Source organism: Sceloporus undulatus, chromosome 6, assembly GCF_019175285.1.
Source record: "Sceloporus undulatus isolate JIND9_A2432 ecotype Alabama chromosome 6, SceUnd_v1.1, whole genome shotgun sequence".
In the NCBI taxonomy this organism is placed as follows: Eukaryota; Metazoa; Chordata; class Lepidosauria; order Squamata; family Phrynosomatidae; genus Sceloporus; species Sceloporus undulatus.
In genome coordinates, this window is record NC_056527.1 from 54,715,479 (window position 1) to 54,859,657 (window position 144,179).

Genomic DNA, 144,179 nt, shown 5'->3' on the forward strand with positions numbered 1-144,179 from the left:
GCCCACTTTCTGAATGGGTTAATGTCAGGTTAATGCTCAGTTAGCCTGATGTCATCTGAAAACAATCCCACTTTTGCAGGATATTCCTGGATTTAAATCCTGTTTATCCACGGGATTTGGGCGCTTACATCCCATGTGATAAGGTCTTATGTTGTAATTTGTCACTCACCAACAGACAAACATTCATTTTCAGAAATACATCACAAGGTTTGTCCAGACGGTACCTTCATGCCCTGCTGGCTGTATAAATTGGTGAGAAAAAATGTTTGAAGTAATGGGAGGGGGATTGCGCATGGGGGAATTCAAAACTGTGGAGTTGATGCTTTTAGACTGCTTAGCTGTTCAATTCAAGGGTGGGGAACTTATGCCCCCGCAACGTTTCCAGAGCAATGTTTGGCTATACTGGCTGGGGCTGATGGGTGTTGGTGTCACAAAAAGAAGGCCATAAGTCAGCTACCCTTGTTTTACCATTTCTTGTTCTGCTGTATGTTATAGCAGAGATCTGTTCAAATACTGGTCCAGTCAGCATGCGACTTGCTTGCTGGTCAGGCTCAGTGTCTGGGATCTGCCAAGTCTTAACACCTGGACAGCACCCCACAGTTTCTCCCATCTTTGAAAGCTCATTGACTCCAGTTTACATTTAATATTCAGGACATGGTGAAAAAATAGTGATGTCTCAATATTATACTAATTTCCTAAGTAATGAATACAAGGAACTCTAAGCTGATGTGCTAATTTTCATCATTCAAAAGAAAGAAAGAAAGAAAGCCAAAGGAACCCAATAGCACTTTGGGGACTAACTAAGAAGAAGACATTTTTAAGAAGTGATGTAAATGATGATGAGTCTCATGAAGTGGACAGTGTCCAAGAAAGCTTGTGCTAGAAATTTCTTTCTCCCAATTAGTTTTGAAGGTGTTAAAGTAGATTCCTTCATATCTTTTTAAGTTTAAACACACTAACATGGCTATCTCTTCGAATTAATTCAGAAAGTCAGCTGTTGCTTTTACTTTTTAGCTGGCAAGGAACTTTGCTATCATCATTCCCTCATATTTCTAGGCACCTTTCAGTCTTGATGAAACAGTTTTACTCAGGATCCCATTAAATGTTCACATAAGAAGGACCTGGGTTGTAACCGCATTGGAGAAATAATCCTGTTTGACACCACTTTGACTGTCATGGCTCAGTGCTATGGAATTCTGGGAAATGTAATTTGTTGCGGCACCAGAGCTCCGATTTAACACCACTTTAACTGCTATGCCTCAGTGCAATGGAATTGTGGAAAATATAATTTGTTGTGGCACCAGAGTGCTGGTTTGACACCACTTTAACTGCCAAGGCCCAATGCTATGGAATTGTTGGAAATGTTGTGTGTGTTTTTCTAGAGCTCTGGTGCCAGAACAATCTACATTTACCCAGTTCCCAGAATTCCATAGCACTTAGCAAGGGCAGTTAAAGTGCTGTCAAATCAGAGTATTTCTCTAGTGCAAATACAGCCCCATTCACACTACACAACTATAGGACTATCATTGGCAACATCCCACAGAATCCTGGGATTTGTAGTTTAGGGAGCTTTTCCAGAAGCGTTCCAGACATTACATGATTGTTATGCAACATTATTTTAATTTGTTGTCTGCTATACACTTGTCCCTCCATATTCACTAGGTCTAGGGGCACAAGACCCCCATGAATATGTAAAAGCCGCAAATAACAAAAACACCATATTTTTACCTGAGAGGACACCTCTCTAGGAATCTCTAGGTCCTCCAGGGCAACTCTGTGGTCAATGTCTGACAGGCATCGGCCACAGAATTGCGCTGGAGGAGATACAAAGGCCTAGAAGAGTATTCTCTTTAGGAATCTCTAGGTCTTTCAGTACAACTTTTAGTTAAAGTTGACCATAGAGTTGCACTGGAGGACCTTGATATTCCTATAGAGGACATATTAATCAAATCTGAATAATCAAATCCTCATATATCAAATCTGCAAATATGGAGGGATGAGTGTGTTTTATCGTTTGAATGTCAAGATGTATTATGTTTAATTATCTTCCTAGAATGTACGCCACAGGCAGGTTTATTTTATCTATTTTAATTGATTGTATGCACAGCGCTGTGTAAATTTACAAATATATACGTAAAGCTTAATAGTAATAATGTCAGCTAAAGTGTAGGGACTCCTCAGACTACAAGCCCCAGCTGCCCACAAGGCAGTTAAAGTGGAAGGTATCATAGCTCTGTAACTGTGAAGTTTTTGAATGTGGTCAAATTTGGGCCTAATTTTTAAATGTTGGTGTCCCAAAACCATCCTCTCAAAACCGGTCTAGCCCAGAGGCTTGAGAAAATTAACTTAAGCCCAAAAACACCTTGCTAAAATAATCCACTTTTGAGATTGCTTTTGTGTACTGTGAGGCATTGAGCCTTTCTCTGTCAGAGAGCTCTGGTGCCACAATAAACTACAATTCCCAGGATTCCCTAGCACTGAGCAGCTCCGCCTCCCTCAGAGAATCTTAGTTCTGCGCATGCTCACACCTGTAGAGGAACGACTCTTAAACTCCCCCTCCCGCCTCTTATTTCTTAGGAAGGCCTCAGACTCCGCCTCCCTGAGTGGCTCTTCGTTCTGCGCATGCCCACATCGGTCGAGGAAGGTTTCCGAACTCCCCCTCCCGCCTTTTCATTCTTAGGAAGCCTTTCGACTCCGCCTCTTTCAGGCTCTTGGTTCCGCGCATGCCCGCCCACATCGGTCGAGGAAAGCCTCTGAACTCCCCCCTCCCGCCTTTTATTTCTTAGGAAACCCTCAGACTCCGCCCCCTGATTCTGCGCATGCCCACATCGGTCGAGGAAGTCCTCCGAACTGCGGGCAAAAGGAAGGGAAGGGGATTTGAGCTAGGGAATCGGATCAGCTGAAGGCGTCGCGTGACACGCTGGGGCAGCGGCGACTGCGCATGCGCGGCGGAGGGCGGCTTCCCTGCCCGAGCTAAGATGGCGGCCTCCAGGGCCAGGCTCTGAAGGGAAGCAGGAGAAGCTTCGGGGCTGCGGCTGCAGTCCAGCGGAGAAGACACCTTTCTCCCTGAGGCGAGGGCGTCCGCCGAGACGAGGATAAGCCCAGCGTCTCCAGGGGCTTGTAGTGTTTCTTTTGCCCTGGGAGGCTGGGCAGCACTGCTCCTTGCCCAGGTAAATGGCTAGGAGTCCCCCCAGGGGAGGGAAAGCAGTGGGAAAACGCCCAGCTCTGAGGGCAAGGAGGGGAGGGATGGCCAGCCCTTACTGTAGCCTCCAGACTGAGCTTTCCCTCCTCCTCCTCCTCCTCCTCCATTGATTGGTGAGTGCTCCTCCATTAAACATCATAATAAATACATAAAACAGTAGCAGTATAGTGTCTAGATCAAGGGACTTGGTAGTGTCACTCTATTCTGCTCTGGCCCCACCTGGAATATTGTGTCCAGTTCTGGGCACCACAATTAAAAAAGGACATTGAGAAACAGGAGCGTGTCCAAAGGAGTGACTAAAATGGTGAAAGGTCTGGAAACCATGCCCTATGAGGAAAGACTTAGGGAGCTGGGGATGTTTAGTCAGGAGAAGAGGCGGTTCAGAAGTGGTATGATAGTCCTGTTTAAGTATTTGAAGGGATGTCATATTGAGGAGGGAGTGAGCTTGTTTTCTGCTTCTCCAGAGAACAGGAACCAGAGTAATGGATGCAAACTGCAGGAAAAGAGATTCCAACATTAGGAGAACTTCCTGATAGTAAGGGCTGTTCAACAGTGGAATATGCAGCCTTGGATTGTGGTGGAATATCCTTCCTTGGAGGTCTTTAAACAGAGGCTGGATGGCCATCTGTTGAGGATGCTTTGATTGAGAGTTCCTGCATGGCAGAATGGGGTTGGACAGGATGGCCTTCCTTGAGGTCTCTTCCAACTCTATGATTCTATAATAAATAGATAAAATAATAATTCTCCAGGGGAAATAAGTTGGGGAAGTGGAAAGGAAGTTTTTCCACCCCTGTCAGTGGTGGCTCCTACCAAAGCGACAGAGAGAAGTGTGTAGTGTAACATGGCAGCAGAGCGACCAGGCATCCTCCTTTCCAGGACACGTCCTACATTTCTGCCCAGGAGGCATTCCAAAACGCATTCCATTTTGAGCAGGATTACAAAGCATGGTTTTAAATTTATATGAGTTTTTTTTAGCTTCTGTTTTATAATATTCTATGTTTTACTTGAATGTCCTACATTTCATTCTGCTTTGTGGTTAAAACATCTGGTCACCCTGTGCGTTAACTGTTATGTTACAAGCATTAGAAATCATGCATGCTTTGTGCTTATAGCCCCTCCAAACATCCAGAATGGTATCATGTTCTGGGTGTTCCTATTCTGACCCTTTCCTGAAGCATTTGCTCTCAAACTTTGCTGTAACCTTTTAGATCATTCCTTTCATCTTTTCTGCCCTTAATAAATGCCACACTGTATGTGGGTGCTCCAGCCTTTAAGCAGACTATAATAATTAGAGAAAGGACAACCATCTTTGTCATTTGAAGCCTTACATTTCCAAATATCTTGGAATTTGCCTTAGAAGATTGTTAAGATAGCTGAACTGGTTTGTCCTGTGCATGTTTCTCAGAAATAGTACAGTAAATCAGTAGCAGCTAGCTCATGACTAATATGTATTTGGGGTCCTGGTTTTTTATTTATGTGTGTGTGTGTGTGTGTGTGTGTGTGTGTGTGTGTATATATATAGGCAACTTGATGGAAAGAAGTATCATTTTATGTAATTCACCACATACTAGGGATATTTTCTTCTGAGAAATAGTGTACTTACAGTTGTGCAAGTTGTAGTTTCTGAGATGAGAATCTTTTTGGGGACTGCTGTTCTCACACAGAAAGCTAAAACAGAGAAACAAATCAATATATACTATAGATTTTGAATGAGATAATAATCTGTTTGTCCAATTTCCCCCATGCCAGAGACATCCTAAGAAGCCTTAAGTAATTCTGGAATGCTTTGTCCTGGCCTTGTGAATAATTTGAATGTGAATGTGCCCAAGCCAGTGACCTGAGTAAATTTCCCCTCACCTGTCATCACTTAATAAGTAACACCTGAACATGTGCTGCCTTTTTTTAAAGGCCCTGTAACAATATCTGTAGCGTAGGCATTTTTGTAAATGGCATTGGTAACTTTTCTGTTGTCAGTGTCAACTGAGTACAGTATATTGTCTGAAGAAATAAAGCTTTCTGAGAAGGAAGGGGCCATGGCTTGTAATTTGATACATAATGTTAGGGATGCGCATTGAGGAAGCTACATGTCTATCTAGGAATGTACTCAGGTTGCTGTGTAAGATGTATAAGCCAAAGCACACTCAGTTCTGGACACTGAATATAGATAAATCTGATTTTCCCTTTTAGCCATATATGTTCTTTTGTCTTGAAGTTATCAGCTAAAAGTAAATCACTGTGGGTTGCTATTTTATCATGCTGCTACTGAGTTCATGGACAGGGAGTTAAATGAAAGTCAGTGAAAATATTAACATCTTTTTACCCTTAACATTTCTTGACACCAGAAATGGTACATTCTGAATTTTCCTGTGTTCCACCATATTCTTGAAAGGTTTTGATGACCCTGACTTCAGCATGCGGTTCAGTATCATACAGATCTGCTTAGAAGTTGAGTTCAGTGGGACATCCTCGATAAATGTGTTTCTGACTGTATTCTTGAATGGTTCTCTTATAAGTAGTACAAGCCATCCACGGCTTGAAAATATTTTAAAAATATATACATTCCAAGAAGCAAACCCTGATTTTGCCATTTATATAATGGACACCATTTTACTATGCTATTGTATTTAATAGCACTTGAGCATCCCCAGATTTGGTGTCTATGGGGTTTCCTGGAACGAACCCCCATTGGATTCCAAGGGCCCACTGTATGTGAACAAATGTGACAAGAAGGAAGAGTTTCATAATTGATCTTACAGACTTTTCTCCATACCTTTGGCTTCAGAATTGTGTTTTTACTTTAATAGAGTATGTTACACTTTATGAATAGCAAAAGTTCTTGATTGATTTTCAAATTGACTAAAGCAATAGAAGTAGCGTTACTCAACCCATCATCTTTGTGGCTCTTCCTTCACAAAATCCTTTCCCCTTCAACCCTCTTCTTTCCATTTGTTTTGTTAGTATATTTGTGAGGTTAGTGACAAATATAATGTTTTGCATGTTATTCAAGACTTTATCATGAATGAATTGTCAGTTCATAGATGATAGTGAGAATACTTCAAATTTTGGTTACTCAAACCTGGACTTGACCATGGTATTTTCAAAGTTTCTCACAATAAGTGTAGAACAAAGTCTGAAAACAGTTCAGAGTGTTCTTTTGAATTCAAATCTTTAAAACATTTGTATTTTGCTCATCCATAAAACATCCAAGTTGATTTGCAAAAATGATAAAATGCAACAGTAAAATAAGTTATGTCTATTTGGACATAAGAACTGCTAAGGTCAGTGGGATTTACTTTCTGAAAAGTGGGTGTAGGATTTGTACCTAAAGCCTTGTTAGTGAAATCTGAGTTTGAAGTGAATGACGTAAGGGAAGTGCAATTGAAATATTCTTTAAAACTGAAGGCATTTTGATCACACCACTAGGTTTCCTATCCCTGTATTTCTTGGCTTGTAAGTGATACTTACAAAAACACTATGCACCTGAAGATTAGTCACTGTCAAAAACATACAGCTTGTCACCTAGATTATAAATTTACTGCCTGAGGCTTGTGGTAAAATAAATAAGTGAATCAGCGGGACTTTCAGCTAATAAAAGCATTGGTTAAATTCAGTATTGCTTTGAAGTCATATGCTAATTCAAATATATAAAAACTGAAGAATGTGTTAAACTCTCAAAACGGAATTAAATGAAGTCATGACACACTTTTTTCCTGAGAAAGAGAAGTAATTTGCTTTTCTGTGATGCCTTGAGCCCAAGAACAGCAAATAATCTTGTTTTCTAAGTTACAAATCAGTGTGTGTGTGTGTGTGTGTGTGCTGTGTTGGGTGTCCTGTAATCTTTTCCATAATCTCCAGTCAGCATGACTAGTGGTCAGGAAGTATGGAAGATAATATGTAGAGGATTCCATTTTGGTAGCTCTTAATAAACACATATATAGTTGCCCCTCTTTTTTCATGGGGATCCATTACAGACCTCCTCATGAAAATGGAGTTTTGCTTATATTCATACCTCATTGGCTTGAATGTAGGCACAGGTGTGTGCGTGGGCATGCACCAAGGGCACATGCCCCATTTTCCCCCTTCCATTCATCCCTCATGCATAAGCGAGGGACGCAAGTCTGAAGATCACTAGCACAGAGAGAAGAATGTAGTGATAAATGGGTATATGACCCCTCTCCATTCCAGTCAGTTTTACACAATGAAATCAGAGAGAAATTAAACATTGAAGATAGACTTATTATAAGTGGCTGCTCACAAAACAGTTGGTGGTAACAGCCATACTTGCATTGGTGACCTGATCAATCCATGTAGTGTGCTGCTAAACTTTTATCCCTATTCAAGCCATAGATCTGGGGTTCTAAATGTATTATTGCTCAGCCATTTTGCATTGACATCTTTTTCTGTTCAAGAAATTAAGGAATAAAATGTCATGTTGGAGACGATGACATTACGCTTCCCAAAAGCAAGAATGCTGTGATTTTATTTTCAATGTGTCTGCTGTGAACAATGACATTGCATGAACTGTTCCATGAACTAGAGCATGATTGAGTAGCCCAGCAACTCTATTGGTATAGCATTACAACCAAGCTTCCTTGTGAGAAGCTGTACAGCAAAACAGAATTTCAGGTTATATACAAATCATTGCAAGGAAATGCTTCCTCAATATGATCTGTGTACAGCTTTGTCTTTATGACACTTCGGCCAGCAACAGCTCACTTCCTTTTTTCCCTTTCCACAACTACCGCTAGGGCTATGGATATAGTTACTTGAATCAGTAGACCATTACATTGCCTCTTTTATTTCATTGTACGAAGCATTACTAGAAGCAGTGCAGCAGAAATTATTCTTTAAATTCATATTACAGAGCTGGAAAACCTAATAGTGAAAGCTTGAGGAATTATTGCTTATGTTAACTTTTCATCTGAAAGGAGCCTTGGATTGTAATTGAACGTACTTTTTTCTTGCCCCTTTTGAGATATTTTTCTGCCTGGCCAAGTAAAATGTTGGCCATGAACTATATAAAGTCCTTCATGATTTGAGACCAATATACCTACTGTACTTTTGAAGTAAACTTTTTTTCGTGTTCTCTACATCTTGAGGTAAATTCTTGCAATGTTTAATGTTTTATGTAAGCTGTGGTGAAGCTGTGACTTTCAGTGGGGGTATATATTTCAATGGTAATGCTCTCTTTTCCACTAAAGAGAGTAGCAGTAAAAACAGACATGGTTCCTCCACCCCAGCTCTTTGTGGATGGGTTGTAGGTTTGTTGTCTTAATGCTTCCCATTCTACATCTAGATGGGGCTACTTGCAATCACCATTTTGATCCCCTAATCTTCCAAGAGTTAATATGTCTAATTTTTATTTATTTCACTTCTATGCTGCCTTTCCCCCCAAAAAAGAGACCCAAGGCACCTCACAAGATAAAATAGGAGATCAACACCAACATTCTCCTTGACAGTTTCTTAAACTTTGGACTTTGAGGAAATTTATTGAACAGAAGAATAAATATGCTGCATTATCTCTTTATCGAGTAAAGCAATCAACGTGTAAAGTTACGTACATCTTAGCACAGATCATCATATATCATAGACATTTTCAGTCTGGGCACATTTTCTTTCATAGTCCAGTTCATTGTACACATATTCTGGCGCATTGTACTTCTGAGATGCTTGACCCGTATTTGGACCATGATATACCTCACATTTCATCTGTTGGAGAAAGTAAACAACTGGGACAGGTATTACTATATTTCATGATTTGGTGGCATTTCATCATTTCTAGTGTTTTGCATTACATGTAAGTCATCTAGCTTATTGAACAATACAGTTCAGACATGTTTAACTTAGTTCATCGTTGTGCTGGTTGAGTATCCCTTATCTGGTATTCAGAAATACTCCCAAATTGTCCGTATGGGTGTCTGGAATGCTAACACCTTTGATTTCTGTTGATTCAGTGTACACAAACTGTGTTTCTTGCACATGACTATTAAAAATATTCTGTATAAAATTACCTTCAGGCTATGTGTATAAGGTGTATATGAAACATAAATGAATTTCATTTTATACGTGGATCTCATCTCCAAGTTATCTCACCATGTAAATGCAAATATTCCAAAATCCAAAACACTTCTGGTCCCAAGCATTTCAGATAAGGGATGCTCAATGTGCAGTACTTACTTCAGCAGTGTAATACAGTGGTCTCTTGGTATCCACGTGAATCCGTTCCAGACCCACCCACCCCATGGATACCAAAATCCACAGATGCTCATGTCCCATAGGATTCAATGGTGGAGCGGCCACGCCCCCTTCCCAATGGCAGCCTCACCATTCTCACTGCGGCAGGCAGCAGGGAGATATCTCTTCTTCCTCATCTTCCCTGCCTCCTTCCCCTCTTCTCCTCCTCTCCTCCTCCTCCCATTGCCGCTGCTGTGGCTCTTTCTCATCCTCCTCCTCTTTCCCGCATCCTCCTCCTTCCTCCTCCTCTTCTTCCCTGTCACCACTGTTCCTCTTCTTCTTCCTCCTCCTCTTGTCTCACCTTCTCTGCCATCTTCCTCTTCCCCCTCCATCGCTCTGCCGCCACTTGTCCTTTTCTTCCTCCTCTTCTCTGCTCTTCCTCATTCACCTTCTCCCTCCTCCTCTGCCAATGCCAACCCCCGTACGTTCAAATCCATAGATGGCAAGTCCGTGGATACGGAGGGCCGACTGTACAGATACGTTGTTGTTGTGTGCCTTCAGGTTTCTGATTTTTGGCAGCCCTATCAGAGTTTTCTGAGGCTGAGTGTGTGTGACTTGCACAAGGTCACTCAATGGATTTCTATGGCTGAGTGGGAAATGGAATCCTGATCTCCAGAGTCATAGTTCAACACTCAAATCATTACACAACATTGGATCTCTAGTAAAGATATATAGATTGCAGTAATTCAGCAAAGCTGCTGTATAAACCTCTATCTGCTAGAGTCGCATTTCATTGTAAATATTCTCAGCAAATCCTGGGGGTTACAGTCAGCCAGCAGCTTCCTATGACACAATTGCCTGTGAGCAAATTGGCCAGGACTGAGGCACTCAGTATGCTTATATAGAGCTCGCAAGCAGATTGTTTACATTTCCCTCGTCCACTCACAGAAAAGCTTCACTGCTTCTCACTCCAGCCTGGTTCCAAAGGCCAACAGCTTTTAGTTTGGCTCTCTGCTTTTATTTTATAGATTTGATTTATTTCAAGGATTTATATCCCTCCTTTCTCCCACAGTGGGATTCAGAGTAATTTAAAAAGACAGAAGGAAATATGTTAATTACAAAAGTTAAAAAAATAAGGTTGCTCCTTGGGAGCACTTAAAATTACCTGTATTTGTCTCTTTTTAATTGTTGGCTCGCTCAGTTATTGTGACTTAGAACTACAGTCTGTTCCTTCAATATATCCCTGCTTCAATAGCCAGACATTTTTTTAAAAAACTTATGATTTTTAACATGCAGTTCATGAGATGGCAGATCTAATATAATTTGTTACACAATTTATGAGCGTTCTTTATATGCTTGTTTAATGCAGCAAAGTTTTGAAGGAGTTTTGCTTGTTAAAAATATCTAATCGTGCATTGACCTACCATTTCATTGATACAATCTGACTACAGTGCCATGATTTTCTTCCATGCATTGCGGACAACAATAGAAGTTTCTGTATGGATTTACATGTGACGAATTCTGCATCAGAATACTTTTGAATTAATGAGTTTATATCAGGAATGTGGAAAGTGTGGCCTCACGACCACATATAGTCCTTGAGACCCCCTTTTGAAGCTCCAGAAGACCTTTCCCTCTTCCTTGTTATATTTCTTTATTTTTTTAAAGTAGTTGTGCTTTTTCTTACTGATCTGAGGACAACGGCTATTTGTTAGCTACCAGGATTTTAGAATGTGGATATTATTATTTTTTTTAAAGAAATTGTGTACACATCAATTTAGAAATGCAGTGGAGAAACTTTGAAAACCTACCTTATAGACTCAACTATAAGTTGACTTCATGTATAAATCGAGGGCAGGTTTTATGGTCCAAATTATGGATTTTGATATGAACAGTGGATAAGTTGAGGATAAAACTTAGAGGCATGTAACAAAGGGGATGTAAAGGATTAATCAAAGAAAAATAATTCCAAAGTACATAAAAATATTCCAGCAGACATAACTGTGTCCACCCTAAAGGCTAGATGGATGAGAGAATGGGGGGGGGGGGGGTGTCAGTGATTCCAGGACAGATTACATTCTTGCCTGGTTCCTCTTTTTTATAAGAGTTAAAGTACAGTATTTACATTTACCTGTGGATAGGTCGACTCAGGCTTTTGGAGGCAATTTATTGACGAAAATTTCTAGACTTATACAGGAGTATATACAGTAAAAAGACACTCGCCAGTATACTACATTGTTGAATTCTATATAGCTTCAGAACTTATGTGTCTTAACTCAATGATTTTCACATATTCTACTTGCAAGGAGCATTTCCACATCAGAATTTCTGCAGAGGAACTCTTCTACATTTCTCATGGAACCCCAGTGCAAAAATTGCTGTGATCTCTCCCAGGGATGTGTTCAACAAGAAAACTTGCCTGGGTGTCTTGAGCATTACCACTGGTTTGTGAAATGAGTATGGTTTAGAGAAAGCCTAGCACCCTTCTCTATATGCAGAGTACTGGGAAGATTGGAAATGGAAGACAAACTCTTTTTAAAAAGGAAATTTGTCTGTTGCTGATCTTCAGTGCAGTCTTCCAGACTGTGTTGGGGTTCCCTGGAATGTACTTTGAAAGCTATTATTTGGATAGTATTAATCTATAATTGGTAGATCGTAGAACATAGTAGGGGCACCAGTACTCTAAAAGCTCCTGGATGTTGGTATTTGCCACATATACAACAATCTAGTATCCTTATCTACCAAAGGATAAAGAGTGAATTCGCATTAAGTGTGTGAAAGCCAAAACAGAAGATATTTAAAGCAACAATATTTTGACATGTCATATTGAGGCATGACAGCTGATTTCCTGTTACATATTTTAGGATGAAAAGGAAGATGCATAGCATTAATCATTATGGATACAGAATATTTAGAAATATCTGAACATGTGATACAAATAGCTGTAGCCAATAACAAGAGGATAATAAAATAAGATATATTTAATGAAGATCATTGTTGGGTAGATTTGTGGCAGTAGCTGTATTCTAACTTTAAAAATATAAAGAGAAAAGTAGTTGGAAATTCTGTTGGATGGGAGATTGCCAATGAATACCAGGTGCTGCAGGATATATTTGTACCATTTTTTCTTGAATGATACCTTGGCATAATGATGAAAATCTGTCAAGTTGCTTCAAAATGATGGAAAGCCTTTATATACTATGTACTTGATTATGTTTACAGCACTTCATAGCTTGATGAGCTGTTGACAAATTATATTAACTGAACAATTAAGGTGAACAGTGGAAAACAGGCATTTCAGAATTCATCATCATGTAGATTGGCCTATCTGAAGAGGACATCATATGGAAAAGTTGAAATATATCTGTGGGTGCAAAAGAAAAATATGTTATGCATATTTTAACATTGTTTCCATAAGTAACTTAATGACTCATTCACATATAAAATACATTCCTTAAGCCTTTGTTTTTCTGGGTTGTATTCTTGTTTATCTCCTTTACTGCCTTCCACTCTCTTATCTGCTTTAGGTTCTTGCATAGTTGGTACTTCATGTTGGAATTTATACTCCATATGACCACCCAGATGTACACACTCTTTAGATTTATGGCCCTTTGGGAATGAAGTCTGTAAATCGGATTTTAAATGTGTACATCTTAGACAATACTGTCTGTAAATCGGATTTTAAATGTGTACATCTTAGACAATACTGTCTTTTGACGTTGTTTGGAAATAAGGCCTAAATCCAGTGCTAATTCCAACTAGAGAAAACTTGTTGAATGATTTGTTAAATGCTAAATCAGTGCATGTGTAACTTCTCTTGATTTATTGAGCCTAATCCAGATGGGATTCGTAATTTAGGGGTCAAGCAGATGGGGCAAAAGGAATGGCTAGAGCCCACTCCTGCCCTGATCACTGCAGGACTGTGGTGACGGGACGCTGTGGTCCTGAGGCTGGATGCTGCCTCAGTCCCGAATGGGCCGCCGGCAGGAGCACCTTTTTGCTGGTGCTTTTGTGACTGGGTTCAGGCTGCCTTAGGCAGCCTCAGAATGGCTTCTGGGCAGCTTGGGGCATGCATTGTTTGATCGCCATGCCCCCCAAATGCCCAGAAGGCAATTTATTTTGCCTGTCTGTTTTGGGCTTTGTCTGAAATTTTATTTCTCCTGAAGAGAACAAAAAATTGACACTTTATGTATATCCAAAGCAATTATTGTAATTATTATTGTAATTGTACAGAAACCAGAAAGAGATGATAGAATGCAATAAGCCAGTTGAGACTGCAGATAAAAGGTTGGTTTTGAATGCTTCCCCATATTAAGTGCCTGTAGATAGAAAACCAGCACAACAGTGAAAAGACTGTGTTTTTTTCCTGATCTACCCATCTTTTATTTGTAGGGATTTTTTTAAATGAAGGAAGGTAGTTAAGCAGGGTAGTCCCTTTAAATACAGTCTGCCCTCCTTAGCAGCAGACTTGCCATCCACAGATTTAACCATCTGCGGATGGCAAGCCCCTGATTTTGTTAATGGCGTGTGTATGCAGTTGAGCTAGTGGGCATGCATGTTCCATGCTGCCATTAAAATATATGGGACTTGAGTATGCACAGATTTTCATATCCACGGGGGGGGGGGGGGGTGTGAATCGGATCCCCACAAATATACAGGTCTGATTGCAGTTTATTCCTGGAAATGTAGACCTAGTTGTAGTGTTTACTACATGTGTGTGAGAACACTCTTACAGTGTCATTGGAAAGTCACATTCTTACTTTGCTATGCTATATTTCTTTGAAATATTTTGAATGATAATCAGCCCCTTCAGCAAACTATTTGCATTGCATATTCAGTTCTTTATACAGAATGTAATGATATTTAGTGGCAGAATTTGTTAGAGTTAATCCATTTCACTAACGCGGAGCTTATTTTGTTACAGGTCCTCACTCAAAATGAATATAATTAGAGAAAATAAAGATTTGGCCTGTTTCTACACAACAAAGCATTCATGGAGGGGGAAGTAAGTAGTCTGCCTTACTTTATTCTTCAGTTTGGGAGTAATTATGCTATATTATAGCCTACTTCTGATATCAAGCTGTGATTTCTCAAATTGCTTTATTCAAAATTTCTTTGGACTTGAGTACACTATTCATTTTACTGTCTCCCTTTGAGACATAATTCATAAATATCATTACTGAATTATCTACATGACCTCCCTTAATGTGGAATTGTATTTGAACTGGTTCCTTAACTGCACACCATATCCTGAAACTATATTGATGATGATTTGTCAGTTTGAGTTCTTCCTATATATTAATTAGAAAAGTCTTATCCTATATACAATGGGATCCTTGTGTAACCCAAATGACACCATTCAGGGCAAAACAAAGTTGTATTTAGTGTTTGAAAAAAAAGTAAGCACACGTTGGTGGAATAAAAGTCAAAGAGTGCAGAAATGGCAAATGGTATATCTTGAAAGATATGGTACGTCTTAAAAGAAGGCATAGATGGATGGAAACCGGAACAAGAGTATTCCACACCAGAGTATTTTGTTTTAGGGTATCCTATCAAAATTCAGCATCCTGGGTGAGAAACTTCAGCAGCTGCATCACTACATTCTCTGCTGAAACCAGATGTTAATAGTTCTGATTTATGGATTTGTTGTGTCTGAGAGGCTTTATGGGTTGGGAATGACTAATAACAATAAATAATCCAGAGCCTCCAGGATGGACAGTATCAGTTTTTGAGTAGCATTTACCTAGGGATAAATACCCCGGGGGGGGGGACAGAGGGCTTGGGGGCTGCAGAAAGGGGACAGAGTGCACTTTCTCCACCCCTGTCCTGTATAATAGTTCTGATGTATTGGAACAATTCCTTTTTTCTTCCTTGATTTTCTTCAGTAATCATTCTAAGTCTTCTCTGTTTTCTGCTAATAGTATGGTGTCATCTGCATATTTTACATTATTGATGTTCCTTCCTTGAATTTTCAAGCTTCCTTCCTCCAAATCTAATCCTGCTTTACATATGACATGTTCAGCATACAAGTTAAACAGGGTGAGAAAATGTAGCCTTGCCTTGAACATCTTGCCAATTGGAAACCATTCTGTTTCTTTATATTCTGACTTGACAGTAGCCTTTTCTCAGGGCAATAAAATGTTGTAGTAGTATACCTATTTCTTGAAGAGCAATCCTTTTTGTGATCTACACAATCAAAGACTTTGCTATAATCTATGAAACACAGATTTTGTACTTTCTCCACATCAAGAGAAGGCATGATTCATTAGAAAAAACAATAATGCTAGGAAAGGTAGAAGGCAGTAGAAAGGAAGGAAGCCTGCACACCAGATGGCTAGACTCAAGTAAGGAGGTCATGGGCCTGAATCTACAAGACCTAAGCAGAGTAGTGGGGGAAATGTCTCACCCACAGGGTTGCTGTGAGTTGAGGTCAACTTCAGGGCAGCTAAGAACAGGTTGATTTTCTCCTGAAATTCATTGCTCCATTATCCAGTGCATGTTTTGCAATATGATCTCTAGCATTTCTTCCTTCCCTGAACACAGATTGGACAAGTGGTATTTCTCCCTCCATATATGGTAAAAGTGTTTGTCGTAGAATTTTGTACATCACTTTGCTTGTATGGAATATTAATGCAATGATCCTGTGGTCACTTTCTCTTTCTTGGTGATTACAGCAGGACCTCAGTATCTGTTCTGAAACCCCCCACAGATACCAAAATCTGTGGATGCTCAAGCCTGCATTGTCTTGACTTTTAGTTAAGAAATTAGAAGACTAGGACTGGAAGAGGCAGCTATGAAGGAATTAAACAGGATCCCAAAGTGCAGAGACATAACACTGAATACTAAAGTCATGATCCTCCAAGCCGTGGTATTCCTTGTCATCATATATGGATGTGAGAGCTGAGTAATAAAGAAAGCAGATAGAAAGAAAAAGAATATGCTGGGGAAGAGTGCTGAAGATACCATGGGCAGCAAAAAGATAAACAAATGGGCCCTTGAACAGATAGAGTCTGAACTCTCATTGAAAGCCAGAATGATTTAGGTGTTTATCGCATTCACGTTAAAGTGACTTATCCCTGACGGGATAAAGTTGCCTTTAATTTTAAAAGCAGGTATTATTGTACTCAGCTGTGGTCGGGCAAGGGCAGCCTGAATCTCAGTTGCGCTTATCCAGTGGCTTTTCAAAAACGGCAAGTTCCCATTTTTGAAAATCTGGTGGATAAGCATGGTTGGGATGCAGGCTTCAGACGGGTTGCACTTTCTCTGCCATGTCTGAGTGCAGGAACACCCAATTTTAAAATGAAAGGTGACTTTATCCTGTCAGAGATTAGTTGCTTTAAAGTGAATGTGATAATCTTAAGCGGAGGTTGTCATATTTTGGACACATTATGAGAAGAAAAGACATTTTAGAAAAGGCAGTGATGCTAGGAAAAGTGGAAGGCAGCATAAAGAGAGGAAGACCACAAGCCAGATGGCTATACTCAACCAGGGTTTCCATGGGCCTGAACCTGCAGGACCTGGGCAGAGAGATAGATAATAGGGGGTCCTGGAGATGTCTCATCCACAGGGTTGCCATGTGTCAAGGGCAATTTGAGGGCAGCTAACTACTACAGAGTGTTTTCCCCCCCCTATTACTCCCTAACAATGTTTTTCATTTGAATCAAGAGGTCTGGCTCCCAGTCAGTTAGACTTAGTAATGCAAATATTTTTTTTAACATTCTCTTTATGTTGTACAAGGATGTTCTTCATGTTACATTATATTGTATTTATTTATTTAGAGTACTTATACCCCACTCTTCAGCCACAAGGGCTCTCAGAGAGGTTTATAGATTGCTAATTTGACTGTTCCCTGCCCTTAGATTTACAATCTAAAAAGACATGACACAAAAGTCGCTTTAAAGTGAATGCAGAGGAGATCTGTCTTATTACCACCTTAGATGTATGTATTTTATCAGGTTGTAATCCTGCCTCGATCCACAAGGAGAGACGGGAAATATAAATAAAGTATTTATCATTATTATTATTAAAAGGAGAAAGGAATGGAGATGGGGATAGTAGCAGTTGGAATGGAGGGAGGGCCCTCCATCTGCTCTGGGGCTAGGCATGGTGAACTGTGCCTGCTGCTGCTTCTTTCCCTCTAAGGCCAAGGTGGTAGCAGTTAAGATGGAGAGAGGGCCTTTCATCTGCCTCTAGGCTATGCATGGTGGAGGTGAGCCTGTTTCTCTCTCTCTGGGGCGAGGATCTGCTCCTAGTCTTGTTTTTGCAGATAGAATGGATCTACTCCATGTTCTGCTTCCTGTTATGTACTGTATTTGATTTCTGTATTAGTCATCAGATGGTGTCTATGTATAAACATGCCCTTTGGTTGCTTGAAAAGTGTCATGAACAAACTGTTGGCCTTGCAGAATTCAATCAGTCGCTCTCCCACTTAGGCCACATTTTCCTGTAATCTTTGTTTCTGATCTGTTACTTACTTTTGCATTCCAACCACCTGTGATTAACACAAAGTCCTATTTCAGTGTATGGTCAATTTCCTCCTGGATTCCAGCACAGAATCTTTCAATGTCTTCTTCTGCTGCTTCTGTTGTTGGAACATAAACTTGGAATGTGATTATACTGATGAGTGTCCCCTGCCCCCCGAAGTCTTACTGATATGATTCAGTCAAACTTTGCATTATTTCCTTTGAACTTCACTATTAATGTTACCCGTTTTCTTCTTAAATTTTTATTTCCTGAGTAAAATACACTGTAATTATGTAACTCAAAATGTCTCCTTCCTGTCTGCTTTAGCTCACTCACTCCAAGCATTGCAATGTTTATACTATTCTTTTCTTGTTTTACTATGTCTGCTTTCCCCTGATACATTTTTTTCCACATTCCAAGTTCCTATAATATGTGTTGGGCAGCTTCAGACTTTGCTTTCACCTCTGAGCCCCCAATAGCTGAGCATCTTTTCGGCTTGAGTCCAACTGCATCATTAGCCACAGTGCTACTTGTAATTGTCTTCTGTTCTAACCCAGTAGCTATTGAGTCATTCTGACCTGGGAGTCTCATTGTCTGGCACTATCTCATACTTCATTTTAGATTATTTCTTTGTAGGGTTTACATGGTAAAAGACATTAAAAATGTTTTACTGTGCTTCCTTCCTTCCACATTAGCTATGCTGTGACGTCTGTTGTTTCCGAGAGATCCTCTGCTAACATCACTCCCCCCCCCCCCGCCCCCAGTACTTCTGCTGTCCAGTAGCTGTTTGGCACATTTGGTTTGGCTTCTAAGCAAAAGCCTATCTGACATGGGAGGCTCTACCAGAAGTATTGTTACCATCAGCATAGCTTCCTGTCTCACAGGAACATGTAGTCCCATCACCATAGAAAGGCAGGGCCATGGTGAGTCAATCAGATGTACTGTGTTCTTATACAGTTCTGTTTGGATAATTCAGCATTACATTTTTCACTGTATCCTCTTTCCGTTTTGGTAGGATATACCTTTGCAGACAATATGCCAAAGCTACAGTGGTTAGTGCTAAACATCATCTTCTGCTCTCCAGAAAAAAAAATTAGCATCACCAAGTATCTCCAAATTAACACTAAAATCAGATTTGCATAGCCCAGTAAATAAGCTATCATACGTTTTTTATTAGGTCCTGAGGTAAGCACTCAGACTAAAATCCTTCTTCTTATTTTGTAGGTATAAAAGAGTCTTCTCGGTTGGAACCCATGCCATCACAACATATAATCCTAACACATTAGAAGTTACAAATCAGGTAATGGTGTTTAGACAATAGTTTTCTTTTTGTGTATTATCTCCAAAGAGAAAATAAGTTGGCTTTGACCATTGTTCTTAGAGCAAGTGAATGTTGAGAGGACTCATGTTAGTTCCGTCAGTTAATGAAAACCTAATGATCTGGGTAATTTATGTCATTTGATTTATCATTAGGTTACGTGCCCAAGAAATATTGTGCAATTGCACTGGCAGATGCTCAAGTTAATAGAAGGGTAAATTTTCCCATCCTATTCATAAACATTTTTAAGTAAAAAAGAAGATTACATTAGTTTTAAAATATTACAATATCAGTAATAATATTGAATTAGAGAGTTCTTTTTATCATTATGGAATAGAGAAATATTTGGCTTTGGGGGGGCATATTCATAGGTTTGCATAATGACAAAAAGAGTTGACAGAAGTTAAATTGTTCTTTGTATTGGCTGAAATCCTAGACCAACGAAATAAATTATAATTTGATAAGTCACCATATATGTAATTCATTGATTCACTCATTCTCTTCTGATTGATTTAGTAATTGTATTTAGGCCATTGAGCATTTTATGTTTGTATAGTTTCTGGTTACATAGAGAATATATGTCCCATATGGAATATGTGGATCTTTTTGATGTCAAGATTTGTCAGTATGTTGTCTATCGATACAGTTAGTTAATAACTGACACATGCTCATTAAATATATCTGTTGATAGTTGCAGTAACTGGTCCCAGAATATATACTGGAAATGCTACTCTGCTTGTATCTGTGTGTGCCTTGTGATTTCAAGGTTTGTGAAAGTGTAATAACAATAAACTTCAGAAATGGCCTATTTCTGTGGTGTGAACAGATGGAACAGAGTCAGAATTATGTTGGTAGGTTTTCTCAGCCCTCTATTGGCAGGTGATCTGTTTACCTTGACTTCTGGAGGTTCCACCATTGAGGACTGTCACAAGCATATTCAGAATTGTCAGTACTCTCCAGTTTCTTGTTATCTGAAGATAGAAACTTAATGTCTTTTTGTTGACTGCATATAAATACTAAAATAAGATTTTAAAATATAACATAGAAATCATTATGTTGTAGGAATTAATGGGCACAATCCTATGTAGGGTTTTATTAGTGAAATATAGGAGTAGGTGGCCCACCTCATTTCAGCCTCCCTAACTGGATCTAGAGGCCTATGAAACCCGCCAGAGTCAATTTTTGGTGCCACAGGGTTGTGGGGAACAGGAAAGGATAGAAAATTTCAAAGGTTTCACAGTGGACTGTTGAATTTAAGTATAATGGTAGTTAACATAAAATGTTCTCAGACTGATCTTTTGGTTTAGTGGCCTTATGGAGACATCTGTAGCATTAGCCCAGTTGGAAAAGGACAAGGAACAGAATTCAATCTTACATTTCGAAAGGGAAGTGGGAAGAAGTCTGAAACGCTGAAGTTTTCTACAGAACACAGAACAGAGCTCCTTACAGAAGCACTGGTAGGAACCTGTTGATTTAAAGATCTTCATGTTCTGTTCCCTTGCACTTTCTATTGCTAACTGTATTAAATGTGAAATTGTCATTTTCTTTTGAATCTTACATATAGCATAAAATTATGCATATACAGTCTGCCCTGTACATTTGCAGGGGTTAGGGACGCAAACCCCCCACAAAATGGAAAAACTGCCAGAAAGTGGGGGAAGGTAAGAGGGGCACACATGTAACGGGGGAAGAGGAGCATGCACATGCCCCCCCTCGTGTTTTAGCTGGTTTGCCTGAGCTGACTAAAGCATGACGGGGGAAGAGGAGCATGCATGCACACCCCATCCACCTTCTCCCTTGCTTTAGCCAGCTAAGTGAAGCTTCCTTCAGCCAGCTAAAGCATGTGGGAAGGCTGGAGGGGTATGCCTGCACACTCCTTTCCTTGTCCATGCTTTAGCTGTCTCAGGCAAGCTAGTAAAGCATGGGGGAAGGCAGGAGGGGTGTGTGCATGCCCTTCCAGGCTGCTCCCTTCCTCATGGGCTTTTTCCCCTGAGAAGAAGAGCCTGGGAGGGAGGAGGGGAAGGAGTGTACACGTGGGGACAAACTTGTGAATAATCAAATCCATGAATGTTAAACCCATGAAAGTAGAACACCAACTGTATACCAGTTTTAGTTACAATAATTTCAACAACAGCAGTCACATCCCCACTAATTATGGGTTTAATGCAGATTCTACTGAGAGCTTGGGGTTTTTGTTTGTTTCTTTCGTTTTTTAGTATTGGACTGCAGAACTGAAACTGAACATGGTTACTACTTATTATAGCAGTATTTGAACTCTGAAGTGTTTGTTACAGTTTCTGTTTCTGCTTGTGCAACTTTGTGCACAGAATATTTTTGAATTTAGGTTGACTTACCTCAAACAGTGTTATTGTTCAGTGTGTAAATTAGCTTTGCTTTGAAATGGCGGTTACATCCATGAGTTGAAAAGTGCTTTGGAAAGCAAGCCAGTATGCTAAAATTCATGGACCTGTGCAACAGTTTGAATTGTCTGCACTGCATCTAACATAACTTTGCAACTGCCATTAATCCCCCTCCCCTTCATTTCCACTAGAGATTCAGAACTGATTTTGCTGAAGGAAAAATCACAGGAAGGGTAAGTATCTTTCATCTCACTACACAAATAAATTTTATTAGAAATTTAGTTTTTGCTCCATGTTGAGGAATTCATTTGATTAGGGGTTAGAAAGATTTTGGACTTACTTACTGTAAACTGGGTGACAAATTTACCTTCATATTTTTTTCCATTTCATTTCCTGTATGATAAGCACAATTAATTTGTCCTGGGATGACAGTAATGCAGGTTATTCTGACGGTTGTCTCCAGTGAGAAAATTTAAGAGAATTGGATAGTTTTGTATTGTTTCAGTTTTTTAAAATTATATTGAAACTCATTTAATTGAAAGATGAATGGGCTATAAATATTAACATAACTTATGTGAACCATATGTATTCATGAGGTACATTCAAGCATTCCTTGAACTATGTTCAGGCTAAACTGGGCTAATCTGCTAAAGTTGTTAACAGTAGAGGTTCCTGCCAAAGCATAAGAGATTACATTGTGCTGGAATCCCTTCTTCCTTGTCTCTTCAGAGATTTTAGTACAGGTGTTGGAGAAGTAGAATAACATATGTCAAACTACACTAAATGAAATATAAACAGAAATCTACAGAATTTGTAACCAGTGTTAGCACACCCAGTTTGCATGCTAGAATATTGGAACATAATACTGCTTCAAAATTTGAGTTCAGAAATATTTCACTTCAGTCGTAGTACAGTATTTGTCTAGGGATATGGATATCTGTGCAGGAGGGGAAACAGGAACAGTTTAAGCCTGAGGAGGGAGGAAGCCTCTAGTCCTTGTAGAACCTGTGGAACAAGGCAAATACGTGTACAGTGTTTTGCCTATTTATGGGGGGGGGGGAACCCTCAGTTTTCACAATTTTTAGCCAATGAATGAGGTTGTACACAATAACTAACATATGATGGCCTCAGTAAAATAATTCCTGCTTCAGTATAAACCTTTTTGTTTATTGTTTTGGTGAATTTATCCATACTCATTGAAAATAATTTAGAAAAAAATATTTTAGTGTAGCTGAGATTGGAAAATAGTTTATCTACTGGAATCTACTCAGTATTGAAGCAGTTTATGATATTTCTAATCCTTTCTGATTAAAAAGGTCTTCTAATTCAGATCTTACAGTGGTGTCTCTGTGTGTGCATTTATGTGCTAGATATTATAACTATGCAGTTAGAAGTAATATCTTACGCAAAAATGCAGACAGACACCACTATATTTTTCTTTAAAAAACACAGTCTATTACATCTGTTAATTGCCCATTCTCTTCTAGAAAAACATATAATGTAGTGCTGTTCTGCAGGACTGGCATAACTCATGCTATCTCAGCCACAGTAACACTCTGTCTCCCATATATGACCATAAAAATGGGCTTTATCTGCATTATCTAAGTAGATTTTTATGTTCACAAACTCAGAAAAAAATACCTATTTATTATGAAATAAGATCTGAATTAGAAAGACCATAAACTGCTCATATGTATTGGTTCATTTATGACTCATCATGGCATTACTTTTCTGTGGCAGTATGATTGCATACTCCTATCAGGAAAGAAACTGTGCTGATGGTAGCAGTGCTATTAGAAGGGTGCCCCATACCAGATAAACTTTTACTGAGAAGCCACACTAAAGGTGCCAAACGGCTACTGGGAAGCAGCACAGGTGCGGGTCTAATACTGACAGAGGCTCTTTCATAGAAAATGGTAGTTGTGTCACAGCATTTTCTCTGAGAGAGCCTCTGTCAATATTAGAACCACATCTGTGCTGCTACCCAGTAGCTGTTTGGCACCTTTACTGTGGCTGCTCAACAAAAGGCATGGTAAACCTCTTTTGAATGTTTTTACCATGAAAACCATGAATTAAGACAATCCAAAATGAAGCAAGAGATGTGGCAGAAAATGAGATACCTAGGTTCGATGGCACTCAGTGAGCCACTGACTGGGGAAGATCAGAGGACACGTAGGAGTACCACTGTGGCTAATGATGCAGCTGGACACAAGCCAAAGGGATGTTCAGCTGTTGATGTGCTCAGAGGTGAAAAAGTCCAAAGCTTTGCAAATTGGAGGAAATAACTTAAACAGTGTAAGATATGCAAATATCACCATATTATTAGCAGAAAATAGTAGACTTTGAAAGATTACTGAAGAAATTTAAGGAAGAAAGTGCAAAGGCATGCTTAGAGTTGAACATTAAGAAAATAATGGCCAGATGTGATTTCTGTAACATTAAAGTAGACATCATTGAAATAGTTCAAGATTTTCTATAGCTCAGCTCAGTCAATAATCAGAATGGAGACTGCAGTCAAGAAATCAGAAGAAGACTAGGACTTGAAAGGGTGGCTATGAAAGACAAGATCCTGAAGTGTAAAGATAGATTATTGAATACTATTTATGCCCCATGTTCCCCATTTCTATGTATGGTTCTGAAAACTGGACCGTGAAGAAAGCTGATAGGAAGAAAATTGACTCACTCGAAATGTGGTGCTGCAAAAGAGTTCTATTAATACAGTGGATTTCTAATAAGACAAATGAATAAGTCCTGGTGCTCTTCCTAGAAGCCAAAATGACTAAACTAAAACTGTTGTACTTTTCAAGATACCATAAGAAGACATGATTCACTAGAAAAGACAATAATGCTTGGTAAGGTGGAAGGCACTGGGAAAAGATGAAGACTGCATTTCAGATGGATAGACTTAGTCAAGGAAACCACAGCCCTAAATCTGCAACATCTGAGCAGCACTGTTGATGATTGGGTGATTTGGTGGTCTCTCATTCATGGTGTCACCATAAGTCAAAATCAATTTAACAGCAGTTAACATGCAATTAAGATGAAGTTGAAGGTTTTCATGCCTGCTATCCATAGATTTTTGTGGATTTTTCGGGCTATGTGGCCATGTTCTGGTAGAGTTTACTCCTGATGTTTCACCAGCATGTGTGGCTGGCATCTTCACAGACTGCTGGCATGGAAGTGATTAGGCTATATATACCATGAGACCCTTGGTTGAGAGGAAGTGATTTATGTGTTAATCTGTGTGTTCGTCTGTTGTTGAATGGCAAGGCCTCAGGGTGTCTATTTAATTAGTGATCCATTGTCTGCTAGGAAATCCCCCTAACCCTGGATGGTTTTCATTTGCATTTCCTGGGTCTTGATTTTCAGTCCTGAAAAACACCAACATATATTAGAAGAAAAGGAAATAAAAACCTGCTATTCTTCTATTTATTTAATTATTAAAACTGTTTACTTGCTATTGCATAACATTACTTTGGGCTGAATCGTGGGGTATAAATATTCTAAATAAATAAATAATAAAAAATATTTCGCAGTATGTAAATTTTCTGGAAAAGTACTGTTGGTGCTGGTTTTCCAGCATCTAAATGGTGTAAAATGGTGAATTAGAACAGCACTTCCTATACAGCTGTAGACTGAACGTAGAGTAAATTGTTGTATAAGCAGCTGCATATTTTAAAAGCATTTAAAAACTGTTGAATTGTTAGCAACATATTGTTAGAGTTTGGCTTTCATGTTAAAAACACTGTTCTGCTAAGGTATGATCTTGTGCAAATTATTTTTAAATACTTCTTCCTTTTTACAGAGATACAACTGTTATAAGCACCATTGGAGTGATACAAGAAAACCTGTAATTCTAGAAGTAACTCCTGGAGGCTTTGATCAAATTGATCCTGCAACAAATAAAGTACTGTGTTCTTATGATTATCGAAATATTGAAGGATTTGTTGATCTATCTGATTATCCAGGAGGTTTCTGTATACTTTATGGAGGATTCAGCAGACTAGTAAGTATCATAACAAAATGGAATATAACCATGAATCTGTTCTTAGATGGTTGGTTTGGCACACTTTGAATGCTTTACTAGCATTTATAGACTGAATCCAATGTTAATCCCAACTAAAACAAATTGAATGAGATGAATAGAACTTGTTAGTCAACATTAATATGTCCTATGTTTCAATTGGGAACCAGTAGTAGTAGTTCAGTTGTTAGACTATTACTGTGGAGGTCAGGGTTCAGTTTGCCCCCTCAGATATGGAACCAACTGGGTGACTATGGGCAATCTACACACTCTCAGTTCCAGAAAACTTGGTGATAGGTTTGCCCTAGGGTCGCCATAAGTCAGAAACTACTTAAAGGCACACCATAACAACATATATCAATTACTTTATTCTATTTGTGACTAAAACTGGATTTAGTACTGTATATTTCTTGTGTTATACTGTTACTACTGAGAAGAGTATGTGAACTAAAATACATAATTGAACTTTTGTCAGCTATGTTTAAGTACTTTTATCTTTAAGTTTTTTGTGAGTTTTTCGGGCTATATGGCCATGTTCTAGAAGAGTTTCTTCCTGACGTTTCGCTAGCATCTGTGGCTGGCATCTTCAGAAAATGCTTTTATCTTGTTTAAGTAGAAAACATGACAGCTTTAGCTAATAAAATTAATACTATTTCCCTGGGGATTGCTCTTGGATGTTTTAATATAGTCAGCCCTCAGTATCCATGGGGCATCCGTTCCGGTTCTCCCCATGGATACCAAAATCTGTGGATGCTCAAGTCCCATTGTCTTCAATGGTGGCACGGATGTAAACATTTTTTAGGGGACAATAGGACTTTGCTGGCCCCATGGCTTCCTCCTCTTCCCACCACCACCTTTCCCTCCATCGCCTCTTCTTCCTCCCTCTTTCTCCTCTTCCTCCTGTCTAGTCTTTCTCCCCCTCTTCCTCCTCCTCTTCCTGCCACCTCCTCTTCCTCTTTCTTCCTCCTCCACTTCCTGCCACTGCTTCCACCTCTTCTGCCTCCCTTTCCTCCCTCCAGCGCCTCCTCATTGAATTCTTATTGACTGATGATATTAATTGTTCAGTTTTAGAAATGCCATTGCCTTTGTGATTTTGAATTGTGAACTTTCTAGTTTATCAGAGTCCTTAATATGATCATATTGTTACATTTATTGAAGTCTCTTAAAATTTGCAGCATTTATTTGCTTCTGAGCAAAGGGAAGAAATTATCAAAAGTGCAATAGAACATGCTGGCAATTACGTTGGCATTTCCTTGAGGATAAGAAAAGAACCTTTAGAATTTGAACAATATTTGAGTGTTCGCTTTGGAAAATACAGCAACGATGAATCAATTACATCTTTAGCAGAATTTGTGGTACAAAAGATATCTCCTAGGCATTCGGTAAGGCCTAATGATTTAAATGCATTGCTTGTGTCTTTAATTTGGCAAAGTTCCCTTTTTATGTGCAGCTGCATCTCTATTGCCCCTTGCCTGTCCCTGCTCAGTTTTTTGTAACTTGAATTATAAGTTTCTTTTTAATGCAACTATCATATATAGTCAACTATAAGTCGACCTTATGTTTAAGTCAGCAGGTTTTGGGGCCAAAATTATTTATTTTGATATGACCTGTGGATAAGTTGAGAGTAAAACCTAGGGGTATGTAACAAAGAAGCTAAATGATGAAGCAAAGGAAGACAATGCCAAAGAACTTACAAAATTCCAGCATGCATAACTGTTTGTGCATGTCAAAATATATTGTAAGTGTTACTCATGGTGATTCCTTATCATGGAACCATCATGACAGTTTTCTTCCACACCACACAAATCTACAATTTGCTTCTGCAAAAGGGGAAGAATTAAGATAGTTTGACTACTTATTATGCTAGGCTAATACTAACAATTTTAGTGTTTTCTTGGAATGTATTTTGTGTGTCCATGTATTCAACAATGGGATTTCATGCCTATTGCTCTATTGTAACTTAGAAGCAGTAAAATTAGTGCCACTATTCCAGCTGTAAACAAAATCTATTAATGTTGCTATTAGAAATTTTATAGTAGAATTTTATTTTGGTTTCTCTAATTCCATCAATTACAGTTTAATTCTCTCTCCATCTTTTTGGAAGGAACCAGTGAAAAGGATATTGGCTCTTACAGAAACTTGCTTAGTGGAACGTGACCCAGCCACGTACAATATTGCAACACTGAAACCCTTAGGAGAGGTAAGGGGAAAGTGGTTTAGTGGTTTGGATTTGGAAAAAATATTAAAGCTTACAAAGAATGATAAAATAAAAATATCCTATTCAGACTTCCAGACATAATTTTTTTCCATCCATAGCACAGTCGAGATTTGAGTTCATAGACAACAACAGACTCTAGAAGGGAAAAAAGCAGAGTATGTTAAAAGTTTTAACTTGTCATTTAAATGCACATTGTACAGAGTTTGTATGAATTCCTATTTGATGCATTCTTTCTTTAAAGGTATTTGCACTAGTCTGTGATTCTGAAAACCCACAGCTTTTTACCATTGAGTTCATCAAGGGACAAATTCGAAAATATTCATCAACAGAGAGGTATCTTTAAATGTTCATTTACTATCAGTTATTTTATTGAGTTGTCAGTTTAGATCTTATGCAAAACAGGTAGCACTTTGGTAGCTTCATTACTGTAAGTAGGTCACAACACCTGCATTTACATTTGATTCATTTTGCAGGGATCTTAAGCCCATGCCATATCTGGAAAGGGAATGCAGTAGATTCTTGGCCTTGATTGTCATATCCTGCAAATATTGGAGCAGATCCAAAGTGAGATTCTGAAAATAAGGATCCCTATGGATTGATAGTTAAATAGATGAATAGCTAACAGCTTCTTATGTGAATGAAATAGCACTATCCCAGAAGCAAAAATAACTATATCATACAAGGGAGGGCGGATAGGAATTACTTTTAGAGAAACAATGAAGCCAAGTATATAACCAGAGAGTTAAACACACTAAAGCAGTTTTTCCTTTCTGCAAATGAGTGTGGAAGATGAAGAAGTCAGAGGTGTTCAAGTTCTATTATCTTACCTGATGCCTTGCAGCAAGCTGTTTGTTAAATCACATGCTTCCTCAAATGTCAGCATGTTGTGTCAATCAGCACATATATTAGAGGATACTTTTTTTCACTCCACCTCATATTATTCCATGCTACATCTTTATAGGGTGTAACAAGTTGAAACATTGTATTATGAATCATTCTGTATTTACAGCAGTAAATATAGAGTTCTCTATTCTGAAATGCACATGTTCTTGATTGTTTGTGAGTTTATTTGGTTCAGTTAGCAAGAAAACTAACTTTCTGAACAATTTTCATAGGGATTCATTGTTAGCCAGTTTGCTGGATGGAGTAAGAGCTTCTGGCAATAGGGATGTCTGTGTGAAAATGACACCTACAGACAAAGGTCAGCGCTGGGGTTTGTTGAGTATGCCAGTGGATGAAGAAGTTGAAAGCCTTCATCTCAAGTTCTTGGCAGCATCTCCAAGTAAGATTTCTGTTTGGGGTTTATATACTTTGAACTGAGTGCTTTGTGAGTTCTCTGCAGAGTGATAAATCAATTATGTGCTGATATCCTGTAATGCTCCATCTGAAATTTTTATTCATGCTTGTTCTGTTGCAGATGGCAACTTTGCAGATGCTGTCTTTAGGTTCAATTCAAACATTTCATACAGTGGAGTTCTGCATGCAGTGACACAAGATGTGAGTTAAAAAGAAAATCTTCTGTTCGTTTTAATAATGCACTGTTGCTGACAAAAAAGCATAATGGATATCTTTCCTGTATAGGGTTTGTTTTCAGAAAACAAAGAGAAGCTAATAAATAATGCTATAACAGCATTACTCTCACAAGAGGGTGACCTTACAGCATCAACTGCTGAGCTTGAAAGCCAATTCCAAGCTGTTAGAAGATTAGTTGCCTCTAAAGCTGGATTCCTTGCTTTCACTCAGCTTCCAAAGTAAGTACTTGACTTTGAACAGTCCTGTTATATGTTATAAATTTGTATTTCTGACCACTTAATAAAATTTAGGGCTTAAATATTTCTGCAAGTGACACCAATGCTGTAGTGGCAGTTATAATCCCTGCTTTGTTAAGTGATGGCAGTGGCACATAACTTTCAATGTTATTTGTGTAGACTGCTGGGTAATTTAATTACAGTTAAAGCTGTTGGTCTCCAGGAAATAATCTTTAGGTTTTTATTCCCTTTGTACTTGCTTTTTATCTTTGTATAGTACAATTCAGACCTTTGCTTAGCATGTGATTTATGCAGAAGGCAGTTAAAAACATTTTTTTCCATAGTGAGGATTCAGATACATAGATGCTGAAATGGTTTGTACTGCAAGAGCGAGTGTGTTGAATGTTACCTGAGGGTAGCTGTGACAATTCTTAAAATTGTAAATTAAACTTATATATCAGTGCTGCCATACTTTCAGTTCAGTGTTTGCATCTGTAAAGGAGTGTTCGAGCTGGTCAGAAATCTCATGTCCTTTCTTGGTGGTATAGGCATTAGTCACTGGATCCAACCAAAAAAGTTTAAGACTAACATATACATAATTACATCTTCAGTGTGTGGTGGTGATGCTGGGGTTTTCTTTAAAAAAATTATCACTTTTGTTTGGAGGCAATTTTATTTTTGGACAGATGAGTTTAGTAGGTCTTTGCGTAATACTCAATAGTAACTCTAGGGTTGGTGTCAGTGCAGTAACCCATGTTGTCACCATCCCAACCTCCTTCCATGCTCACACCATCCAGAATCCTTAGTAGTTTTTTGTATTAATTTTACTAATAAATCATAATTCCCATATATCACTAAATGTAATGGCAATAGTTATGACATAAAGAGCTAGCAAAATTAAAATTATGCCTGTAAATTACAATATATGCACAACATACGTGTATTTACGTGGTTAAAGTGAAAATTTGCTAACATGATGTTTTAAAAGAAAATTTTAAAATATTTTTTTAAAAATAATTCTTAAAAATTTTTAAAATTAAAAAAAATATGTGGCCTTTCCTTTCTCTTTCCACAGAGCCTCACACCACTCACACCATCTCTTCACCATTTTAAAGGAATGCAAGCAAATGCCACAGGCCATTTCTGCCAAAAGGCATATGCCTGGGGAGCATTGGTGTCACCAACCCTGAGTGTCACCTGGTGTGGCCCACATCCCCTAGTAATGCCCCTGGTAATACTTGCATAATTATAATCTTAATGTCACCCTTAAAATTTATTTCATGGTGTCTCCCATGGCTCTTCTCTTTGTCACATTTTAATGTTTTTTTTCAGAGATTGTCCTTGGCAGCAAGTGCAATATATTTATATTGTTCCTACATAAAACTAGCTAGTGATTTCTTTGGATCACTGACCAAGACCACATACAGCTAAGTTCAGAGATGCTACACTCTCTGTTTTCCCTGCCCATCTGCTAAATCACACCATTAGTAGTACTTAATCCTTAAATACAATCAGACAACTTAAGATCCCATCACAGTAATTTTTCCTAACTATTCTTGGCAATGTATGTAGCGAGATCTTGTACTACCTTTGAGACTAACTGAAAGAAAGAAGTTGGCAGCATGAGCTTTCATAGAATTCAGTCTATTTAGATGCTTTTGGTGGAGTGAAGTCTACGAAAGCTCATGCTGCCAACTTCTTTCTTTCAGTTAGTCTCAAAGGTGCTACAAGAACTTTCTACATACTGATTCTACAGACTAACACAGCTATATCTTTGTATTCTTGGTAATGAATCTTTAGCCTCAACTTATTAGGCAAGTAAGCTTTTTGTTTTGCTTAGAATATACTGTGTGCAGCTATCAGTCCATATTATTTGGCTCCCATTATTTAATTTGAAATATATACATAGAAAGTAATTTATTGAACATTATTAAAAATCAATGTCAATTTGGTTGTTGAGTGCCTTCAAGTTGTTTCTAACATGGCAGTCCTAAGGCAAATCTTATCACAGGATTTTCTTGACAAGATTTTATTCAGAGGAGGTTTGCCATTGCCTTCCTCTAAGACTGAGAGAGTGTGATTTTCCCAAGGTCAGCCAATGGGTTTCCATGGCTGAGTAGGGATTTGAACTCTGGTCTCCCAGAATGCTGATCTAACACTCAAACCACACCATACTGGTTTTTGAGATGTCAACTTTATTTATTTATTTAAAGTATTTATAGCCTGCCTTTCATCCAAGGCACTGCTATAATGCTCCCAAAATATGCTGGTGTTAGATCTGTTCATTGAACACCCTGGCTGGTCTGGATCTCTTACAGTAAGCCCAATTATAATTTGACCCTGCACTACTGGACATGGATATTTCTGCTATTCAGGTATTTGCTGTAATTTATTTCTGTGTTTTGAAAGATTTCGAGAACGCCTGGGTGTGAAGGTAGTGAAGGCTCTTAAAAGGAACAATGACGGAGTAACTCATGCTTCCATTGATATGCTTTGTGCCCTCATGTGTGTAAGTACTTCAATCGATATTTTAAAGTATTTATCCCTTGAGTGTTCTGCCTTTGTTACATTTATATATCATTTTCCCTTCAGTGAGCTCAAGGCAGCATACATAGGCCTTCCCTTCCCCACTTTATTCTTAAAACTATCCTATGAGGATGTTGAGAGACTGTGACTGACCCAAAGCTACCTAGCAGGTTACATAGCACAGTAAAGTCATGAACACGACTCTTCCAAGTCTCAGCACTACCACTACACCATTTAGTAACTACACTGGAGAAGCTACAGTATCTAATTTCATATAGTGATGCCTGTTGAGAAATGCCTCCCTAGGTAATGCAGAACTTGCCTGAATGATGAGAGCACTATGAGAAAAAAAAATTTGCTCTCCAGAGTGCCTGAATGGAGGGGGAGGAAGGGGGAAAGTATGAAAGCCTTAGTTTAACTTCAAGAGGCTTTGACATCTTAAGCCTAGCTTTTGGTGAAGGAAATTGCAATGTGTATGCTTTATAAAATGCATGCTTCTCCATGTGACATTACAAATAGACAAGCAGTCTTCATTATCTTGGAACAAATAGAGCAGGCTATGACCTTGAATCCTTTAATTTTAATCATGGGTTTCCTGTTCTCATTGATGCAACTGTAGCCTTAAAGCGTAGTGTGCACAAAGGAGGCCCTTAAGTTGTTTGAGGATTTGAAACATAATTCTGATGAAGCACAATCTTTATTTCTAGCCTATGCATGATGACTATGACTTGAGGCAAGAGCAGCTAAACAAAGCATCCCTTCTTTCTTCAAAGAAGTTTTTGGAAAATTTATTGGAGAAATTTAATTCCCATGTGGTAAGTGTTCTACAGTAGTGGAATACTAATGGGTGCTGTGTTGAAGGTGGGAGAGAGGGAAAATATCATCTAGCTTTGGTAATTTAGAAATTTGCAAGGATTTTCATTTTTATCCCTGCATGGCTTTTATTGGGTGCATGATGTGGATTTTATCATATGGCTTGTAGATATTTCATTAGATGTATAATTGTAATTGAAAGCATGAGCTATATAATTTTTGTACAAATACAGTGTTATAATTATATTTGTTATAATTGTCAAATGCTTTTAATTTTAGGAATATGGAACGGGTGCCCTAGTTATTAGTTCACTTCTGGACTTCCTCACTTTTGCCCTCTGTGCACCATATAGTGAGACAACAGAGGGGCAACAGTTTGATATGTTACTAGAAATGGTTGCATCTAATGGGAGAACCCTCTTCAAGCTCTTTCAGGTGAGTTTAAAGTCAAGAAATGATAATATTTGCAAAGATGGTTTTACTTTGTTCTCATGAGTTACATTTTTAGAAGAAGAAACATTACCTATGAAATTATATCAAAGCTAGTATTCCAACAGTTACCAAGGGCTAGTATGACAGCTACTGTTATAGATTAGCCTGCTCACCCTATGCTTGTGTCATAAATTATTTTTCCTCAGTTCACATAGTGCCAAGGTGGGAAATACTGATATCCTGCTTTTTTATAATTGGTTTTCACAGCATCCTTCCATGGCTATTGTGAAGGGGGCTGGATTGGTTATGAAGGCAATAATAGAGGTAAGACATTTGTAACGTGGTTGTCATACGCTGGCACGCTTTACACAGACTTGAGCTTATGCGTGGAGCACGTGGGGCGGAAGGGGCGGCGCATCACATTCAATTGAATGGGCGCGTGCGCCCATGGTGCCCGTGTGCTGCTGTGCCGCCGTGCACGAGCCCCATTGTTTCCAATGGGGCTTGAGCATAGGCGGAATTCGCCTTACGTGGAGGGGTCTGGAACGGATCCCCCGCGTAAGGAGAGGGTTGACTGTACTTCATTTTTTAAAAAAAGAATAGTTGACAAACAGCAAACACCTTCTATAAAACAAGCATCTAGAGGAAGAAGAACATTTTTGTATTTATTTATTTTGAACAAGTTTATTCAGCTTTATGGAATGTAATTAGGCCTGCCAGCTAGGTTTGGCTTCAGTGGGTTCAGCCTTTCAGAGTTAAAGACTAATTAAAAAAAAACTTGTTTGGAGAATCAGCATGTAAAAGGATCTTGTAGCACCTTGAGACTAACTGAATAGACTTCAGCCTATTTCCTCAGCTGCATGAAGTCTGAGGTCTATGAAAGCTCAGGCTACCAACTTCTTTCTTTCAGTTAGTCTCTTATAAGCTCTTTATAAGGGCTACTGATTGCAATTTGTAAAGAATCAAAAACAGAGGAGTAACACGGAATGATTACAACTAAGTAAAATTCATAAGAGTAGTGACCTAGCTTTATAGCTTCATGGAACTCTTCCTCAGGATTGGTGCTGAACAGGAAAGTGGTGGTGGTAGGGCGTCCCCCATTAGATGGCATGATATAAGTATCCCTTTAGTTGTTTGTTAGTCTTAAGATGATGTTCTGGGGGGCTCTGCTGAGAATTTGGTTATTTTGGGAGAAATGTTAAGTGGCCACACTTTGAAAATGTAAGAAACAGTTTGTTTCATTTATCAGCACTCAGGTTTCTTGCTAAATCAGAATTGAGAAGTAAAGGCGGCATTGTTCAGTGAAGTTTTAAGTTTGGCTTCAGTTTTAAGTTTGAACTGTGCTAGAGGTACAACTTATCACCACTCCCAGCAGGTTAGCATCAATTAATTTATTCCATAATTGTATTCTTTCCCTGTTTCCAAAGGAGGGAGATAAAGAGATAGCAACCAAAATGCAAGACCTTGCCCTCAGTGAAGGTGCCTTACCTCGTCACTTGCACACTGCTATGTTTACAATAAGCACAGATCAAAGGATGCTTACAAACAGGTAAGTCTAGAATGATATCACTAGCTGTCATCTTTCATGTAATAGCATCTTCATTGTATAATTTTCCCCCTCTTGAAACTGATCACAGCAGAACAAAAATCTATGGTTACTGGAGATTCTTCCCTACACTTGCTCTTAACTTTTCCATCTTGGAATTGGCCACCTCATTAAAACTGAGAACCAGAGATAAGATGGAAGCATTTTAGTAGAGGTTGATTTTTAAGATCAATGTAGTTGCTTTATCCTGAGATCTTGACATAGCAAACATTTAAATTAGAAATTAGCTTGCAGAAACTGAGGTTTTAGTTCTGTAAAATAGTGACAATTTATGTAGACTGATCTTTAAGAAAAAAAACTTATATGTAATACATTTCTTAATTTGTTCTCAGACAGCTGAGCAGACATCTTGTGGGTCTCTGGACAGCTGAAAATGCAACTTCTTTAAACTTGTTGAAACGTATTTTGGTAAGTGAAATTCTGCCTTCCAGGATCACTTAGGCAACTATATACACATCTGCACAAACAGTAAAATTTCAGACTGGAACTCCTTGTAGCTATCAGAGGTGTTGCTGGGTTTTCCCTCTGGACCTACTGCAGTTGCCCAACCCTTAGCAAAGACTTATTGCTAAGTATTATCCTACTTGAGAGTATGTATTTTCCCTGGAAGAAGATTAACCATCCATTATAAAGCCAAGCCCTCCCTCCAGTCCATCTGTCTTGGTCCAGGCCTTGGAGGTAGAGAGGAACTGCTGGACCTCCTACCCTTGCCCTCCACCACTCCCTTCTCCTTCTGTGTCATGTCTTTTTAGATTGTAAGCCCGAGGGCAGGGAACCGTCTAACTAAAAAGATTGTATGTACCGCGTTGTGTAAATTTACAGCGCTTCATAAATAAAGGTTAATTAATTAATAATAATAATAATAATAATAATAATTAATAACAACAACAACAACAACAACAACAACAATAATAATAATAATAATAATAATAATAATAGGCTGGAGCTGTGCATTACCTTGGTTATGAGGCATGGTTGCTGCTGTTCATAGGGTAAGAATAAAACTGAACAATCCACTTGGGATTGCCAAGCCTTGATTGTGCCTTAACACCTGCTTTGGTCTTAACCATAACCAAAAATAATGCTTAAATGAGATTAATTATACAGAGTATACATAGAAAATTTAAGAGCAGCTTTAGACATGACAGTTTCTAGATACATGGTCACTTTTCAAAGAAGGCATGTGTATTAAAGCCACTCTACAATGCAAGGTTGAGCAACTGCAGTAGGTCCAGTGGGAAGTCTTCTGTAGATGAGACATTTTGAGGGCTTCTTGGACTACAGAAAAACAGATGAAATACAGGTGTGACTGATATTTTTTATGATAATCAGAGTAGTCAGCCCTGCAAACTTGTTTGGACACTTTCAGCTGTAAAAAATCATGAATGAATACAGTGTCTTCAGGTTTGATGAATGCACACAACAAGAAGTTAAATGGAAGTCCCCTACAGTTTCTGAGAAAAAGAGCTGCAGTCCATTGAACAGGTGTTACTTATATGTTTGATAAATCTGAGATCAACGCAAAACTTTCATATGTTTTAGTTAATAATTCTTCAATTGTATTCTGTCTTATAGTAGCTTCAATGTAATGCGAGAGATCAGTTCCAGGAACCTTCCCATATATAGAGTTTCACATATAATCTGGAATCCTGTTTTTCTTACCCAAAATGAATGACAGAGGCACTTCTCAACACATTTTCTGGGTCTTCCAGCACAATTCTGATGTTTCTGTAGACATTGAGTATGGAATTGCTCTGGCGGATATAAAAATGCCTAGAGAACAGTTCTGTTTAGGAATCTCTAGGTTCTTCAGCACATTTCTGTGATCAACCTCCAGCCGAAGCATGCCATAGATACACTCTGGAGGATCTAGAGAATGACTAGAGGAAACTTATTTTTTCCATTGCATATAACTATAACCACATTGTGTAATACAGCTGCAAGCGGGGGGGGGGGCTCCAGAATGAAGGGCGCACTGTACTTGGGCCTGTTGTACTTTTGAATTTTAAAAAATCTTATGTTTTCTTTTTTTGTGGCTTTAGCCAGCAGGTTTACTCTCATACCTGGACAGTAAAGACCCTGTTCCTGAAAAGGATTCTGATAGAATGCATATTAGAGATAATTTAAAAATTGCAAATGTAAGTATGAATTAAATGGGCTTGAATTCTCTTACTGTGCATATTACATAATCTTAGGGCAAAGCACTCCTCAGACTCATAACTAAAACACCTTGCAAAGTTGCATTTCATATTTTCATGAATTGAATTTTGATTAGAGATACGTTTTGTTTTGCAGGATCAATATGGGAAGTTCAATAAAGTGCCAGAGTGGCAGAGACTTGCAGGAAAAGCTGCTAAAGAAGTTGAAAAATTTGCCAAAGAGAAGGTTGATTTGGTTTTGATGCACTGGAGAGACAAAATGGGAATAGCACAGAAAGAGGTAAGATTTGTGTTTTGGTTGCTAATGCAGTTTTATTAGTTTAAACAATCCCTCATAACTCTAGACTACTCTAGTCATTTGACTGATTTTATTGTTGTCTTTCTATGTCTAATTGAGCTTTAAATATGTTTTTAATGCAATAAGAAATTGCAACCAATTTCTCCATAAAAAGGGATGATTCAACATATCAACATCAGTATTCTCGGTGGCATCAAAAGGGGCAGCAGCACTGTGTAACTTGTATGACATTCCTGTCTTCTCTCTTTCCTCAACTCAGGCAACAGGGATGTTTCATATGGAGTGGATTTTGAACATTTGAACTGAGGCTTCTCCCTTAACATTCTCAGTAATATTTATTGAAGGGTATTGCAGATATCCATTGCTTTTTATTTATTTTTTTAAAAAATTCTCAGCTTCAGTGTAATTAAGAAGATAGCTCCTTTGCACTACAGTGGACCTTTGTTATACGCTGGGGTTTGCTTCCAAGATCTCCCATGTATAACAAAATCCGTGTATGCTCAAGTCCCATTAAATATAATGACATAGCAAAATGGTGTCCCTTATAAAAAAATGGAAAATCAAGGTTTGATATTTGAAATTCATACTTTTTTTGAACATTTTCAAACCGTGTATGCTTGGATCCGTGTATAAAAATCCGTGTATAAGAAGGGCTGACTGTGTATGTGGTTATGAAATGTATTATTATTCCTAGATGCCAGACAATCAGGTTTTATTCTTTTTGTTGATGAATGTTTAGATAGGTGGGAATGAGTAACAGCCATATTTTTTACAGTATAGGTATTCAGGTGTGTGATCGTGTGTCTTGTCATTCAGTTCCCTGTATCTCCCTCTACTTACACTCTTCATTACTGGTCTTCTGTGCATATGGTTGATGGTTTTCTATTGGCATGCTGCACTTAGGTATATTTGCCAGGTCAAAATCAAGATGATGTTTGCTATATACACTGCCCTTTGGTCTTTGAGGAATTGGTTCTTTCTGTTGACTTGACAAGTAGAAAGGAAGATGCCTCTGTTATACTCTAGGACAGTGATTCCCAAAGTGGGTGGTGTGCACCCCCCCCCCAGGTGGTGAGGTGGAAAGGAGGCAGTACAGGACGGTGAGAGGGAAAAGGGGGTGAAAGGGGGGGGGCTTCAGTCAAAGTATTGGTGTGCAGGAAAGACACTGGGAACCAGCAGCCTTTAGAACCATGGTGGGGATAAAACTTCTTTTCAGGGTCCTCAAAAAACCACCACACAGCCTTACTGATCATTTTGTGTGGTGGTGTCTCCCACTCTTTGCTTGCCCATGTGAGATCACTCCCTTACCAGCATCTTTCACTAGTAGTGGCAGTTGGGAAATTCATAAGTGGCTTGGGCACAGGGTATGGCTTCTGTGGCTTAGAGCAACACCATTTTCTGATGGACTGGAGCAAAGTGTTAGATCACATGGTGGCAGGGGAGAAGTGGCTGCAAAAAGGAGCTTTCAAATTTGGGACCCTGCTTAAGCTTTGTGAGTTTTGCTGGGACTTTGCTGGCAGGTTGGAGTTGAACTGCTTGCTGCTCCTGCTTTCTTTCATCAGATAGGCAGATAGAATAGGTAGCAGAAGAAACATTTTTGGGGGGAGAGTGGACACTTGAAACACTGTGTGGGGTAGACATGTCTCTGTAGAAGGAGTATCTGCGCTCGATTCTTAGAAAGAGTCCTTTGCCTTGAAATGGCTCCTGTAGTTAAAATGTCTCCCTTTCCTGGTCCACACCAGTCTCGAGTCCAGAGCATGTTGCCTCTGTATACTCCTACACACACGCTTGCACCTTTCTCTGCCTCGATGAATGATTGCGAGCCCCTCGTCTCTGGAGAGAAGCTTCTCCTTTACACCTGGTCAGCTTGGGAAGAGCAACTAAGAAGCTGGCTAAGCAGATGATTTTAATTGATTTAGGAAGGTTTATAATAGAAGATCGTTGAGAATTCTATTTTATCTTTTTATGTTTGAAGTTTGTGAGACACAAAGTTGGTTATAAGTTTGTTTATATGTTTGTATGTGTTTAATATATATGTAACAATTTGTACTTTTTAATAAAAATTAAAAGATATCTCTGTTGTTCAGTGTATGTGGTATTAATGAAAAAACTGTATGTGAAAGATCCTAAGCTACTTTTAGCTTTCTGTTGTATTGTACAGTGTGAAAACACCCAAGGTTTTGGGAGTTTTTATGAGATAGACTAAATAATAATCAGCAATGTTTTATTTTATAGGTGTGGATGATTTATACATGGCAAAAATAGTTGAAGAGCAAAATCTAACACTAATCCTACCTAAAGAAAACTAGTTGAAATGAATGACTAATGATCCCCATTCATTTCACTGAGTTTTTTCTAGTGGGACTAATGTTGGATTTAGCCCAAATTTTCCATCTGATAACAGGGCACCATTAAGATACCCCAGAAGTTGTTTGTGCAGAAACAGAAACTGAAGATGTGGCTTGTGTTTCTACCTTTCCATGTAGTGATTCTGTTAACTTGGAAAGCTGATTTTAATAGATCATTCTAGCTGTTCAACCATTTGAGAGTCATTCCTGTTAAATGCTCAATTTTATTTTTCTTTCTGCTTTCCAAATGCAACCAGGACAGAAACAATATGGTGAGTTTGAATCCTTATCCCTTTCTGTTGAGTGTGTTGAATTATGCTTAGCATGTAGTGACTTAACTGTCAGTATGCATTAGATTAGAAATACTGGCCGGCCACCTTTGGTGTGATGCTTAGTGTCTCATTCTGCAAGGAATTAATATGCTCCATTTTCTGACTTAGTGTGATTATTTTGTACTTTCCATTCTCCGATGTTTCTGTAAAGATGTAGTTATATGTGTTTATCTGTAACACAGTATGATTGATGAACAGATTGGACTCACTGGTAGTGTAATGGTGCCATTTCTAAGTAAAAGAGTCTCAGCCTGGATAAATACATTTTATTTGCTTAACTGCTATATAATGTATTCAAGTTACTACTTGGTCCATTCTAACTTTACAGTATACAGTGGTACCTCGGGATACGAAATACCCAGGTTACGAAATTTTCGGGATACGAAAAAATCCCATAGGGAATCATTGTTCCGGGTTACGAATGTTTTTTCGGGTTACGAAAAAACTTTTGGTGCTTTTTTCGGCTTTTTCGCACGGAATCGCGGCTTTTCCCCATTAGCGCCTATGGCAATTCGGCTTACGAAGGCTTTTCGGGTTACGAAAGCGGCCGCGTTACGAATTAATTTCGTAACCCGAGGCACCACTGTACACCCCTCTGACTGCTTTCATTGGGGGAGAAGAATGCATCTCAATTCGGAGATATTTATCTTTGAAAGAAGGAATATATATACAGTATATACAAATTTGGGTTTTTGTTCTATCATTTTCATGTATTGTTAGCATTGTTATTATTAGCACTAGTTGATAATTGTTAGTATAATCTCATTTCATGTTTTATGGCACTGTTCTGAACTCTGACACTTTCTTTGCAGAATATTAATCAAAAGCCAGTAATACTGAGGAAACGAAGACAAAGGATAAAAATACAAGCTAACTGGGATCTTTTCTATTATAGGTGAATACTTGGGGTGAAGTGTTTGTGGGACATTAGCCTTTTATTAAAATTGTTAATTGGAACTGCCTGTCAGTTAAAATTGATTTTAATACAACAGTATTTGAGTTTTTTAAATAAAACAGTGCATTTTTAGTGGTGAAACAATGTATAAAAACTTCTTGTCATATCCTTTGTACAGATTTCTGCAAGATCATGCTAGATCCAATCTCATTTGGAATTTCAAAACACGGGAAGAATTAAGAGATACCTTGGAGTCTGAAATGCGGGCGTTTCAGATTGACAGAGAACTTGGCAGCGCTAATGTCATTTCCTGGAATCACCATGAATTTGAGGTGTGTCTTTATCCATTGTTTCCTGCACACAGAGTACCATTCATATTAAACATGTTTGTTAATACCTGGATTCATATATGGTTACTTACAGTGGCTAATATAAAAAGTAAGCTTCTGTTTGAAATGGATTGTAGTTGTAATTCATTGTTCTTTACTTAGCATGTATTATTTAACTGTGTAGTTCCTATACACATTCTTAGTTATCATGACCATCACTTGATTTGGAGCAGCCGAAAACAAGCTTGTTCCATCCTCAATATGATACCCCTTCAAATATTTAAACAGGGCTATCATATCACTGCTTAACCTTCTCTTCTCCAGACTAAATATACCCAGCTCCTTGTAGGACATGGTTTCCAGACTTTTCACCATTTTGGTCGCCCTCCTCTGGGCACATTCATGTTTGGATTGAATTATATAATAGTTCTAGATAAAATGAAGTTTTTGTTTACAGGTGATGTGTGTGTATGTGTCATAGTGAGCTCTATTATAGTAGAGTTCCCCCCCCCACCTCTTCCTTTACACAGGAAGAAATACTATTCCTGAGTTGGTACTTGTGATCCGCAACCTTTTAAAATACATTTCTTTATGCAGAAACTTTATCATCATATGGTGTATGTTGTTTTTTCTTAGCAATGATATCAGAAACTTCTCTGGGAGGTCATTGAGAGGCATCTAAGAGAGTGAGTTGCATACCTCTCCTTGCCCCAAACAGGCAGGACCACAAGTTGTTAAAAGAAGAAAAAATTTCCACCTCCAGCTCCTCACCCAGTATTTTCCTTACCTCTCCCAGGAGAAAATCTGCTTCTGAGCTCCTGCTCCTCTCAGTTACCTCCTGTTCTATTCATAGCATTATTTTTCTCCAAGTATCCTTTCTCATATCCCTTTTCACCTAAGTTTATTTCCCACCCAGTTATTCCCCAGAAAAAGAAAAAAAACACTCCTTCTACTGTTGCCTTCTCTTCATTTCTTTCCCATCCCATTTCCTTTCACTTCTGATTACCCCTCGGACCAGCAGCTGAAATTCTGACATGGCTGCACTCAGAGACATAGAGACTCAGTTTGGCTTCAGCTATCTTGATAGATTGGTTATGTGTTCAGCCTCCAGTGTTCCCCTACTTGGTTCCAATAGGCTTTGTGCCTTTTCGTGAGGGTACAATTTTGCAGAACATCAATGATCTGGTGGTAAACAAAATTACTCAGTCTTTAAAAGATTCTACCCCAAACATGCTAAAAAGCAACATACAGGTGTTTATCATAGTAAAAAGGATACCCTTCATTCTTTGGCAGAAACTACCAGGGGATATCCAGAGATGGTCATAAATACTTTTGTTGTTGTTGTGTGCTTTCAAGTTATTTCTGATTTATGGCGAGTCTAAGGCAGGATTTTCTTGGCAAGTTTCTTTGGAGGGGGTTGCCATTGCTATTCTGTGGGGCTGAGAGTGTTACTTGCCCAAGGTTACCCAGTGGATTTCCATGGCTGAACAGGGATTTGAACCCTGATCTCCAAAGTGCTCAAACTGCTATGCCACCCTGGCTCTACTTATCTGTTATTTCTGATGTTCTTGCTTACTCAGATGAATCTTTGAGGGTATTCTCATTGCCTCAACCCTCTTGAAGAAAATTTTGGCTTGACCCGTCTGTTATAAATGAGATGAATCTGTAGAATCTGCTGTAGAGCTAAAACGGGGACAGGAGACAATGGTCAATGGAAGAATTATCTTCTGAGGATTATTTGCTCTTTTGTCAAAGGCATTAGTTTTGTTAGGGATTAATGAAGATGTGTTAGATGCTCCAACAGCCCAGAGACAATTACAATTATAATTACAAGCCCAATACAAAGCATTCCTAAAGCAGGGATGCCTGCTGAAGATTTTAGACATCCATCTGGTATCCAGGAAGCAATCTGCAAAATTATCTGTGCTGCAACTTAGAAGGCTTTTCTGTGCTGGACCCAAAAATAACAGAGGGGTGAAAGATTTGCTTTCATTTCATCAGCCAGGATTGGACATAGGGCTCAGATCAGCTGTATTCTGGAAGTAAACTGCCTCCTTATCAGCAGTATTGACAAACTCAGATTAATAATACATGTCCATTGTCCTTCATACAAAGCATTTCCTGAAAGCTGCTTCATTATCTCCCCTTTGGTCATAAACAGATACTCTGCTTGAAATCTCCATGTGATCCTTAAAGCCCACCACTTAAAGGACAGACTTCATATCCTGACACTCAAAGCAGCTTCCTAGATTGCTTTACTTTATTCTGCTTGGAGTATCGGAAGCAAAAGTTTTCTTCAGCTGAAACCACCTCTTCTAATTCAACTCACTGATCCCTCTTTTAGACCAAACTTTAACACATTGTTAAATAGGACAGAGATTATGAGTCTCCCCTACATTTGCCCAAACTTTCGCATCCTACCACAAAAACATTGACATTCTTGGGCATGTGCATGGTCCTAAAAGTATAATCAGGTGCACAAAACACACCAAGATGCAAACTCGCTCTTTTATTTCCTTTCACCTCACTTTGAGAAAAAAATATCTAGACCAATCATTGGCAGAGGAATAAAAGCCTTCATAACCTAGGTTGTGACACCCCACACACTGTTTGATAGAGAGGTTTAACAGTCCATTCCTCAAGAACAGCATCTGTATCTGCATCTTTCTCAAATAAACTTCCTTGTAGTGGAAATCAGCAGGATAGCAACATGGGCCCATCCATTCACCAGCCATTACCATATGGCTCTCTACATCTCATCTGTACATCTGTAGTTGATAGTTTGACAGTTTTTTTCTGGAGTCTCCTGTTCTCTTGGATGCCTCCCAGGGAGTTCCCAGAAAAGATGTCATTGGTGCTTAATGTGAAGGTACCTTCTGGAGATGCATTAACTGAATCTTCTCCTAAGGGACTTGGGGGACCTAGGGGTCCATTTTCATGGTAGACAAAACAGACCTAGAGTATTAACATACAGGCCCAAAGTATTAACACACAGCATACTTTGGCACTCCAGGGGGCTATTGTGCCTCAGTCCCCACCTATGATCTATTCATTGGACCTAAAAATTTATTGCTCCTTAAGATGTGAGCTGGACACAGCCGTATTTGGAACTGGGGTGGAGCCAAAGAACATGACTTTCTTCAATTGACTTTGCTTTTCCTAGATGAGGAGAAAAATGTTGCCGCATTCATGGATACTTATCTTCAGACCTCCTAAGGAGATACCTTCTTGGTAAATGCTAGTTATACATTTGTTTTACTTTCCTTTTAAGGTGAAATATGAGTGTTTGTCGGAGGAAATAAAAATAGGCGATTATTACTTGAGGTTGCTCTTGGAAGAAGATGAAAGTGAAGAAAGTGGAGCAATAAAAAAATCGTGAGTTGCTATTATCCAGATGTCCTCTTGTGCTTTAAATCTGATGTTCTACCCTCCTAAAGCTTTTGTTGTACTCATTCTTCCTACAGATATGAATTTTTCAATGAATTGTACCATCGTTTCCTGCTCACCCCTAAAATAAATATGAAATGCCTGTGCTTGCAAGCTCTGGCCATTGTTTATGGAAGATGCTATGAAGAGATAGGCCCATTTGGTGACACTAGATATATCATAGGGATGTTGGAAAGGGTGAGTAGTTTTTTTATTTGTGGACACCATTTGGGAAGAGTAAGGTAGGCAAGCATCACTTACTGAAGCTTGCCCAGAACTTTTCTGTTAACTTCCAGTGACAGAATATTTGTTCTTTTCATATTTTATCCTAAGAAAGCATTTAATTATATTTTATCTTGAACTTAGGACCCTATCGCATGGGGTAAAAAAGCCAACTTACCTTTCCCGAACTGAATTCAAATTTGAGAGACAGCTGGGTCCTGTCATATATAAATCGCTGCCGAAACTACTGCCCGGATACAATCTAGAGATGCTTCAGTGGCCATTTTTTAGATTCGGAAGCTTCTGTTTCAAAAAGGGGCAGGCTGGGCATGATTCAACCCAGGCTACATCTAGGCTGTATCCAGGCGGCGGATTTGGCGGTGATTTACATATGATAGGACCCGGATGCAGCCCAAATTAGAATTCAGTTTGGGAAAGGTAAGCTTGCTTTTTTACCCCATGCCTTAGGGTCCTTAATTTGACTTCTTGTATCTGGACTTTCTTTACTGTGGGTATTACTGGATCACACAGCTGTAGCCTTTGTTCCCACAGCTGTGAAGCATCATGCCTGAGCATTGCAACTTGTGAAGATGTATATACCAGTCAATGTGTATACCTTAACAGTTAACATGTATAGAATATGGCAGTAAGCTGAACCTTTTAGTATAATATAATTTTAGTATAATATTTAGTATAATACTTAGTATAATAGTATGATATTTGATTCATTTTTACTCTAATGTATAGTGTTTTGTTTTGCTCTTTTTCAGACACATATTACATGCTGTGTCCAGATTGCTTACAGATTGCCATTGTTAGCTTTGCATTGGCCAATTGTCCTAATTGTGTATTGTGTTTTGTTATACAAGTAGATAAATGGGTTCCAGGCATGAATGTCCCTACCCTAAGATAGTTACAAGAGGCTTTACTGACCACAAATATCCACCTGAGATTTGGGTTAGACTCCCTAAATTCTCACACCTAAAACATGTTGGCGGAGATAATTGGATGTGAAGACCTCCTACTGTCCTAGCCTTGCTTGAACGTAGAAAGTCTTCAAAAGAGTACTTGCTGTTTACCGCTATGATCTTTGGAATAGCGGTATATAAATAAAACAAATTATTATTATTATTATTATTATTATTATTATTATTATTATTATTAAAAATGACTGCTAATTTTTCCTGGTCAACACTGCTCTGTTCTCTAGACCTGTTCCAAGCATCACTAGCACATTGATCAATTTATATATCCATGCTGAGTAATTTTTTAAGAAAAAATTATACTTCTGATCATGTGAGACTTGCAAGAAGGAAAGAGGCAAAATAATACTCATTGTGGGAGTAGCTTTTATACTGGTTTCAGTAATTTGATTTGACTTCTGCATTGTTTTACCAGAGCCAGAATTATAAGAATTGCGCTGTTCTTAGGTTATGATTACAATATATCAGTGTTCAATTTACTATATTTTCACACAAATAGTGAACACGATGTTGGGGAATTCAAGGATATTGTCTCAATATTGCTGTTGGCATGTTATTACTCTAAAAATAAAAGGCTGCATATGTAGTGCATATCTCAGGATTTTATTTATTATTTAAAGTATCTATGTATTTTTTCTGTAGTGTACTGATAGACTTGAGCGGGACCGGCTGATACTATTTCTTAATAAACTAATCCTTAACAAGGTAAGCAACTTTACAGAGTTGTCAAATTTTGAAGTTTTAAGAAAGCACCATATGTACAGCTGTTATTGCAGTTTGAGATAGTCACGAAGATATCTTTACTCCAAATAGCTCTTGATTAGCAACTGTCCTTACACCTAGAGGCATAAAATAGAAGATAATATTACATCTTGAATTAATAGCAATATTAATACAGCAAGCACCTTATTTATCTTTAATTCATTCAGATTACATTCAAAAGTCTGGAGATAAAGTCCTACAATGTGTATAATGTTCCAGTTGAGAAGAATATCAGGGAAATTAAAATCTGAATTTGGTCACTCTTTGAATCCTAAACAACAACAACAACAATGGACGTGTGTTGATATTAACCTTAGTTGAATAGAAAAGAAATGGGTTTGGAGCTCAAACAGGACAGGTGGCTTCTGTTTCTCTGTTGCCAAATTAACCACTGTACCACTGAGATTTAGCACAATATTTAGCACCATTTCCTTTCTATTCAACAAAAGCATAGGTTTTTAAATGGACAAAGTAGACAGGGAACATGTGTCTTGCTCTAAAGCAGAATCAGCCTGCTGAAAGAAGCACAGCTGTGCTTTAAAATAAAGTTGGTGCTCCCAGTGCACTTTGTTTCTAAAGAGCATTGTGGATTTTGTTGTTGTTGTTGCTACACTGCCAAAATGTGATGGCAGTGTAGCCTATGGCCTACAGGCCATGTTTACCTACACCTGTCCTTTGCTGATACTCTTTAATGGCTACTAAACATATACATTTCTTCATGTGTTGTTCAGGATGCTTGTTTTAACTTTTATTTTCTGGAGAGTGTTTTATCAAAATCATCAAACCAAAATGTTATCCTTAGTGGTCTCTCAAGAGTTCTGTGATGACCAGTCAAACTAGCAGCCTATTCATCTTGAAACTTTGCTAATATGTGGCCAAATTTAGGCCTAGTTCTGGGGAAGAAAGAAGGATTATAAATTAATTAAATAAATAAATACGCTTTTATAATCAGAAACCTTAATTCCAAGTTGCACTACTGTTTTAACCTAATTAGAAAAAAATCAGTCTGTGGTTTACTTTGGAGATCCTCAAATGTAGTTTTGTCTTATAATTTACAAACTACTGAAGAGTTTGCACTAAAAAAGACCCATTGTAAAGTTTTTGTACTTTTCTTTTCACTTGCAGAAAAATGTCAAGGAGCTTATGGATTCAAATGGCATAAGAATTCTTGTAGATCTTCTCACTCTGGCTCATCTTCACACAAGCAGGGCAACAGTTCCATTGCAAGTATGACATCTTTGTCAGCTCCTAAGAAAGAAATTTGTTTAAAACTTTAAGTAGAAAAATCTGTATTTCCTTGTTTAAAATAATGACCAGGTTTATTGCTTTCTTTTTAGAGCAATGTAATTGAAGCGTCACCTGATATGAAGAGAGAGAGTGAAAAAGAATGGTATTTTGGTAATGCAGACAAGGAAAGGAGTGGTCCTTACAGTTTTAATGAGGTAACTTGCAAGGATTTGTAGTTTTTAATTTGAAGACAATTTATATAAAAGCTTGATATCACAGACCATATCTTGGGATGCCAAGGGAGATCAGTCCACTGTCGTTAGGTTTAATCCCACACCCCACAGTGAGGCAGAAGTCCATGTGATTTCATCATCTGTGTTCATGGGATCTTTAGCTCATACATTAACTGGATTAATCTCAAGACAAACACTGCTGTTCAATTTATATTGCTGGGTTTCTGTTGCTTTGGTATTAACATATCTGCAGATATGCTGCTAGCAGGTGTCTTACCCCTTATTCTTATAGCCCTTCAGTGCATGACTGATAATGAGTTGTGTCTCATCTGTTTGCTTTTATATTGATGAGTTACTGTGCTACAGAACAGCTGAGTTGCTTGAGTCATTTGATTTCACAACTCAGTAGTTGTGAAATCTGTGGGCTACTTTTCATTTGACCAGAGGCCCTCATGTTTGGACTAACTCTGTTAACTGCTTGATACTCCCTAGAATAAATTGATCTTAAATGTGAGGTTATGTTGGTATTTACATGGAATGAAAATGTTTTAAAGTGTGTGTCTCTTCATCAGCACAACCTATGAAACTGTAAAAAAAATCTTGTTCATGATATTAATGTGTTAACAGTGATAATCAATTTCTAATTTAGATGCAGGAGCTGTGGAACAAAGGGACGCTCACTTCAAAAACACGCTGCTGGGCCCAGGGCATGGATGGATGGCGCCCACTGCAGGTTATCCCTCAGCTAAAGTGGTGTCTGCTTGCCACTGGACAGGCTGTGCTGAATGAGACAGATCTTGCTACACTTATTCTCAACATGCTGGTCACGATGTGTAGCTATTTTCCCAGTAGGTAAGGAATCTCTGTGTGTGTATCTTCAAGTTGCCTATCGATTCATGGTGACCCCATTAATTTATTATGGGGTTATCTTAAGGAAGAAATATTCAGAGGTGTTTTGCCAGTTACTTCTTCTGAAATAGATCCTATAGCACCTGGTATTTTCTGATGGTCTCCAATCCAAGTACTAGCCAGGACTGACTCTGCTTAGCTTCTAAGATCAGGTGGGATCTGGTGCCTTATGGGTATTTAGACCCTAGTTAAGGAATCAAGATTCCTATAAATTGGTATTCCTTGTAGTCATAGAAAAATAATGAAAAATAATGACTTCGATCTAGATTGAAAATTGATCCAGTTGTTGACAGAACTGGACCCAGCCATTTGAGTCCCATACTAGGCAAAAAGTAGGATATAAATTAAAAATAAGTAATATTAAGTTACATGTCCATAACAGTCAGTGTGGTGTAGTGGTTTGAATGTTGGACTATGACTCTGGAGGTCAGGTTTCAGTTCCCCACTCAGACATGGAAGCCCACTAGGTGGCCTTGGGCAACTCACACACTCTCAGCCCCAGAAAACCCTGTAATGGAATCACCTTAGGGTTATCATAAATCAGAAATAATTTGAAGGCACACAACAACAACAACAACAACCCATGTCCATAAAATAATTTTATAAGAATACAGCAAATTTGTCAAAATAAAAGGTATGTTTGTGTTACCAGAATCCAAAGCCAGAGAGAGTAACTACAACAGTACCCTAAATTAACAGTTAAACAATTAGGAAAGTTATTGTTCTTGCTAATTCCTGTCAGGTTGACAAGTTGATTCTAAAAACGAACACTAAATTAAAACTATAGATAGTACATTGATGCACAATTTGAATTTTTATTACTAGAAAACAGTTTCCTTTAATTTATTAAAAATGTGTTGGAAAGTGATTAGAGAATAATTAGTCCACAGATCCAAGTAGGATTTTTTTTCATTTCAGAGATCAGGATAATGCTATTATAAGACCTTTACCAAGAGTAAAGAGGCTTCTTTCAGACAGTACCTGCCTTCCCCATATTATTCAGGTGAGTTGGTCTGCCATCTGATCTTTTAGAACTAATTTGTAGTAAACAGTTTAAACAAATTATTTTTCACATTGCAGCTCTTGCTGACTTTTGATCCCATTCTTGTTGAGAAAGTGGCCATATTGCTTTTCTACATCATGCAAGACAACCCACAATTACCTCGTCTTTATCTCAGTGGAGTATTCTTCTTCATTATGATGTACACTGGTTCCAATGTACTCCCTGTTGCAAGGTGAAAACATTAAGATTGTTCAACATTTTTTACATACTTATTGACATAATGCCATACTAGTTAATTATATATGTAGCAATATAGCATTTGTTTTTTTAAACTTTCTCTTTATAGAAGGAATAAAGAATGCAGGCTACATTGTGTATCAGTAGTTATGTGGTTGAGTATGATAATAAGGAGATCCAGAAAAGACTTGGGACCTGCTTGAGAGATTGCTTAAAGTATACATTGACCTGTATGCAAATACTTATATCTTTTAAACTACAAATATCTTAATTACATTTTAATTAATCTTCTAGGTTTCTGAAGTATACACATGCAAAACAGGCTTTCAAATCTGAGGAGGTAAATTTTAATTTCTAGAGCCAAGCTTGTAATATTCCTGCAAATGATCCAGAATTGGTTTATTGAGCACTTAATATATGAAATATTAGCTCAGTCCTGTTGGATAGAATTATACCAACCTGTTAAATAATTTGTTTTCAAAAGTTTCAACAAAACTAGTTTGACAAAAATGATGATTTAGTTGTACTTGTATGAGGAGACTCATCAAAATTAATGGCACTTAATCAGTACAAAAGTCCTGTTGGCTATACTGAATTTAATCTGAGGATAACTGAATCTGGATGCATTCCAGTATGTGGAGAGAACTTTGATTTCCAGTCATATATAAATGGAAATATAATAGCTAATGTTAGTAGTGTCAGGAAACCCTGATGAGTTTGAAACATTAAAATGTCATGTCATTTTTGTACTGTATTGCTTTTGGAGAAGTACTTTTCAGAAGTTATTTTGGAAGACTACTAGCTTTTTTTCTTCCTTCCTCCCCACTCTTTTTTTGTTTTGTATCATCTTTTAAAATTGTAAGCCTGCAGGGAAGGATTTTTTAGTTATTATTGATTGTATGTAAGACCCTTAAGGCTTAAGGCCCTTTTGAATACGTACAGTAGGCCCTCGGTATTTGTAGGGGATCCGTCCCAAAATCCGTGGATGCTCAAGTTTTATGGTCCCCAAAGGCGACAAGTGCACGGGGCGGCATGTGCATGTGGTCACACCATCATTAGGGACTACCCCTGTTGTTCCCAGTGACAGCACTGGCAGCCGCCCCACCATTAGGGACAATGGGTCATCAATTGCAGCACATGCACATGGCCACACCACCATTAGGGACAACCTCCATTGTTCTCAATGGCGGCACGTGCACCCAGCCTCATTGCTATTAGGGACTTCAGTGGCAGCACATGCACATGGCCACACCACCATTAGGGACAGCCTCTATTGTCTCCAGTGCTGTCCTATGCATGCAGCTGTGCCACCATTAGGGACAGTGGGGCTGTACCTGATGGTGGCGCTGCCATGTGCATGCGGCGCCATTGGGGACAACGCAGGCTTGCGATCCATAGATATTCACATCTGTGGATGACAAGTCCACAGATACTGAGGGCCGACTGTAGCAGGAGAAATATGCTTTAATAAATCCCAAGAGACTAAGACTGCTGTTGTGTGTGTGTGTGTGTGTGTGTGTGTGTATGTATATACACACACACACACACATGCTGTTGAGTAAGTCCCACTGAGCCTAGTGGGCCTTCTGCGTCTTCTATGTTTTAATATTTTCTTGGAAAAATTAATAGCCAAGCTTTTTTTTAAAGAAAGCAATCATTAATGCAGGACTGGGAAACGTCAGCCATTCTGTGGGGCCAGTTTTCTCTCCCTATAGTCTTCCAGGCATTACTTAAACAGCCAAAAATGCGAGGGGTGGGTGGGTAAAAGACTGCAGTGGCCAAAACTCCACTTTTGGTTTTGAGTAATCCCTGAGTTTCATGTTAAACAGCATAGGAGGGACATGCAACATATTTAAGAGGTGAAATGCTGCTCTTGGAGAAGCAGTTCATAGTTTTTGGGCTGAAGAAGATGATCCTGGAGTCTGGGGTTGTCTTCAGGTATGGAGATTCAAATACAGGTTGAGCCTCTCTTATCAAAATGCTTGGGACCAGAAGTGTTTATATTTCTGGTTCCACACAAGGTCCCTGCAAAAAACAGACATCCTAGACTCTTTCTTGTCTGTCAGCTGCCCTGCTAAGAAATTAGTCCTCATAGTTGGAAAGGGAAGGAAACAGCTAAATAGATTTGGCTGTTCCCTTCAACTTACTCAGCTGGATATGCTTGGATGTTGCCCTCCCTATTTACAACAGCCAAGTGAAGTGCCCTTTCCCAGCTACAAGAGATACACCAGCCAAGTGAAGCACCAGTTGATGGAGTCAACTGGATCTACTTAAACTTTCCCCTCCCTTCCCAGTTACTTTCCTAAAATGGCAGAAAGTATGCTGACAGCTGAGAAAGCATCTGGGATGTCTACTGTTTACAAGGGCTTTATGTGAGGGGAGCTACAGGAACTGGAGCCTCCTGCCCTTCCTCTTTTCTTTCCCCCATCAAATTTTTGACAGTGGTATAGCAAGGGCTCCCTGAGGAAAACTCAGCAGGTGCTGGACATGTGACTAATCCCTTTTCCTTGAAGGTAGAAGTGGGCATTTTGTTGCAAAATGTTTTAGGTTTTAAAGGATCTTGGATTTCTGGATAAGGAAGGTTCAGTCTATAATCCTGCGGTGGTGCATGTAACCAAAGGGCCATTGTTTCCCAGACCTGCCTAAATATTTACATAAGTATGCTCTTTTAATTTGCAGATATTTTTGACTTGATTGATTTCTTTTTTCTTTCTTTTATTATAGACAAAAGGGCAAGATATAGTTCAGAGAAGTATCCTTGGACATATCCTACCGGAAGCTATGGTGTGTTACTTAGAAAATTATGACCCAGAAAAGTTCTCTGAAATCTTTTTGGGTGAATTTGACACTCCAGAAGCTATTTGGAGCAACGAAATGAGGTGATTAATGTATATGTTTCATGTAAAATAAATGATGGGGCTGGGAGCAGGCAAATTTAACCTGTGTTCCCTCTGGCAATTTCCTTGCTGTGATTAAACCAGTCAGATGTCTTTGTCTTGCTAAAAATGAGTGTTTTTAATAATCTGGTGACAGAATCAGATGCTGATTCTGAACATCAGTATTTGCTTGCCTAAAGAGGCCTTTTGCAATTTACAGGCGCCTTATGATAGAAAAGATAGCTGCTCATCTTGCTGACTTCACTCCTCGTCTTCAAAGTAATACAAGGGCACTTTACCAGTACTGTCCAATACCAGTCATCAACTACCCTCAACTGGAGAATGAGCTGTTTTGTAATATTTATTACCTCAGACATCTTTGTGATAAGCTACGCTTTCCAGACTGGCCAATTAAAGATCCAGTAAGTAATACTTCTTGTACTGTTCCCAGTTGGTAACACAGGAGAATGAGAGATAAAAAGAAATATGTAAAGAATTATTAAAGCCATGATTGCACAGGTGGCAATTTTCAGTTTATTAACCAAAATTAAGCTTCAACTGTCTATCGTTTCTTTGAATCTCCTCAGTACAAGAAATTCAAGTGTTCTGATAGGAGGTGTTAGATGTCTGAGTAATAGCAGCTCTTTTTTGTCCCGAAAGAGCCAAAAATGCACTTTAGAACAAGGATCAGAAATGTTTGGCCCATCAGATTTTGTTGAGCTGCAACTCCCAAGTTGCAACTCTAGCAGCTAGGGCAGTTGTCCAACAACATAGGGAGATCCTCACAGTTCCCAACCCTGTTTCAAAAGAATTCATTAGGCATTTCCTTCATTTAGGTTAAACTTTTGAAAGATACCCTAGAAGCGTGGAAGAAGGAGGTGGAGAAGAAGGCACCTACAATGTCAATAGATGATGCTTACGAAGTCCTCCATCTTCCAAAGGGACAAGGACAGTAAGTTTCTCATAACAAATGAACATGACATTTTAATCTGAAGAAATCTTATTTACATTGCATTATACTTAACCTCTAGTGGAAGGTAGAAGAATTGCTGTCATGATATATCAGAGACAATTTTATGTGGTAGCGATATTTCAATAGTTCAGCATAGATTGCATATTTGTTTGAGAACATCTGCACCTATTGTTTTAGCTCTGTACCACATAGCTAGAGTGTTAGTAATATGTTTATAATATGGGGGTGAAAAAGTTGTGGCCTTTCAGACATTGTTGGATTGCTATTCCCATCAACTCTCATCGTCTGTTCTTTTGTTTAGGGCTGGTGGAAGTTACAATCCAACAATATCCCAAGGGCAACACATTCACCTAGCTCTGGTGTAGTGGGAAGGAACGAGGTATTTTGTTTCCAAGAACATGACTTGATGTGACTAATTCACTGTACTGAATATCACTGGCCAATTACAGAATGGCTAGGGATCTACCATATCCTGAGTATTGGTACATTTACCTTGAAGGAGTTGTAAGTGTACCATTACTGCCATTGCCTGCATTCAACAGGAGACAGCAGACTGAGATTTCTGTGTGTCTGTAGCAGTTGAAAAATGGCTGGGATAGTGGGCTGAAATCTACAGCTCAAAATATGTTGTCAGAGTACCCTTGAAAATAATTTATCAATTAATACTCTGCAAAAGCTAAAATATTTTTACTCTGACTGGTCAGATATTGCATCTTAGATGAGTAATTTTTTCTCTCTCTACCTGTAAGGCATGATGAAAGCAAAATCAGGAAAGCTTATTTTAGACTGGCCCAGAAATATCACCCTGACAAGAATCCAGAAGGTCGAGTAAGTGCTGTATATTAAATATGCAATATGCCTCTGAGATGTGCTTCATTCCGATCTATTGCTTATGATCATACGGTCTCCAGTTTGTATCTGTAGCTGCTCCATTTATTTGGAGGAAGATACCTGGCTCTGTATTTGATCTCATATTCTGTTCATTTCCTTTACATAATGTGTTTGTGGCAGCTCATGTTGCAGGAATTTCATCATAATATAAATGTTGCTCTGTTTTGTACAGTTCTTGCATCTTTACATTAGGCAATTCTTGGCCATGTATTTGAAGTATTGGAATACTAAAATCAGTGCTATTTGTAGACTCTGGGCTTGGAGGAGGGCATGGGTGAGTGTGTTTCATGACTTCCCAGAGAAAAATCCTTGATGAAAGTCAGAAATGTATTAAAGCAATCTCAGAAATGGACAAGTGTCCCAGGAAATGGTATAATAAAGTGCACCTTTTATCTGAAATAAGGATTGGTTGGGGTTTTTGGGGGGAATGGTTGGTTGGGGTTTTTTGGTAGCAGTAGCAAATATATTTTTTAAATGAGATTTCTGTGTTTCTTTATCTGCATATATCTGCAGGATATGTTTGAAAAAGTGAACAAAGCATATGAATTTCTGTGTACTAAGTCAGCCAAAATGGTAGATGGTCCAGATCCTGAGAATATAATTTTGATTTTGAAAGCTCAGAGCATTCTTTTCAGCAGACACAAAGAAGGTAATTTTGTTTAGTATGTGAATATAGAAATTCTGCTTTTAGTCTGGGACATTACCAGATGCAGCATATAAGACTAATTATGGACAACTAGTACAGTACTCCATTTTATGTCCTGTAGTGAAGTCATTTTGAACTTGAATATACATTCATACTACACAGTTCTGAATTGACATTTAAAGTTTAAACTGTTGTTAACTGAGTAAGTGAATGTCTATAGAAAGGTTCTTTAGTGTCAAAGTACAATTTTTGTTATAATTTGTCCTTTAGAAAACATTTGAGGAGAGAAAAAAATACATCACAAAGTCAGTTTAACTCTATGATGTGTGCCCTAACTCAGGGATTTTTTTCTGATGGTGTGGGTGGCCTCCCTGGGAATCCATGAGCCATGGTAGTCGCTAGAAGCACACATGAGACCAATGTTTATGCAGTAAGGAGAAACGAAACTTTAATGTAACACTGAGTTTCTCAACACAACCAAACAAATAGTTCCACGACTGGGGTCCCAGTTACCTCATTGGAATGTGTAGTCTTCGGTCTACAAAACACCCCCTAGTCTGAAAGCCTTCTCAGTGTATTCTAACTCCGCTTACTCTCTTTCTAACGAGCGTGGTCCATGCTCCCAACACTTCCCCTTGGAGTCCCACCAAGTACCTTCGAGGTTGTGGAGACTTTGTGCGGCTCGTCCTATTCCTGGGTTGTAAGGCTCCCCACTGAGAACCTCTTCCCAACGCGGGTCCACAGGGTGCACCGCTTGGTGGGGCCCTACACGAAGGTGTCCATATGATGCCTGGAGGCTAATGGGGCAGCCCACCCGGACAGGAGTTCAGGTTACCTGTTCTTTCCCTTGCATGCAGTCCTCAACGCGCCCCCTTCTTCCGTGTTGTCTCCTCCTCCCTAACGCCTCGCCCTCACTCCTTAAATGGTCTCCCGGCTCCTCTCTCTCTTCCTCGGGTGTGGTCACGTTTCTCAACGGCTGTCCACCTGTGCTTGTTCCCCTCCCTTTCCTCCTCCTGCCTGCCATCCTTCCTCAGGGTCCTCCTGCCTGTCTACCTCTTCTCTCACTCGCTCAACCCAAACATCTTTCTCCACTTTTCTACACATGGTATTGGCCTTTTGAAGCAATAATCTGTGAAATAAAGTTACTTAAATGATATACAGTCTCTATACGCAGGGGATCTGTTCTGGACTTCCCTGCATATGGGGAAAAGAGCATATGCTCAAACCCATAGGAAATAATTAGGCGCATGCATGCGGTGGTGCGCAGGGCACACAGCGCGGGTACGCACCTCATTACTTCTAATGGGACTTGCTTTTCATGTAAGCTCAAAGTCGCGGAAGGCAAGTCCACCTATGAAGAAAGCTGACTGGAGAATAAGATTTTAAGTGTGTCCCTTGGCATGCTGGGTAGGCAAGTTTCAGAAATCTGAGGTCTGCATATGTGTCCTCCAGAACCTCACTGAGCTGCTTAGTGTAGACTGCAGATGCAGCTTTGCTATCCCCAACCCCCCAGCTGCTTTGGGCTTAGAGGAGACTTTTGTACAAAATTGTAAATGACTTTGGACACTTCTAGTTTTGAAAACATCTGGGAGAGCAAAAATGTGTAAAATTATTTCCCAATCTCTACTGGGAAGAAGGGGGCTTTCTTAAGTAAAAACAAAGAAGTTGGGGCTGGGGAATGGGGGGGGGGCAAGTGCAGCTGTGGTATATCATAACCAAGCTGATTCAACTGTGTATGTTGATTTTTGACATTCTCTTCTTTCCAAGATTTGAAGCCCTATAAATATGCAGGTTATCCTATGTTGATCAAAACAATCACAATAGAAACTTCAGATGACCTCTTGTTCTCCAAAGAGTCTCCCTTGTTGCCTGCTGCTACTGAGCTGGCTTTCTACACTGTCAACTGTTCAGCCCTTAATGCAGAAGAACTAAGAAGAGAGAATGGAATAGAGGTAGAATCCTGTTGGAGTCTTGCTTTTTGTTTTGCAGAGCCAAAGATTTTATTTCTGTCTATCTTTTAAACTTTTTCCCCCAAAATTCTTTTAAATATGCTTCTTATTAGCATGGCTAGACATTCTCTGGAAAGTACTGTATAGCTCAAGCTTGTTAGCTGTACGTATGGTGTCTCAGAACTATTGTTGGCTAGTCAGTAAACTTATATAAATGCTAAATATTTTATATCGTACCCAATTAGCCAAATAAATAAAAAAGCTCGAAGCCACCAACACTGCATGCGCTAATTTTAAAATATTCATCTTCTCCCAGAAAGAAGAAATACTAACGTTGCTTCTGAGAAATGTTACAGTACTCTAATAGTCTGGCTGGGAATACTGCTTGTACAGAACACATTAAATGTTATGTCGTAGCTGTAAAATAGCATCAGAAGATTGTAGAGAGAAGCATTTGCTTTCTGATACAGGTTTTGTTAGGTTTCCTAACAAGCTACAGGAAAAAAATAATCTGTTTTTCCCCACAGATATTGCAGGAGGCTTTTAATCGTTGTGTTGCTGTCCTAACACGTTCTAGTAAGCCAGATGATATGTCAGTTCAGGTAAGTTTTAAATCCTGTAATGGAAGAATTGACCTGTGTGGCTACTTGAGCTAAAACGTAAATTGTTAGATCATCAGTTTCTTGGGAAACATGGAAGTAGTTTTAAACTATTGTTTCACTGTTGGCTGCAAACTGACTTTCAGCAACTATGCAGTGTTTCAGACAAGAGTTTTGCCCATCTTCACGTGTAGAAAACAGGGATTGCATCTGCAATCTTCTGAAGGCAAAATAAGTCGTCTCTTCACACTTGATTGGCCACAGAATTGCTGAATGACATTGGACATTCAGCAGTTTCTGACCTCTGTTGCACAACATGTAGAAATTAAAATCTGCTTCCTTGGTGCAACATTAAATGCTTCATCAATAATTAGTAATAATGGGTGAGGAGAGCAACAGGATAAACCTGAGCAAATAGCAATGCTGTATTTACCTTACTTGAAGCACCTCATCATTCCTTTTAAAATAACACACATTTATTCTTCCTATGTAGCATTTGTTGTCTACATTTGTTATAAATTTGAACCTTAGGAAAATCTTTCTATTTATAGGTGTGTGGACATATAAGTAAATGTTACAGTGTGGCAGCCCAGTTTGAAGATTGCAGAGAGAAAATAACTGAAATGCCAAACATCATCAAGGACCTCTGTAGAGTGCTGTATCATGGCAAGGTAGGCTCATGTATGGCTACTGTGTTATGAGTTCCTCTGACCTTTTATAGAATAGTTCCTGTGAGTGCTGAGAAAAATGAGTATGCTAGGGACATTCATTAAATATGTAGAGCACATTGGGCCTGTAACCTTTATTTCTGAATTCTTTCAAACTTCTGACAACATCCTAGTTCAAAATACATTTAATGCCCTTTGAGACATGTTTAAGACATGTTTTGCTTGTATGAAAAAAATGTGTAGTATCCTAATGAACATTCATTGGGCTGCCCCTTAGTCCTACTGTCTATACTTTAGAGGAGGAGTGGGTAATTGTAGCCCTCCGAATGTCATAGGACTGCAGCTTCTATTAAATAACTTAGGCAGTGGTGAGAGATGCCCAGAGTTGAATTCTAATAACATTTAGACGGCCTCAGCTATCCTCAAAGAGGAGAATTAATTTCATTTATACCTGAGTGGAACCCAAGGTGGCTTACAGAAGGAATCAATAAAAACCTAACAATAAAATTTTAGAACAATTAAAATCATGTTAAAACAGTATAGCATTATTTGGAAGGCATACAAAAGTTAAAAAAAATAAAGCACAATCCAAAATAAGAAGTATCCCTGCAAGCAATTACATATTAAAAGCCTACTTTTAATTTTTTTAAAAAGTATTTTCCTGCTGATGAAAGGAAAGCAGGGAGGGGGCCAGCCTAGCCTCCTGCAGGAGGGAATTCCGGAGGATGGAAGCAGCCACTGAGAAGGCTTGCTCTCATGTTCTCACCAGCCAGGCCTGTGATGGTGGCTGGACTGAGAGAAAGCCCTCCCCTGTGTAGAGTTTAAGATTGATTCGTATAACATTATAGTATTAAAAGTGGATTGCAACATGTGTGACTCATAGTACAAAGCAAATAAATATGTTCTGTTTTCTTTAGAACATTGCACGTGTGGCTTCCCTGGGTGTAGAATGTGTTGGCTCCTTTGCTGTGGATTATTGGCTACAGACACATCTGTTTCAAGCTGGGGTTCTGTGGTATTTACTGGGCTACCTTTTCAACTATGATTACACGCTAGAAGAGAGTGGAATTCAAAAGAGTGAAGACTCCAATCAGCAGGTATCCTAAGAGTGCTAAATTCTGAATATATCCTGAAAAACATTTCTGTGAAATGGTTTGCAAACTTGTTTAATGTTTTGTACTTCTAGGTTGAGGTGGTCAACGTTGTTTGTTTGGGAGTTGAAGGAATATCCTCAGAGCTAACAAGAGGCCATTCCATCCCCCACCACTGCTGAATTTTGTACCATTGCAGCAGAAAAGCAGTGCTTTAGCTTTAAACTCTCCCCATAATGCCATCTGAAAATCCACCTGACTTTTAGGTTAGAGGGACATAGGAGGTTGTAATGGGAAGAAGCAGTTGCCCCATGTGGGGTAAGAGTGCCTTCCAGAGCCTATGCCTGTCTCTATACTGTATTCCTTGTGGAACAGAAAGCTCCTGGTTTCTTCCTTTACTCCAATAACTTAAGTGGATGATTGATATTATTTTCTCTTACTAGGAAGTAGCTAATACCCTTGCCAAGCTGAGCCTTCTTGCTTTGAGTCGCCTTGGTGGCTATCTTCCTGGAGAACAAGCTACACCTGAAAACCCAACAATAAGGAAAAGTCTTGCAGGCATGCTGACCCCTTATATTGCAAGGAAACTTGCTGTGATTAATCCTATTGAGGTATGAGAACTCTGTAACATCAACATCAACGTGTTTCACTTTACTTCAAAATTATACAATAACAAATATACAATTAAGAATATATATCTATAGGAGGATAAGGTGGTCAGGAAGAAAAAATATTTAAATATTAGTGTGCTAGAAAATAAATTTCACAATCATCTTCAGTTCTTAGCCAGTGGAGAACGAGTCATCAGTACATGGATTAACAACTGTCACTGCCTAGGTGAGGCACGGCAGTGATGTTTTTAAACACTCTTTCTATTGGATCCCCATCCCCTCTTACTTCAGTTCTGTGCTTCAGTTATTTGTCTTGTCTCACTCAGGAAAGGTCATATCCCTGTCGCCTCTGCTTTTCCTGTCTGTACCTTTTTTCATATTTTCCTTCCTCTTTCTCTTTCCCCTCCCATTGATATATCCTTAGCTTTTGTGGCAGATCCCACCAGAAACTTACTACTATTGTCTGCTTGCTGAATAGCTTCCTCCACAGCAGTGAGAAGATTCATGTGCTTAAAACACTGGAATGCAGACACACAGTCCAGATCCAGTATCTTCATTTCCCTTTGTTGGAAACTGTCTCTTTGGTTTGAGAGGATGCTCTCAAAGACTTTCTCATTGAGATGAAGATCAAAAAGAAATCCATACCTTTCATACAAAAAAAAAAAAAATGCAAGGAAGCAAACTAGCTAGTTCTTTCAGCTCTTTCTTTCCTTTCATGCCTTTCATACCTTCAAGCCTGCCTAGACAAGATCAGCATTTTCATTCCCCACCTGAGGGGACTCTACCTGATCACTCTTCAGAAAATCAACCTTTAGAAGCAAAACCACCATGTGACTGTCCTCCTTATGAAATTGGATGAACACTGTCTTACTTCCTTTTTGCCTGGGCACTCTCCACATTACATCAGTTGGCATTGCAGACAATAAACAAAGGATACTCCATAGAATGCCACCAAAGTCTAAGACGCTACTCACCGCAAATTCCAGCCTCAAATTCTCATTCATTAAATAGTCCTATCAATTCAGCAAGCCATATCTCGTCTCCTAAACCTGTGAGCTATAGAACCCATACCACCCAGTAAGTTTTCTTCATCGTGTCCAAAAAGGGGGATGAAGAGTTTTGAATCTTAGATTCATAGATTTCTCAAGTATAGAATATTTTGGCTGGAAAGCCTCCAGACTATCCAGGAACACTTCTTCCAGGGATACTACCTTCTCTTCTGTGGAAGTTTACTTGAACACCCATGTTTCCTTCATTTTTGTTACTGCAGCACCCACTATCAGCTCAAAGCCCTCCCTTTCAGATTTGGTTTGCCCCACCTTGGGTTATTATCAAACTGATGATAACCCCCATAGCCTCTCTGGGACTTCAGTTCATACCTATGTTCCTTTTCTCAACAATCTCCTTGGGAAATCTAACCACCACATTAAACACTTTTTTTTTTCATGGTTAATGTAAAAAGAGTAATCTCCTCCCAACCTAGTGCCATATTCACCTAGCTTCCCTAATAGACACCAGAAAGGGAATTATCACTCCTTTTCCAGGAAGATACAAAAAATAAGACATGAATCTCTTCTATTTGCCCAATGCAAGGCTGCAGACCTCATGGCCCTAGCCCACATTCTGGGCCTTGGGATTTTGTGCCTACATCTTTTCATGTGGCAAGTTTCCACCGCAGACAACTTGAGTGGCTACTCAGATACTTCAAGTCACTCATCAGCTTTGAATCCCATTTTGGGAGGAAGGCAGAATGTAAGTTCAATAAGTACATTAAAAAATATCCAGTTGTCATCACACAAACTCCCTACTCTGGTGGACAGATCAGCACAATTTGTCCTAGGGTATTACCCTGGAAAATCTTGTCAGGATACTCTTCACAAGTCTTGTGGGTTGGGGAGCCCACTACTGGGGCCTCTCAACCTAGGGGACTTACAGTCCTTCTCACAGCATCACCTGGCTGGACCTCTGAGCAATGAGATTTGTGCTCATTCACTTCTAGCTGCGCTTCAAAGGGACTCACATCTTGGTCTGTACAGATAAAGTAGTCAAATCATACATGCTTGGAGAATGAAGATATCTGTCATTCTCTCCACAGAAAGACGTGCAACAGGTGCTACCACACCTTGAATCCAAAGAGATTGACTTCCTCAGCTGCCACACCTTAGGTCAAAAGGAGTGAAGATCTGACCTAGTCAGCTGCAATCCTACTTTGGTGACCTTCAGGTCATCCTCCTTGCCTGAGATTCAAACCACATGATCCACAGGCACATCACTTATTGCAGCTCCCAGAGACCAGAACCCTAAGGCATACTTCAGACTCTATGGCCATAGGTCTACTATACACCTTTCCTCCAGTCATTTCCAGGGTTTGTTGTTCTCGTTTCCAACTTATTGCAGCCACAACGCAAACCTATGGGCCTAAATACTCTAAAGGTACCAAATTGTGTTAGATTCTGGAAGCTAAGTAGGGTAACCCCTGGTTAGTACTTGAATAGGAGACAACTTGTGAATACCAGGTGCTGTAAGCTATGAGGCCGTACATACTGCCCTTAAGGGGCGGCCTCCAGCTGCCCCTTTCTAAGCCGTATCGGGGCCGCAGCAACCTCACACTGCTACCCCAGTCCGGCCTTTCGAGGGCACAAAAAGGAGCCATGGCCATATGGCACTCCTTTGGCACTGAATTGTATGGATGCAGTGCTGGAGGTGTGCCTTGATGCTGTGTGTCATGTGGAGTGGCGCGCGGCATCAGGGCACCCTGGGGGGGCAGAGTCAGGTGTGTGTTGTGAGGACGCTATGCCCTAACTCTGCCCCCATGCCAGCCTTTCAGACCAGTGTGTGCAGAGCCTATATTTCAGAGGAAGAAACTAGCAAAACCACTTCTGAGTATTCCTCGCTTAAGAAAATCCTATGAAAAATGCATAGGGATATCATAAGTTGAGAAGTGATTTGAAGTCTGCAGCTTGGGTAGCCCCCATGAGTGTATTGTTCCCTCTCCAGCAGCTCATAAGGGCAAATTGGAGGACTTAGCATTAAGGTCTGTTCTTTCCAAGAAGAAGGGAAGACTTAGCCCTTTCCTGCTTTATGTTGGGGAGTCTTGGTATAGCAAATGATGGGTTTTTGTCTTGAGATGTTGTAGAACTGTAGTGGGTTTTGTTCTGTTTTTTTCCTTTGTGTGCATTCACTCAGTAATGTCTAGTTTTGTGTGTCTCTTCTGGCTTGGGTGCACCTGCACAGATATATAACATAGTTGTCAGGTAGACATTAACTCTCAGAAGAATACTCTAAAATTGATTTAATAAATTTTATATAAAAATTTCAACCTCTGCCTGTGATGTTGGTGGGGGTGCATTTATATAAACTAGAAGTAAGGGGTACTTTACATACTCATGTGGAAACTGCTTGAAATTACAGTGGTAAGCCATTATGTATACTAGAAAGTGGCTCTCTGTAACTACTGAAACAATGGTTACTTACAGCTGGAAGCATGGGAGAAACAGAAATATTCGGGAGGTTAATTTGGGTGCCAGTGTGGTACATAGACACATATCCTTCTCTATGTCTGCATGCAACAACTGTTCATGGAGATTGTTTGTGCTGGCTTCTGGGACACTCCTGTTCAACACAGGGCCTGGTTTACTAGAGCTATATTTGTTAAATGAAGAAAGATTGCAAATACAGACGTGTTAAATATGAAGCAAGAGGAAGTAGCTTGGTGTATTAAAGAACTGGAAGGCCAAAGGTGACCCTGAAAGTGTTGTGGAGATCTTAAGTTAATCAGAAGTAGGATAAAAAAAATCTGAGAAATGTGTTTTGCTGTGCTTATTCCTTACCTAGATTCTGAAAATGCTAAATAGCAACACAGAGAATCCTTACTTGATTTGGAACAATCGAACAAGAGCCGAACTCCTCGAGTTTTTGGAATCTCAGCAGGAAAGCATGATTAAAAGAGTAAGACACTTTTTCAAAGTTTTCAGGCTGGCTAATTGTTAAAGGCTGAAAATGTACAGTCTCATTGGTACATTTTTCACAATGAGTAAGCTAAAGTGTACATAAGCAGTGTGGTTAATTTCTAGAGCTTTGTTTCATATGCTCCCTCCTGCCTTCTGGGACTGTACAGATGATTATAGATTCTTTAAATTGAAAAGTCTCTAGTTTCTTCTTTATGCGTCAACTGTGGTTGTTTAGCAAATTCTTGAATCCATTGATTGTGTCTGCTGGATCCACTGGATTTGGCTTTTATGTCATTTACTATAAACAGTATCACTTCATAACAGTGTATAAAAATTATTTGAAGTCAGAAATTAATTTTTGTTTTTCCCTCAAATTTTTACCCCCAAAAGATACAGAATAAGATAGTATTATTGTCAGTAATGCAACACAGTACTGTTGTAGCTTTCTACATTTTTTTGTCTTTAGTTTACCCTGCATCTAAGCAATATTATTAGTATAATTAAATTCTGCAATTGGAATAACAGTCAGAAATTCTGTTCAAATTGGCTAAATTTGATTTTTAGTTGCAGGATTCCTTTGGCAACATGCCCAAATATACAGAAGGAGTCAATTTCTCCCCCTTCTTGTTTTACTTTCTTTTCTTTTTAGCAGCAGAATGAAGGCACATGTTTTTTTGAAAAGTGGAGTATCCATAAAATGAGGGCTATGGTGGACCTTACCAATTTTTTAGTAATATGAGAGATTCACAATCATTTTCTCTTTTGTGGATATGGAAATTCCAGTCAAAATTTGTGGATTATAAGAACTTGAAGGCTGAAGGTGGAACTAGGGAAGAAGTAGCAACAAAAGCCATAGGAAATGACAGAACTAATATCTACTATATGTACTGGCCAGGTTTTCTTCTAGTCTCTTCGTTCTACACTTTCTTTCTTAAATGAGAACTGAAACGCTTATGTTGTCACTACTTTATGATTCCAAATTCTAAATTTTTAGAATACAGTGTGCCTTACTTTTACGTGGGGGATCCGTTCCGGGACACACACACACACGTCTAAAAGAAAAAGCACGTATGTTCAAACCCCATTACAAGTAATGGGGCTCGTGCTCGTGGCGGCGGCAGGGAGTGCGTGCCACAGGCACACACTCCATTGTTTCTTCCAGCGCGCACCACTGTTTCTTCCGGTACTACTTTCAGCGTATGCTGAAAGCAGCATATAATGCACCTGTGTATGACTCGGGTGTACTGTACAATGTAATATTGCAGATAGCGCCACTTTGTTTTTAAGTCAGTTAATATTCTCGAAAGCAATATATTAATAATCTCATAATATAATTCACTGTGTGCAAATATCAAATCATTTTTTTTTCTTTCTAAAGGGTGACTGTGATAAAAGCTATGGCTCAGAATTTATCTTCAGTGATCATGCAAAAGAGCTTATTGTAGGAGAGATTTTTGTCAGAGTTTACAATGAAGTCCCCACATTCCAATTAGAGGTGAGATTCTATTTTTGCTATATAGGAGCACATTCAGTTTTAAATTGTCTAGCCAGTTTTGTGTATATTAGTATGAAATGTGTTAGAATTCTTTACTCTGGTTTTCCAGATGAAAAATAGGTTGTTCCGGTTTGAGTTCACTGATCAGCATAGTATATATCTTCAAGGAGTTCATGTCCATTTATCGATGACCTTGTTGTCTTCCTTTCCTCTTCCTTGGTTGGCAGAGTTCTACTCTGAATGGGATAACTACATAGTGTAGTGCCATATACCAGTCTGGTTCTTCCTTTGCTAAGAAATATTTATTTAATAAAGTTAGACAGTCTGCTCTGCTACAGGGTTGGTATTTTTGTCCCTTGATTGTAAATATCCTGTGATTTGTTGGTGGTTTATATTCCTTAAAAACTACTTTCTTCATATTTACTGCATTGAACCTTCTTCAAGCTATTGTATTTGTTGACCTACAGGTTCCAAAAGCATTTGCTGGAAGCCTTTTAGATTACATAGGCTCACAAGCACAGTACCTTCACACATTAATGGCTATGACTCAGACAGGAAAAGTTGAGTCTAACCAACATGGAGAAAGACTCAGAAGGGTTGAAATGGCTTTGGAGGCTCTGAGAAATGTAATAAAACACAACCCAGGTAAATGAAGTGTGTTGGATATCTTAAACACTCATTCTAAAAATTGTTTAACTTCAGTTTTTCAATGTTTAGAGGAAAGATCTGATATATGGTTTCTCACCATGTTACTGCAAGAGCTATATAACATTAACAGCATGGCTATTTTTAAGGTTAAAAAAATCTTTGTGGTACTGTTTCCTCTGCTTAATATACCGTATTTTCCTGCATACAAGGCGACTTTTTAGCCCAGGAAAATCTTCCCCAAAGTGGGGGGTCGTCTTGTGCGCAGGAAAAAAAAAAGCCAAGCCTGCCGGTGGGTCCTAAAGAGAGCCTGCAGCGGCAAGCCTTCTCCTGAAGGCAAAGGAGCTCCACGGTGCGTCCCTTCCCTTCCTCCCCTTTCTTCTTTCATCTCCTTCTTTCCTTCCTTCACCCTTTCCTTTCCTTCCTCCCTTTCCTTTCCTCCCTTCTTCCTTCCCCTTCCTAGGTTTCTCTCTCTTTCTCCACCATTTCCTTCCTTCCTTCCCTCCCTTTCTTTTTTCCCTCCATCCTTCTCTCCCAGACTCCCTCCCTCCTCCCTTCCCTTTTTCCTCCTTTTCTTCTCTTTCCTTCCTTCCTTGCTCCCTCCCCCCTCCTGTCCTCCTTTTCCCGGGCGATGGCATTCCTCTCTGGGGAGGGACGGCAGGAGGTCTTTCTACCTTCCCTCCTGAGGCTCAGTGCTTCCCAAGAGAAGGAGCAGAGGGTTTCCCGCGCTCTGCCTCTGCCTCTCCTTCTCCTCTTCCCTTCCCTAGGATGGAGCCTTGTTGGGGGAAAGAAAGAGCTCCGGAGTCAGTTGGGAAGCAAGGACACACTTTTTGATGCCAGGCAAAAACACACTGCAGCAATAATCCAATCTGAGACTGCTTTAACTGCTCTGGCTCATTGCTAGGGAATTCTAGGAAATGTAGTTTTGTGAGAGATTGAGCCTTCTCTGTCAGAGAGCTCTGGTGCCACAATAAACTCCAGTTCCCAGGATTCCCTAGCACTGGGCCAGGGTAGTTAAAATGCTCTCAAACTGGACTATTGCTGCTCTGTGTTTTGGACCATTGTTTCTTTTCTTTGGCTAACTGGAGAGAAAAAGGAAAAAAAAAACAACTCTTGGCACACAGAGAAACCAGCCAGGCTGCTCCTTAGGAGTCTGACTGGAGGCTTTCTTTCTTTCTTTCTTTCTTTCTTTCTTTCTTTCTTTCTTTCTTTCTCAGATGCCTCTCATGCTGTATCTACACCATAGAAGTAGAATGCTCCATCCACACAGAAGCATAGGATTTGTAGTTTTTATAACGCCTATATAATTTATAAAACTACAAATCCTAGGATTCCAATAGGAGCCACTTGAACTGCCACAGCTCCATCCATACAGAATCTCTGGGATTTGTAGTTTGGAGCAGCAGCGCCCCCCCCCAATTCTTTGGGCAGAGAAGGCAAAAGACCTTATAAAACTACAAATCCTAGGGTTCCAATAGGATGGAGCAGCGGCTCTTAAAGTGGCGTCAAACTGCATTAATTCTACATTGTAGATGCACCAAGAGGAAGGGCGGGAGGAATTGTCAAGGTGGGTGAAATAATGTTGTGTATGCTGTTATTTCAAAAGCGGAACACACTCCTTCCTCGGAGTGTACTGGAGTCTCCTTCTTTGGAGGTCTGTAAGCAGAGGCTGGATGGCCATCTGTCAGGGATGCTTTGATTGTGATTTCCTGCATGGCAGAAGAAGGGGGTTGGACTGGATGGCCCTTGGGGTCTCTTCAAACTCTAGGGACATTATCAGAAGGCCAAGCCAGCTGGTTGAGTCCTAAAGAGAGCTTGCAGCTCCCCTGACTTGGGAAAAGGCAGCCAGCTAGCTGGGGCCTTCTTCTTTCTCCTCCTCTTCCCCTTCTTCTTTTTCTTCCCCTCTTCTTCTTCTTCTTTCTCCTCCTCCTCCTCCTCTTCTTCTCCTCTTCTTTTTCTCCTCCTCTACTTTTTCTTCCCCTCTTACTCTTATTCTTTCTCCACCTCCTCCTCTTCTTCCCCTCTTCCTCTTCCGCTTCTTCTTTCCCTCTTCCTCCTCTTTTTAATCCTCTTTTTCCTATTCTTCTTCTTTTTTCTCCTCCTTTTCTTCTTTCTCCTTCTCCTTTTTTCTCCTCCTCCCTTTTTCTCCTCTGCCACTGCTGCTACTGTTATTGTGTGTCTTCAGCTCCTTTCTGACTTATCGTGGAAGAGAGGGGTGGTCTTATACAGTGAGTATATCCCAAACACTCTATTTTAAGTTGTAAAGTTGGGGGTCGTCTTATACGCCTGGTCGTCTTATATGCCGGAATATACGGTACAGTTGATAATTGTAGTTCATCTTTATGCCTTAACTGTAGTAGTTCTTCTGTTTTCTGTATTTAGGTTCAGAATGTGAATGCATAGGTCACTTTAAGTTAATATTTTCACTGCTGCGTGTCCATGGAGCTGGTCAAGTACAACAGTTGGCCCTGGAGGTAAAATAATAATAAATCTCTTTAAATATGGCTTGCCCTGACAAAAATAATTTGGGATTTTAAAGCTTGGGGTTGAAGTGCGAGACACCAAATAGTAACTGCAGGTTTCCACCTCCTACTGTTGAGTTATAGACTGTGTAAGTAGGAGGGAGCTTTTAGGAGCACCCTTACAGAAGGCAAGAGAAAAGATAACATAGGAAACTGCTAGATGCAAAGTAATTCCTTGACATGTGGTTAAGTACTGTACTGCCTCTGCTAACTGGCAGAGGTGTTCATTCTTCCCTGCCGTACCCAAGAGATTTCCAAGAGTCTTTTTCATGAGTTATGAGTTACCAAATTATGGCTCCTTCCCTCAATACCTGTCAAAATATTTTGACCATTCCCTTCTGCTCTTCCTGAACATTGGCAGCTTTGTTGCTCAACAGCAGCAGTCAAGATAATAGATACTGGGTTCATTTCTCCATATTTATTCAGAGAGAGATCGGTGCATGGACTTCACTTGCTCATGATGCTTAACTGATGAACTGTTAACTGGGGGTGAACAGCTGCAGTCAGTTGAAGGTTACATAGGCTGTCTAAAATGCCAAACAAACCAAAGGAAAAACAAAAACCTTGGAAATGCCAACACTTTTAATTAGTTCAGGAGTCCTGCTACTTATTTAAAAGATGAACTGCTTCTCCTGAAGGCTTCTAGGAGAAGCAGTTGACCATATTTTGGGGCAGAAAGGGGACAGTCTAAGGAGTCTGGAAGTTACAAGAGTTGAGGCCTGCAAAAACAGTGTTGGATGGCTACATGCAGCCCCAGGGTCACATTTTGCCTGTTCCTGAAGTAGATAAATTTGATTTAGCTTTGTCATATACGATCCTTGCTTGGTTGAGATCATATAGCCAGAAGGAAGCAGCTGCTGGAAGGGTTAACAAATGAACAAATGTGAAAAAGTAAGTTTTGGGAAGCGTAGATGAGAGGATGGAGAAGAGTATCTTGTCATAGTTTTATTGGAAGTAGAATTCAAGTTTTTTCTAATCCCGGTATGGAGAAATGTCAGGATTCTAGATATTGTTGTTTCAAACTTCTTTCAGTTCTGCCAGTCTGGTCAGTGGTGAATGATAATGTCCATAATAGTTCATACAGGTAGAGAATGCCGTAGGTTTCCTACTGCTGTCCTAGTCTGTCAGTCCTGCTTTGCTCTGAAAACTAGTTGTTTCTAAAACATTTTGCTGAATAGTTTTAATAATGTTCTTTTCTTGAATAGGTGGTGAACATTGTAACGAGTAACCAAGAATGTGTAAATAATATTGCGGAAGCCATGGTTCTTTCCAACTTACTAGCCCTCCTGCATTCACTACCTTCAAGTATGTAGAATGTGTGTGTTAATCTGTAAGATGATAAAAGAACTGAAGTGCAATATTTAGGAAAGATTTTAGACAGAAATACAAAGAGGATAAGTAGAAATGCCTTCACTTCTGCTTGCAGCAGTCCTTATTCCTACTGCCTAATCTGCATTCGCGTTTTTTCCTTTACGCGGGGGGGGGGTCCCAGAATGGATTCCCGCATAAGGGAAGGGACGACTGTAATGACATTAAAGTGACTTTAGGATAAGATAGTAGAGGTGATAGCCGCTCCTAGATTATGAAACAGTCTCCTGGAAGAGATCCATCTTACTACCTCCTTGGAGACCTTTAAGAGGGCAGTTAAGACGGATCTCTTCCGGTGAGCAAACCCAACCGACTCTGTGTGAAATATATGGATCCATCTCTGTGACTAAGACTGGAATACCTTTATTCCCACTGTCGCTTTGATAGCATGTTTTTAATGGTTAAATTGTTAAATGTTTACATATTTTATTGATGAGTTTTGTAGTTGTATATTTATATTAGGTTGTAATCCCGCCTCAATCCATCTGGGAGAGGCAGGAAAATATAAATACATTTTTATTATTATTTATTATAGTAACAGACATCACAAATAATTAAAATAACTTTTAAGATGGAACTGTTTAGCAGCCCCCCCCCCCCAATTCAATTTTGGACTTTAGCTCAGGGCAATGCAAAATTTTGGCTAGGTGTGTATCACAACTAAGAAGAAGCTGCTGAATTTATTAGATAGGGAGGGAGGCCAGTAATTTAAAATCCTAAATTACCGTTCTTCATATAAATCATACATTCTGATACAAAAAATACCAATTTAAATACTTATTAGCTTTCCAGATTATATCAGTGATGGTAAAACTGCACAGTGTAATCTTAATTACAGTAGTTAACCAGAAGTATATGCCTTTGGAACTAAATCCATGGGAAAAAATTTCTTCTGTCTCTTAAATCACCTTTTTCTAATGCACCAAACAATCTGAGCAGTTTTGCAACTCCTAACATAAAAGGGATTATCTTTAGATAAACCTGCTATATCTTTGTTCTACATTATATAAGTAGGTATAGAAGTTGTGTTTCACAAACAGTCATTAATCTTGGCAGGTCGGCAGCTTGTTCTTGAAACTCTATATGCTTTGACTTCCAGTACCAAAATTGTTAAGGAAGCCATGGCAAAAGGTATGTTTTGTTTTTCTTTAGATTGTATCATTATCACATTCAAAAATTAATGACTTGTTGTGGTTAAAAACACCAAAAGTTCTGTCTTTCCCTAGGTGCTTTAATCTACTTACTTGATATGTTCTGCAATTCAACACATCCACAAGTTCGGTCTCAGACAGCAGAGCTTTTTGCTAAAATGACAGCAGACAAACTGGTTGGTCCAAAGGTAAGAAAATCATTTTGAGATATTTGAAAGGACCTTTTAAAAACATGTGATAGGAGGCTTGCATGAGTCTTGTATGGCACTGTCTTATACTTGGTCCTGACTTAAGACATGTTCATCAAAAATGCCACTGCACTAGGAGTTGGCATAATTACTCTGTGTGACTACATCTTGAACTAGCTTTGCATTGTTTTCACAGTGATAACCCTCCTCCACTCCAGGTTATCTCATCTGAAATCATATGATAACTAGGATTTTTGCAGAGATCAAACATTTCTAGTGCATTGGTTAGCCATGTGAAGATAGGTCTCCACATAACATTAACTGAGAAATTGCATTTATTTCAAGAATTCTCAATATACCTTATTATTTCCTTTGAGAAATACTCTGATGGATTCTATAATGTGTGCATTGATCTTTTCTAGGTTAGAATTATCCTAATGAAGTTTCTGCCTGGTGTCTTTATGGATGCCATGAGAGATAATCCTGAAGCTGCTGTTCACATTTTTGAAGGAACACATGAAAATCCAGAATTAATATGGAATGACAACTCCCGAGAGAGAGTGTCTACAACTGTTCGTGAAATGATGCTAGAGTATGTCACAAAAATAGTGAATAACTACTGTACTTGCGTAGCCAAAATTTTAGTAAAACAGCGTAATTTTTAATCTTAACTTGTTTAATTCTTTTTAAGGGGGGATATTGTATATATATTATTGTATGTTTTTAATATGCTGCACACCGCTTTGATTGTTTTCACAAAAAGTGGGATAAAAATAACAGTTTTATTCTTTTTTATTTTTTGTATAAGCAAAACAAAAACCGGGTGTGGATCCAGCCTGGAGTCCTGGAGTTTGTTCAAGGGTCACAATGCAAAAATATTCTGTTCTGAATTACTTGGAACAACTGGAACATTGTGAACCCTAAAAAGCTGTGCAATTTGAGTCACAGCTGAGCAGAAGGGAACTTCGTTCATTTTTACATCTGTTTTATTAGCAAAGGAATTTGTTAACACATTTCTTTCCCTTTCTTAAAAGGCACTTTAAACTACAGAGGGACAACCCTGACATTAACTGGAAGGTAAAAAAAATAAAGTTATTTATCAGCAAGTTGAGTTGAGACAGAACCCAACCATTTTGTTTCTTGTCCATATATTCTTTTTACATTTTGTTTGTTGCAGGTATTTCCTATATAAATGCACAATCGTTGTTGTTGTTGTTGTTTGCCAGGTCTGTAATAAGTTGGAACCACATTGCAGAATATTCTAAAATGTCATACATCCTTGCAGTAGCAATTGGGTTCACATCTTTACTTAGCTTAGCTCCCTTTATTTCTTAATAAATTCTCCTAATAGATGAATGGAATAACATTTTTCCCTTTTCTGATTGACCCAGTTGCCAGAGGACTTTGCTGTGGTATACGGTGAAGCAGAAGGCGAACTGTCTGTAGGAGGTGTTTTCCTAAGAATCTTTATTGTCCAGCCGGCCTGGGTCTTACGAAAACCTAGAGAATTTCTCATTGCACTGTTAGAAAAATTCACTGAACTACTGGAGAAAAACAACCCCCATGTAAGTGGAACTTCTACATTTTGTGTTAACAGTTTACATTTTTTTAAAACAGGTACCAAGTCATTGAAGTCCTTAAGAGTAAAGAATATTCAGATTCTTTATAATTCACTGTAGTGCTGAAGAAAAGTTTGCCTTTACTAAAACTGGAGTTAGATGCAGATTTTAATCAGAGTATGTGTAACCAATATTGAAATTTGCTTCTAACACCTGTTTAGGATTGTACTATTAGGATCTTTAAGCAGTAGTTCCTTTGCCTGTAATAAAGTGTCTAACCTATAATACTAACATACTGATGCTAATTGAAGGCAGTAAAGGAACAGCACTGGCTATTAGTATAAATAATAGTGAAGACCATCAGAAGACTGCATCCTTTATAAAAGCAATTGAGCAGTTTGGGTGCATACATGATCATTTAACTGGACAAAAGAGCATATACAAATGTGCCACATTCTTTGTATATAATCCAGATAGCTCAGGCTACTAGCCCAAGAAACAACATGCTCAGTATGCTGAAGAGGCGGTTGGGACTGGATCCTTAATTCTGTTTTAATAGGGTACGCATATGTTGTAATCTGATATTTTAAAGATGTTCTCATCATATGATTCTTGAGTGTTGCTAAATATTGTCATGTGAATGTGGCTATCCATAGGCTGAGATTAAATTGATTTCCTCTTTTAGATTCAGAAATAACATTGACTTGCTCTACATTTTGTTTTGAAACAGGGGGAAACATTAGAAACTGTAACAACAGCAACTGTGTGCCTCTTTAGTGCTCAGCCTCAGCTAGCAGACCAAGTCCCTCCACTTGGCCATCTTCCTAAAATTATCCAAGGCATGAATCACAAGAACAATGCCATTCCTAAAAGTGCCATGCGTGTCATACACATCCTGTCTGATAATGAGGTATGCTATTTAAATTAGACTGAGCAATTTTATTTTCTTGAAGAATAAGGTCTTCCAGAATGTTTATTGTTTGACTGCAGAATTATGATCATCTCCTCCTTGTGCATGCCTAATTTATAGCCTGGATAATCAATGGCAAGGTTTAAAATCTTTCAAATGACGTAAGCATCACACTTAAGAAAAATTAGTGTTCTCTTAATGCTTTCCAGTTTAATACATGCTTTCCTGTAGCTGGGGGTACAGTACATAAACTTGTCAAACGTCCACTTGAACACTATCACTGAATAGCTGAAAGTATTCCTGGCTGTAGAAATTAATAATAATAATAATAATTTGTTTTATTTATATACCGCTATTCCAAAGATCATAGCGGTGAACAGCAAGTAAGCTAATTAGCAAGTAAGCTAATTTGCCCCCAACAGTCTGGGTACTCATTTTAGCGACCTCGGAAGGATGCAAGCCTGAGTCGAGCTTGGGCCCTTTTTCTGGTCTTGAACTCGCAACCTTGTGGTTTCGAGTGAATGGCTGCAGTACAGGCATTTAACCACTGCGCCACCAAGCTGCTCTTAGCATAAGTAACATTATCTTTGGAAGCACAACTTGTTATGCTGTATATTTCATGGTGTCTTTGGGTCAAATCTCTTCGTCTGTTAGATGTGAATCTTTGACAGATGGAATAAAACTGTTTTTTCTTCTTTTACACAGCTTTGTGTTCGTTCAATGGCAGCACTAGAGACCATAGGCCCCTTGATGAATGGAATGAAGAAACGACCAGACACTATTAGTGTGGCCTGCGAAGCACTTAATCGGATGTTTCAAAAAGAACAAAATGACCTAGTAGTTCAAGTAAGCAGGGTCTCTGACTTTCCTAGGGTATTGTTTCACTTTGCAGTCATCTAGTTACACACCAGAATATGCAGGCTTGCCTTTTATTATTAGTGGGGGGGAAATACATATTTTGCAGAATTGGAGGTGGATGATTTTATATGTCCGATAGAGCTATAATCTTGTTTTCATCATAATAGTATGTAGGGTTTTGTCTTCAGTGCTAGAAAAGTGGTAAATTCATCTTGCATTTTACTGTTATCTCAAGGCTCACGTGAAAATAAGAGAAGTTCTTGTTGACATGGACAAGAATCACTTGAAAGAGAATGAATGACATGTTTACATGGAAAGCCTTCCTGTGGGGTTCTTTTCTTCAGGCATGGCACTTTCCACATGAGGAAAATTGCAATGGAGGGGGTGGGTCTGGATGTTATTTACCCCCGTGTTGAAGAAAGTGTGTTGAGTTATACCTGAACAGGTCTGTTAAAATATCCTGTAACCATGTTTTTCAGGCTTTGAAAGCAGATTTGATCCCCTATCTCCTAAAATTGCTTGAAGGTGTTGGCCTTGAGAATCTGGAAAGCCCTTCAGCTACAAAAGCGCAGATTGTTAAAGCCTTGAAATCAATGACTCGCAGTCTACAGTATGGGGAACAGGTAAACATCCCATACATCTTTTGAATTCTGTTGTGAATCAGATAAAGTAAGATATTAGTACTTTGCAGTTAGATTTAGACAACAGACCAAAGTATTTTGCCTGCCAAGAGTAAGACAGTGGGGAGGCCCCAGCCCTGCCTCCTCTGTTGGGGAGTTCCTCAGCCACCAGGAAAGACAAAGGAAACAAGAGAATTGCAGTGTTTCCTTTCCAGTTGGTTGTAAATTTATATATATCATCTCTGGACTTCCTTTTTTTTCCAGGTGAATGAAATTCTGTCTCGTTCCTCTGTATGGAGTGCCTTCAAAGATCAGAAACATGACTTGTTCATTTCTGAGACACAAACAGCAGGGTACCTCACAGGTTTGTGAATATCCCAGTTTCTGGCCTTTGCTTGTTCTGTGTTCATGTGATTTGTTTATCTTCAGAAACACTTTTAATTCACTTACTACCTCTCATTTGTTTGTGTGCTGAAAGTTGTTAATGAAATGATTAAATGGTTTGAAATAGGCTAAAGCAACTCGTGGTAAAATTGGATTTCTGTTCTTTCACCACTGAAGAGATGAACGTGGAAACATATCTACCAGTCAATGGATACAGGAAACAGATTAAATGAATGTCTCATTTTTAATTCTGCATTTGTAAAGCACAGCTAGTCTTCCTAGAACTATAGTGTGCTGTGTTGGATACTGATTATATGTCAAAACTACACATCTACTCAAGACACAATGGAGTTGTGCTTCACTTTTGCTTCAAAGTGCTTTGCTACTTTACTTCCCTTGCTTCTGGTTTCTTTCTCCCTCAGGTATCTCCTCTCCTTCCCTTCTATCTGGTAGCAGTCCCCTTCATCTCAGAAGTGGGCTTTAGATCTCATTTGGCAGGCAGCTTGCTAAACTTCTTTCTAGCACTCTCTAAAGCAGGTAGATACCTTTTTGCTCAGTGCATGTTGCATCTGCAGTGTTCCTAGAACTAAGTGCTTACTAGATGCATGGCATACAGTTATGACAAACAGTTGGTATTTCTAGATTGCTGCAGAATTATATAGTTGGCATGCTGTGCTTTTTGCAACAGTGAATTCATATTTCAAATGATAGCTGTCTCCATAAGGTTACATATGTTTTTGTGGGTGTCTCTTCATGACTGATATAAAACATACAGTGGGCCCTTGGTATCCGCTGGGGTTTGGTTCCAGAACCCTCCATGGATAGCAAAATCCATGGATGCTCAAGTCCCATTAAATACAGTGGCAAAGTAAAATGGTGTCCCTTATATAAAATGGCAAAAACAAGGTGTGCTTTTTAGAATTTATATATCTTTGAATATTTTCAAACTGTAGCTGCTTGAATCCATGGATTAAAAAAATCGTGGATAAGGAGGGTCAACTGTATATCCTAAATAATGTGCTAATATAGTGACTAATGGGAAAGTAGAGGTCTGATGCTCAGTAGCAGGTAGCATTGGACCTAGAGAGATTTTTAAATGTACACTATGAACATGCCATTCATTAATCTGGACGAAACTGAAACTTCAACAATTTGAAATGCACTCAGATGCTTATTAAGCTTCTAAAAATTACCCTTTATCTTTTAAACAGGTCCTGGAGTCGCTGGCTACCTGACTGCAGGGAGGACCTCTTCTGTTATGCCCAGTGTCCCACCTCCAGTAGACCACGAAGCTGGAGATACTGGCTAAAGAACCAGAAATGCCTGTTCAAGAGCCTCCAAGGCAGACTGGCCAGTGATAAGGAAGGCCCCATTCATTGGTTTAAACCTTTGGAACAAAATCTGCCTGCCTTTCCAGTTTCATGACAGTGTTACTCCTTTTTCTATGAATATATTTTTTTTAGAAAAAAAAAGTTCACAATTCTATCACATTGTAACATAAGAAGAAAGTACTTTGTGGTTCAGCCTAAAAGGGTACACAAGAATTTTTTTTCTTGTTGTACATAAGCACATTTTGTTCGTTTATATTTTTGTTTACAAGACTGTGAATCAAAACAATTTTCCTAGTTTTTTGTATTTTATGAACTAGCATGACTGAAGTTGAACTGCAGTCTCAGAGAATTGGGCTAAATCACTTGATCCTCCCAACCTCACTAGAAGATGATTATCTCTATACTCCTACGTTGGACCTGATCATCCTCCCAGAACTGGACAGACTTGGTGTTTGCCTGTGTCCTCAATCATTAACATTACCTTTACAAGACCTAATGAGATATTTGTATGTATAACTGGCTTTACCAAATTGAAAAATTAAAATGCTGCAAAAAAAAAAAAAAAAACCCTATTTAAAAATGATGTTAACATGTTATATAAAAACATAGTGTAATTGTGATATGTTCTATACATTATCCATTATAAAAATACTTTCTATATTGAATGTACATTATACAGATCATTCATATGTACATAAAAATTTTAAAAAATAAAGGGAACTGAAAGCCTTGTTGATGAGACAGATGTGTACCTCTACTTTTCTACTCCAGTGTAAATGTAGAAAGAAGATTGTGCACATATCTTCCTTCTTCAGCAAGTGGCTAATGTGTCCCCAGTGGTTCAGTGTTGTGGCAAGGCAGCACATTTTATAGCTGGCTGAAGGAGCAAATAGATTGCTCCTTCAATCATCCAAGAATGCCTATTGAATGTAAGTGAAACCTCTCATTCTCCTGCACAGCATACCAGCATCCTAGATTGTTGTAGACCTGGCCAGTTGGAGTCACATGGGAAAGATAAGTCAACAGTGAAGTGTTCCTAGTAGTGTCTACAGAAAAAGTAGACTAGAGAGATTTAGTTTTACTGTCTTGAGTTTTTGAGTGAATCTCTAAGCACAGATTATGCTTCTGATTCCCTCTCTCTCGGGTTGTGGACAGGAGGGGGGTTTTTGGGGACTTGGCTCTGTTTAGTGACACTCAGGGCAGCAGTAACCAAAATACTACAAGATAACTACTAATGGATGCATTCAATTTCCTTGCTTCTTCTTATTAGGAGTTAAATAACAGCTAGAAAATAGTTTTACTTTTCACATTGAAGCAATCAGAACAGGGCAGTAGCTAGCAAAATGAAAGAGAGGGCAGAACATAATGTATTAAAATGAATTATTTTCACGGAAGACTGAATAATTTTTGTCACTTACTGAAAAACTATGGCATCAGCACTAATCAGAAAAACAAGTCAAATAAGTTAAAAACAGAATTTATTAATGGAATAGGAAATTCAGTGAAAGTTCATAGAAAAAATTGCTTTGATATTTACATAAGCAGTAGAATTTGCATTCTAATTTGATGAGATAATTATACATTGCTGTTAGATGAAGAAGAAACAGGATTTTTGTAACAAAACTGTTTTCCTTATGTTGCACCAATTTTTTTTAATTCTTGCCTAGATTAGATGTCTTTTCAATAATATTTGACTTGACTATCTGCATATCCCACAGAACAGAAAGTTATTCCCTGCAAGTTACTTTGGCATTGCAAAATTATTAAGTATGATGCCCCTAAGAACTGGCTTGTTTATTTGATATTTGATCAAATGAAATTGAACTCATTGATGCTATGGATGTGCATCTGCTCCTTTAGTCCCAGAAGAGAGTTAAATGTCATCTTTGTACAGGAATGTGTTAACAGTGGATTCTGTGCAAGACAATTATACAAGTAAATAGAAATATTTCTCAATTCGAACCCCTAGTAAAGAGATTAAATTTCATTTGGTGTTGGTTCAGTCTACAACAAATTCCATAGATTCTCTTCCTCTTATTATTATTATTAACCTTTATTTATAAAGCGCTGTACACACAATCTTTTTAATTGGATGGTTCCCTGCCCTCAGGCTTACAGGGTAAATTTAAGTTTATCCAAAATATCCAAAGATAGAGAACAAGATCAAAATAAGAATTTTTCACATTCAGTTAGTTTTAGCAGCATTCATGTCTACTTTTCAGAAAAAGTTTGATTTAGAGATACAAATCATGGACATTCCATAACAACTAAATAGTAAAGCAAAATTAAAGATGTGCATTCAGTTGCTTGGCTTGATCAAGAAGTTCTAGTTTCGCAATTGCTGAGAGGTGAACTTCATCAGGCCCATCAGCTACACGTAATGTCCGAATATACGCAAACCTGTGCAAGATATGAGACGTCAGTTTGTGATAGTCTTTCTATGTGACAACCATAAAAGAGATTCCAGGCAATTTCCAAAATTATATTTCTCTCCATTTCGCTAACGCCACCATTTGTTTGAGATAATACAATCCAAAATTATCAATGGTAAGCATTTTTAAGCCTCATTGAACTCAATGGCTCTTCTACAAATGCAGAACTTTGACAGTGGTCAAAATCCTGTAAAGCACAGTGTAACAAATGTACTGGACATGAAACTACAATACCTCTTGCCATTCAGCAGAGAGGGGACTGAGAGAAGTGGCTAGCTATGTCTCTGTACCCAGATGCAGGCTGAAGACATCATCCTTTGAGATCCATTGTGGTCCTCCAGAGGACCCCAGTGGATTATGTCATCAGTCATGATCTGGTTATCCAGATAGCCAGTTAGCCACTGAATGGGCATGGGAGGGGGGTGTTTTGGTTGTTGCTGAGGGAGGAAAAATTGCCAAGCTCCCCAATGACCAAAAAAGCCTAAAGAATTTTATACTTTGTATGTCAGTAACATCATTTCAGCCAATATATGCATTTCTAGCAGAGGCAATGTTTATAGACTAAGGGGCTGAACAGACCACCCCTAAGGGGCAGCTACCTCTTTCATTGCTGGATTGGGGCTGCGGCAACTGCACGCTGTCGCTCTGATTTGGCATTTCCTCAGCTCCTTTTTGCGCCACAGAAAGGGCGCCCTAGCCATGGTGGCCGCTTCTATTGCCGCTTCTTCAGCACAGCACATGTAAGTGCTGCACCAAAGATGTGGCATGATGCCACCCAGCATCTGGTAAGCAGGCAGCATCCGGGTGGCCAGCATGCAGATGCCATGCCGCCACTCTGCCCTGAGGCTGGCTGTTTATGCTGGTCTGTTGAGGCCTTTCAATAACTTTAAACTATTATCTCAAAATAACTTCCTCAAATTTTAGGTTGAAAATTGATCAATGTAAACTAATTTCATTTAGTGCTGTGGGATCACAAAGTGGACAACTGGATAAAATATTGCAAAATGAAATGCTTTGACTAGCTAACAAATATTGTGTGAGGCTATCATCATCTGTACCAGGCATCCTCCTGGCACTTGCTCACTACAGAGGAAGGTGGGAAAGCTGCAACATTACTGTGGGGACTTTGTGCATAATTAAGTTGTCCATTACTGTCAACAGTAGTAGAGAAGCTGCTAGCAGGACGTTGATATCAGTGGAGTTCAAGGCAGCAATCATATGTTATGGCCTCCCAAGTAAATAGCAAAAATGAAAGGAGCCAGAATTTTCTTGGGGCTTTAAATTTTGGTTCTGCCATCAGTGATCTAAAACATTTGCATGGGAAGGTATATCAAACCCTCTTATGTGAGTGATTTCTCAATCTATCTGCAGTGGAAACCAGATCTGGCCACCAGAATAGCTGGGAAGCTACCACCCACACCTCCATCATCCATGCATAGAAACCAGCAGAGCTTAACTGGTAGCATTACAATAAGATCTCCATCTTGAGCTCCTTGTCAACTATCACCTATTACAGGTAGGAAAGTGCATTTGTATATCAGTCTTTCACTCACATTTGAGCCAATGGGAAGTCATCAGAAAATCCAGCCCCTCCACATGCTTGAATGGCACAATCTATTACTTTAAGGACTGCCCGGGGCGCTGCCACTTTGATCATAGCAACCTGTAAAGGTTAGTGAGAAATGTTTAAATTTCTGCAGGAACAAAAGCAGAATTCTAAAGCAGGACAGAGAAAACACAATATTTTGCTTTTGCTGTTCGCAACCTGCCTACACTAGAGGTTTCCTACGTAGGAAAAAAAAGCAGGCAGTATTCTGTTAATATACAGTGTGGCCAAAAGTTGTCTTTACAATTTCAATGCTACATAAATTGAAGTTGCAAAGATAATTTTCAGGCATCGTGTGGTATTGGAAGTTGGATAACTAACTCTTGTCAAACAAAAGCTTGCTTGCATTTTTTTTAAAATTAAAAATAAAAAGCATGTACCTCATCAAATGCAGTCACTGAGAATCAACAGAAATAAGAGAGGGCCTCAACAATACTGACCAAGTACAAAGACTGGTTGTTAGAAAGTCTCCAAGAGCGCTGAAAACAACTCTGGGAAATGTATGGTGTGCAGTGGTGATTGGTTACAGCTGTGGTTCTTAGACTTTGGTGCTCCAGCATTTTGGATTTCAGAAGCACTAATAGGGCCAGTAGTAAGTCATTATGGGAGTTGATATACACAGTATCTGGAGGGCCAAAGGTTAAGAACCAAAGGATTTAGAGTATCAGATAAGGACCAGTTCCTAGCTGTGCTCAGCTACAAAGTTCAGTAGGTGCCACTGGGCCAGTCACTGTCTCTCAGCCTGACACACACACATACACATGCATGTATATGTATGAACAGTTTACTGAGTTGGATTCAGATTTAGTCTCACTTGGGGGAAGTCCCTTTGATTTCAATTGGCCTGCTTTATTGATCCAACCCATTGTGGCCTAGAGTTTATTGTTAGTCACAACCAGACCAGACCAACTGAATCAATAGAAATTGCATATGAAATTGCAGTCACCATTTAACAATTGAGCAATGGGAATACTCTTGTCAGTATTAACCAATGGGACTTAAGCCAGTGTTGGTTAGGAAATCCCCAAAGAGTCTTTGTTCTTAACTCAAGCAGTGGAATTCTCTCCCTTTGCACTTAAAGATTTATTCTGTTACCTCTTTTCTGGCTGCTTTGTTGCCCAAGGTATCGATTTTGCTGGCTGCTTTCAACGTAAGCAGTCTTGCCTGTTCAATAGCAATGCGGCATTCAGCAATCCAGTGAGCAACAACTTCCTGTAGGAGCATAAAGAGAAGGGGGGAAAAGATAGAAAAGAGAATAGAAACCACCCTGTTACGGTAACATAGTCATGGATCTAAAGAAGGACCAGAATCCTTCATTACTCCTATAAATTACAGTTGCCCCTTCGTTTTCATGGACTTGGCAGCTATGTCTGTCACTCGTTCGCAGGCGGCAAACAGGGACAAAACAGGGCATGAGCCTGTAGGTACCTGTGGGCATGCACCACTATTCAAGCTAAAGGGGCTTGAACGTCAGTGATTTTCTATTTTCCTGAACAGATCCCGATGAAAACTGAGGGGTGACTGTACTTAAAAATACCTCACATGCATACATTAATATGTAAAAAAAATACCTTTTACTTTTGCTGAAGACAAATAGAGAAAGAAGGTTGGGAGGGGTGTTAGAGCGCAAATTGCAGCTCCTGTTGGGCTCCAGGACTAGCAACCCAGTATTTTCAGCACTTTTAAAACAATTTTTGTGTAATTTTGGCCCCAAGAAATTGGGGTGAGGGCTTTGAGCACTAGGGAAAGCTGAGGAGGGACACAAAACATCCCTGGTAGGTCAAATACAGCCTGTGGGCCATACCATCCTTAAGACAGATACAGTTAAGAGGCAAATAAAGTTTCCCAATATCTGAAAGTTTACCAACTAATTCATATGGTACTGGAACCTAAGCATTTCTCTTTCTCCTGAATCTGACCTTAAGGGCATAGAAAATCACAGAGACTGGGGGCTCACGTGATGGTACAGTTTCTTCCCAAATGTCATCCTCTGGGCTGCACGTTCACACAGGATCTTCAGGGCAGCTTCAGCTGCCCCTATTGACCTCATACAATGGTGGATGCGGCCTGGTCCAAGTCTTCCCTGAGCAATTTCAAATCCTTTTCCTTCTCCTGTGTAACAAAAAGTGAAAGGCAGGATCTTTCAGATTTGTTAATTGCCTTTCTGGGGAATCATCTACCTGGTTGCAAGTAATGCCTGTAGATAGCTGACACAGGACCTTGGACAGAGCATGGGAATTTCACTGGGGAAACAGGAAAACTAAAAAATGTCTTACATAGCAGGCCTGACAGGTTTTCTCCCTAGCTCAGTATTGTATTTTTGGACTGGCAGCTGTTTCCAGGCAGAAAGTTCTTCCCATCACTGGCAACCTGATTCTTTTTGATGGAGAAGGGAGGAACGGAACCAAGAAACATCTGCCTCTGACCATGTGTTCTGCTACTGAGAGGAAAGGTTTGAGGTAAAGGGACCTTGCTTTCTTCAGGGTAACTGTGAGAGAAAATGAATTAATTTCGGGAAATTCTCCCCAAGCGCCCTAGAGGAAGGCAATATCATAATCCACCCTCTCCATATGCGGAGGATCCATTCTGGGCCCTACCACATATGGGGAAAAGAGCATATGCTCAAGCTCCATCGAAAATAATGGGGTGCATGCTCCCATGGGCAGCACACGGGGCACAAGTCGTGAGTACGACTGTAAGTTTGGCAAAATGTGCTATTCATGGCTTACTTCTGAGTAGACACATAGATGGTTGTGATGGAAAGTTTTAAATCCCAGTCTCAGAAGTAGAACTGCTAGCATTTTACATCCTTCTACTCAGGTCCAAAACACACTGCAGAAATGATCCAGTTTGAGACTGCTTTAACTGCCATGGCTCAGTGCTAGGGAATTCTAGGAACTGTAGTTTTGTGAGGCATTTAGCTTTCTGTCAGAGTCACAAAAAACTACAGTTCCCAGGATTCCCTAGCATTGAACCAGGACAGTTAAAGCAATCTCAAACTGGATTATTTCTGCAGTGTCTTTTGGACCCTAGTCATCACCAGAAGGGGGTTCCTTTTTCTTTAAATTGTTTCATACCACAGAGAGCCTCAACAAGTGAACTATGCAATTTGTTTAGTTGTAGGGGGCATAGCATGTAAGATGTAATTAAACTTTACTTTTGTTTGAATCACAAGCAGGTACACAAGATTCCACTTTGTATCCAGCCACTGTGCACAAGCAAGAGAAGCCAATTCTTTGTACCAATGTTATCCCTTACTGAAAAGGAAAGAAGAAATTCTATCGGTGCCAATGTTGTTTTTTATTATTTCCTGGTGAGGGGGATGAATTTAAGGGAGGAAATCACCTGGGATGAGACTTTTAAACTCATTCCAAATACCCATACTGAATGGCCCTGATGAGCCTGGGGCCCCTACTTTGGCTGTCATTATATTTTCCCCAGTGAAATTTAGCTGCATGAACCTGGCTAAGCTCCTTTTGCCGATAGATGTTCACAAAGCTTCCCAGGTTCTTGTCAAGAAAAAAGAAAATACTGAGACTCACCCAGTATCAAATGGGAGGCAGGCACACAAACATTGTTAAAATGGATTTCAAAATGTCCACCATGATGATAATCTAGAAAACCAAGAAAATAACAAAGGTGAAGGTCATTGGAGAGAAATTCTGCCAGTGTCAATATTTATTAAAAGTATCAGCTCTGTGTCACTCTTTCTGTATACAGAAAGTACAGTAAATGATCCACTTAAGAGCAAAGTACCCATTTAGAATAATAATGCTAACTGTCATCTGAAGAGGAAAATGAACAGACCACACAGAGGAAATTATTACAAAGACTTTCAGTACAGTTTTTGACCTTATGATAGGGATCAGGAGTGATTTACTCTTCATTCCCTTTCCCTTTCTCTTCCAAATCTGTGGGCCAGCAGAGGCATGCAACTATGTACTGTGCACTGATTTTTAACACTGTTTTTGGTCTTAAGGAGCATGGAATTATTTTCCTCCTTTCTCTTCTTATCTTCCTATCCCTATCCCCATCCCCAGCTCAGAGCACTGCATCACCACCTAACTCCAAATCAGTTGCACAGGATTCACTTTTTTTCATAGTTTCATGTGTTTCTTCACATAGAACATTTACTCTATAGACTGTCTTCGGAGGCTGCAGAACTGCCTGGAAAAGATGCTGCTGTGCTGCCCTCCGTGGCCAGTGGTGCACTGAGGTCAGAATGAGACATCCAGCACCAACCACATATCTGGGTGCCTCATTTTGACCTCAGAGTGAGTGACATGTGTTGGTGGCAGCTGTGCCAAATGGCACAGCAGGACGCATTTTAAACAGCTGTCTGGCATCAGGACAGATGGGTCCTGATCTTCAGGAAAATGCAGAGTAACTAGTGACTTTTTAAAGCTTGGCACTGAACAGTCTGGACATCATCTAGATCTAGACTTCCTGGTCTGTGCAGACAGGGCCTCTGAATCTTCTTCACTCTTTAAAGTAGAATCGGAGGAACAAAGGAATTATAGGAGTGGTTGTAATGAAGAAAGAACTGAGTTGTATGTCAAATGACCTACTGAAATCTGTAGGAATTTAGTTACTCATGGGTAAGACACCATGGAATTGATAGGGTCCATTCTAACTATGGGCCTGAACACACAGGCCAAAATATAGCTGCTTTGGGTCACTTTGGAGGTATGCTGTTTAAATGATGCATGCGTCCTAAGAGGCCAGAAGCCACACCAAAGCCACGATCCAGTTCTAAGGACTAGAGTGCAGCTTTGGCTCATGCACCATTTAAACAGCATACTTCCAACATGACCCGAAGCAGCTTTATTTTGGCCTGTCTGTATGGGGCCATTGTTTTACCTAGATGACACTGTAGATAGGGCCTACGTATGTGCATCCAAGGTTTGAAAATGCTCCCTTGGACCACTAAGAATCTTAAACTTAAGCACTGATAGTGACTTTGATAAGTGCATGAAGGTGAAAGATTTAAAACAGACATAAAGAAAGCTGCCCTTTTTTATTTAATACACACACAGTCACAGTTAATAGGCAGAACTAGTAGGCAGTGGGGTCATCAGGTTTACTGACATCCAATACACCAGGGGCTGTTAAACAGGGAGGTTAATAGCAGTGCCCCCCCTCATCCCTTCTCGCCCCTTGCCTATCCAGTTTCCTTCCCAGGGAGGGAGCCAGGCCAGCGATGAAGTAATGCCACCACTTCAGCTCTCCCCCCCCCCGGGGAGAGAGCCAGGATGGCGGCAAAGCCACAAGGGGTGCACTCTCCCCTGTGCCACAGAAGCAGGAGGACCCCACCAGGGCATCACCCTCCTGTGGAGTGTCACCTGGTGCAGTCCGCTCTTCCCTGCACCCTCCCAGTGATGCCACTGCTGGTAAGTCAAGGTGCATAGTCAATAACATCAACTGTCTAATGGACCAGCTCTGAAATTTACCAGATTTAGCATTAATTTGCCAGGCTAAATTTTGAAGATATGTTTGGCAACCTACTTACCAAAGTATCCAAAAACTGAAAGAGGCCTTATGAGCTTGACCCCAGGTGTATCCATTGGCACAATTATCATACTGTGCTGGTTGTATCTAATGGAAATAAAATACAGCCGAATCTCAGTCTTTAAAAAATGTATGGGACACAAAACATAGGAAATGGCCTCTTAGGATATTGTGCAGATATAAAACATTTATTGCCACTACCTCTTAATCTAAAGCTGCTCAGGCCCTTACTCAGGCAAGGTAATGAAAATGGCAAGGGGGTGTCTTGGCCAACACTATGCAGTTCCTCCCCTGCTGAATGATCCATGTGTAGTTGGGCCAGTTGGGATACAGTCAGCCCTTCTTATACACTGATTTTTTATACACAGATTCAAGCATACTGTACACGGTTTGAAAATGTTAAAAAAAGTATAAATTTCAAATATCAAACCTTGATTTTCCATTTTTTATAAGGGACACCATTTTACTATATCATTATATTTAATGGGACTTGAGCATCCACAGATTTTGTTATCCACGGGGGATCTTGGAACCAAACCCCAACGTATAACAAGGGTCCACTGTATTGTTGTCAGTGACAGATGGCTGGTTTTGCCTGACCTGCTAGCACATGAGACCCTGCACAGTACAGCAGAGCTTGGAAGTATTAACGTTTTGTATTGTTGTTGTGTGCCTTCATGCAATTTCTGACTTATGGTGACCCTAAGCAAACAAGTCACAGGGCTTTCTTAGCAAGATTTCCTCAGAGGGGTTTGCCACTGCCTTCCACTGAAGCCAAGATAGAATGACTTGCCAGTCACCCATGGGTTTCCATGGCCAAGAAGGATTTGAATCCTGGTCCACTGGAGTCCTGGTCCATTAGTCAAACCATTACACCACTGGGTCACAAACTTGGGGACAGACTCCCTCTATACTCTAGCTACAGTACAGAGTTGGGTTGTACCACTCATGTTCTTTGTTCAGCTAGCCAGTTGTAGTGAGGTACTCACCCAGGTGGAGAGAGCTGAGGGGGCTAAGGGCAGCCAGGTGGTGGAGGTTGAGGGGAAGGAGGAAGTTAGCCCAGAGGTGGAGCCAGGGGAGGAAGGAGGAAGAGCTGATCGGGCAAGGGAAAGAACAGTGTTTAAGGAGTCCAAGGAGGGATGGAGTCCTGGTGCCTCTTCCAAGAAGGGCCCAATGCCAAAGGCAGAGGCCCCAAGAAGAGGGGAGGCAGCGGAACCCTCGAGAGGAGGGAGCCTGGACTTTTGCTGGTCCTGGGGAGGAGACAACCAGAGATCTTCAGGACTTAGAGGATGATTGGTAGGGTCAAAAAGGGAAGCTCTGGGAAGCGAGGCCTGCCTCGGTGGGATGTTGGGAAGGCTGACTTGAAGACAGGACTTTATGTTTTGAGTTATTATCTTCTGGACACAAAGCTATTTTCTTATTAAAGGTACCATTGTACCATACATGCCTGAGTAAGTTTGTTGTGCATGTGGGGAAGACCATTGGGGGAGGAGTCTGTTTCCTTGCAAGATGGAGCCTGCAATGCCAGCCCCGCCCACACCAGTGTATGATGAGGACAATGGCATTTCATATAGGTTGCAGTCCAATGTAATCACCTCCAGGAGTTGGCTAATTAGGTGGCCAAGGAATTCCAGGAGTACTAATTCAAAAAGGAACTTTTCAAAGCTCTTCAATAGAGACAATAAGAGCCCAATATTGCAAAACTACTCACACAGGACTACTGTCAGCATAAGACAAAGCCATCCCTGAGTTTCCTTTTTTGTCCAAATCATGTAGGACCACAAGAAAATGAGGGTGCATTAACATTCCTGCGTGAAATGCAATGCTGAACAGTGAAAAGCTTTCAGCCATCCTGCTCCTCTTTGCTTCTCTGGAAATTTAAAGTCCATCACAGTTTTCTGTCCCCAATGCACCACAAAGTTTAATGCACTATTATCTTAAAACTGTAACTTGTTTCTTACCTAGATCCAGATGTGTTTTTGTCTTTGGTCATTACAATAGCAACTTTGCAATTTGGATTTCCAGCTCCTAAGAGATAAAAAGAGATGAGACTTCTCAGTGAACAGTTTTAGAGCTGTAAATCTTGTTTGGCAATTATTAATATTCAGAACTTGCTTTCAAGTAAGCAAGTGTCTTGGGTACAATGACTCTGCTAGGAAGTGATATGGGAAACTTCCTGCCTGTGATCCTAGAGACCTGTTGCCAATCTGAGTTGAAAATATTAAGTTAGAGCCTGACATGCTGAAAGTTCATGGAAAACGTACTTGTTTGGACTATAGTTCTTAAAACTGAAAAAGTAAAATTTCAAAGTTCGGTATAAGGCAGAAATCCAGGAGCTCTTGTTGCCTAGCACTTATCCACAAAACAGACAAAGCTGAAGTATTTATATTTCAACTGGCTTAAGTGAGTTATGGATCCATCCATTAGTACACTTGAAACATGCTATACTTTTAAAATAAAGAACTGAATAATGCATATAAGTTTACTGTCTGTATTGAAACCTTTTTTTCATTTTTAAGAGCATAACCTAGTGGCTAATACCTAAAATTCCTAAAATGGGTACTAAAGGATGGGAAAGGGGTATTCTAAATGATGTCAGGTGCTTATCCTATGGCAGGGATGGAAAACCTGTGGCCTTCAAGGTGTTGATGGACTCCAGCTCCTATCATCCCCCAAGATAGGCCATGCTGGTTAGAAGTGATGAGAAGTGGGCCAACAGCATCAAGAGGCTCTCAGTTCATCAATTCCTGCCCTATGGACTGCATTCACCTGTCACTGTAGCTCCATGGAAACCAGGTCCTCTCATCTGTGAGTCATCAGGTTTAAATACACTGTACGAGTACTTCCAAGTAAGGCCTAAATAACCTAAAGGCACTAGAGTATATTACACCAACCAACCGAGTCTCCCGAATCTCAATGCAGTATTTTTAGAGGGGGCAGGAGAGTTTGCTGTGGGGAGAAGGGAACTGAGAAATTTATTTCCATTCATCTAAGATGTAGTGTACATGCCTGGGAGGGCTGTGAGGTGTAGTGGTTTGAGTGTTGGAACTATGGCGGGGTACAAACCGCCGCTTTGCGGCGCTCCCCCGCCGCCGCCATTTGCTCCGCGCGGGAGCCGCAGCAGCCAAACCGCGCGGCTCCCGCGCGGAGCAAAAAAGAAGCTCCATTTCGGAGCTTCTTCTTGCGGCGCGTCTATGACGTCGCGAGGCGCCTGGCGCGGACTCGCGACGTCATAGGCGCCGCGACGCGTCTGGACGCTGTGCGTCCAATACGCAAAGATGGCGGCGCCCATGTAGAAAGGGCGCCGCCATCTTTTACGTATTGACTACGTATTAGGGTTAGGGGGGTGCGGAAGCACCGCCCCTTCCTAACCCTAATACGTATTCAATACGTATTTTTTGGCGGTTTGTAACCCGCCTAAGACTCTGGAGACTAGAGTGCGAGTCCCCACTCAGCCATGGAAACCCATTGGATGTCCTTGGGCAAGTCACACTCAACCTCAGAGGATGGAAAAGGCAAACCCCCTCTCGACACATCTTGCCAAGAAAGTCCCATGATATGCACACAACAGGAGCAATAAATCAAGATCCAACCCTTTATTGGGGCTGTAACAGAACTACTTTCTAGAAAAAGCCATCTGTACCCAAACCTCTTTCTCATTTCTTAAGCTTAATACTTGGGAGCCCTGTGCCTCTAATGAGGTGTTTTTTGTTTTTGCTTTTGTTTTTGCAGTTTTTGACCTCCAGGTTGAAGGCAAACTTGGATGTGGTCCACTGCAACTCAGATGTGACAGATGGTTTCCAGAAAACCACAACCCATGCTAACTGTAAATGGCAGTCAGTGAGAAATGATGCACTGGAAATAAAAGGCGTGGTAGTTTTGGAGGGGAAACAAAAATCCTGAGGCAGAAAAAGAAACCGCATTCCACAAGCAAAGATCAAAACAGCAGCTCCTTCTTTGACTGAGACAAAAAAACAGGTCAGTTTCCCCCTTCTATTCTGAAATGCAACAAAGTTACTTGCAGTTGAAAATGAGAGAGAAATTTGGGAGGGTTTCATTTATAAATGATTAGCAGTTTGTCCATCATAACAATGGGAGAATAGGTGAAGGGCTAGATGAAGTTGTCTTCTATTAGTTCTCATTGGTCTGTCTATCTCTGTCTCATCTCCACTCACTGGAACAGAATACACTTTCTAGAACTTCTGTCACAATAGTCTTATGTTTAGTCTTTCAAAGAGAGACTATGAATTGAATTCAGGACCTTTTGCATGCAAAGCATTTTACCTTTTCCTTTGGGATCCCTGGCCAGTGGAGGATAGTTTTTCCCTCCTTGCCACAGTGTAGACAAGGCTAAGACTTTCCTTATTTCCTATCATTTTCTATCAAAATTAACTTGAATGGGAATGAATGTGGATGAAAATAAACACACCACCACCATTCAGAGTCAAATTATGTTAACTATTTAGCCCCATTGCGGGTTTCTATTTCTTGATGATTCCAGATTGTAGAACACAGAGTAGCTGCTTTTATATGTATACATTTAGCTAGAGTGACAGTGTGGCTTAGTAAGAAGCAGCTTGTGGCCCTCCAAATGTTGTTGGATTTGCACAATCCCAAGTTAATATAATCAAATGATTATGGATAATGGGAGCTGCAGTTTAATATCATCTGAAGGGCTGCAGGTAGCTCAAATCAGACAAGATCTAGAGCAATAAATATCTCAACTTTCAGAACTGCCCACTGCAGAGATTCATTCCTGGTTGGGGTGCCAGTCAATGATATATTAGGCCTGGTGTAGGGCCAATGGTAGGCAAATCAGTCCTTCACAATTTTCCCATTTGTTACTCCTCCATACTCTAGGCTACCCTGCATGTAGTCTCTATTTTTGGCAGCAGCTGCATGCTACAGAAAAGATATACATGTATTTTAAATTCTATAAATGAATAATATATTTGTGTTTAGAGTCTCAGATTCAAATTATATGACCTTCTTTTGTTGTTGAAAACATACTCAAAAATGTTTCAAGATACAAATGACAGTTGTATTTTGTATCATCTGCCAGCTTCTTCTATGGAGTCCTCCATAAACTCTTCCGAACACTATTACGACTATTATTATGAATCCAATGCTACTTTTGACTACTCTTCACATGAAATGCTTTGCCTCAAAGATGAGGTGAGAACATTCAACAAGTTATTCCTACCGGCATTTTATTCCATTGTTTTCCTTCTTGGACTGCCTGGGAATTCCCTTGTGATAGCAATCTATGCCTACATCAAGAAGCTAAAGACCAGGACTGATGTATACATCATGAACTTGGCAATTGCTGATTTGTTACTGCTTTTTACTCTTCCATTTTGGGCTACCAATGCTGTACATGGATGGGTGTTTGGCATCCCATTATGCAAAATCACCACTGCCATTTACACCATGACCTTCAGCGCCAGCATGCAGTTCCTGGCCTGCATCAGTGTGGATAGGTATAACAACATTGTCAAATCCTCAGGTCAACAAAGAATCACAAAATTCTGCAGTAAAACCTGTTTCTTTGTCTGGATGGCTGCCACATTTCTTTGCATCCCTGATCTCATTTTCAATCAAGTCAAGGAGCACCGTGGAACAAGGGCATGTATTTCTACATTTCCAGAGAGCCTGGGCAAAGTAATTAAAATGATTATTGAAGCTGGAGAAATGGCACTAAGTTTTGTGTTGCCCTTCTTCATTATGCTGATCTGCTATTCAGCTGTGGCCAGAGCTCTCTTCAAGAGTCCCAGTGTTAAAAAATCCCAGCCTCTGAAAATTCTTGTGGCAGTTGTTTCTGTTTTTATTGTCACCCAGCTGCCCTACAATGTGATCAAACTTTGGAGAGCCATAGATATTATTTATCCCTTGATCACAGACTGCAAGACAAGCAAAGCCATGGATGTTGCACTCCAAGTAACCAACAGTATTGCTTTGTTTCATAGTTGCCTGAACCCCCTCCTGTATTTTTTTATGGGAGCATCCCTCAGAATGCACATGGTGAAACTGGCAAAACGTTATGGCTATTGGAGAAGACAACAGAACACACCACCAGAAGAGATTCCTATGGGCTATGAAGAATCGGCAGAACAAACAAGCAGTTTTACTATTTAGAATATTAGTGCAGACTCTGTGGTCCTCCAGCCGCTACTGGACATCTCAACATCTTTGACCACTAGCCATAGTGACCAGGGCTGATGGGATCTGTTTAGCAACATATGGAGTTTATAAGCAACAGATTCTTCCCCCATTTCAGAGAACGTGGAGATGGATGACTGCTAAACTCCATCTGTTTTGCCTATTCATTGCATAATAATTTTGGAATAATTCCCTTGTTACTGTTAACTGACATTGACTTTGACTTATGGCGATCCCATGAACAAGAGAACTCACCCTGTCATCAACAGCCCTGCTTGGGTCTTGCAGACTCCCTTGATTAAGTCTATCCATCTGTAATGTGGTATTCCTCTTTTCTTACTGCCTTCTACCGTACCAAGCATTATTGTCTCTGCTAGTGAGTCATGTCTTCTCATGATATGATTAGTCATCTTGGCTTCTAAAGAGACTTTAGTCTTCAGTTTGCTCTAGTACCCCTTTATTTGGTTATTTTTTTTTTTAGCAGTCCACAGTTTCCTAGGCATCTAAAAAAGACTTGCTCATTAAAAACTTCATGTTGATTCATTGAGTCGCTGTAAGAAAGTCAAGTTAAAGAGGTAGCTGAGTAATCTGATCTCCAGGCAACACAGGCACAGCACAACTTTTTTCATTCATACTTTGCAGTGCAATATAACACAAAAATAGGTTAAGTTATTTTTGTTAGAACTCCCAAAACATCCCTGCCAGCAAATTCTCCATAATCTCCCAATCTGTTGCCAGTTGTGAGTTGTATTTCAATAAGTAACTTTTTCTCTTTGAATAGGATATAGTTAATACAATCTAACTTATGAACAGAGCAAACACCACGTTATTTCTAGCAATTTATCATAAAAAAACAACAACACAATACCTATAAGCAACGATCCCATACTCTTTTTCACTGGATAAAAAGCCCACTACAATCAGCAGGACTTACTTGTGAGTAAACACATACAGGATTGTTGTACTGATCAAAGGTTCTCATAGGAAAGCAAAAAGAGGGCTATGCTTACACAAGGAAGTTGGGTGATCAGATGTTTTCAAAAGCTATTGTTCTTAAACTGACATTTTTGCCTGGATGAGGAAAGAGGATGGTATCTGACCTACTCTGTCTGGGATAGCTAGTCTACAGGGGAAAGGAAGGAGAACTATGCATGCCTGGATTTTCTTTTGAGCCAAAAACATGGCTATAATTCTTCCCTTCCCTCAGATTCCTTTCTTCCTCTGTATCAATTTAGAATGCAGACTTTGTCCTTGGGACTGGAATGTAAAAGGAAGGAGATAAATTAATGGTCCAGGCTTTATTTAGATCAAAGAACAAGCGACAAAGCCGGATGACTCCCTACACCATTTTGGCATCTGAAGTAGCTCCAAAGTTTGAGCCTCCTCATAAAGATACTGAGCAGAATTAGCCACCAAATAAAATAAAACACCAGGGACATTTTCTCCCCAAGAAGAACTGTTTTATCTTGCAATATATAATTTGGAATCATATTTTATTTGGGAAGAAACAAGGGGAGGAAGTTTGGAATGGGGGGCAAGGAAATCAACAGGAGAGTTCAGATATGTTGAGAAATAACAGTAATAAGACCTCAAAACAAGGGTCCCATGTGACTTTCCTCTCCCTGCCAATTGTGCTCATGATTTTGACCATCCGATTGTGTGACTATGGAACTGTAATGCACATGTTGTATTTGTGTCTGCAAAGGACTGTGATGGTCATGCTTGTAACAACCTTTTACTGCTGAGCCGATTTGAATTTATGCACTGTGCCTTTTTTTGCCTGTTCCTTTCAGATTGCAGTACACATACAATAAGAGGTATCTACACTGCACAATTGTTAAATTTGATCCCATCCTATGGAATCTTGGGATTTTTAGTTTGGGGATGTGCTTAGAGTTTTCAGCCAGACTGGTCTATTATTACAGCATAAGCACTTCAACAAATTACAAATCCCAGAATTCCATAGGTGGGGGCCATACCACTTCAACTAGCATCAAACTGTCCATAATTATACAGTGTGGATAGCCACAAGAGTTGTTTGAACAATGCTCTTCTGACATACATTTGCTAGTGAAAAATCCTTTTCATGCTGCTTTGTATTGCCCCAATTCTGACGTTCCACTCTTCTCCAAAAATGAACCAGTATAACATTCCACATCAAACTGAGCATCTTTAGATTGTGTTGGACTATTTTAGGAATTCCTTCCTATGGCAGTTTTTAAAATGTTGTGCAGGTTGTTCAAAAGTAAGATCTACTTTGTTCATGGGGTCTCAAAAATTCCCATTTTGTTCGATTTGATCAAATATTATAACTATCATGTAGTTGTACATAGAACTACAGTCTTGTAATGCAATGGATTTTACTATGAGCAAATGATTCTCCTTTTCTTCTTGCCATTTTTCCAATGTTTAAAGCTCTGGAGCCAATGGTCAAGGAGTAATATATAGAACTTTGATCAAGTATTGTATTGGCCTTGCTTACAGCAACTTGATTTATCTAAGCTCGATTTCACTACCAGACCCTCTCCCCACTTATGTAACTTTAACTTCACATGGCTCAGAAGGTTTAGATTACATTGGAACTAGCATTTTAACTGCTGAGAACTCTTTGGTCAAGTAGCATATTGGCCTTGCTTGTTACAGATAATTTCTCTACTATTTTTCTCACTTGTATCCAATTTTGTTCCTATGTGGTATTGTGTCCAATTCTTTTAGTATTTAGCTACACTTCAGGAACTTGTACTGCACTGTCTGAGTGCCCTAAAGGTGTTTACAAGCAGACAAATGTGAACAAGAATGTATGGCTGAACCTACAGTGACTCTATTCTCTATTGCATTAGTTCCACTAGGTACTAGACACTTCTGCCATTATCTCAACTGAAACCACATGTAATAAACTGGGACTTTCTCACTCTAATCCCCATTTGAAGATGCCTAGCCCCACAATGTTCAGCTCAGTTTATTTATTATATATACACATATCTTTTATAAAGTTACTACACAATGGCCACCTTAAGGTAAGTGACACTTGACTGTTCTCCCACTAACTTTTGATTACTGCCACTTCAGAGGTCAGATTTGTCCTCATTTATTTGTTGGTATAGAAATTAGCCTGTTTGTCCAGTATGAAAATCCAGAAGGGCATTGCTGAAGAAAGCACTAAATTCAATTGTTAGTCTCAACTAACAATTCAAAATCAGTTTTTAAAAAAAGTTGAAAATGGGTTTCTCAAGTATCAGGAAATCCTGATGAGGAAAATCCTAGATGTACCAGAATCTTTGCATTTCAAAGATTCATTCAGTGCAAAACAATATCTTCTTTTCTAACACCTAAACACCCTAAAGGCACCAGATCTCACCTGATCTTGGGAGCTAAGCTGGGTCAGTCCTGATTAGTACTATGATGGGAGACACCAACAAATACCAGGTGTTGTAGGCTCTATTTCAAAGAAATGAAGTGAAAGACCACCGCTAAATTTTCCTTGTCTAAGAAAACACTATGAAAAATTCATGGGGCTGCCATAAGAGGCTCTTGTGGTCTCATCCAACTCTCTTTTTTGCCAAAGAATATATGGCCAATCTACTTGACCTGAAAGATTCAGAAGTCCACACTTTGGTTGTCCATGAAATCTCAACAGATTTTGAACTCCTCAGATGCCTAGAGCAGCGCTGTTAATGATAATTCACCATGCAGTCATATATTGGGATAAAGATCAGTAGCAAATGTCACATTTGACATGAGAAAGATTCAGGGTCCAATCCCTGACATCTCCATGTTGGACTGACAAAAACCTCTACTGTATTTGAAACCCAGGAAGCTGGAAAAGTTAAAAAAGAGGCCCATTAAAAAGATAAAACAAAAACAATTATCAGCCATCCTGAGATTTATTTTCATCTTCTCACAAGAACAAAAAGATCACCAATTTCCACTGGGTTTTTTTTTATAACACCACTGCATTTTATAGAAAATAATTTTCTGTGCAAAATAAATATTTTGCATATAACATGGTTTTTGGGACAATACAGTTTTGCAGAATTTTCACAAAAATACTTAAAATGTGTGTGTTTGTGGCAGGGGGGAGGGGGAAATAGCTCAAAAATGCTTGAAAACCCATATGGATAGAAAACTTTGAAAATGCTTCATTTTCACATGTGAAAGTGAAACAAGGGGAGATTTCTCTCCCTCTTGAGAGCCACTGCATTTTTAGAGACCAAGCTTTCTGGATTTCACACAAGAATTGTTCCATTCCAGCTGGAGATGTCAGGGAGTGAACCTGGAACTTCTTCATGCTGGGCATGAGCTTTACTAAGCTGTACTCCAACATATGAGTGTAATGTGAGTGATTTTTAATAGCACAGCTGTAGGCATCTGTATGTGGTACTTCTCACCAACCAAAGCCTGGATATCTGAATACTTCAAATCAAATATGCTGACCATTCCTTGCCAGAAAGAAAAGAAAGAGAAAAAAAGAGTATTAAAGAAGAAGTAAAAATAACAGATAAACAGTATTGGGATAGATGAAACAACAGCCTAAGTGCCCCTGCATCTGCACAGCCATCCTACTGAATTCAACAGAGACTATGTCAAGTAAGTGAATTACAGCCTTTCTGATTTATACAAACTATAGAGAATTTCATTATGCTATTTGGGCAGTGTTGACAGAAGGTCATTCTAGATTTTTCATAATAACAATGCAACATACAAATGACTGCAGTTGAATACTCTGTTGTGTTAATGTGTAATGTCTGAACAAGTATATACATTTATATCATTTGCTTTATACTGTTTCTTATATAGTTTTAACTCTACAAATGGTTTAACTGCATTTTAAAAATACCTTTTATATGTTTTTACTGATTTTTTTGTATGTGTTTTAATGTTTTTGTTTTAAATTTGTAAAATACCTCAAGTCTTAATGTTGGGAAAAGGTGAGAAAGAAAGAAAGAAAGAAAGCATTTTGGAATTTTTATATTATATTATTAAAATATATTATATTATAGGATACAAACACTCTATCTGAATAAAATATTTTAAAACAATTTTGGATATATTTACAAGGATTCTTACAGAATATGTATAAAGTATATTTCAGCAGAATTGTTGGATTTATATACTGTACATGAAAGAAATAAAGGATATATAGGAGGTTTCATAAACCTGTCTCTATTATTTTTTACAACTGTTGGGGGAAATCAGGTCCTGGATCCATCTAAATTAAAAGATTCTATGCTTAAATCAAATGCAAACTATTCTATGGGTGAAATAAGCATTACAATTGAAACTGCAAAAATTCCAAACATAATACATGCTCCCTAAAGCCATCTTTCTAGTACTCTTGCAGTGAATATAAAAATATGGGAGGTATAAATTAAGAAGTAGAATTAACTTATGACGTTCATATTCTGCCATGGGGAATATGCTTACTTACCACTGCTCCACCATTTCTTGCCATTGATTATATAGTTGTCTCCATCTCTTTGAAGGCTGCACTGCATATTGGTGGCATCACTTGAAGCGACATCAGGTTCTATTCAACCAGAATAATCAAACATTGGAGTTGGCTGCACCTGAAGCATCTAGCAGCTCATTGTCCAGGGGTAGGGGAGGCTCAATCCATCTTTTGGGGGTAAGGCATGTGCCTTGATCAGGCCATGGACTATTCATGTCTGAAGCCATACTAAAGAAACTTAGCACATTTTCATTTTCCCCTCATGTCCAAGCAACAGGTGATAATAGTAGCACTAGGGCTACTACATAAACCGAAAAATGAAGTAAAGTTCCTGTTAAGGATGGGAATCAACATGGTGCCGTGGTTTGAGTGTTTGGCTAGAACTCCAGAAAACCAGGCTTTAAATCTCCAGTCAGCCATGGAAAATAATTTGGACAAGTCACACTCTAGTCAGCCTTGGAAGAAGGCAAATATTGTCATAGGTTCGCCTGAGGTTACCACATGTCAGAAATAACTTGAAGGCGCACCACCACCACTAAACCACAATAACAACCAGGATATAAATCCTCAATTATTTCAATTTCACAATGCAAGGGCAAATACCTACTGTAGTTTTCTTTCTGCAGCAAAAGAAAAATATTTTGCACACCATTCTCCCCATATTTGAGCATTCCAATGTGTTATGCATAATCTTTCTGTGCAGAAAAACATGTGGGGATTTTGTGCACCTACTGCATGAACGTCTCGTGGCTCTATTATTCTTCCTTACTGGACTTCCTGATTGTCAGGAAACCCAACCAGGAAATGAATAATAGAAAGTATTATTTTCTCCCTACCACAATCACCTGCCCTTGGCACTACCTTCCATTACCCTGACACTGAGTAGCAACATGTCAGCATGCAAACCCTGGGCCTATTCAATTACAGCATCCTTTTGGAGTGCTCTCTCTCCCATGATCCCTGCAGCTTATGCACCCTGACACACTGCTATAAAAATGTGAGGGAGATGGAGCAGGAAGGACAAAAAGGAAACCAGCCTTCCTCCCCTTTTTTTCTCCCAATATATTTTTGGTGTTGTTGCTCCCACCACCAACTGTGGAAGGAAAAGGGAGAAGGTGTTTGGGGGGCTGAAAGGAGATCTTGGAAAAGTTACATTTTAAACACTATAAATCCAAAATCCCCCTGCAGCATAGTCACTGGCCATACTGGTTGAGGGATTAAAGGGAATTGTAGTCTTAAAAAGTAACTTTTCCAAGCTCTGGCTGAGAACACGAGTAGAACAGACTTTGGGATCAGAAGGGCTGGAGGGTATTCCCTCTCAAGCCTTTTTTCTGAAATAAGCTTGGAAAAATTAATAGAGATTTTACAATTACTTTTCTTTAATCATTTCTGAGGTTGTGTAAACCTAAAGTGAGTTTGAAAGCCCTCAGCCATCTCTAACACACACACACTTGTACTAACTATTCTTTACTATTAGGTTTGAAACACTGACTAGATTTTTTAAAAAAATTTACGGGACAGAAACAGACACAAGATGGTGAGGAAGAAAGAAAATTTGGGATTGGGTTAATCTGTACTTCTTGTTGTAACTGAAGTTGTTCCTGTACAAATACAATTTAATAACAGAGAATTTGTTTTTTCCTGCATGTTGCATAGCAATAGTTACAGTTCCAAACGAAGTAAATCATTAGTTTCTTGTGGGTTTTTCAGGCTATGTGGCTAGATAGCCCAAAACTCCCCACAAAAAATATGGATACTGGCCATGAAAGCCTTCGACTTCACGAAGTAAATCATTACCTGTCATGCAGAAACAAGAGCTAATTTTCCCTTCCAGGAGAGGCTCCAGCCACTGTTTCTTCTGTTCCTCTGTCCCATACAAATGCAAAACTTCCATGTTTCCTGTGTCTAGGGGCACAAGAAAGGTTGATGTTTAAAGTCTTTATCATAAATAGCATAAAATTTAAGAACTATATAAATTATAGCAAAGCAGCTGGAGTTTCACAAACCTGGCGCATGACAGTTGAACACTTCTGGAGCAAAATAGCACTTCCCAGTCTCTTCTGCAATTAAGGCATAGTCCAGTTGGCCAAGACCACTGACTGCAGGGAGGAAAAGATTCCAGAGACCCTCAGCTTTGGCCTTTTCCTGACAAAAGGAGGAAGATAAACTAAGTATATATTCAAAGTATGAAAAAGTGGTGTGAAAAAATAGTGAGAAGCGTTTGTTTGTTTTTTACTGCAACTCCCCCAATCCCCCATCCAGCAACTGGGGATTCCAGGAGCTGAAATTCAAAAAAATAACTTTTCCAAGCTCAGGTGCTCAACAGTAACTGTAACATAAGTGAAATATCGGTGAGGGTTAATTTATACAGAAATCATGGGAACCATTTCTATGTAAAAACAGTTTGGACTGGGTGACACTTGTGAATGAATGAATGTCTTAGTTTCCTTCTTCTTACCTCTTCTCAATATTCAAGCTACATTCCTCCTAAATTCACACTGGTTTCTCACTATGCCATCCATAGCAGCACTTAAATAAAAATATATTTGTTTCATCAGCTGTTGGAAAGGAAGTAAAGAAAATAGCAGAGGGAGTTCTTGCCATGGTGTAAACACCTTTTTTCCATCACAGATGCCATCCTGAATATAAGCTTTCCCAAATGATTTCCTGTATTATTTCCTGGCAGTCAAAAACATTTGTATTCAGACATGCTTCACTCTTAAGAGGCTGATTTATGCACTGGTGTGGGTTTTTAAATCAGGGATGGACAACTTTTGACCCTCAGGTGTTAATGAATTGCAAATCCCATCACCCCTTAAGCTTTTAGCTGGGACTGATGGGAGGTGCAGTCCAACAACATTTGGAAAGCCATTTTCCCCACCCCTATTTTAACTTGTGACTGCTCTTTCTTTTTGGCATCTATGTGTTTAATGATTTGCATCTCTGTTTTAATTATAATTTTGTATTTTATCTTATATTTTATTGTTGCTATTCACCACAAACAATATTTTGCAACAAAAGATGGGATATAAACTAAATAGAGATCATATGGATTCCTTATATTTTCATTGCTTGTGCATTCTGCTGTTTCTTTTTTAAAAAAGGCAAACTCCCTCACTTCTCTTTCTAGAAAAGTTTTCATCATATTTCATCCCTAGTCGTGCTCGACAAAGGTATATTATCTGCCTTGGGTTATTATGCATGAAATAAGGCAGGACATACATTTTACAAAAACATAAATGAAATAAAAAAATAAATTAACAGCAAAGATGATTACAGCATTTTTGGAAGTTCTTTGTTTAGGGATGAAATTCTAATGCCGTAGAAAATCTAGTTATGCTCCCTTACCAAGCCAGAATTGAGGTCAGTGTTGTCAGAAATGACATCAGTTCATTGAAAAAGGTTGCGAAATTGTGGGAAGACAAACACACTCTCTTATAAGAAAATATAGAGTAATTTATTTTGAGGGAGTAATATTTGATTAAACAGAAGTAGAGCATATATAACATGGGAAACAGGAAATTTAGTATGGTATTCATATCAGCTAAGTTTTAGAGGTAATAAAAAGTTATATTCTACTTAACAAATAAGATGTAACAAGAAATATATTGACTTGTAAACTATTTTTATGTTAAAAAAAAGGAAAAAAGAAATGATATCAGTGCTATACAGATCCACACCCAACATTTTTTGAACGCTGGTCCTACACAACCTGGTTCTATCCATAATAATAAGTCCTACATGCCAGGCATGGAAAGAATATTAACATTTATTAATTTCCTGGTTGAAAAATGGGCATCCCAATAGTCAGGAAGAATAAAACGTAGTGAGAATTTTTCACAAAAAAACCTAGACCTGGCTATCTGGGGGGAAAATTTGTGCAAAAAACCTCATGATTCTCATGCAAAAAACAAAACAAAAGGTAGCAACACAAAACATATATTCCAGACAGAATAATTTGCCAAAACACTTTGAAATGTGCAAATGCCATTTGTTTTCTCCACAGTGGGAAGAAAACTGTGGAAGTTATTTGTCCTTACTTCCAAGGATGAAACAGTTTAATATTTATATTCCTGTACATGTGTCTTACTCCAAAGTATAACTCTGGAAAACAATTTTTCTATTTGGTGTAAAATCATAACACAGGTACAAAAGACTAAAGTTAGGTACTGAGGGGAATATTTTTAGTAACACTTTTATGGTGAATTGTGTAATACATGAGCCAGTGAAATGGAGAGGAACGTAGCCTTATCTTATCTGCTGCTGAAATAACTAGGAAAAATGTCTTTCACATTTGCCATTTTGTTTCATCTGTAGATCAGGCAAATATATTGCACTTTTCTTTTCAAAATTTATTCTTCGAGTAATATTTGCATACAACTGCGCCAATAAGTCTTGCTATTATACTATGCAAAATGGAAACATGAGTACCTTCAGTCTCTCAAGCACAGCAGGCTTTTTCCATACATCAGGTGAATTTTTATTTTTGGCATAATACTCTACCATTTCCTAAGAAAATAAATGACATCAGTTGAAAATACAATACAGTTATATATTTGGATCAGTACATAGTATTTCTGTGTATACACAGATAATCACTTCATCCTATTTTCCTCAAATGTGGTAAGAAATTGTAAGTAACTGAAGGGGGAAAGCCATAAACAACAGTAACTGCAAACTGAAATATCTTAAGCTCTACAGAATAGCAAATAGCATAAAGAGCAAAAATTACAGCACCATGCTTATTTTGCTTCATTGCATGGTCCAGAATTTCAGTGTTTTCAAGCAGCATTTTATGCTCAGGATGTTTTATAATGTATTCAGCTACTGCTGATTTTTCTGGCTGACTCAGGCCCTTTACAGACTGGCCTGAAAGGCCGGCTTTGGGGCAGAGCCGGGGCATAGTGTCCTCATGACACATGCCAGACTCCACCACCCCCAAGGCACCCTGATGCCACACGCTGCAACAGACAGTGCATGGCGTCATGGCACACCTACGGCACTGTGTCCAGATAACTCAGCACCAAAGGAGCACCATATAACCACACCACCACGACTATTGTGCCCTTTCGAGGGTGCAAAAAGAATCCACTTTTTCGGCTCCTTTTTGTGCCCTCAAAAAACCAGATTGGGGCCTCTGCCAAGCCCCTCAGTAGCTCTAGCATTCCTTGGTTGTGTTTAAACACTGTGTTTGGTGGTCCTTATGTAGACTTGTTCATAGTTGCATGGTATCTGGTAAACTCCTGCGGCCGTGAAACGGCTGAGTGGATTTTCTTGTTCGGTTTGTAGACCATTTGGAGGTTGTGTTTCCTCATCAGTTTCTCTATTCTCATTTGATGTATGATAAAAATACCACCACCCAAAGGGAAGGTATTTTTGTGTCTCATATTTGGAGTCACAATTCAGTACCACACAGCGTGAGGTAACTTGGTTCACTTTAGTACTCATTTTTATAAAACAAAGCAAAAGCAAAATACATTCCTGTTCATAAAGTTATGGAAGGACCTCAAGTTTAGTCTCTTTGCATCAACCTTCATAGTACATCTCACCTTTTCTGCTGGAAAAACATACTTTTTCATGAATTCCTTCACCTTCTGAAGCACTTCCACGCCCTCCTTAGATTGCTGAAACCCTTCTCTTGTGCTATAATATGGAGTGCCAGTGGTAAGGGATGTCCTGGGGGGAAATGAAAATGAGGCAAGAATAAAACCACTTCAACAAATATGTAAATTTTAAATTAAAAAAAAACAACCTTCCCAATTAACTGCTTGTTAAGGATGAAATCAGTTACATGGAATGAGACTGTGTTTCTTCTATTAAGGAATTGAATATTTCTGGCCTTTTAATCAGCTTGCTCAAGAGTTATGACGCTGAAGCTGTAATTAGTACATTTGAAGGACCAGTCATTAGGCAGCAGTAGTACCTTAACCACAAATGCTGACAAATGGAAAACAGCAGTGAGGTTTTGGAGGACAGAACTGTGCATGTTGCTCAGCCTGCTCTCTGTTCCCTAAGTTATCCTGCCACCATCAGGTGCACTGGAGGATATTGCCTCATTGCCAGGGTTGAAATAAAATTTAACAGTCTACTCAGTAAGCTTCTGTAGATGGAATGGAAGGGTTTTTTCCCCCTTTGCTTCAGTCAGCAGAATGATTTTAGTCAGCCTTGTAAGCCTACCACTGGTCCTGATGGCCTAAAAGTTTTGCAAATAGAAATTACACCTTTCTCTTTGGGCTGGAAAACATGTAATTTATTCATGTGAAATGGACTAGGATGGGGCAGACTTTCAACCTTCATGATTTACTTTTCACTTTAATCCCAAGATCCAAGAATCAGAGCCCATTGCAGAAGACATGTTTAGAATTTCATGAATTCCTATTCCAGGCATTTGAGTACATAGCTGAATGAAATGTACTTGCTCAGTTGCTCATATACTCACACCCAGCACATACTGCAATCTCAGTTACTTTGGCATGGACTAAGTACAGTTGGCCCTTCGTATACCGCCCCCTTCCCATGGATACTAAAAACCATGGGACCTCAAGTCCTGTTGGTTTTAATGGCAGCACACTGTGCATGTGGCCACATGCACACACTGCCATTGGGGTGAATAGGGCAGGGTCATCCACAGATGCTCAAATCCACAGATGACAAGCCTGTGGTTGGGATGGGTGGACTGTACATGTTTAAAACTTTCCAAGAAATTGTGCTTACTTTTTTGTTAACTGCAATCCAGCTTCTGCTAAGGGTTTTACCATCTTACCAAATTCAACGCTGCTTTCAGCAGAAGAATTTCCAAGGAGATATCTGGCATACACGCCCTAAAGAACAAATATATTAAATCTTGAGTTATGAAACTAACAGTTCAAATAGATTGATTTGGTTGTGCTTTTTTAAAAACATGAAAGACAAATGTAAACAGTGGCTAAAGAAAGAAATGACATTCCATCACTTCCTCCTGCCTCTGGAATTCAGAACATATATGTTCTTCTCACATTACACAGTTACAGCAATGCGATTCCATTTTACCTGCTGTGGCCTGTAGTTTGGTGAAGCATTAGAGTTTGAGCATTCTAGCTGAAAATTCCAAATGCTACCATGGCAGTTAAAGTGGAATCAGTGCTTTAATTGTGTAGTGTGAAAGGGCCCTAGACAGCAAATCTGTCTAAATACTATAATGATGGCAGGTATCTGAATTCTCCTTTAGCAGCATGCAACTGCTATAGTATAGTACAACCCAAACAAACAAATCTTCCACTGAAATAATTGGCAAAGTATCAAATTTGAGGAATTGTTGCTAGCTAAAGTAGCTCATCATTATCTTTACTATTTCTTACACATTGCTTCAGTACCATTAAACTGAGGAACAAGATTGTTAGCATTTCCATATGAAACTAAAACAAAATATCATGTATTCATGACAGTGGATATTACCTGGCTTATTGCTGCTAATTTAAAATATGAAAGTGCAAGAAAGAAATTCAGGTCAGGCAGAGCAGAGCTAATATCCCTGCAGTGAGAGTAAACCATGCTCAGTTCTTCAAATGAAGGAATTCCTAGAAAAACCACACAGAATAATGTCAATACTTGGCTTTGGTATACAGTTTTCACAGGTCTTTATTAAAAAAAATTATAACACTCAGATATACTAGATATCCCTCTGCCATCATGGCCACTGGGGATTCTGGGCATTACGGCCTCCAGAAGTGAACTATTCCAGGTTCTGAGTAGGACTTCTCTTCAAACAGATTGGTGCAGTCAATATAGCATTTACACAAGGATATCTGCTAAAAGAAGGTTATGTGGTCTTCCTCACTACTGTAGTCCACTTGGTCCCTGGCCTTTCTGGGGGGGGACTCATTTTTCAGGAAAGGCTGGGGGGGGGGGGAATCAGTAGGAAGAGATAATCAAAAAATTCCTCATTTATCAATGTTCATGTGCAAGCATCTTTGCATTCAGATTTCATTGGATATGACTCAACGTAACTGGGGCTCATTGGCCTGTTACGGACTGCCGAAATAAAGCTGCTTCGGGTCTCTTTGGAGGTATGCTGTTTAAATGATGCATGGGTCCTACGAGTCTGGAGATCGCGCCAAAGCCACACTCCATTCCTAAGCACTGGAGTGCAGCTTTGGTGCAGCTTCCAGACTCTTAGGACCCATGCATCATTTAAATAGCATATCTCCAAAGAGACCCAAAGCAGCTTTATTTTGGCAGTCTGTAACAGGTCACTGAGAACAAACTAAACCAACTCATAACCCAGCTCCACCAAGGCTAGCCTGAATATATAGAGCCCTCTCTCCATGATAACGTCATCCTTCGGTCTGCGAGGGAGTGAACAGGCAGGCCCAGCTCCATCAGGGCTAGCCTGAAGAAGAAGAGCCCTCTCTCCAGTCCTTCTGCCTTGGTCCAGGCCTCAGAGGGAGAGAAGAACCAGTGGACCTCATCCTCTTTCCCAACACCATTCCCTTCTCCTTTTGTGTCATGTCTTTTAGATTGTAAGTCTGAGGGCAGGGAACCGTCTAATTAAAAAAAATAATTGTAAGCCTCTCTGATAGCCTTTAGGGCTGAAGGGAGGGGTATAAATACCATAAATAAATAAATAATATGTGTTTTTTTAAAGCACTGACAAATCAACAGTGCAATCCTGTACATTTACCCAAAAAGTAATTTCCACTATCATTATTATTTAGTATGTAAAACCCAACCCTCCAGACAGAAGGGTCTCTGAGCAGTCTGTATACCAACAAAGAAGAAAAAGAAAAGACAAATTCTGCCCTTGCAATCTTTTAAAAGGCACAAGAGAAAAGGGTGACGAAGAGGGTAAAGAAAATTCAGGCACAAGTTCCTAATGTGATAAAAATGCTTCAATCTGATGGATTGGCTGGTGGAACAGGCAAAAATCTGACTTCACAGAAAGGGCAATGGTGACCCTACTCTCATTCCCCCCCCTTTTTTTTTACAATGTTCAGTAGATCTTGTTTCCTAATAAATGTGTTTACAAATGAAATGTAAAAACACGTTCTGAACAGTTTCTGTTTTTGTTTTTATGTTCCTTTCCTTTTAATGGAAAATTCCTTTTAAGGAAAAATTATACATACACACCACATCTAACATTTCTATAGAAACTGTTTCTAGAATAAAATTAGCTAAATGGTTCTGGGAAATTAGGTGCTGGTGCTGCTGCAGATATAACTTCTGGATATGCTGTATCTAGCTTATTTTAAACACGTATCAGTTCACACAGTACTTGCCAACTTGTGGTAAGGAAATGGCAATCCCCTATTTGCACAAATTATTGCTTAAAACATAAACATAACAGTTTTTGAAAGCGAAAGCATTGGCTAGAAAGAAGGGTACATACAGTACCTGCAACATTTCCTGCATTCTTGAATATGTTAGATGCTATATGGATTAGAGGTCTGGGAGAAAAGGAGAAAGAAACCACATAAGCCAAGTCTGCCAAAGGATGCCCCACAGTTGAAAGTTCCCAGTCTAGCACAGCCACAACACGAGCCTACAAATGGAAAAATACAGGCATAAAGACCTTGAAGAAGTGACTATAATGATAACATTTCAAGCACATATATTTGCATATATACACCATCACATCCATATTTATTGACACCATCTGTAAAGAAAGAAAAAAAGTGATTCTTTCAAGGTAACAGAGGTTTCCTCCCATTTTTGAGGATAACTGAAATATAAAAAAGCTCCTGAACTGTGTGCTAGCATTGGTTACATTTCCATTAAAGCCACAGAGCCATGCCTACTTGTCATAATATTTCACTGACAAACTGCTTTAGCCCTAGTTTTGTCACTGAGTGTTTGTCTACACTGATTTTTTTAAAATCAGCTTCATTTTGCATTTCAGGGAGAAATGTGGGATATAAATCCCAGAAATAAATAAATAAATAAATAAATATTTCTGGTCTGCAATAATCCGTGTTAGTGGCACAGCTACGTGAAATAAACCAGACCCACACATCTCCTGTGTCCAAATTCAAATCAGAGGTAGGAAGTTGGCTTGTGTTGAGCATCATGTTAGAGTTGAGATCTAAATGTATCAGCTAAGGTTGGATTATGAGGGACAGTGTGGTGTAGCAGTTTGAACATTGGACAATGGAGACCTGGGTCGAAATCCCCGCTCAGCCATGGAAATTCACTAGGTGACCAGGGGCAAATCACATTTGCTTCAGATGAAAGCAAAGGCAAACTCCTCTGAACGAACCCTGCCAGGAAAACCCTGTGGTAGGTTAATCCTGGGGACACCATAAGTCAATAACAGCACAAAAGAATAATTTACACAGCATCATTCTCATAAATTGGGACCCAAGATGACCTACAATAACATTCCATGTACCTGTCCAGCAAAAGTTTATAAGGAAGTTTATAAGTTTTATAAGCCCATTTCACAGCTAGCTAAAGTAGCAATTTGTCAGTAACCATCTAGCAGTTAACACTGCATAAAATCTAATTAATGCTGGTACCTATCAAATAACTAGGCCTGTTACAGACTGCCAAAATAAAGCTGCTTTGGGTCTCTTTGGAGGTATGCTATTTAAATGATGCATGGGTCCTAAGAGTCCAGAGGTAGCGCCAAAGCCACACTCCAGTCCTAAGCACTGGAGTGCAGCTTTGGTGCAGCTTCTGGATTCTTCGGATGCATGCATCATTTAAACAGCATACCTCCAAAGAGACCCGAAGCAGCTTTATTTTGGCAGTCTGTAACAGGCCTAGATTAGCTTTTAGTACCACAACAAAATGTGTGCCACATCATGTTTGCACAGTGCATGAAGAAGCCCGCACTTGCAAGGTCTCTCTACCCTCTCCATTCCTTGTCCTTAGCACAGTCATTTCCTCATTCACTTCCAAATTAGTGACAAACTACCAACTATACTGAAATTAGGATTGCAAATTCAGTCCAAATTGTATTTATGTTGTCTATTCCAATGGTAGGGAACGTTTGCCCCTCCATTTTGACTACAATTCCCACAATTCCTAACTACTGCCAGTGTCTGGACCACTGGAAAGCCAGTGGCCTCTCACATGTACAAATTAGTTTTGAGAATTCTCTGAAGATGCCAGCCACAGATGCTGGCAAAATGTCAAGAATAAACTCTTCTGGAACATGGCCACATAGCCTGAAAAACCCACAAAAAACTAAGGACGCCGGCCATGAAAGCTTTCAACTTCACAGTATTGAGAATGCTACAAGCATAACTGAAGCCACCTGACAGATACCTCTCTTGGATGAAAGATGATATTGTCTAGTCTAAAGTCTCCATGGACTAGCTTTTCTTCATTATCACCGGGTGGCAGGTTGTTCATTAACCATTCAGCCAACTGATTCATTGCAGGAATCTCAACATGAGCAGCTGCTTCATACTGTCTTCTCCAACCAGATACCTAAAAACCAATTCCAAATGGAAATGTTATTTGTATTTCCTGAGACCACTGAGAATTCTCACACACTCATGGATACAATGAAGTTGGACCAGGTCAATTCTGGTTCAATGCACCATAATTTGCCAACCCTCCAAAAAAGCATGGGACATGATTTGTCCTAATAAATTACATTATATGCAGGTGAAAGTACTCCATTGGAAATAATCAGTATATTTTTTTGTTGGGGACTTCTTTCAATCCCCTCCCTTGTTTCTTAATAGAAGAACAGAACATGGCAAGTAACTGAAATCTGGAGACACTAAAATCTGGGTTTATAACTGTATAAGTAACAATGCCACAGAATGTCAACACTGAACATCTATTTCTTTAGGGATTCTTCAAAGGAAGAAAAGAAAAAAGAAAGAGACTGGAACTAACATGTGTTTTAGCGTTTCATATTATCAAGAAAACTAACTTTCTTCTTTAAAAACCAAATAGTCTGTGTTTTTGTTAAAAATGACTGGAATTTTGGAAAACAAAAAGGCAAAAAGACCACCATGGCCAGAATTTTGTATGCCCAATTTTGGAGAAACCCGCAAACTCCAACAGCTGAGGCATGGTTGGTCAAAATCAGGGAGGCTAAAAGTCTAGATATACTTACCGCCAGCCTGAGAAATAAAAATGTTGATATGATTAAGGAAGAATGGAATTGTCTAAATATATATGATGGAATGAAAGCAGTGTAGTTAAGGAGTTAGACAAAATATAGCATATATATAATAATATTCAATGAAGAGATTAAAGTATAGGATCTTTTTCCTTTTTTCTGGCTTAAACGATTGAATGGATATAACTGAAAGGAAAATATATTTTTATAATTTTATATGAATTTTCCCTTTACTCTTATTTCCTTTTCCCCATACGGATAATGTAAAGGATATATGTACTAATACAGTTTTTTCTTTTTTCTTGGTAGTATTTGCTATAAACTTAAAAAGAGGGATACCAATTGGCTTCCTGGAAGCAATGAAAGTGTTTAGCTTTAGAGAATTACTGATAATATGCATAATATGTATAGGTATATGTACGTAATGTCTATTTGTAAAATGCTTGTTGGTTTGTTGTTATGTGTCATTATTTGTTATTCGTGTTTTAATTATATAAAATGGGGGAAAAAACAAATAGTCTGAAATGCAAAATAAATTAATTCTTTCTGCAAGTGGCAAGGAGACCATCTGCATACAAAACACTGGCATAAAGTATCATATGTCATATCATATCTGTGAGCCGCCTTGGCTCCCTCTGGGGAGAAAATATAAATGAAATAAATAAGATAAGATAAGATAAGATAAGGTGGATAGTTTAGGCATTTACCTGTCTCTTACAGAAGCCAGCTCCTCGTCCATAGCCTTGAAGCCCAAGTGAATTCACATTGAATGAGTGCAGCCGGGCTAAGGTTTCTATGAGAGCAACATACAAGGCGGACCGCTCTGCTGGGCTTACTTCAGGAAGTGTCATGTCCCGAAAAATGCGACCCTATGGACATTGTGATTCAGGCATTAGAAGGTGGAGAAGCAAGTGGAAAAATTAAAACTTGACAAAAATGATAATAATTGAATATGACAATATTCATTTTGAATTCAGTTACTTATTTCTCTATATTTTAAAACTTCAAACTTGGCTTGCCATGCTGCAAAGATATTTGGGAAATACCAACAATAACTCACTTTCCACATTGGCACTATATATTTATTTTTAAAATGTATACCCTTTCCCCTTCAGTGGTTGATTGTCTTTCTCAGGTAGGTTTGCAAAAGAATTTTTAAAATGCTGTACAAAAAATTATAGGAATATCTTAGTAACGCCTCTGACAAAGAAGCTCCTTTTTACAAAGTCTTTTTAAGACCACACAGCCCCCTTTTCTTCCTATCTAGATGGAAGTGTTTGTTTATTTTATTTTTTTTAGCAATATCAGCACTGTGAGTTCTGTGAAGAAGAGCTGAAGAAACATAGACTTTCAGTGATGGGTTGCAACAGCAGGTGTGCAGCACACAATGCAATAAAAGCCTGAGCTAAGAAAGAGTGGGATTCTAACCTAGCCAATCCTAAAGTAGTCATGTCTGCTTGCCTACAGTAGGCAAGATAAACAGTAGTTGTCTGTATGCACAGACAATAAAACAGAGAGAAAAGGAGAGAGGAGACAAGCTGGAGAGAGCCAGTATGATGTAATAGTTTGAGCACTGGACTAGGATTTTGCAAACCAGCATTCGAATCCCCGCCCTAGCATAAAAACCCACTGGGTGACCTTGGGCAAGTCACACTCTCTCAGTCTTAGAGGACGGCAATGGGCAACCCCCTCTAAAGAAACTTGCCAGGAAAACCCTATGATAAGGTCTTAGCCTTTGGGTCATCATGTCAAAAATGAATTGGAGACACACAACAACAACAGATAAACTGGCCTCACTAACTACCCCTAGAATGTTAAAAATGGTTTGGTCATGAAAATGTAAAGCAGCAGCTGGAAAAGAAAAAGTTGCCCCTAAATTCATTTTGGAAGGTTACTTTCATCTCTAGAAAGTTCAAAATGTCTTTGTTTACTTATTCAAAGCAGTGGTGTCACTTAGTGCAGTAATTCAGGGTGCCATCCCCCATTTACCTCCTCCCATTTCACACCATACAGAATACTTAGTAATGGGGGGAGGGGGTTGCATTAATGTTACTCATAAACCATAATCCCCATATATCACTGTATGTAATTATACCTTCAAATTACAATATCATACACACAACCTAAATGTATCAATGGCAGTGTGTGCACACTGCCAAGCCACTATTATGGACAGCCTCTGTTGTCCTGTGGCAGTGCCATGTCACTATTGGGAACTATGTCGGCTTGCCATCCGCAGATGCTTGAATCCGTAGATGGCAAGTCCACAGATACTGAGGGCCGACTGTGTACATCACAAGGTAAAATCTCAAACCAACTTTGATTTAAAAAACAAAACAATCCACAAAATAGCAACATGAAAGATATTTTTAAAAAAATTAAAATAGTGAACTCAGCACTCTCTAAGTGGTTTATAGTCTGTAAGCCAGTTGCCCCCAACAAGCTGGGTGCTCATTTTACCGACCTATGAAAGGATGGAAAGCTCAGGGGCTGTACAGACCAGCCATTAAGGCCAGCCTGGGGGTGGAGTCGGAGCATGGCGTCCATACGACATACACCCCAACTCTACCCCCAGGTCAGTGTGATGTCATGTGACACACCACAGCGGACGGCATCACAGCTAGATGATGCAGCGTCAAAGAAGCGCTGAAAAGCCGCAGTGCTGGCAGCTACAGCACTCTTTCCAACGCACAGAAAGGAGCCTCTTTTTGGGGCTCCTTTTTGCACTGCGGAAAGGCAAGATTGGGGGTGCAGCGTGTGATTTCTGCAGCCCCGATCCGGCACAGAGAAGGTTGGCTGCAGGCCGCCCCTCAGTCAACTTTGGTGCCCTGGGATTGAATTTACAATCTTGTGGCTACAGTACCAGCATTTAACCACTGTGCCACCAAGGCTCCTTGAAAATGGGATAGGAACAGCTGGGTAAACCTTGCTCTTACAGATGTTCAGGATAACTCCTGTCATCCTCAATGATTTCCCATGCCAGCTGGGGCTGATGGGAGGTGGAGGGATTCCAAGACTATCTCATCCTTGTTTTAAAAATTGTATACAATCAGTGGAACTGAAAGCAAAGTACTAACCTGCACGTGTTGCATCACATAAAATTCTGTTCCAATCACAGAAGCATCATTACAGTATAAGAGGGGCTCAGGAACAGGAAATCCAGCAGCAAGCAAGGCTTTTTGAATTCGATATTCTCTGTCAATCTAAACAGGATATAACAGGAGTAAGTTGTAAAGACATAAATGACTGAAGATGTGTTCACAGAAAATTATGTGCCCAACCCTTTCAGATCAGTAGAACTGAATAATTCAGCTACATGCTTGATTCTTACATAATACAGTTCCATCCTATAAATCACGTGATGACGGCAACGTATATCTTGCATGCAGACACCCTTCCCTACATCCCCAGCACTAGAAAAATGTATTTTTGGAAAAACATGGAGAGTAGCCAACCTCCAGGAATGGTTATTATCATTTACTGCAAGGAACTACAGTAAGTCTTCTTTACCAAGAATATGGGGTGGAGTGAGGGATTAATAACTATAGGTGAGCATCCAGTTACTTCACATTTTGGGAAGAAATCCCCCAATTTACATTTACATTTATGTTGTGGGGAGGTTAAAAGGGGCCTAATTGGCCTGCATGCATACCAAAGTTGCCCACCCCATTATATATGTTATACTAAGTTTAGTATACCAAGGTTGATATTGGACAATTTGCTGCTTAAGGGAAATAACAAAATGGTACCCATTTCATGCACAGAAACCAACTATATTAGCAATAGAGAAACATAATACTGGAAGGAAGCAAACACATGACAGGCAGTACACATGAGAGCACATATGACAGATAGTACTAAGAAAACAGAATGCTCGGATATTCAGGAGGAACGGGAATGCTTGTGCCTGAAGCATGTGCCTTGTTTTGCTTAATGGTAAGCTATTTCTCCAGACAAAGTGTTTATGATTACAGTGTTAAAGTTGCAATCCTATGCCCAGTTTCCTGAGAGTGAGCACCAGTGAAATCACAGGACACAATGTCTTTATCACAATCTTTAGCACCTACCCTGAGATGCTAAAGGTGCTTCTGGGATTTGTGGTCCTCCTAATGTTAACTGGACTCGGCCGCCTATCATACTACTATCACCAATGTCAAATATGCTGGGTGTTGTCAGGAGCATCACTACCTATGGTGACACCCAGTGTGGAGGGCTGATGTGGGGCGGAGAGGCTGCCCTGCCCCTCCTGCTAACTTGTTCACCTGCACCCCCCTTCCCAGCCAACTGCCCCCTCCCCTGGCTGCCTCCTACACCAGTTGCTCCCTTCCCTTGCTTCCTCTCCCCAGTCGCTGCTTCACCCCCTCACTCGGCCATCTGCCCAGGGTGGCTGGGCAAGTGAGGCATTAGCTGGAGACAGAAGGAGGGTGTGTCACCCTTCCTTCTCCTCTATCACCAAGTTTCTTCCCCAGGCATAAAACCCCATGATGGTGCAGCTGGGAAGGGTGACTATTTGCCCCTCCTGCAGCTAAGGGGAAGAAGGATCCAACTAATGTTACCCCTTTTCTGGAATGTCAGCCCCCCCCCCCCCAGTGACACCATCGGGTGTTGTAGTCTAACAAAATCTAGGGGGAATAGTTTCTCTTATTCTAATCCAGCGGTTCCCAACCTGTGCTCTGAGGAGCCCTTAGGGCGCCACATGTATTTCCCAAGTGCTCTGCAGCCCAGAAAATGAAAGAAATAAAAACTGAAGGAAATTAAAGAATGAGATATACGTTAGCTCCACCAAGTCCGCTGACTTGAAAATGGTGGATTTGATGATCTGTGGAGGGGCAACCCACCACTGAGGTGAATGGGGTGCACTCTCATGGTGCACGCCCTATGCTCTTGTGCAGGAGCACGCCCCATTAATTTCAATGGGGCTTGACTATCTGTGAGTCTTCTAACTCATGGAGGGGGGGTCTAGAACGGATCCCCCGTATGTTAGGAGGGGTGACTGTATTTTTATATATACTCCTAAACACCATTAACTTGTAAAACATAGGGTAGGCCTCTTAGGGTCTCCGCCATAGAAATAAGAGTCAAAAAGGTTGGGAACCCCTGCCCTAATCTGTCCAAATTATGAATGCTAATACTAACTGCATCAGCATTTGCAAATACGAAATCATTCATCCTTAAGGGAGTGTAACTACTCATTTTAACATACCCTGTGGGCTTGAGGAAGGAGAGGACCATGAGGTTTCTTCCGAAGCACATAGGTTCTTGAGCCTTTCTTCAAGTAAAAGGTTGGGTTTGACTGTCCGGAGCTAAATGAGTAAAGATACAGATTAGTGATAACAGCTAATATGAACCAGAGAGAAATGCATACGTTTAAATCCCATTTTATTTCACTTCAGACTATTTCAAAAATATTCTTTATTAACTGATAGATTCTGAAATAGCAAATAATCAGTAAAAATGCTATTATCTACAAGGCAAACTCTAATTTCAAACTGATGAAAATAATGTAATCAAAACCGAACCCCAAGAAAACAGCAATCTCTTTAAGACATTAGAAACTCTCCAGATAGGGGCTAAGTCATGTACTATCTCAAGGCACGGTTGAAATGGAGGACACGTCCTGGAAAAGGAAGACACCTGGTCACCCTGAGTTTATGACATCTTGCTGCCTAGGGGAATGAAGCAAATGCTGTATAGTAGTCCAAGGGCTGGAACAGACGGGCAGGAAAAAGTGGCTCAAAACCCTGCTGCCTGCACAGAATTTAAAAACTTTTGGAGCCTCCCCTTTCTGCTCCTGCCGAGCTTCACCCCATTCCCACCATCTCCTAAAGCATTTTAAAGGGAAGCAGATGAATGCCACAGCCCGTTTCTGCCAAAAGGTAGGTATTTGAGGAGCACTTGTGATACCTCCCTTAGGGTCCACACACCCCTAGTGATGCCACTGGTACCTGGTGCGATTGCGTTACATCATTTTTAGGTACAGAAAATCACGTACTGTACTGCACTTTTCTGGAGACCTGCTACTTTTGTGAAGCCATGGAGGCAACAAGTAAAAAAATATAAGGTATTTTAAGAATCCAGATGGTTTCTTCAAGTTGTGAAAAGGTCTTCTGAGCATGTTTCTACATGTTTTCATGCAGCACATTTCCCATAACCAGTAAAATCATTTGCAACATTGCAACCAGTTGTGACCCAGCCAACCAGCCAGCCAGCTCAGGGAAAGCTGTATGAAGAGGAGTCTGCAGGGAATAAATTACACAAAAATTGAAGCTTGACTCTGACATAAGGAAAATGATGATATAGAAACAGGGAAGAGCTGTAATTGAGACTGTCTGCCAGAGGAAAGAGATGACTATGGTTTGGGAGAGCTGTGAAGATTTAACTAGTTCAAGATTTTAATTATTCATATGTGTTTTAATAAACTTCCACTTATTTTTTTTATTTTTATTTTAACCACTGCCTCTGTCTGTGCCTATTAGGCTGATGGAGAATCTGACTATGTTTATTACAGTGAATCCACCAAAAGTATACAACCACTGGTTTATATGGGGGGCGGGGGGGCAGGTATCACCTTAAGGCCCAAGTACGCAACTCAGGAAGGAATTAAGAGGGGCAAAGTAAGTGACAGGAGCTGAAGGTTGATATTGAAAGGCCAGCCTTTAAAGGAATTCCGTCAAAAACCAAAACTTTTTTCTTTTTCTTTCCCATTAAAACACAAGTATACAGACAACTAAGTCTACATAACATTACTTGACATAAAAGTCTACAAATCTAATTAACATATATGACGTACATAAAATACATTTACAACAAACATAAAAAGATATTATAGAATTTTCATAATATTCTTTTATGAATCTTCCTAAATCAGATAAGTTCACCTTGTCTTAGTCAAGTTTCCAGATTTCCTTTATATATCTCTTCTATTTCCAAACTGTAAATCCCATATATTTTTTTTATCCTCTTATCGCAAATTATTTCAGAGTTATTCAGAATTTTTCCTGGGTCTAATCCCATTTTAATACTAAAGAAAAAGAATAAAAGAGGGTGGAGGGATTCATTTGTACTTCTAAAAGATTAAAAAATTAAAAATTAAAAATTCTACTTCTCCTCCAAAGTAAAAGAAGTATAGATTTTTTTTCATTCCCCTCAGTCAAAGTCCCAGCCCTTTTTCTTACTATAAAGTGAGGGGATATAATACAATGTCTGACTGAATAATGTCAATAAGACTTCAGGGAAAACTCATTCATATAAACATAATCCAAGTTGGTGCTCTAACTACAGAGGCAGAAGAAGAAAAAATTGAAAGATTCTGTGCTGAACTCTAGAAGAAAACAACTGGAACACAAAAGTAGAAAACAGAGCAGAACCAAAGATTGTAGGAGAATTTGGCCTTAGGTCAAGCAATGAAGCAGGAGAGTGATGGACTGAATTATGTGAAGCCAACAATTTGTTCATCACAAACACATCCCATATGTTTCAAATACACCAAAATTCTACAAATATGCAAAAAGAAAAAAAAAAAGAAATGAGAAAAGACTGAAAGATAAACCATAGAAGATTAAGAATAAAGAACAAAGAAGACTTCTATTCTTCCTTTAAAAGGTACATAATATTCTCTCAAAGTAAATATCCAACAAATTCTTTCTTTCCATTCCCTATTTTCTTATTTTTTAAAATCACCAAAAGTATTTTCCTTCATTCTAAGATTAGCATATCTGGCATTAAGATGTCAATAACTATTGTATTATATTACTGTAAAATATACGAATGATTACATCGTATTACATTGTAATAAGTAATATGCCATTTTCTCAACTTTAGTACTAAAAACTACCTGATTTCAAAACATTAAGTTTTGTCCAAGCAGAGTTCAGAAAAGGAAGAGGCACTAGGAATCATATATGTATGTTAGATAATGAAGAGCACCAGAGAATTTCTTTTTTTTTTCTTTTTCTTTTTTATATATTTTTATTTCAATTTGCTCATTTCACATCTTAATCTTATTTACATTCTCAATTTTTTATACTTATTATAATCAATTTGACAAAAACAACTGTTTCTGAATAAAAAGAAAAAAAATATGTACACACATTTTTTTCCTCATTTCACATTCAGAGAATTTCAGAAAAAAATCAACCTGGGCTTTATAGATTTAGCAAAGCCTTTGGTAGTATAGTTCACTATAAATCACTGACTGCTCTTAAAGAAATGGGTGTGCCACAACATTTGATTATCTTAGTGTATAACCTGTACTCAAGATAAAAATAATCAGGAGAGAAAGTGGAAAAACAGAATAGTATTAAGTTGGTAAAAGGTTAAAGCAAGGCTGTATTTATCACCCTATCTGTTTAGCTTGCAGACTGAAAGAGTAGCTTGGAGATCTCACTTTCATAGGGCCACCATAAGTCAAAGACAGTTTGAAGGCAGTTAACACCACAGTCATGGCTTGGGTTGCCATAATTGTCCACTTTTACCAGGGACAAAATGTAGGACAAAATCGAGACTAAAAGTGGACAATTATGGCAGCCCTAGTCATGGCTAATACATTTTACCACATTTTACATGCTATTCCAAAAAGGATTCCTCCATTTAATCCTCTAAGGCAGTGCCCACTATCTCTTCAAGTCTATAGCCTCAGCTATTTTCCTCCCATAGACTACTCCACTTTATGAAGGTTAACAATGGTGAGCACATGGAAGAACAGCCCATCTAAGGCAGTAGTAGTAGTAGTAGTTGTGTGCCTTCAAGTCATTTCTGACCTATGATTACTCTAAGGCAACACTATCACAGGGTTTTCTTGGCAAGATTCATTCAGAGGGGTTTGCCTTTGCCTTCCTCTGAAGCTGAGAGAATGTGACTTGGCCAAGGTCACCCATGTATTTCCATGGCCAAGTGGGGATCTGAACCCTTTTCTCCAGAGTTAATATCCAATGCTCAAACCAGTACATCATGCTGGCTCTCCCAGAATATCATCTATAATATTCTCTAATTAAACTCCTACACAAACAGATTGCTTTGCTGATAAAACTGACGTACTTTGGGCCTGAATGCCAACTCTGTAATTGATAGTCAAAGCATGTAGCATCAGGATTTAAAGAGTTTAATCTTCTGACTAGAGAAGGTGATTTCTTTCTCCCATTCTACATTGTGAGACAGAAACAGCTTGAAAGAAAAATACAATGTGTTTATGTGTTTTATGGCTTGGCTTGGGAAATAATTTAGTTCCACAGTTCCTACCCCACAAGGTAACTCCTGCTGCTCAAGACCAAAAAAGTATCATTACCAGAATATTCATTTTTGGTAACACTGTTTCAAAGCTGATTAATCAATAGCAACCACAGCAGACAACTACAATACATAATGCAAAAGCCAGCATGGTGTAGTGGTTTGAGCTTTGTACTATGACTTTGGAGATCAAGTTTCAAATCCCTGCTCAGACAGCCATGAAAACTCACTTGGTAACCTTGGGCAAGTCGGACTCTCTCAGCCTCAGAGGATGGCAATGGCAAACTCCCTCTGAACAAATCTTGCCAGGAAAACTCCATGATAGGTTCATCTCAGTTTCACTATAAGTCAATAACAACTTAAAGCAGCCTTTCTCAAATAGTGGGGCGGGCCCCCCAGGGGGGGGGCGCGAGGCTCCGTAAAGGGGGGCGCGAGGCTCTGTTATGCAGAGGTGTACTTATAACAATTTTATAGACAAATGATACTATTTACAGTTGCGCGGGGGGCGCGAAATGTTTTCTTCTTCCTAGGGGGGGCATGACAGAAAATAATTGAGAAGCACTGACTTAAAGGCACAAAACAAAACCTTGAGCAAGTCACACTCTCTCAGTCACAGATGAAGGCATTGGCAAATCCATGCTGAGCAAAAGCTTGGCAAGAAAACCTTGTGATAAGTTTGCCTTAGGGTTGCCGTAAATCTTAAGAGGATTATAACTTAAAATCAAATTAAAAACAATTTAGTTCTAAATTAGTTACCTTCGAAGGGAACGTAAAACAATTTAGCATGAGACCTGAACTGTATCTGCACTGTAGAAACAATCCAGTTTGATGCCACTTTAACTGCCATGGTTCTGTGCTATGGAATACTGAGATTTGTAATATGTTGTGGCACCAAAATTCTCCGACAAAGAAGGCTAAATGTTCCCGGAATACCATAGCATTGAGACATGGCAGTTAAAGCAGTGCCAAACTGATTTATTTCTGCAGTGCGGATGCTGTCAGAAAAAGTCACAACCAATTTGGGGGTACTGTAGCCTTCTTAAGGTTGCTGCTGAATGTTTCTCAATAGTTCTGAGATGGGAACAAGGATTCAAGAACAGCTTTCAGGTGTGTGTGCCTTACCATCTATATTCAGCCTACAATATAGGCATATAATACATACATTGCAAAACACCGATAAGCTCCAAGAGACTTCCTTCCAAAGAAAAAACAAGCTGGGTAACCGTCACCCTTCCCTTGACTCCAGCTTTTTCGCTCCTCGGAGAACTTACACAACAGCGTATTAAAGTTCAATGTGAGCAATGAAAGGAGGTGAAAGAGAAGTGCAGAGTTATTATTTGGGCCACTCAAGTCAGTCCAAGCCATTTTTCTACCTGTATATGTGCCTTCAAGTCATCTGTCGACTTATGGTAACATCATGAATTTCATAGGGTTTTCTTAGGCAAAAAATATTGTACTCAGAGGTGGGTGGTTTTGCAATAGTTCACTTATGAGTGGAGTACAAAGTGAGGGGAATGGGAAGAGGAGAGAGAAACTCGAACATTTTAAAAGAAGCTGCAGAAAATGGGAACAACAGAAGTTGAACTCTTCTGAACCATGACAGGTGGAGAGTGTAACTTCAAAATCAAATTAAAAACAATCTACCTTTGAAGGTAACAGTTTAGCACTCCACTCCCTATTGCCCACAGCCAGCTTGGGCAGTAAAAGAGCATAATGACTATGATTTTTTATATATTGGTTTCACGATCACAATGATTTAATGTGGAAACTTCAAATTGGTTTCCCTCTTGTTGTTATTGTTGTTGTGTGTCTCTTAAGCCATTTGTGACTTATGGTGACCCTAAAACAAATACAGTTGTTGCTGTGTGCTTTCAAGTTGATTCCGACCGATCATGGCGTTTTCTTGGCAAGATTTCTTCAGACAGGATTTGCCATTTGCCATCCTGCAATAGATTCTTCACAGAGGACCTGAGGGCATGGGGTGCATTGTACAGAAGAAGTAGACTTCAATCTACTTCCTAGGATGCAATGCACCTGAGGAGATCAACTAAAGCCTAGGGAAAGCTTATGCTGCCAGCTTCTTGAAGCTTTCATAGACTTCAGTCTGCTTCCTCAGACGCATTGCACCTGAGGAAGCAGACTGAAGTCTAGGAAAGCTCCTGCTGCCAATTATTTATTGCTTCCAGTGAGTCTCAGAGGTGCCACAAGATCTCTCTATGTATTATTATTATTGCATCTAAATGCATCTGAGGAAGTAGACTGAAGTCTAGGAAAGCTCCTGCTGCCAACTTCTTTCTTTCAGTGAGTCTCAGAGGTGCCACAAGATCTCTCTACGTATTATTGTTATTGCATCTAAATGCATCTGAGGAAGGAGGATGAAGCCTAGGAAAGCTCATGCTGCCAATTATTTCTTTCTTCCAGTGAGTCTCAAAGGTGCTACAAGATCGAACATACTGAGTCTACTGAATAACACAGCTATATCTAGTGCAAAAAAAAGCATTACTAAGGATTCTGTATGATGTGAAATGGGAAGAGGAGGAAGACATCAATTGTGTGTGTGTGGAGGGGGGAGATCATGAGTTACCCCACCATCCCTAGGGATGCCACTGGTGTCCTGTCCTCCTTTTTGTCCTGAAGGTCCTCCTTGGACTCCTCTCTTACCTGTACTGCCTGAGGGTCAGCCCTTGCTGGGGCTGCTGGGGGAAGCCAGGCAGGTGCTGGCTCAGGTATCTCTCCAAGGCTGCCTGGTCCAGCCTGTGCTGCTCCCTCACTTCGGTGGTGTCAGGCTCACTCGCCATCTTCTTCTCTGCCCCTGAGAAGTACAGTATATTGCTCCTTCCCCAGTGTGGCCTCTCTCCCAAGCAAAGGTTAAAGTTACAGCCCAGAGGTCCCTCCCCACTACGCCAGGAGCGTAACTCCTCCGCCTTTTGGAGACGACGACAGCGCCTCCACGCTGGGAAGCCACTTTACGCAAAGTGCGTAACAGCAGTTTGGAAAGGCTTGTTTATTAGTCTTGCCAAGAAAACCCTGTTAATATAGCCATAAATGACTCAGAAACGACTTGGAAGAACACAACAGCAACAACTTTTTGTGTCTTCAAGTTATCATTTGGCCTCAAAGGGTTTGCCATGGCCTTCCCCTGAGGAGGCTGAGAGAGTGTGACCTGCCCAAGGTCAGCCAAAGGGCTTGCATTGCCAAGCCAGGACTTATGGCGACCTTATACTGGGGTTTGCTTGGCAAGGTTTCTTCAGAGGGGGTTTGCCATGGCCTTCCCCTGAGGAGGCTGAGAGAGTGTGACTTGCCCAAGGTCACCCAGTGGGTTTACATGGCCACCCCGGAATTTGAACTCTGGTCTCCCAGTGACCCACATTCAAACCATTAAACCATGCTATCATAGGAGTTTCTTGGCAAGGGGGTGGGCCACTTGCCATCCTCTGGGGCTGAGAGAGTGTGACTTTCGCCCAAGAGTGGGTTGTTATTCTTAGGTGGGGGAGCCAACTGTGAACTCCAGCCTTAGTCCAAAACTCAAACCACTCTGGGCCTCACAACAAACCCCAACTCCCAGAACTCCATAGCCTGGATCCGGGGTGCCAAACCGGGCTATGTCCCCAGTGTGGACGCAGCCATAGGAACCACTTGTGGCCGGAACTCTAGTCGCTGGCTCTGGGCGACTGAGGGCAGGGGACGCCTTTTCCTGTAACTCCAGGAAGCGCTGGCAGTGAGACGTGTCTCTCTGGACGGAGGCAGCTTTCGTCCCTCTTGTGAGCCTTCCTTCCAGGATCCGGCCATGGCTGCCTCGCAGGGGCTGGTGGAGAGGCTCCAGCGCCGGGTCCAGGAGCTGGAGGACGAGCTCGCCCGGGAAAGGAGGGCTGGGGGCGGCGGCGAGCGAAGCCCCCGGGCTCGGATCCAAGAGATGAGCCCAGAAGTGACGGACTCCAACCCATACAGGTCAGTGGGAGCCCCAGAGCCTGGGACATTTGGGGCAGACGCCTCGCCTTCCCTGGGTCTTCTCTGGGATCATGAGGAGGAAAGAGAGAAGCTGGCAGCAGGAGCTTTCCTAGGCTTCAGCCTACTTCCTCAGATGATGACCAAAAGCATCTGAGGAGGAAGTGGACCAGTTGGTCCCCAAACTAGGGCCTCTAAGAGATGTTGGACTCCAGCTCCCAGAAGCCTCAGCCATGTTGGCCAGTAGTATGGGATTCTGGGAGCTGGAGTCCCCTGTAGGATGGAGCCATGGCAGCTAAAGTGGTGTCAAACTGCACTATTTCTGCAGTGCAGATGCACCCCACTCAGCTTGGGAGCATATGGTTTGAGTGTGTGTCTAGGATTGAGGAGACCGGGATTTGATTCCTAGCTCTGCCTTGAAACCCACTGTTAGGCAAAGCACACTCTCTCAGCCTCATGGAAAGACAATGGCAAACCTCCTCAAACAAGACTTGCTGAGTAAACCCCATAATAGGGTTGCCTTAGTCCCCATAAGTCAGAAACGGCTTGAAGGCACACAACAACAGCAACAGATGTTGTGTTATAGTAAACTAGATACAGTAAGCCATATCTAGAGGGACACAGCTTCCCCATCTCTGATTGACAGATTCAGATATTGATATATGTGCACAGGGCAGACAAAAGTATCTGTTTCATGCAGAAGATTCCAGGTTCAGTCCAGTGCTAGACTGTAAACAATGATTCCCAAACTCTGTCCTTCCAGGTGTTTTGGACTTCAACTCCCAGAATCCTAGTTCATTAGCTAAGATTAGGCTTCTGGGAGCTGAAATCCAAAACACCTGGAGGGCCAGAGTCTTGAGACATGACACACTTCTTATGGCGTTTCTGTAGAAGAGAGTACATGTTTGGCAGTTCCTAGTATTTCTAGGTAGCATAGTCTATTTGCTAAGGGAGGTTAGAAATGTTATTCCAGTATGTACTGAAGGCATGGGCAAAGGAATCCTTTCCTATAGACAGCATATTGGCGATGCCAACAGCCATGCTGAATTTCTGCACATGCCCTTATGTTACTATCAATCTCTGGCTTTCAGTGCTAGATATTTATGCCTCCATCTTAGCTACCATGTTTCTTCACGGCTCTCATGTTTCTTCATAATAGTAGTTCCATATGGTCTCATAGAAGACTGTGAAGCCTGAAATTGCATACTGACCGTGAGAAAGTAGTGACTGGAAAGAAGTCTATTAGCAGCAAGTCAAAACTTGGCACATTCATCTCTTGAAATGATCACATCTTAATTTGGCAATAATATAATGGTTATTCATGGATACAGCACAGCAAGTATTGGCATTTACAAAGTCTGTAGTCTTTCAGGATGTTTGAAGGGTTTCAGTTCTTCTGCTTAGTCTTTTATGCTACATTGAAAGTTATTAGATGATGGCCTAGAATGTTATCATATCAATGAACCTACACTTGTTTAAGGTCACTACTTTGGGAGAATTCCAAGCTCTGTGGAAGATGTGAGCAACAGGTAAACTGAATTAGGGATATTTTCTCAGGATTCTGTTAAGTATTGAATTGTTTGTTTCAAATTGCTGTTAAAATAGTTTACCATGTGCTTGACCTGAAGAAGTTCTTCCTTGATTAAAGTGTTTTTGTTTCCTCCTCTTTCTTCCTCTAGTCGTTTGATGGCACTGAAAAGAATGGGAATTGTGAAAGATTATGAGGTGGGCTCATGTTCCTTGTAGATATTTGCCTTCATGGTGTAGCTTCAGGGAACCAAGTACTTATCGGTATTGGTTTTTTGTCACAGAAAATCCGCTCCTTTGCAGTAGCCGTAGTGGGTGTTGGCGGAGTTGGCAGCGTGACTGCTGAGATGCTGACAAGATGTGGCATTGGTAAGGTAATATATATTTCTTCATTATAACAACAACACAATCCTGCATAAAATCACAGGTGCTTGGAGAAGGTTGAATGTTCATTTGTTGACTGCATGTATCTGCAATGACCACCATAACTTGTGAAGGGCAGACACAAGTATAGAGACCCATAATGGTTTGACAGATGTGTTTGGTGGAAGTTCCTATATGTATGCCTACTATGGATGGGATTCTCTTGGTGGCTAATGCTGATCTAATGGGAATTATGCCATATAAGTAATTTTTCAGGCATTGTACCAGCAAGCATTCAGTACCTTCATGTACAGCATCTTTTCCCTGATTGTGCAACAGCAACTGAGTGGTGCCACAGTGCACTCTCATGGCATTTAGTGGCCAGGGAACAGTGTTGTACCCTAGTGCTATCTAGCAGCCATTGCGCAGTTGCTCAGGAGCACACAGAGTATTCCTTCTTGCCTAGTTGCAGAACAGCAGCTGGACAATGCTGGGGCACCACACTGTCCACTTCAGGCCATGGGAGTGTGCCCTGGCATGAACCAGTTGTTGTGCCACTGGGGAAGAGGCCTTCTCCCTCTGAACCCACACCATACATATGCTAGCAGAACTTTATGCTCTGCCAGTTTCAAAGAGGATCTCAGCTCATGTATTTTGGAGCATGTGTCTGTCTGTTCTCACATATACAAATCCTGTTTCACTGCAACTTCCATGTGTGTATGTATGTTAGCAGGTATTTAACTGATGTCCTGACTGTCTTGTATAGGATTCAAAATGCCTTACAACCAGTTAAAAATAAGGCACAGCTATTTCATATATCTAAGCCCAAGTTTTGGACAGTATCCCACCCTGCCTTTCTTTATCTGCTGCAAAGACATGTAGGAAACAAATGGGAGCTTATCTTTCTCATAACATGTGACCCATAGAATGTTTTTTAATGAAAGGAAAATTGAGATGAATGACAACTGCACAGCTTTTAAAAAAATGTTGCTATTGAAATGTGTGTAGTTCTCATTTTGGAATTTATTTATGATCTGTCTTAAAGGAATACTGCTAGTGTATTGATTATTTCATAAAAAATTTAATTGGCTAGAAAGATTTTTATTTACAGCTACAGTGGTACCTCGGGATACGAAATACCCAGGTTACGAAATTTCCGGGATACGAAAAAATCCCATTGGAAATAATTGTTCCGGGTTACGAATGTTTTTTCGGGTTACGAAGAAAATTTTTGGTGCTTTTCGGCGCTTTTTCGCACGAAACGCGGCTTTTCCCCATTAGCGCCTATGGCAATTCGGCTTACGAAGGCTTTTCGGGTTACGAAAGCGGCCGCGGAACGAATTAATTTCGTAACCCGAGGGAGCACTGTACTGTTAAATTATTTTTATTAACAAATATTGTGTATACAATTAACACAGGAACAAAAATAATACATATTAGATCCATAGAATGCCATTACAAATGGAAATAATATGATAATAAATAAATAGTAAATAGAAAGCAGATTTTATTCCTAGTATAGATTAAATCAGTAATTCATATTGTAAAAGGAATATAGCATACTAAGAAGACAAAATATATTTTACTTTTAGATCACAAATAGGTGATCATTAATATGTCCAAACAGTTGCATAGCACAAAAGAAAAAAGAAATTATTTCCAAGCTTATGGTTCCCTCTCACCAATAACTGACAGCAGCCTGAAATGTGCTTGGTGTAAATGTCTTGGGACCATCTTGACACCATTAGCTTGCACATGAGTTTTGCATACTGCTTTCCTGCCCCACATGAATATGTTAGCCACCGCCTCGAACATGAAAGATAAACAGTTCTCTCCCATCAAGAGCACCACCCGTAACTCTCTTTGCAACCTTGCAATGCATAGCCTCTCCCATATTTCTAAAGTGCTTCCACTTTCAACCTAATGTTAGCAGCCACCACTGCAGTGGATCCACCTTCTCTCTTCTTCTTCCTCCTTCCCCCACAGCCAGAAAAAAACAATGCTCTATCTTCCCTATTTTAACAAACTTTGCATTCTCCTCATATCCAGAGTCTTTCCACTTTGAATCTGATGTTTACAGCCATTACCACAAAGGGAAGGTACAGTGTTGCTTTTGTCTGGCTGAGAGAGAGCGAGAGGAGGAAAAGGGGATTGATGTTGGATCCTCCTTAGGGGTGGCTCCAAACATCAGATTCAGAAGGAAGGACTTTGGAAATAGGGAGGGGAATGTGCAGTGTTGGTTTACACTTGTCTGGAAAGAAGGGTAAGGAGGAGGGGGTGAAGAGATCGACCTTGTTAAGCAGCAGCTACAAAGTTGCGAATAGTCAAAACCACGAATCCGAAACCCACAAATGTGAAGGGTTGACTGTATATGTTCCCTGATGTAGCAGCCTATGGTGGCAACATCTTTGCTTCATTTTAATCCCAACTTTTTTCCTGCAACCAGGATTTGAGGCACCTTAGAAAATTAAAACATATAAAATACAGATTAAAACATACAGAAGAGTATCATTAGCATTTCTTCATCATTAATTTTTTTCCATAAAATTAAAAGCAATTTAAAACAATTGATTACAAACAGAAAAAGCTAAGGAGCCATAAAAACACGCCATGCACATAGTATTAAACTCCTCTGAAAATTGGGCACTACCAGATGAAATTTTTACTCTAAATTGGCACCGACTCCTTCACAGTGCCTTTTGATTGTAGGCAGTAGGAGCCATCTGTCAGGAAGCATTGTTGCTTACCCACTTGCATTCAATCTAAAGAAGACAGGAGACCTAGGCCTGGAAGAAATGGCCCAGAAAGATTGGAAGGGGGCTGCGATGATGCCAGGACCATGGCGATTGTGCCACCGCAGTCAGAAACTGGTGCTGCCAGGAGTTGGATTTTATTCATTCCAAAGTACTGGAACATGGACCCAGAGAAGGTTCCAGCCACTTTGGGGGCCTGTGTAGTTTGAACACCACACCGCCAAAGTGGTTGGAAGCCATCTTATTTGGCCCATGCGTTTTGGGCCCTAGATGGAAATGATACTTAGGATGACTCCATCATGTGTAACTAATCTATCCCATCCCAGACAGAGACAGCTCAATGTGACTGAAAGGAAGAAGTCAAAATCACTTGAATAAGTTTGAATAAATATTGGCAAGGCTAAGGAGTTTGGCCCTATTTATTCTAAATAAGAATCCTTCCATGTATTGTTTGTAATCTTTCTTTTAGCTGCTCCTGTTTGATTATGATAAGGTGGAGCTGGCGAATATGAACCGGCTCTTTTTCCAACCCCATCAGGCTGGACTGAGTAAAGTTCAAGCAGCAGAGCACACACTGAGGTATGTGACGGGAGAAATGGGTTTTTGGAGTGTGGGATGCGACTTACAGATCTTCTGATTCGTTTTGTTGTACGTTTTGTAAATCTCAGAAGTTGGTCAGCTCTTGAATTGGTGTTGTTTATTCTCCTTCCCACCCCCTCTCTTTATAAAGAAATTGGTCAGCTCAATACTGTGTATTGTCATTAGGAAGTTAGTTCTGTTGAATTCTATAGGACTTTCTTTCAAGAAGGATTGTAGCCTATTATTTGCAAAAGAAATGTATGGGAAATCCTGTTAGATGTTTTCATATTAAGTCTTTAGGTAACACACCATTTATTTTGTTCTTTAGGAACATCAATCCTGATGTCCAGTTTGAAGTACATAACTACAACATCACTACTGTGGATAACTTTCAACATTTTATGGATAGGATCAGGTAAAATTCATTTAATTGTTAGCAGGACATAGCAATTGTTTTGTTTTTTGAACTAGTGATGGGGAACCTTTTTCAGCCCATGGGCCAGATTTCAATTTGGGAAGAGTCTTGGCTGTATTCAGTCAGTGGGTAGGGCGAAGGCAAGGCCAAGACCAAAGTAGGTGATGCCAAAGCAAAATAGGAAAGGGCAGGTACGATTGTTAAACTTTTAAACCTTTTTCCACCAAGCATGAAAAGCAGAGTTTGTTTTTATGCATTTATATTCAGGAGAAAGCCCTGAGGCAGCAACTTACAAGCATAGAAAAGTACATCTCAGGTTTATATGTCACTACAGAGAAGCTTATAACTAGTTGTTAAAACATTTAAAGAAAGGGTTTTTTTTGGGGGGGGGGTAGTCTAAATGCTTTTAAATATTCCCTTATCTCCAGTCACCATTTGGAGAAAGAAAGACTGAACAATAAACTCCTGGTTTTCAACTTCATTCAGATTTGATCATGATGCTGGGAGAAGGGAGGATTGTTTAAGAAGTTTCAAAGTCTTGCTTGCAAGTTGCCTTTAAAAGTCTGGGTTTTGTTTTTATTTTTAGTAATGGTGGATTAGAAGAAGGGAAACCAGTTGATCTTGTATTGAGCTGTGTGGATAACTTTGAAGCTCGTATGGCAATTAACACAGTAAGTATAGCATCACAATTGTGTGTTAATGTTTTCTTCTTGGTGACCTACTACCATCTAAATATGAAGAATACATTTGGGGCAAGAAGATGTGAATTGCACATAGGCCGGGCCTAATGCATCAGTGCTACACAGCCTCAGTTTGTTTCAAAGGTGTGGGGGTCTGAGCTCCTACAACTTCATACCCTCTAGTGCAGGACAGGCCTTACAGCTGTTGCACTTGGGATATTGAGTTGAAAATATTTGCTTAATTTTATGAATACTTATATTAAAAACAGATTTACATTCAGTGACTACAAAGGACTCCTGTGACATTGACACGAAGGAGTGACTTTGATATATCACTTTTGATAAGTAGGATGGAGGCATGTGTGACACCTGGCACAAACTCAGACCTCGTGGATTATCATTATACTAAATCTTTCAGTATAGCAGATATTGGAGAACTGGAAAATGTGTAGAAAGGGGCAAATAAAATGATCAGGGAGCTTTTTCCTGTTAGGAAAGATCGCAGCACTTAGACAGAGATTTGTTTTTGAGAAGGGGGATGTAACTTCCAGCATTTTCCAAAATAGTGCATGCTGTGAAGAAAGTGGATTAAAAAAAGGGGTTGCTCCCTCATAAAATTGGAACCTAGAGTTTCTCAGCAAACTGAAATGGTGGAATACTTGAGGCAAACAAAAGAAATTTTTATGCATCAGTTGTAGTAGCAACTGCTGGCCTAGATAAATTCATGGAGGATATTGTTATCAGTGGCTACTATCCATGATATAAACCATGTACAGCATCCAAGATCAGAGGGAACTTACCTGTAAATTTTAGTTGCTGGAGAACAATTGCAGGAGGGAGCTACTCTCCATTTACGATGCTTGCAGCTGGTCTTGGTGACACAGTGATGGACCAGATAATCCTTTGTTCTGATCCAGGCTCTTCTTATGCTCTTACATTCTGTAGCAGCTTTTGTGTGTATAAATTGATTGTGTTGTCATTTTGGTTTTTTGAAGGCCTGCAATGAACTTGGGCAAATATGGATGGAATCGGGAGTAAGTGAAAATGCTGTCTCTGGCCACATCCAACTGCTCATACCTGGTGAATCAGCTTGTTTTGCAGTATGTGTTGCTCTGCTCGCCTCTTATTTTTTGGGTTGCCCTAGGAGAATGGGGGTGGGAGTCCTTTGATTGCTTTTGTCTTTTTCAAGAAACATTCCTTGTTTCTAAAATGTATTTTCTCTTTTCTCCCTTTTGGGCAGTGTGCACCACCACTTGTTGTTGCAGCAAACATAGATGAGAAAACATTAAAACGGGAGGGAGTATGTGCAGCCAGTCTACCCACTACTATGGGAGTAGTCGCTGGTCTTCTTGTGCAAAATGTTCTCAAGTAAGTGACTGAACCTAGGATTTTTTGATTTTTAAAGCTTACTTGGCCATCATGAGCATATTGTGAATCTTGATCTTCTTTTTGATATAATCCTTCCTGTATCCTTCTCACATTTTCCCTAGATATTTATTAAACTTTGGCACTGTGAGCTTTTATCTTGGCTACAATGCAATGCAAGATTTCTTTCCAACCATGACCATGAAGCCCAACCCACAGTGTGGTGACAAAAACTGCAGAAAGCAACAGGAAGAATACAAGGTATAATGAATAAATAAAAGGCACTAGACTTCAGAGTTTTTAAGTTCATTAAAGGGGTGGGTGACTTGTTCAGTGTCAGCTAGGAAGTGTTGCATGAACTCTTCCATAAATGCTTTCTCTGCTTAGATACTCTGACTGAAACATTTGAAAGTAATTGTTTAACTTTTCTGCTGTTGTCATTCATAATGCCTTTGTATTTCCAGAAAAAAGCAGCAGAAAACCCTAAAGAAGAGGTCTTTGAACAGGAAGAGGAAATAGTACATGAGGAAAATGATTGGGGTGAGCAGTACATTAAAAAAAAAAACCAGGATTGCTAAAGCCAATGTGGGACTGAGATAGGCTTTGCCAGGGAGGAGAAAGCCAAGCAGAATCCCGACATGTCTGTCATTGGGTATGGGTGAAGGAAAGTACAGTGGTGCCTCGGGTTACGAAAGTAATTCGTTCCGCGGCCGCTTTCGTAACCCGAAAAGCCTTCGTAAGCCGAATTGCCATAGGCGCTAATGGGGAAAAGCCGCGATTCCGTGCGAAAAAGCCGAAAAAAGCACCAAAAGTTTTTTCGTAACCCGAAAAAACATTCGTAACCCGAAACAATAATTCCCTATGGGATTTTTTCGTATCCCGAAAATATCGTAACCTGGGTATTTCGTATCCCGAGGTACCACTGTAACTCTTTTCAAGGGAGTCATTGAAGTGTGCCAGGCAGAATATACTGATACACACAATACCAGTGATGGAGGGGAACAAATAATTTTTGTTCATCATGCTACCTCTGTGTCTGAATGGAAAGACTGAAGGGTTATACAGGTGAAATGGTAACTGAATGCTATATTCAGTGTGACTGTTGCATAGGACATTGGCATACCACTGTTAGGAAATCCTGGATGAAGAGCGACACATAGTAGGGGCTTCAAAAATTACTTTGTGTCATTAGGAGCCCTGGTAGTGTAGTGGTTAAATGCTTGTTCTTCAGCCACTCACTCAAAACCATAAAGTTGTGAGTTCGATACTAGCCAGGGCTCAAGCTCAACTCAGGCTTGCATCCTTCAGAGGTCGCTAAAATGAGTACCCAGCTTGTTGGGGGCAATTAGCTTACAGTTGTAAACCACTTAGAGACTGCTTAGTTCAGTATGAAGCTGCTGTTGCTATTGCTATTGGATTGCTTGAAAAAGGAATAGATTTGGAATAGACAGAAAAGCCAAAAACAACCATAATAACCATATTCCTCATGTGTTTGTTTTGCTGGACATTCAGGTATAGAATTGGTTTCAGAGGTTTCTGAAGAGGAGTTGAAAGCTGCTTCTGGTCCAGTTCCTGATCTTCCAGAAGGAATCACGTTGGCATATACAATACCAGACAAGGTCATCAGAATTTCTCAATGTTCTGATCTTTAAAAATAAAACCTTATCTAGCTGTTTTCAACTTGGACTGGCTTTGTCCTTACAATTATGTCAGAATAAGTTGTGAAAGCTGCAATTTTACAGCTTGTTTTCGTGCTTGTTTTCTTCTTTTGTATCTTATTAGGCTGCCTATTACTGCTGCTGCAACAATTGCAGCCTCACAAGTACTGACATGCTGAGGTATAAAAATTGGCCATTTCTGTGTCTCTGGGGAAATTTTCTACCACTTTTTTCCTCCAATTACATTGAAGAAAAATATAAAAAGATCCCTAAGGCGCAGCATATTTGCATTTATGGAAGTGGGGATAGTGAAAATGCCATACACTATATGCTACATTGTAGGATAAATAAAACCCCAAGAGATAAGTTTCTGCAGAGAAGTTTAGAAGTTGTAACTAACCAAAATGACCTGGAGAAAATCATGTACTTGTTAGCTAATACAGCTAAGTCTGTTATGTTCAACACAGCTAGATTTGCTGTGGAAGCAGCTAAACTTAGATTAGACATTGAGAATAAAGGCCTGCATGGGAATCTGCAGTAAATAGAATATACTACAGTAATTTGAATGTATTATGGACATTTGTGATATGTTTTAGTATGAAACATTTCTGTAATTTTAGTGTAAATATATTGCTTTATATGTTATAGAGTTAACTGATTGTAAATTTTTAAAAGGTTTTTTTTGTGGGGGTGGGGGTAATTTGATTACTATAATCTGTATTTGGTTGTCAGGAATAAACTGTACTGTACCACTTTTTTCCAATTGCAGCTGACACTAAAAAGCATTGGTTTATATATACTTTTCTGAACTTCACTTTGCCTCAGGTTTTGAAACTGCTGACCCTCCAGACATTATTGGACTGCAATTTCTATCAATCCTAGTCAGCACAGCCAATAATGTAGGTTGCTGGGAATTCAGTTCAGCAGCGTTTTGGGCCTCATGAATTTCACCTTGCTGCTTTTCATAACATGAAAGAGTCTCAAGAAGAGCAAATAAGTTCTGCTCAAGGCCCATGTATCTGACTTGTACTTGGTACTCAGAAGCTTAGTTTGTTGGAGTTCTTTATTTTGGGCACACAGACAGGGAATAATATTAATTTTCTCTTCTGTCTTTAACAGGAAGAAAACCTTGTAGATGGAGAAACTGTTGCTGAGTCAGAGGAAAGTCTAGAAGAACTTATGGCTAAAATGAAGAATATATAGTCTCCAAATGCTTCAAGGAAGCCTTTTGTATCATATTTAGTCTTTCATGGATGATGATTCATTGTATCATTAGTCTGCTTATTTATGTGATTTGACAACTGTACACTCACAGCTTTCAGAACATAAGAGGGTCCAAATTTGTGGTGAAAACTTGCTAAGGCAAGCTGCCAAAAATGTTTCCTTCAGTCTATAATCCAGAGTATCAGCTGCCTTCTAGACCAGGTATGGATGGCAAGGAATTTACTTGTTAGCTTAACAAGAGAAATACACATAAAGAAATTGTGCAAAACTCCTAATTGTTTGTAAGCTATATTATTTAGAATGAAATAATTCAATAGCTGCTGTAACCTTATTTCCTATAGAGAATATTACTGGGCCAGTTCACAGGGGCCAGTAAACCATGGCCTTCCCCAAACTGGGCAACTCTAGATGCTTTGGCCTACAGCTGCCATCAGCTCTGGCCACCATTGACAATGGGATGTTGGGAACTGTAAGACAAAACAATTAGAGACCCAAATTGTGGAAGACTTGTATTATTATGCACACTTACGTGTGCTAGCATTAAAAAAAACCTCTGAAGACTTGAGCACTCCTCTTTTGATGTCACAGTGCCGCTAGGCAAAATAGTTATTTCTGGATTGTCATCATGTAGATATCAGAAATATGGATTTGAAGAAACAGTGTTGTTACATTAACTGGAGTCATTACCTAGTTGTCTGTTTTGTAATTGAAAAGAGTCTAGTTTTATTCAGATGGATGGTTTATTTGAAACTGCAAAGCTGGATTTGAGGGAAGTGAAATCAAATTGTGGTGTATTCCTCCTATTCCTTCTAGCATCCAAGGAGTTGTGGTGGGGTGTGGTTTGCTTTCAAGTTGTTTCTGACTTATGGCAACCCTATCACTGGGTTTGCAAGGAGGCCAAAGGCCTAAAACATTGCTAAGCTGGCTGAGGCCAGGACGTGCTATCTTATTTTATAGTTTAGTGTTATATGTGAACTAGGTCGGTCACTTCACAACACATGCCTGTTATCTTTTTATACAGTTGTACAGGTGCATTTACTTTACAGCAGCATTGTGTTGTTGTGTGCCTTCAAGTCATTTCTGACTTACGGTGACCTGAAGGTGAACCTATCATGGAGGGTTTTTTTTGGCAGAAATTGTTCAGACCCTGGTCCTCAAACCACTACACCATGATGACACACTATTATAAATCATGGGGTCTAAGTATTCCTTGATACCAAAATCAAGGGTTGTTTGTTTGTTTTGTGCCTGTTACTTGTCGGCTGGAAAACTGAATATGCTAAAAGCTGTACAAGGCTGGCACCATAGTTGAGCAGCACCAGATAAATTTTCCTATTCCATCTACACTCATTGGGGGAAGGTGACACTTCATGATAAAAGCATGACTATTGACTATGTATCTATTAATAATGGTGGCAGAGGAGGACATATTAAAAAATTAAAAATATAATGTGTTGTTTAAGTTCATGGAGTAAATACTTCTTGAAGCCCTGATAAAATTCAGATTTCCAAATAAGGAAATATTGGCTATAACACAAGCTGTAGAGTAGTTGAATTAAAGTTACTTCAAATTGATAAGAGACTTTCAGACAATTTAAAGGAATTGCATCTTTTTGTTGGGCCAGATAATTAGCATATGTCTATGCTGTTACTTATTGATTGGTTCAAATATAGATCATCACACATGTGCAGCAAGTGTTGAGTGATTATAGGCTCAGAGCAGTCTGGAACTTAAATGGCTGCAAAAGTGCACACACTGTCTCAAAGAACCCAGGAACTCAGTCTTCTTTGTGATATCAGAACAATTAAGCACTGTGCAAAGGTAAATGAGTGCTAATAAGACGAGTAAATGTCTTACAACATCTTTGCACTGCCCTTTACCATTTCTTTATAATACAAATTTTAAAATAATAGTAACATTATATGTAGTACATACTTGTAACTTACTGGTATGTTCCAGCTATCTGAATGACCTCTACGATGAGGAGGCTGCAATCCATTAGAGATGTGTACTATCAGTGGGACTTCAATATACAATAACTACTGTGGTACTTTAAGTCCCCCTTTCAGTAACCTGATAAAATTTACAAAGTTTTTCATTCAACTGGAATAGTATGTGAAGAGGAAGAATAAAACAGGTTTACAATTTTAAAAAAAGTTGGAACTTTTGACACGAGAAGCAAAGCCACAATTAACTGGTTCAAATACTCAGTTCCTAAAGTGCACTGTTATTTCAGTGCAATTTTGCAACAATATTCTGTCCTTTTCCTTCTGGGAGTTTAAGCTGGGCTACTAATCCTGGTTGGAAATAAACTTTATTTCTAAATGGCTTCAGTGGCTGCTCATTATTTATTGCATTAATCCTTTTGAAATGCAAACAGTTTGCTCATATATTTTATATAATTATCTTGACTGGTTGAGACAGAGATGATTAACATGAAGAAAACTTAACCTTCATTGAAGGAGTTCCTTTTCTTTTCATGTCTATAGTACTCTCATAGTGCCAAGAAATTGATCCTTTGAAATTTTTAACCATAGAAGCTAGGAGTGAAACTAACTACTGCATTCACTTTGTGGCAATGGTTATTGATTGTGGAAGTTTCTCATTATGAAGAGCGCCGCCTCCCTGCAGCCTCCTCCGCCTCAGGCCTCGCTGCCCTCCTTTTCCTCCGCACGGCATGCGCGGGGGGAGGAGGAGGAGGGCAGCGATGGCCCCAAGGTGCCCAGCAACCCCGCTGAAACGGGCTTTTCCCGGTTTTTGGCTGCACCGTGCCGTGACCGGGCAGGTGCAGCCAAAAACCGGGAAAAACCTTTAAAATTTAAATTTTAAAACCTTTAAAATTCCTTCACGCTCCCTCTCCTAAAACTCCAACTCCCAGCATGCAAAGCGGGAAAAGGCGCCCACGTGACACTAACCGGGCAGTCCTGTCCCTTTCCCAGAACTCAAATCCCGCATGCAAAGCGGGAAAGTGCCCCCACGTGACACTAAATTGGAGTCCTCTCCCTCTCCTAGAACTCCAACTCCCAGAATGCAAAGCGGAAAAGCGCCCCCCACGTGACACGAAACGGGGTCTTTTCCCACTAACAGAACTCCAACTCCCAGCATGCAAAGCGGGAAAGTGCCCCCCACGTGATATTAAATCGGAGTCCTGTCCCTCTCCCAGAAAACTCCAACTCCCAGCATGCAAAGCGGGAAAAGCACCTTCCACGTGACACTAAATCGGAGTCAGTCCCTCTCCCAGCACTCCAACTCCCAGAATGCAAAGCGGGAAAAGCGCCCCCGAACGTGACACTAAACGGGAGTCCTCCGTCTCACAGGAAAACTCCAACTCCAGCATGACAGCGGGAAAAGCACACCCACGTGACACTAAATCGGAGTCCGGTCCCTACCCAGACTCCAACTCCAGCATGCAAAGCGGGAAAAGCGCCCCCATGTGACATTAAAACGGGAGTCCTCTCCCTCTCCTAGAACTCCAACTCCCAGCATGCAAAGCGGGAAAAGCGCCCCACTGACACTAAAGGGAGTCCTCTCTCTCTAGAACTCCAACACTCCCAGCATGCAAAGCGGAATAGTGCCCCCACGTGACAACTAAATCGGAGTCCGTCCCTCTCCTAGAAATCCAACTCCCAGCATGCACAAGCGGGAAAAGCGCCCCCCACGTGACCCGAAACGGGAGTCTTTTCCCACTCACAGAACTCAAACTCCCAGCATGCAAAGCGGGAAAAAGTGCCCACGTGACATTAATCCGGAGTCCTGTCCTCTCTCTAGAACTCCAACTCCAGCATGCAACAGCGGGAAAAGCGCCCCCATGTGACATTAACGGGACGGAGTCCTCTCCCTCTCTAGAAATCCAACTCCCAGCATGCAAAGCGGGAAAAGCGCCCCCCACGTGACACGAACGGGGTCTTTCCCACTCACCGAACTCAAACTCCCAGCATGCAAAGCGGGAAAGTGCCCCCACGTGACATTAAATCGGAGTCCTGTCCCTCTCCTAGAACTCCACTCCCAGCATGCCAAGCGGGAAAAAGCGCCCCCCATTGTGACATTAACGGGGAGTCCTCTCCTCTCCTAGACACTCCAACTCCCAGCATTACAAAGCGGGAAAAGCGCCCCACCGGACAACAATCGGGTCCTGTCCCTCTTCTAGAACTCCAACTCCAGCATGCAAAGCGGGAAAAACTGCCCCAACGTGACACTAAACGGAGTCCTGTCATGCAAAGCGGGAAAAAGCGCCCCCCACGTGACACGAACACGGAGTCTTTTCCCATTCACAGAACTCCAACTCCCAGCATGCAAAGCGGGAAAAACGCGCCCCCACGTGACACTAAACGGGAGTCCTATCAGTCTCCCAGACTACAACTCCCGCCATGCAAAGCGGGAAAAGTGCCCCCCACGTGACATTAAATCGGAGTCCTGTCCCTCTCCTAGAAACTCCAACTCCAGCATGCACAGCGGGAACGCGCCACCACGTGACACTAAACGGGAGTCCCTTCTCCTTCCTAGAGAACTCAAACTCCCAGCATGCAAAGCGGGAGAAAGCCGCCCCAGTGACACTAAACGGGAGTTCCTGTCCCTCTCCCAGAACTCAAACTCCCAATGCAAAAGCGGGGAAAAGTGCCCCCACGTGACACTAAATGCGAGTACCTTCCCTCTCCTAGAACTCCAACTCCCAGCATGCAAAGCGGGAAAAGCGCCCCCCACGTGACCGAAACGGGAGTCTTTTCCCACTCAACAGAACTACCAACTCCCAGCATGCAAAGCGGAGAAAAGTGCCCCCACGTGATATATAATCGGAGTCTGTTCCCTCTTTCCAGACTCCAACTCCCCGCATGCAAAGCGGGAAAAGCGCTCTCCCCGTGACACTAAATCGGAGTCCTGTCCCTCTCCCAGCACTCCAACTCCCAGCATGCCAAAGCGGGAAAACGCCCCCGCACGTGACACAAACGGGAGTCCTCTCCGTCTCACAGAACTCCACTCCCAGCATGCAAAGCGGGAAAAGCCACACCACGTGACACTAAATCGGAGTCCTGTCCCTCTCCCAGAACTCCAACTCCCAGAGCTGCAAAGCGGGAAAACGCCCCCCCCCGTGACACTAAACGGGAGTCCAGTCCCTCTCCAGAAACTCCAATCCCCGCATGCAAGCGGGAAAGCACACACGTTACACTATATCGGAGTCCTGTCCCTCTCCCAGAACTCCAACTCCCCGCATGCACAAGCGGGAAAAGCGCCCCCCCACGGACACTAACGGGAGTCCTCTCCCTCTCACAGAACTCCAACTCCCAGCATGCAAAAGGGGAAAAGCGCCACCCACGTGACACTAAACGGAGTCTCTCCGTCTCACAGAACTCCAACTCCCAGCATGCAAAGCGGGGAAAAGCACACCCACGTCACACTAATCGGAGTCCCTTTCCCTCTCCCAGAACTCCAACTCCCAGCATGCAAAGCGGGAAAAGCGCCCCCACCACGTGACACTAAACGGGTCCTTTCCCTCTCCCAGAAATCCAATCCCAGCATGCAAGCGGGAAAGCACCCCCACGTTACACTATCATCGGATCTCTGTCCCTCTCCCAGCAACTCCAAACTCCCAGCATGACAAAGCGGAAAAGCGCCCCCCACGTGACACTAAACGGGACTCTCTCCTCTCCCAGAACTCCAACTCACAGCATGCAAAGCGGGAAAAGCGCCACCCACGTGACACTAAACGGGAGTCCTCTCCGTCTCCCAGAACTACAACTCCCACCCTGCAAAGCGGGAAAAGCGCCCCACGTGAATAAATCGGATCCTGTCCCTCTCCTAGAACTCCAAACTCCCAGCATGCAACAGCGGGAGAAAAGCCCACACACGTGACATTAAATCGGAGTCCTCTCCCTCTCCTAGAATCCCGACTCCCAGCATACAAAGCGGCAAAGCGCCCCCCCGTGACACTAAATCGGAGTCTGTCCCTCTCCTAGAAACTCCAACTCCCAGCATGCAAAGCGGGAAAAGCGCCCCCAGTAACACGAAAGAACGGGATCTTTCCCACTCACAGAACTCCGACTCCCAGCATGCAAAGCGGGAAAAGCTGCCCCACGTGATATTAAATCGGAGTCTTCTCCCCTCTCCTAGAAACTCAACTCCCAGCATGCAAAGCGGAAAAGCACCTCCCACGTGGACACAAAATCGGAGTCCTGTCCCTCTCCCAGCACTCCAACTCCCAGCTGCAAAGCGGGAAAAGCACCTCCCACGTGACACTAAATCTGAGTCCTGTCCCTCTCCCAGAACCCCAACTCCCAGCATGCAAAAGACGGGAAAAGCGCCCCCCACGTGACACTAAACGGGAGTCCTCCCTCTCCCAGCACTCCAACTCCCAGCATGCACAGGGAAAAGCGCCCCCACTTTTCCTCCAACTCCAGCAGGATCTGATTTAATGTCACGTGGGGGCACTTTCCCGCTTTGCATGGAGGGAGTTGTGTTCTGGGAGACGGATAGGACTCCCGTTTAGTGTCACGTGGGGCTTTTCCCGCTTTGCATGCTGGGAGTTGGAGGATTCGGGAGACGGAGAGGACTCCCGTTTAGTGTCACGTGCGGGGGCGCTTTTCCGCTTTGCATGCTGGGAGTGGAGTTCTAGGATAGAAGGACAGACTCCCGTTTAGTGTCACGTGGGGGGCGCTTTTCCGCTTGCCTGCAGGGAGTTGGAGTTCTCGGAGTGGATAAGGACTCCCGTTTGGTTCGTCACGTGGGGGCGCTTTTCCGCTTTGCATGCTGGAGTTGGAGTTCTGGGAGGGACAGACTCCGATTTAGTGTCACGTGTGTGTGCTTTTCCCGCTTTGACTGCTGGGAGTTGGAGTTCTGGGAGAGGGAGAGGGACTTCCCGTTTAGTGTCACGTGGGGGCTCTTTTCCGCTTTGATGCTGGGAGTTGGAGTTCTCGGAGTGGGAAAGGATCCCGTTTGGGGTACGTGGGGGCGCTTTTCCGTTTGAATGTGGGAGTTGGGTTCTGGGAGAGGGAGGAGGACTCCGTATAGTGTAAGTGTGTGTGTTTTCCGTTTGCATGCTGGGAGTTGGGTTTAGGAGTGGGAAAGGAATCCAGTTTAGTGTAACGTGGGGGTGCTTTCCCGCTTTGATGCTGCTGGGATTTGGAGTTTTAGGAACGTGGGAAAGGACTCCCGTTAGTGTCACGTGGGTGGCGCTTTTCCCGCTTTGCATGCTGGGGTTGGAGTTGGGGAGGGAGAGGACTGTTTAGTGTCAAGTGGGGGCGCTTTCTCCGCTTTGCATGCTGGGAGTTGGAGTTCTAGGAGTGGGAAAGGACTCCCGTTTGGTCACGTGGGGCGCTTTTCCCGCTTTGCATGCTGGGAGTTGGAGTTTAGAAGTGGGAAAGGGACTCCCGTTTAGTGTCACGTGGGGGTGTTTCCTTCTTTGCCCTGCTGGGAGTTGGGTTCTAGGAGTGGGAAGGAAAGGATCCCGTTTAGTGTCACGTGGGGGCGCTTTCCCGCTTTGCATGCTGGGAGTTGGAGTTTCTGGGAGTGGGACAGGACTCCCGTTTTGTGTCACGGGGGGGTGCGCTTTTCCGCTTTGCATGATGGAGTTGGAGTTTGAGGTGGGAAAGGACTCCCGTTTATTGTACGTGGGGGCGCTTTTCTCGCTTTGCATGCTGGGAGTTGGAGTTCTAGGAGTGGGAAAGGACTCCCGTTTGGTGTCACGTGGGGGGCGCTTTCCCGCTTTGCATGCTGGGAGTTGGGTTTGGGAGGGGACAGGACTTCGATTTAGTGTCACGTGTGTGTGCTTTTCCCGCTTTGCATGCTGGGAGTTGGAGTTCTAGGGAGGGAGCGAGGACTTTCCGTTTAGTGTCACGTGGGGGCGCTTTTCCAGCTTTGCATGCTGGGAGTGGAGTTCTGGAGAGGGAGGGACTCACGTTTAGTGTCACGATGGTGGGCCTTTTCCCGCTTTGCATGTGGGAGTTGGAGTTTCGGAGTGGGAAAGGACTACCGTTTAGTGTCACGTGGGGCGCTTTCCCGCTTTGCATCTGGGAGTTGGAGTTCTGGGAGTGGGACAGGACTCCAGTTTGTGTCACGTGGGGTGCGCTTTTCCCGCTTTGCATGATGGGGTTGCAGTTCTCGGAGTGGGAAAGGACTCCCGTTTTGTGTCACGTGGGGGCGCTTTTCCCGCTTTGACATGATGGAGTTGGAGTTCTCGGAGAAGGGAAAGGACTACGTTTGGTGTCACCGGGGGGCGCTTTTCCCGCTTTTGCAGTGGGAGTTGGAAGTACTAGGAGAGGGACAGGACTCCGATTTAGTGTCACGTGGGGGCGCTTTTCCGCTTTGCATTGGGAGTTGGAGTTCTGGAGGGGAAAGGACATCCCGTTTTTGTAACGTGGGGTGCGCTTTTCCCGCTTTGCATGCTGGGCAGTTGGAGTTCTGGAGTGGGAAAGGACTTCCCATTTAGTGTCACTGGGTCGGCGCTTTCTACTTTGCATGCTGGGAGTTGGAGTTCTAGGAGAGTGACCGGACTCCGATTTAGTGTCACGGGGGGGCGTTTTCCCGCTTTGCATTCGGGAGTTGGAGTCTGGGAGTGGAACGGACTCCCATTTAGTGTCACGTGGTGGCGCTTTTCTCGCTTTGCACTGCTGGGAGTTGGAGTTCTCGAGAGTGAGAGGACTCCGTTTAGTGTCACGTGGGGGGCGCTTTTCCCGCTTTGCATTGCATGGGAGTTGGAGTTCTAGGAGAGTAGATGACTCCCGTTTAGTCCACGTGGGGGGCGCTTTTCCCGTTTGCATGCTGGGAGTTGGAGTTCTCGGGAGTGGGAAAGGACTCCCGTTTAGTGTCACGTGGGCGGTTTTTCCGCTTTGCAATTGCTGGGAGTTGGATTCTAGGAGAGGGAGAGGACTCCGTTTAATGTCACTGGGGGGCGCTTTTTCCCGCTTTGCATCTGGGATGGAGTTCTGGAGTGGGAAAGACTCCCGTTTAGTGTCACGTTGGGGTTTTTTCCGCTTTGCATGCTGGGACGTTGGGTTCTCGGAGAGGGAGAGGACTCCCGTTTTAATGTCACGTGGGGGCGCTTTTCCCGCTTTGCATGCTGGGGAGTTGGAGTTCTGGGAAGTGGGAAAGGACTCCCGTTTAGTGTCACCGTGAGGGGAGCTTTCCCGCATTGCATGCGGGAGTTGGAGTTCTGGAGTGGGAAAGGACTCCCGTTTAGTGTCACGTGGGGCGCTTTTTCCCGCTTGCATGCTGGGAGTTGGAGTTCTGGAGTGGGAAAGGACTCCCGTTTTAGGTCACGTGAGGGAGCTTTTCCCGCTTGCATGCTGGATTGGAGTTCTGGGGGGATGAAAGGACTCCCGTTTAGTGTCACGTGAGGGGAGCTTTTCCCGCTTTGCCATGCTGGGAGTTGGAGTTCTAGAGCGGGAGAGAGACTCCCGTTTAGTGTCACAGTGGGGCCATAATGCACTTTAGGTGATGCCAGCTCCATCCTGGTTTTGTAGCTTTGTAAAGTCTGAAGTTGCCCGCCACACGATACAGGTCTTCTAGAAAATAGCCACATAGCCAGAAAAACCCCACAAAAAACAAGAGGATGCTGCCATGAAACCTTCACGTCTTTAGCCTTCTGTGCCAAAGACGCTGGTGCTTCTGTAGGATGGAGCCATGGCAGCTCAAGTGGCATCAAACTGCACTATTTCTACAGTGCAGATGCACCCTGGTCTTGGATGGGCAGTCCAGAGCCACTAGCCTTACA

At 40.3% G+C, this 144,179-nt stretch overlaps 4 protein-coding genes across 12 annotated transcripts; 3 read left to right on the forward strand and 1 right to left on the reverse strand.

Moving 5' to 3' along the window:
• The first annotated feature begins 2,845 nt into the window (after positions 1–2,845).
• DNAJC13 (DnaJ heat shock protein family (Hsp40) member C13) lies at positions 2,846–78,273 on the forward strand. Of its 4 annotated transcripts, XR_006104554.1 has the most exons (58): positions 2,858–3,170; positions 14,301–14,381; positions 19,064–19,139; positions 20,465–20,614; positions 21,709–21,750; positions 25,323–25,523; positions 26,717–26,923; positions 27,646–27,741; positions 28,001–28,092; positions 28,875–29,041; positions 29,177–29,256; positions 29,341–29,510; positions 31,917–32,016; positions 32,741–32,848; positions 33,126–33,281; positions 33,546–33,602; positions 34,706–34,827; positions 35,217–35,292; positions 36,927–37,022; positions 37,180–37,323; positions 39,947–39,961; positions 40,834–40,916; positions 41,095–41,248; positions 44,517–44,620; positions 44,710–44,869; positions 46,519–46,581; positions 47,764–47,865; positions 47,976–48,080; positions 48,748–48,950; positions 49,926–50,010; positions 50,088–50,242; positions 50,542–50,587; positions 52,972–53,126; positions 53,344–53,545; positions 53,960–54,075; positions 54,846–54,924; positions 55,501–55,636; positions 57,401–57,585; positions 58,110–58,184; positions 58,733–58,852; positions 59,767–59,946; positions 60,384–60,551; positions 64,386–64,499; positions 65,880–65,996; positions 66,464–66,641; positions 69,024–69,115; positions 70,369–70,468; positions 71,588–71,662; positions 71,758–71,870; positions 72,293–72,462; positions 72,905–72,947; positions 73,262–73,435; positions 74,160–74,339; positions 75,045–75,185; positions 75,677–75,820; positions 76,082–76,181; positions 76,624–76,738; positions 77,413–77,519. XR_006104554.1 is itself a non-coding variant. In XM_042473499.1 (57 exons), the coding sequence occupies exons 2-57, from the start codon at positions 14,314–14,316 to the stop codon at positions 77,508–77,510; spliced, it is 6,738 nt and encodes a 2,245-aa protein (XP_042329433.1). In that variant the 5' UTR covers positions 2,861–3,170; positions 14,301–14,313; the 3' UTR covers positions 77,511–78,273. The 4 variants fall into 4 exon arrangements, 2 of the variants coding, with proteins under 2 accessions (XP_042329434.1, XP_042329433.1); XM_042473499.1 differs by lacking the exon at positions 76,624–76,738 and having other exon boundaries at positions 2,861–3,170; positions 77,413–78,273; XM_042473500.1 differs by lacking the exons at positions 39,947–39,961; positions 76,624–76,738 and having other exon boundaries at positions 2,860–3,170; positions 77,413–78,273.
• A 720-nt stretch (positions 78,274–78,993) lies between these two features.
• On the reverse strand, positions 78,994–122,865 carry ACAD11 (acyl-CoA dehydrogenase family member 11). Of its 3 annotated transcripts, none has more exons than XM_042473503.1 (20): positions 122,628–122,865; positions 115,945–116,044; positions 113,819–113,944; positions 111,449–111,610; positions 109,931–110,095; positions 108,056–108,203; positions 106,121–106,242; positions 105,401–105,507; positions 104,236–104,362; positions 103,118–103,195; positions 100,693–100,831; positions 100,484–100,591; positions 98,666–98,764; positions 89,040–89,106; positions 87,080–87,165; positions 85,113–85,184; positions 83,528–83,682; positions 82,666–82,782; positions 81,518–81,627; positions 78,994–79,932 (listed from the first exon to the last, which is right to left on the reverse strand). In XM_042473503.1, exons 1-20 carry the CDS (start codon positions 122,762–122,764, stop codon positions 79,818–79,820), a joined length of 2,340 nt encoding a protein of 779 aa, XP_042329437.1. In that variant the 5' UTR covers positions 122,765–122,865; the 3' UTR covers positions 78,994–79,817. The 3 variants fall into 3 exon arrangements, with proteins under 3 accessions (XP_042329437.1, XP_042329435.1, XP_042329438.1); XM_042473501.1 differs by lacking the exon at positions 122,628–122,865 and adding an exon at positions 121,129–121,346; XM_042473504.1 differs by lacking the exons at positions 78,994–79,932; positions 81,518–81,627; positions 122,628–122,865 and adding an exon at positions 121,129–121,346 and having other exon boundaries at positions 82,670–82,782; positions 83,490–83,682.
• Positions 90,970–98,190, forward strand: ACKR4 (atypical chemokine receptor 4). Its single transcript, XM_042473509.1, has 2 exons — positions 90,970–91,056; positions 92,141–98,190. The coding sequence occupies exon 2, from the start codon at positions 92,149–92,151 to the stop codon at positions 93,211–93,213; it is 1,065 nt and encodes a 354-aa protein (XP_042329443.1). The 5' UTR covers positions 90,970–91,056; positions 92,141–92,148; the 3' UTR covers positions 93,214–98,190.
• A 792-nt stretch (positions 122,866–123,657) lies between the features above and the next one.
• On the forward strand, positions 123,658–136,805 carry UBA5 (ubiquitin like modifier activating enzyme 5). 4 transcript variants are annotated; one of them, XM_042473505.1, is made up of 12 exons: positions 123,658–123,914; positions 125,591–125,636; positions 125,723–125,812; positions 129,024–129,133; positions 129,462–129,548; positions 130,135–130,219; positions 131,224–131,328; positions 131,469–131,596; positions 131,719–131,854; positions 132,058–132,133; positions 133,106–133,212; positions 134,371–136,805. In XM_042473505.1, the coding sequence occupies exons 1-12, from the start codon at positions 123,754–123,756 to the stop codon at positions 134,452–134,454; spliced, it is 1,215 nt and encodes a 404-aa protein (XP_042329439.1). In that variant the 5' UTR covers positions 123,658–123,753; the 3' UTR covers positions 134,455–136,805. The 4 variants fall into 4 exon arrangements, with proteins under 4 accessions (XP_042329439.1, XP_042329440.1, XP_042329442.1 ...); XM_042473506.1 differs by lacking the exon at positions 125,591–125,636 and having other exon boundaries at positions 123,782–123,914; XM_042473508.1 differs by lacking the exon at positions 125,591–125,636 and having other exon boundaries at positions 123,898–123,914; positions 125,723–125,807.
• The last annotated feature ends 7,374 nt before the right edge of the window (positions 136,806–144,179 follow it).

Bases quoted from the DNA above. Each gene is read 5' to 3' on its own strand.
- ACAD11 (XM_042473501.1), bottom strand. From the start codon at position 121,331: ATGGCTTGGACTGACTTGAGTGGCCCAAATAATAACTCTGCACTTCTC. The intron at 98,765-100,483 runs GTAATGATTTAC...CTGGTTGAATAG, and splicing joins CTCTTGTTTCTGCATGACAG to AACCTGATGTCGCTTCAAGT. The intron at 89,107-98,665 runs GTAAGTAAGCAT...TTTATCTCTTAG, and splicing joins CAAGAAATGGTGGAGCAGTG to GAGCTGGAAATCCAAATTGC.
- DNAJC13 (XM_042473499.1), top strand. From the start codon at position 14,314: ATGAATATAATTAGAGAAAATAAAGATTTGGCCTGTTTCTACACAACA. The intron at 46,582-47,763 runs GTAAGCAACTTT...TTTCACTTGCAG, and splicing joins ATAAACTAATCCTTAACAAG to AAAAATGTCAAGGAGCTTAT. The intron at 55,637-57,400 runs GTAATTTTGTTT...CTTCTTTCCAAG, and splicing joins TTTCAGCAGACACAAAGAAG to ATTTGAAGCCCTATAAATAT.
- UBA5 (XM_042473505.1), top strand. From the start codon at position 123,754: ATGGCTGCCTCGCAGGGGCTGGTGGAGAGGCTCCAGCGCCGGGTCCAG. The intron at 129,134-129,461 runs GTATGTGACGGG...TTTGTTCTTTAG, and splicing joins GCAGCAGAGCACACACTGAG to GAACATCAATCCTGATGTCC. The intron at 129,549-130,134 runs GTAAAATTCATT...TTTTATTTTTAG, and splicing joins CATTTTATGGATAGGATCAG to TAATGGTGGATTAGAAGAAG.
- ACKR4 (XM_042473509.1), top strand. From the start codon at position 92,149: ATGGAGTCCTCCATAAACTCTTCCGAACACTATTACGACTATTATTAT.